Source organism: Astatotilapia calliptera, chromosome 13 (assembly GCF_964374335.1).
Source record: "Astatotilapia calliptera chromosome 13, fAstCal68.1, whole genome shotgun sequence".
NCBI classification, from domain to species: Eukaryota; Metazoa; Chordata; class Actinopteri; order Cichliformes; family Cichlidae; genus Astatotilapia; species Astatotilapia calliptera.
Window position 1 is genome coordinate 17,408,088 of NC_137434.1, and position 121,896 is coordinate 17,529,983.

The 121,896-nt window shown below is 40.1% G+C and overlaps 7 protein-coding genes and 1 long non-coding RNA gene across 14 annotated transcripts; 4 read left to right on the top strand and 4 right to left on the bottom strand.

The window, feature by feature from the left end:
- Window positions 1–22,842: 22,842 nt before the first annotated feature.
- Window positions 22,843–25,373, top strand: cuedc2 (CUE domain containing 2). Of its 5 annotated transcripts, none has more exons than XM_026190988.2 (9): window positions 22,843–22,981; window positions 23,712–23,797; window positions 23,884–24,027; window positions 24,157–24,218; window positions 24,317–24,447; window positions 24,562–24,729; window positions 24,815–24,879; window positions 24,964–25,024; window positions 25,107–25,373. In XM_026190988.2, exons 2-9 carry the CDS (start codon window positions 23,724–23,726, stop codon window positions 25,251–25,253), a joined length of 852 nt encoding a protein of 283 aa, XP_026046773.1. In that variant the 5' UTR covers window positions 22,843–22,981; window positions 23,712–23,723; the 3' UTR covers window positions 25,254–25,373. The 5 variants fall into 5 exon arrangements, with proteins under 5 accessions (XP_026046773.1, XP_080143884.1, XP_080143883.1 ...); XM_080287758.1 differs by having other exon boundaries at window positions 22,862–22,981; window positions 23,715–23,797; XM_080287757.1 differs by lacking the exon at window positions 22,843–22,981 and adding an exon at window positions 23,130–23,150.
- A 2,197-nt stretch (window positions 25,374–27,570) lies between these two features.
- hif1an (hypoxia inducible factor 1 subunit alpha inhibitor) lies at window positions 27,571–41,788 on the bottom strand. Of its 2 annotated transcripts, none has more exons than XM_026190094.2 (8): window positions 41,384–41,788; window positions 37,140–37,390; window positions 36,038–36,186; window positions 35,806–35,951; window positions 33,154–33,260; window positions 30,162–30,225; window positions 29,968–30,078; window positions 27,571–29,655 (listed from the first exon to the last, which is right to left on the bottom strand). In XM_026190094.2, exons 1-8 carry the CDS (start codon window positions 41,561–41,563, stop codon window positions 29,599–29,601), a joined length of 1,065 nt encoding a protein of 354 aa, XP_026045879.2. In that variant the 5' UTR covers window positions 41,564–41,788; the 3' UTR covers window positions 27,571–29,598. The 2 variants fall into 2 exon arrangements, with proteins under 2 accessions (XP_026045879.2, XP_080143882.1); XM_080287756.1 differs by lacking the exon at window positions 41,384–41,788 and adding an exon at window positions 37,606–37,792.
- Window positions 41,789–44,840: 3,052 nt separating this feature from the next.
- LOC145419614 (uncharacterized) lies at window positions 44,841–47,388 on the top strand. The gene is made up of 2 exons (XR_013900916.1): window positions 44,841–46,159; window positions 46,287–47,388. It is a non-coding gene; the product is annotated as an uncharacterized LOC145419614 (long non-coding RNA).
- Window positions 47,330–55,217, bottom strand: wnt8b (wingless-type MMTV integration site family, member 8b). The gene is made up of 6 exons (XM_026190038.2): window positions 52,005–55,217; window positions 51,446–51,479; window positions 50,458–50,596; window positions 49,733–49,858; window positions 49,496–49,638; window positions 47,330–48,341 (listed from the first exon to the last, which is right to left on the bottom strand). The coding sequence occupies exons 1-6, from the start codon at window positions 52,073–52,075 to the stop codon at window positions 47,772–47,774; spliced, it is 1,083 nt and encodes a 360-aa protein (XP_026045823.1). The 5' UTR covers window positions 52,076–55,217; the 3' UTR covers window positions 47,330–47,771.
- Window positions 55,218–58,523: 3,306 nt separating this feature from the next.
- Window positions 58,524–61,498, bottom strand: trmt2b (tRNA methyltransferase 2B). Of its 2 annotated transcripts, XM_080287759.1 has the most exons (3): window positions 61,360–61,498; window positions 60,656–61,137; window positions 58,524–59,251 (listed from the first exon to the last, which is right to left on the bottom strand). In XM_080287759.1, the coding sequence occupies exons 1-3, from the start codon at window positions 61,484–61,486 to the stop codon at window positions 58,631–58,633; spliced, it is 1,230 nt and encodes a 409-aa protein (XP_080143885.1). In that variant the 5' UTR covers window positions 61,487–61,498; the 3' UTR covers window positions 58,524–58,630. The 2 variants fall into 2 exon arrangements, with proteins under 2 accessions (XP_080143885.1, XP_026045820.1); XM_026190035.2 differs by having other exon boundaries at window positions 60,656–61,486.
- Window positions 61,499–61,619: 121 nt separating this feature from the next.
- On the top strand, window positions 61,620–68,607 carry dnajb12a (DnaJ heat shock protein family (Hsp40) member B12a). Its single transcript, XM_026190036.2, has 9 exons — window positions 61,620–61,842; window positions 62,189–62,366; window positions 64,054–64,199; window positions 64,286–64,456; window positions 65,787–65,866; window positions 65,989–66,098; window positions 66,182–66,354; window positions 67,102–67,244; window positions 68,004–68,607. Exons 1-8 carry the CDS (start codon window positions 61,710–61,712, stop codon window positions 67,221–67,223), a joined length of 1,113 nt encoding a protein of 370 aa, XP_026045821.1. The 5' UTR covers window positions 61,620–61,709; the 3' UTR covers window positions 67,224–67,244; window positions 68,004–68,607.
- Window positions 68,608–71,260: 2,653 nt separating this feature from the next.
- On the bottom strand, window positions 71,261–72,641 carry LOC113035061 (DNA damage-inducible transcript 4 protein-like). The gene is made up of 2 exons (XM_026190322.2): window positions 72,354–72,641; window positions 71,261–72,109 (listed from the first exon to the last, which is right to left on the bottom strand). Exons 1-2 carry the CDS (start codon window positions 72,511–72,513, stop codon window positions 71,601–71,603), a joined length of 669 nt encoding a protein of 222 aa, XP_026046107.1. The 5' UTR covers window positions 72,514–72,641; the 3' UTR covers window positions 71,261–71,600.
- Window positions 72,642–82,225: 9,584 nt separating this feature from the next.
- spock2 (SPARC (osteonectin), cwcv and kazal like domains proteoglycan 2) lies at window positions 82,226–121,478 on the top strand. The gene is made up of 10 exons (XM_026190254.2): window positions 82,226–82,522; window positions 99,984–100,029; window positions 115,657–115,771; window positions 116,145–116,250; window positions 117,249–117,357; window positions 117,490–117,624; window positions 118,333–118,551; window positions 118,997–119,059; window positions 119,754–119,885; window positions 120,464–121,478. Exons 1-10 carry the CDS (start codon window positions 82,334–82,336, stop codon window positions 120,601–120,603), a joined length of 1,254 nt encoding a protein of 417 aa, XP_026046039.2. The 5' UTR covers window positions 82,226–82,333; the 3' UTR covers window positions 120,604–121,478.
- The last annotated feature ends 418 nt before the right edge of the window (window positions 121,479–121,896 follow it).

Sequence of the window (121,896 nt, forward strand, 5' to 3'; positions counted from 1 at the left end):
GAGATATTTAAAAGTGAATGGCAACACTTTTTGTGCAGAAGTGCATTAACAGATGCATGAGTGTCATGTGCACGAGTCTAAATGGTCTAGAAAGTCGAAACTTGCTCCTTTAAAAGAGGATGCGACATTGGCCTGGCTCTGATGAATGAGGGTAAAAGTAGGTCTTTCCTCCATATTGTGTGTTTTGTGTTTTTGGCACATTCTGCAGTCCTTAATTGTATGATAATTCATCTCGGAGCACTAATTTACCCCCTGCCAGTCGTTTTAAATGTTGGACCATTTTGTGAACCAGCACTCAGAATTAGAAATGAGCCCATGGCTCAAAGAAGTGTGTCTTCCAGCTAAGGAGCATATTTCATCCCATATTTTTCAGAGTTTTTTCAACCTTAGAGCTTTGGGCAGATTCGTGGCCATATGTGGCATTTCTGATTTAGAGACATTGTTTTAATGTTTGATGTTTCATTATTTGCCTCTCTCACACTTCTCTGAAAAGTTTCATGTTAACCACTTTTGTAAAAACGCAGACACAATCTTGTGACTTTTCAGAGTAAGGCTAGCAAGCGTGGGCATAAGTTGTGGCATTTGTAAACAATGGTATATGAAAAGCTGATTTAGCAGGAAGCATTGTGCAGCAAATTAGCACGCACACATAATGATTCAAAGCCAGTGCAGTGTGATGGTTTTGATGTGGCATGTTAGGTCTGCAATATGTCCCTCTCCAGCAATTCATATAATAACTACCTGCTGTTCGGATTCTTGGGCCCTGTCTGTCATGCGATTGGGGGACATTTAGGCTTATTTTGCCATTGCTTATTTAGCCACGGGAGGCCTATTAATTTCAGCAGGCCCTGTCCTCTCCAGGGGCGATCGCTACCCGCAGCACGCACATCCCATTGTTTAGTTCCATTTACATCTGTGGTCAATGAATAATGACAGCTCCAACACAACAAAACACATACTTGCACACAATGTGCAGGGACACAAGTAGACACACAAGCTGAACACAGAGTTCCCAAATGTAGGGTTAATAAAAAGGGAAAATGGAATTTATGGGATTTCTGTGCTTTATCTGCAGAAAATTATGATTAAGGCTGCAGAATGCCAAGCGGTGCTGTAACTTTCCTTTGTGATTCTCCGCCCTGTTAGAAATGCTGCTGGTACGGCTGTTAGTTTGGCAGCCTCCCAACCGTATTTGACCCATTAAATTAGCCACATTGGTTGATATGGTGCCATGCTAATGTTGAGGTTTTCTCTCCATCGGGTGCACAGACTCCTGGCACCCGGTATTTCACACTGGCTGTGCAAAAGAGGCTGTGCCACTGCTACCACACATCATAGAATATTAACCCTTTTCTGTTCCATGGCAAATGCACCAGATGGCACACCACAATAACAGCTGTCAATTTCAAGGCAGTGCCTCTTTGGTGGATTTTTCCCCCCCCCCTTGCTCTTTGGGATTCTGGGAGAATTTTTTAAGACATAATAAGCGAACTGATGTGCTGTTTCAGATCGTAATGAATCAAATGTTAGAGAGGAGCAAGAAGCGTGTTGCCTCCCTGGGAAACCAAAGAGGTGTTACCAAGTGAGTGCGGCAGCCAGCTGCAGCACACCAAACACTACATATAAACGCACACACACACACAACTTGGGATGGAGCTGAGGAAGAGATTTTGCACATTGAAATGTAAGGCACCAGGTTGAGGTTTCCCCTCTTTGCACCCGAGTGATTGTAACAGTCATGAGATGAGGTCCCTGGTGCCCCCTCAGCTGCCACTCTAGTTAAATTAAAACTGAGGCCACCAAATACATTCCTCATTGTGGGCCTAAAATGCAGGAAAGTTGTATTTGGCCCAAGTGGCGGCTGGGGAATTGTCCCGCTCACCCAGTCCCATTCCCCTTATTTACATGATAAAAGCTGGAGTCAAGAAGAGATGCAAGCCCTGGGCGAAGGCGTTTTTTCCCCATTCGCTTCTTTACCAACATGGCTTCTCCATCAGAGTCCAGTGATGAAATCATAGTGTGGCAATTTGGATTTACCTTAACATACTCCCTGGAAAACAGGGCTGGGAATTGCCTCTGAGCTGGTCACGTATCTCCACCAACATCTTGCCAGCTGAATTTGAAGGAGGGAAAGTGTTTTACATATCTCTTATTGTCCCATCATTTTGTGATTTCCCAAGCAGGGCTTTCCCTGATTCCTCCGATACTCTTACTCTCAAGAGGAGTTAACCTGCTTCAAGATTACAAGAGTATGAAAAAAGGTAATATGGATTTTTAGCTCAGTCTCCTTTTCAGGTCAATCAACTGACTTTCGTCGGCTGGAGTTATGAAAGGCAGACACACACTGTATAACTGTCACAGAGGTCATCTATCTCTCTCACACTGTGCTTTGTAACTCAATTTCCCACCTGGCTTGAGCTGAGGGTGACACACAGAAGTCAATTCCAATAGCAGCTCCCCCGAAGTGTACGTCCAAATCGAGAGCTCTGCAGTTTAACCTAAACGGACTTCATCAATCGCAGAGTTGAGATAAATCAATTTTGAATTGACCGAAGTCCCAGCTCTCATTCAGGGGACACTGCGTTGTCTATACGTGATGGTTGTCTGCACCTGACTCTGCTAAATGAATCTGACTTAATGACATCACGCTGGAGCATATAACCACCGCCGATGCCAGCAGTCCAAGCTTGCATTTCTTCCGCGAGTCTTTTTACGCCACAGGTTTGCAGCCTAAGGGTAAGCAGAGAAAAGTGCAGTCAGCAGGAGGTTAAATCCATACACGTCTCCTGAGATCTCATCACACTGATCAGTATAAGAAGTCATATAATCCTGGTAATGTGTGAGTGCTTGTCGATAGCAACTCTCACCAAGACAAAACTGTTCTAATTAGAAATGAGAGTGTGAGCACACTTTATCTCTGTGTCTGTGACAGGGGGAGAATCAGTGGAAAAAAAAATGATGAAAAGCTTGTTAGGTGAATACAGCAGTGGAACAAACACAGTACTGTGCAAAGGTTTTGAGCCTCCACTTACTTCTTTACATTTTGCTTCAAAGGAGCCAGACGTGTTTGTCATTTTTAAAGTGGTCTTTGGGAATGGTTCTCCAGGCTTTCTGGAGGTCTGTCAGTGTTTTTCTTTAGAAAACTTTGGCTGCTTTTTCACTCATTTTCAGAGGAAGGTTTTTGTGTTTGTTTGTTAAGCCATTTAACACTGACCTATGAATCATTCGAGCTTAAAAGAGGCACATAACTCAAGGAATGAACCAGTGTTGCGTCGACACATAACAGACAACTTAGCAACGAACCAATTTTCAATTATAGCTTTAGGCACTTAGGGAGACACCATCCTTGAGAAAAATGAGGAAAGCTGGACAAGTGGGGGATAGAAGAAGAAGTCAAATGCAGATCAGCAGTATCCGAAAGTCATGTCTTTAAGAAATCTTTAAGACCTGACACAGGACCTGAAAGATGATCCATCTACTGTTCACTCAAGTCTCATCAGAATTGGTGTTAGTGGAAGGATGGCTGTCAAGAAACAATTCTTAAGGAAGGAAAACTGGAAGAAAATGCTGAGGTATGCCAAATTACACAGGAACTGGACTGAAAATCAGTGGCAGCAGGGATTAATCCAAATTTGAAATTATTGGTTCAAATCATCTTCAATATGTACAGAAAAGGTCAGGAGAGAGACACAACAGTGAGCATCTACAGCCATCTGTAAAATACGTTGGAGGGGCTGTCGTAGTTTGTGTCCACATCTCAACCAATGGTGTTGGTGATCTTATCAAAACTGATACCTGGATAGTAAAACACACAGCAGAACACTCCCAGAGGGTGGACCTCAACATCACTGAAGCAGTGTGGGATCAACTTAACAGAGAACAGAACAAAAGGGGGCCAACATTTAAAGAAGAAGAGCTTTGAATGTCCTTCAAGAAGCCTGGAGAAGTATTTGACAAGAAAGCTTCCCTAAGAGAGTTCAGGCTATGTTGAAGAATAAAGGTGGTCACACCAAATTTTTAATCTTATTAGAATTGCACAAACTCTGTTTTTGCCTTAAAAATGTATTTACATGCATTTTTCCACATTTCAATAAATCACTGCACCCAAGTATAAAGAAATGAGGAGTGGCTAAAGACTTTTGCACAGCACTGTACATCAGTGAATTTGCATGAGCGGTTCACCTCTTTGTAATTTTCATAATTAGCTGTATACCTTTCGCATCTACAAACGACTTCTTCATACCCCCCTGCCATTTCTCCCAAATGGTATCCTCCCCCTTAAAGATTCATTGAAGCTGGGATAAAACAAAATGGTTCCCAGGGGGTGGCCCACTGTTTGTTATTCATGTGGGTCTGAAAACAGCAACAGTAAATCCTCTAAGTTGTTGTTAAGCTGGGGATATTACCATATGTGTGCCATTTCCATAGACTGACAGCTCCCTCTGGATCAACTGGGGACTATTGATCTTGCAGCACTCCATTTCAAGTTAATTGTGCTTGAAATGAGGTCCACACTCCCAGGCATACCTTTGTTTGAAAGGTGGATATTCATTTTTATTCAGCAGGATGTTGATATCAAAGACACAGGATATATTCCATATTTTGTTTATGGTTATCCTGCACACGCAGTTTCTCTTGCAGTGATTGGTCAAACAGTCCAATAATAGACTAAGAACACTACGGAAGCTCAGTTTTAGTCCTGTTTTCTCTCCATTGTGATTGGACAGAAATAATGCTCTTCCTGCTCCACTGGGGGGAAAGGGAGGCGATAGAAAAAACAGAACATGATTTTCATTGTGCCGTGGAAGATATGAGGTATAAATGCTCTGTATGTGAAACAGGGGGCACTGTAGGTAAAATTATGCTTTCATATTGACCACTGTTGAGGAAAAAATTGGTTCTTTTGAGCCTTGAGACAGATCCCTGGGTTATTAAGGAGTATTCTCATTGTTTATTTATTTTTGGCTCTATTATATACAATAAGGAAATATTTATCTACCTATATGTGTTGTTTTTTGTGAAAGATTGCAGTTTATATATTTAACTTCCTCTAATAGAGAGCTTTATTGCTCTTATTTATTCCACGTCAGTGGTAAGGTGAACTTGATCACCTCATCTTAAAAATCGCAAATGCACATGAAAAGAAAACAGACCTCCCCATCGACAAGCCAGCGCACAAATAAATGCTTCAGTCGGTATTTCAGCTACTCATTGTGGTAATTACTGAAAGAAAAACCCAAAACCGGGAACTCTGAAAGCTACTTATGCAAGACCTCTCAGGATTTACTTCTCCTGGTTTTGTTTAGTTTTAATTCCTAATCAGAGAGAAATTGTCTACCTTGAAAACGTGTGCAAGACTCACAAGAAGGTGAACTTCCCTGCTGGAAAACACAGACAAGAGCACTGAAAAGTTTCATAGCTTTGTGACCTACTGTACATACAGTCTAATCCCTGTCATGATTAAGTGCAAATCGGATTAGTACATGTGACATATGTGTGTTTTTACAGCTACCTCTGACAGCCCAGCAGAAAGTGAGTGTGAGACGTAGGAATGAAGCAAAGTACAACCTCATTAAGACGAGAGAAAAACCAGCGAGGTAAGCTCTACTGCAGGAAATACTGCCACTCTCAGTGATTTAATCTCTCAGTCTCAACTGCATCATAATCCTGCCTGGAACTCATGAAAGTGCAGGCGGAAAAAAAAGACATCCAGCGAAGACCGCAAACAAGTGTCAGTCTCAATCTGAAAACCATTTTGGAATGTTTTCTATTGCCTGCTCCTGCAAGGCAAAGTGCACTTGGGGATGAGAATGGATGCAAATTCCATCTTCCCCAGTAATCACTCCCATCCCACTCTGATGTCCCTGACTGTTGCCGGAACCATATCTGTTTGCAATATCACAAAACAACAAATAAAAGGTGCATAATGGAGGACATTAGAGGGACCAGTGCATAGAGGCAGGGTTTAATTTGCATGGCAGATTAGCCTTCTAGTCCCTCTGGTGGGGCTTCAGCCTCATGGGCTAACTCCCCCCCTTTCTCCTTTTCTCTGTCTCTTTTATTCCTTTATTAATAGGATCTAGTCTCTTCAAATCCATTAAGTCAGTTATGCAGGACCATATATAATCTGATTTCAAATCCAGCATGGAAATGCTTAACCACTTCCTCCATGCTGGTTTCCTGAATGGAAGGTCTAGTGTGAGGAGCCTGGATACACACATTTCTTTCCACTGAGAAGATGCTTGAAATCAAAAATTAGCATTTAGGACACTGGAAATTTGACCATGTGACTTGTTCAGCCACACAGTGAAGTCACTGCATCTGCTTTCACAAAAGTAAAAAAAAAAAAAAAATCCCTGACTCTTGTGTATAACATAAATACATGTTACATCTTCCGTGCTACCTATTTCCAAATCCCAGTGGAAGAGAGAAAGATTGAAAGAGAAAGCAGGAGAGAGAAGGAGAGAAAGCACGGCTGGAGGCTTTTTGGTCTCTGCCCTCTGCGCACTGGCCTGACTGGGGCCAAGTTACGCCTCAGTGCCCCAGCGAGACTCAGCTTTACACAGGCAGACAAATACACACACACACTCACAGCTGGGGTTACCAGTTATTAGACAGCAAGAGGAAAGAGCCAAGTATACACTTTCACCAAATCATGCATTCATAAATACATTTACACACCCTAAACTCTTCTCGCAACAACATGTAACTGAGTGACATGGAGACGAGCGGCTTGACAGCTTGAAAACGGCATGAAAAAGAAAGGCGCAGCGGTTACAAATACAGGCTTGTAATGAGCTGCATGGGCTTTTTCTGTCAAAATATTACTGAATATGTATATTTTTCTCAAGTAAAATTGATTTTCAAAACATCCTATTTGATACTAAACTAAACACCAAATGTTAAATCATTTTCTCATTATCAATCATCATCTGCGAGTGACTGCAGGGGCATCCTCTCTATTGACTTTGAACTTTTGCCTAAGCGCTGCCAAACGCGTGATATCCGTCACTAAAGGTGCATTATGAATCTTGAGACGTCAACCTTGAATTACATCTGTGCACCCACGGCACCCCCACCCCCAGTCCACGTCTTATTAACATAGACAGAAACAGCAGCAGCAACAATGTTTTGCTAACAGTTCATGCATTACTACTCAGGGGAGGGTTAGCACCATGCATCCCTGCATCTCAAACACACACATGTTCCCCTGTGTGATTCAGTGGGGGGAAAAAATAAATAAATAACACAGCACTGCTGATCAGAGCTGCTCAGCCCACTTGCTCTGTACTCGGGGCCCCTGACAGAAGCAGTGATGTTTGAGATGCAGGGAGCCCTGAGTTTGTCCATCACTGATTAGTAAAAACTCCAGCCCTTCCTGCCCGTCTGCAGCTGATATGCTCGTCCACAGATCCCGACACAAATTCCAAAGAAGCTTTTTTGTTTGCTTGTTTTCACAATAAGACATACGTGGGCACCCGCATGTAAACAAAGAGACACGAACACACGAGCACGACGAGTGTGCGCACACAGACAAATGCTCTGCATGTGCAAGGACTGTTGTTTAATTTGTAAAACACCGCTTAGCAAAGCAGGCAATTAGGGACTCTTCTTCCTGAGCACTTGGCTGTATTCCTTTAACCTTTACACAATGATTTATGTCAAAGGATTTGTCACCTTCGCAGTAGGGCCTTGCGCACAGCTTTTTTAAAAACACACAATGGGGGAAAAGGAAGGGGAAAAAACTTAAAATCCTCCTGTGAGGATTTAGGAACTTATATAACTCCCAATTATCAAAACTTCTTCTTGCAGCCTTTGCAGGCCTCCCCCTCTGTTTGGAAGACACACAAAATATCTACAGTGCCACTGAAGAGTGTATAATGCCTGTGTGCCCACATGACTGGCGAAAACACTCCTGCTCTTTCTGCCCCGCTGAGTCCTGCTGCATAATGGGGGTCTTGAAGGCTCTGGGCTCAGAGCAGGCCTGCCTAACAAAGCCTTGGTGGCTTGCAGCAGACAGGAGAGTGTGTTTGCACACTGGTTGCCAAAAACTAATTTTCAGGAGGTTTTCTGTGGGATGCAGTGGCAGCAGCATGACAGTGTGAGGTTTAGATATCTTGGCGAGCGGGGAGGGCTGGGGTTGAGATATGTAGGTCTTTTGTGGAGGTCCAGAGAGTCGGTTCAAGAAGAGGAAGTTCACAAATTGGTAGTTCAGAATACATTTCTAAAGTAAGCAATTTTTATTTATTTACTTTTTTTTTTTACTTACTTTTTATGTCATTTTAAATTTTTACCCCGCTTTATCAAAAGGCTTTTTTGGAATTAATTTCAGATTAACCACTAAGAAATCCCCTTTCACCAGTCTGTCAGCTAGAGTAGTATTTATTTCAATCGCTCACTCTGTATCCGTCTCTCAGGAGCATTTTTATCCTCTATCCCCACGCCATTCACTTTCCCTTTTCCTCCACAGAAATGTACCTGTTTACCTGTTGGGTGGTCTTGAGCTGGGCTAAACGAAAGCCCCAGTCCCTGCAATCTAAGTGTAGAGTAGCTGCTAATCCGATTTCAGGAAACAGCCAAGCCCCCACCGCCCTACTCTCCTACCCACCTACCCCCACCCCACCCTTCGCCTTTCACCATCCCAGCTTACTACGCCTCCTCAGAGAGGGAAGGAAATAAAAAAGAAACTTGGACAAAAAGTAAAGAAATTGGAGAGAGGAATATTTAAACAGCAGGGGTTTGGTTGTCGGTAAAGTACAAATTCTGTGCTTTAATAATTCAAGACTACACAACCAGCCTTCTTATATCTATCGGGCCCTTTAATAAGGTGTGACACAGAGGACATGTTACCTGCTCACTGGCTGGTCTTTCCTCTGAGTCCACTCTGCCCTCTCTGGGACGCTGGCGAGGCCAAACATAAAGCAGTGTTTCATGGTGCTGGGGCTTATCGGGCCTCTGAAAGTATGTGAGACATGCCAGGAAACAAAAGAGCGTCTCTGTGTCCACTAGCAGGATGAGTATATCCCTTTCACAGGCACACATCTCCCTGGCTTTACTTATTTGACAAGCTTATGGTGGTTTTCAGTGGAAAGGATGGAAAGAGACTGACCAACATGGGATACGGACCACTGCAGCTGGATCAGAGTCGGAGCCAAACTCAGTAGTAGCCTCCCCTTTATTTATACTCATATGTTTTATGTCATGTTTGTGGTGTAAATTTATGTATAAATTCCCTTTTCGCTCATTTTAGTTTTACTTAAATTGCCATATCCTTAAGATTGATGCTAACAAAAAATTACTCAAAGACCCTAAAATGTAAATTTTAGCAGTGTTTCCTTTGTAGGTAACTTCCTCACGTCATTAACAATATATGCATTAAAATATAACTAAAAAATGTGAAACACAAGTAAAGTACACATTCTGAAGAAATGAATCAAATTGTCTGTTAAGTTATTAAAGCTTTTCTTTCTGTTAGGTATTTTAAGGTGCAAAGCATTCCTATTGTCCTAAGAACATATTTTACAAGCTAACAACTACACATTCCAGAAATGAAAACCATGTAAAATGCATTGAGCTGTATTGAAATTAAACACAGAGCAAAAATATATCATTTGAACCCTTTTTGTCACTGCTGCCTAAAAATGATAGATTATGTAAATGTTTCTTTTAGCGTGACCCATATATAGTCGACAGCATCGGTGTGAGGAAAGAAGTGGGCCAGAGTGACAGGCTGAAAACAGGCTCTACTCACCCTAAAGGAAAGCATGGCCTCAACTGGCCAAACATGAGCAGTACAACTTACAGCACCTCCCAGCGCTTTCCAGTGTTTTTTACACAAAGTGTACTGGAGCTGTATGAATTAGTAAATGATAGATTGATTTCCAAAAAGATGGACAATAAATGAGGAAAGTAAACACACACACACTTTTAAATACAGTGGTGTTAGGGTAGCATTGTCTATGACACGTGGGGATCGGTGTCACTGTGTCACAGATGATCCCTGGTGTACAATCTGACAGCAGGCACCCTCAGGGCCCTGCTTTACTGCTGAAAATACATCCGTCCATACGGTATCTATCGCAACAAACACATTTGGCGTTCATGTGAGTGGGGTGTTTGCACTTTAGCTGTATGGCTGTGAGTACACTGATGTAGCTGCCTGTGTGTGCATGTTGTATATTTCTGATTCTGCCATTTTATTATATTTGTGCAAAGCTAAAACATTCAAACATTAGCCCTTCAGTCTCATCCTACCCAGCTGCACCTGTCTTGCTCAAATTGTTTTTTCCCCACTCTGTCTCGCCTGCCAGCTACCTGCCATTGTGGCTGGCAGATTATCCCTATTTTACCAAGTTCCTCCTGTGTTTATTTGTCCCATCTTTAATGACGGGTCACTGTGGTCGCAGCCACTAATGACCTTGGTCTAGCACTCCTGCCACAGTAGGATTGCTCCATAAATGGTCAGTAAAGACCGAGTGCCTGAGAGCTAACAGGCCCCACTGTTACAAACAAAGGTAAGTAACAGTGACTGGGCTTTGATTGTAGAGCTTCTGTTCTTCCCAGAACAACTCGATCTTCTGGTTCCTTATGAAGAGAGTGAGGCTTTATTACTAGATTGCAAACATGTGGTATTAAAAATCAACATTTTGGTTTGAATGGGGTGCTATAATGAGAATTTAGCATCAGGTAAAATTAATTCTTATTTTCCAGTATTTGGTATTTCTTTTAGATGTTTCAGATAATTAAATTAATTGTCAGTGGTAGTTGTATTATTGGTATTATTTTTTAACCTAGCAAGGTGGGTCTAGGGTAAGGATGCTAATACTGGTAGGTCCAGACTGAATTTCTCAGAAACTACTGCATGAACTAACATATTTTTATAAGTTCAACAGATGATGGACTTAACGCTTTGATCTGCTGGTTTTCCAAATTGCTACCAGCAGGTTTACAATTGGCCAACAGCAAAATGTCCTCCTTGTAGCTGGATGGATTTTGATGATGGTTACATACGTTGTTCCCTTCAGGATAATTTAACTCTGGGGATCATTGAACACTTTTACCAGCGTTATTACCAGGTCAAACCCCAGTATGTGTACTTGAGTGCAAGAAAATTACTTCTCCTACTTTAAAGTCCTACTTTATATCTTTTGCTAATTAGCAAATGTTAGCTGGTCATTATGCTAAAATAAGGCGAAGATTAGCATGCTAGCTTCTAATGACTTGCATTGGATTTTTAGTCTTCTTAAAACACATCAGGTCATTACTTTGCTTTTCCAGAATTATTGAACATGGGAATGCTGTTGCACATAAGTACATGAAATATTCCAATAAACACAGGCATAAATAATAATAAATCATTCATTTTTAAGCATTCAGGGGACCAAAAAATGGCTATCACTTTTTTTGTTTAACCCCTGTCTTTATCGGGGTAACTGAAAAGTGCTGACACTTTTATAGCAGCTGTGAAGAGAAGCCTCTTGAAGAGGCACCACAGAGCTCGCTCTGCTCCCTAGGTAGACACAGATAGACTGCTGCAGATTAGCTGGTTTTCTTAATGTCTCCTCTCTGGCAAAGTTTCTTTCAGAGTGTTGAGAGGCAAACAGGCCCTGGTGAAAGACTCACTCCCCATTAGTGGAGGTAAATGGCTCTTCTGTGAGCAACCAGTTAAAACAGGGTGGGATAAAGGACCTCTCCACAGAGTCTTCAGTCAGATTAGAGAGGTGACTCTTGTCTCGAGGATGTAAAATGTTTACATGGGCACAAGAGCCACTCTACCGTAGGACTTCAGCAGTTTTTCCTAACACATACAACACCAGGACTTCAGAAAGCGCTTCTTTTTAGTACTGACACAGCTCCCAAATAGGATATTAAAACTCTCCACATATGGCGAAACAGTTATAGTTAGCTGTCATTTATGTGTTTCCTATAGTGATAGCTTTAGCATTAATCAGTTTAATGCCACACAGCTCCCTGACGTCAAAACTAAATCAACTTTTCCTTCACCGTGTTTTAAAATTTACATGCAGTTTGGTGTGAGAGACCAAACTACTGCAATATATTTTCTGTGCTACTTCTTCAGCTCAAACTCTGCCTTACTCCTTGAAAGGCGTGGGGCGGGGAGGGACTGCACCTAATCACAGGCTCATTGCTTCTTTGCCAGCTACCAGCCACTGATTGCATTTCAGCTGAGAAGTAAATACTACATGCTCAGTTACCAGGTGAAATCAAGCAGGCAGATGTGTCTGCAGCCTCAGTAGATACTCGCTGGACCCTGCTTCTGTCTACCTGTGCCACAGAGTTTCTAGCCAAGTCAGCTGCTGCTGATCCATGTTGCTGAGTAGGTGTGTGTTTGTGTTGTGTGTGTGTGTGTGTGTGTGTGTGTGTGTGTGTGTGTGTGTGTGTGTGTGTGTGTGTGTGTGTGTGTGAGTGAGTGAGGGGGGAAATGTACTTAAGCTAACTTAAAGGCTTTTTAAGAGACAAACATGAAGCAAATCCATGAGCCTCAGTGGGTAGAGTGGGTTGTCTACTAAACAGAAGGTCTGTAGTTCAATCCCCATCTTCTCCATATTTATAATATTTCATATTATCCTCAGGCATGATACTCCACCTGAAATTCCCCCCAATGATGCATTTAAAGGCATTTAAGAAAGCATTGTTTGAATATGTGCGTAAATGAGTAGATGTGACAGTCTGAAAACTGCTTTGAGTGCTCATTAAAAAACATTATATAAATACCAGACTACATACTTCTACTGATTAAAATATAGCTCAAAATTCAAAACATACTCAAAGTAATGCATACTAGCTTCAGATTTCTAAGAGCTTACAAAGGAAGAGTGCAGCAGAGCTAGGTTTGCCAGAGAAGGGGTGAGAATACAATAGCCTTCCTTCCAAGGGTCTGTAACCATAGACTCTAATAAAGTCACTGCCTGCAAATAAAGAGCCGCTGCTCTGCTCGTGTTACAACAACAAGGACGGCATTATACACCACGGCTCTGTTTTGAAGTTCGCTACCATATATTAAAGATCAACAAAGGGGCACAATCCACATGGTTTGATACTGACGATCAGTAATTTGCTCGTCTCCTTTCACAACAGATATATCAATATATAACTGCACAGTTTGAAGTAACACGGCTGAGTTTTTTGTCTGATCTGTGTCCTGAAGACTGGTTGTTTGGCTGAGAATAATACTTAATGTATTACATTTTATAGACATAACATGCTGTCAGCTCAATCAAGAACAGACGTTGTATTGATGTTGAGTTTGAGAAAGATGTAAATCAATACCGATACATACTGATCGGCTTCCTAAAAAAAAGACGAACCAATCACTGGCTAGATGGAGATAAAGTTAATAAAAAAAAGTAAGACAGAACAACACACCTGTGTAAATGATCAAAAACATGGCAATGGCAACAAGGTAATGCCGGTGTTTATTATCACTTTTAATATGAAATTACATCCAATAAAACTGAATTAACCTCAAATTATTTGGTAAAAAGTTACAATGAAACAGTGACTGAAACTTGTCTGTACTCTGTCAGCAGTTACATGTAGTAAAAGTTTGACGGGGCTGCTCTTTGCAAATTTCAGGCCTCCCTGTTGCTAAAGGTTGTGACCCGGCTTTTTATTTTTCCCGGGGCTGTTGGGTTAATGAAGTAACAACAAACTGGGCCTGCAGCTAATTTGGAGTGGCACTTCCTGGCCCCTCCTGTCTCCACGAAGACGTATTTCATTTTCTCTTATCTCTGCTTCGGTCATGTGGCTTTCCGCATGGACGCCCTTGTCTCCCCCAGTTGCGCGAATAATGGAAACTTCGTTAATGTCATTAATCTGCAGACCAGGACATGAACCAAACATGGTTAACCTTTCTGGGTTTGCCTCTTCCACGAAGCTGTTGTGACTCGGTGCTCAGTGTGTGGACGGTTACTGCTTAGTGTTAGGTGTAACAACACGAGTTTCTCTTGTCCACATCAATTTCATCCACTACAAAGCCACGTTGGACCAACGTGGGAGTGCTATGCAGCATTGCAAAACATCATGTAAAACACGTAAGGTCTACAGATACTCAGGTTTCACCAGCACTAGGAGGATGGCTGTATCTTTAAGTTTACACTAAATACCTTTTCCAATCATCCTCACTTGACTGGATTGGTGTTTATTGATGACAGCGCTCCCACTTCCAGCATGCCCATTTAAACACTGCTAATGTCAAAAGCTTGTTTAATGACTAATCAGGTGTCTGTGTTTCATGCTTCATTCAAAGCCCTTATTCCCACATTCCACCAGCTCCATGAATGGACACTCAGCCCCGCATGTCATATACTTTCATTCATAAGAAGAAGACAGGAGAAGAGGGGGTGGTTAGAAAAAAAAAAGGACTCTCTCTCTCTGGTAGGATGGGTAACCCAGGGGACATTTTCTTTTGTGTGGCACTCAGCTTATGGGGCCAAATGCCAGCAGGCTTACCTCCACACTGTCTGTCTGTGTGTGTCCCTTTTTCCTTTGCACACAGTAATTAGGAGGATCTTAATGGAGAGGGGGTTTATTAGTGTCTAAGGAAGGCTTTAAACGTCACTTTAATTAAGGGGGATTCGACAGACAGCTTGTGTGGCTATGTCACCCGTTTTATAAAATCCTTGTTTGGGCACAACAGGAAAATAGAAGTGGGTCTTTAAAAAGAAGGGGAAAAGGCTTTCCAGAGGAAAACTGTCTAGACCTGCGGTCAGACAGAGAATAGATAGTCTGACCCTGGCTGAGCATTAAGATGACGATCATTATCTGCTCAGAAATTTCACATCTGTGCATGCAGCGGGGGGACACCCTCCCTCAAGAAAATCAGACAAACAAACTCACCTGCCTCTCTGAAAGTGTTTCATTGAAAAGATAATCTCTCTGCTAAAATTTGGACAGGGTGGGGGGGGGGGATTAATTTATTCTCAGCATATCCTATGGCCATTCATGCAGGATATAAAATCCTAGATTATTTCCTGCTTGGTTAACCCGCATCCGGCCAGTCCCTCTCACAAAGCCATTCTAATGTTGCCATTAGTTATGCTCCTCTGGTGGCCAAAAGATTGATCCCAGAGACTTGGAAACCAATAAATGTGTACATGAATGGCAGAGAGAGATAACATATTTCCCACAGATAGTAGAGGGGCCGATCAGTGCTGAAACATAATTGGAAAAAATTACTGATGATATAGCTTGGGGAAAATAGCACAACAATGATATGTTAAATTAAATATTTAATATTTAATCCTTCTTCTTTTTATGATATGTTTGATATATCTTTTACAGTTGTCATGTTTTCAGAATATTTTTTAATACAAAACGGCATTATTATATTTTTCTAGTATTGTGTTAACATGCATTAAAAAAGAAGGAAACTACTATCCAAACAAGTTAAATAGAGCATATATTTCCTCATAAAAAATAAAAAATAAAAATCCTGTCACAGACATCATGGTGCTATAAAAGTAGAGTCTTCCACAATGACTGCAGCTGCTGGGAGCCCACAGAGGGGATCTGATAATGGGCCTGAGGGGAAATGACAACGTGCTCAGGGAGCAGGGATTGTCTGGAAGACAGATAAGAAGACGCAGGAACAGGTTATCAGCTAGTTTATGGGGTGTCACTCTACTCAAACATTCACCTGTTCCTCAGGAAAAATCACACAGTCACAAGCACTGCATTAATTCCCACAAGGATCTTATAGCTATGATCCATTTAAATGTAGATATCTTTAAACTGTGTCTCGCGTATAACATTTAGACTGTTCAGACAGAAATGACACAAGATAATATTATTATATACACTGTAAACCAACTGTACATTGCAGTCAGGATTTAGTCAGTGTGTACACCAACACTTTGGAGTATTAATGCCGTACTTCGAAACAAGAAAGAAAAAAAAAACAATGTAACAACGTAGAAGAGGTTCTTAAGGAAACATCCAACCAAAACTGTTTTGTGGAAATCATACAAAGACAGGTTAAATGTGAAAATGTAATGTTTTTTATCATTTCAAAGTGGGTCACAGCTGTCATGATGCACTTTTCCACAAATCCCAAATCAAATTTGGCTCAAGTCTGAGTAAAATCGCTAAAAGACTACAAAAGAGAATATCAGTCGGCGTACATTTGTACAAACAGGGCATTGCTGTAGAATAAAAGTCTTAGGAGTTACCAAGTCATTTCAGTCACATTTGACTTTTGTGGCACCTGCAGTCCCTACAGAAGGCAAACTTCTTGTTGACAATAAACTAAAACAGCATCTTTTTTATTCATCGTCTATGAGCTGTAGTGTACTTGTTTACTAGACTAGCTACTACTCATGACATCAAAATGACTTCTTCATTCACTCATACAAATCTGACAAAGTAAATAAATTGTGTTTTGCACAATGAAATCGTTCGAAACAATATAGCACAATGCCAATTTCTCTTCTCCACTGACTTCTTCCCTATTGTGATAACAATCATCGCGTCATGAATAATTTTTGTTATCATTTTTAAGCCGCTGTCGATAACGCTAAATGCATGGGGGGATGTATGCTTACTGAATTGGTAAATTGCAAAATGTTTCTAAAAACTTTACTTTGCCATATTGCTCCCAGAGAATTATAGTTTAGATTTACATTAAATAACATAGTTACATGACATGCCTCGATGTGCCAGCTGCACTGTGCCACTAAAACATGGAAATGTTGCCTTCCATTAAAAAAGGCACAACCTCCTGTAGATAGCTTAACTACATGGGAATATTCTCCAGATTTTTTATTATTATTCTTTCACCCACATAAATGATCAAAACAAATGACAATCTCTGCGCAAGGAGGAGACGAAGCCCACAAAAGGGAGTCTGACAGCCATTTCCACAACAGATGTTTTTACAGAGGGGTGTCTTCTCTCCGCTGAGCAGTCTCACACATGAGAGACCCCCAAAAGCTTCAGAGAAACGTCCAGAAAACCAACATGTAAATTTGTAACTGCCACGTCTCAGACAAGCAGGCCCACGCCAATTATATTTCTTTAGGAAAAAAACACTGAGAGAGAAAGAAAGAGATGCCGTAAAAGCAAATACAAATGTACATATCAGCAAGGATGGTTTAAGAAAAAAAAAAGAGTGGCGGACAAAATTAAAACTTCAATATCAGAAGAAGACAACAGGCATCGTTATGTGTTATCGTGAAAAGATAAAAGTCCCTATTGATCCAGGTTGTGGGCAAAGGCTGCACTATTGACAGGAAGACTGAATATGTCGGAGGGGCAATATTTCATACATTTGGCCTGTTCACTCCATCACTGTGAGAGGGTGTTTTTCTGGGCTGTATATAATAACACGTGTGCTCTTTATTTCCCTCAGATCAATGGTAATGTGAGGCGGGCCACACAAGATGGATGCCACAGGCAGGTTAACCTATCGACTGCTGAACAGAGACACGCAGACTAAGACAAGAGAGACCAATCCATTTACTGAGATAAACCTAAGCTAGTTGGGATTTGAATCTCTCTGCTTGTTGCTGTAGCTCGACAAAAAAATATATATTCATATCATAATTAAATGTATATTTTTTTATGTTATTTCCAGATACAAATTAAGATTTTTCTAAACATCCTGTTAACCTAGCTCTGATTTCTGTGTTGAAGGTGATGGGGGAAGTAGAAGAGGATGGAAAGAGCCAGTGGGAAGCCTAGTGACCATTTCCTGGAGCCAGGACAGGAGGCAGATGAGAGGGCAGGCTAGGCCACACAGGTGGCCCGGATCTGGACCAGGTCAGCCTCACCCTCGAACAACAAGCCAGCGTATCTTGTGCTTATGCTCCAAGTTCTCTCAAGTCACTAACTGGCAGCTTTTGTTAAGGGGGGGAAAAAGTGTAAAAGGTAACATTTAATTAAATTCATATGCCCGCTTTGATTTCATGAGTGTTGTTAATATGGTGCTTTTGTAAAAAATCTACACGGTCTGGCTTTGAAATCTATGACCTTCAAAACCAAGCAGAGAGAGGAGAAATGGATTTCAAGCATCTGATTTGATTAAACATACCTTAGGTTATGATTGTGAAGAAAGCCTTATATTATAAAAGTTTCAACTAATTAAACCACACTGTGCTTGAATTCACTTCGTAAATGCTCCTTTTGTAATGCTTAGGAACAGATCTGTTAACTGTTTAACAAATTCTGCCTCCGCTGAGTGTGCTGATCCCATCTGCGCTGCACAGGTGACTCAACAGAAAATGTGAAATAATTCTGCACCGTTCTATTGTGGATGCAATGCCACGCACTCACTGAGAAAATACAATAAAATCTAAATATGAAATCACTCTGGCTGAACTGCAAAGCGACTGTTAATAGAAGAATACCGTTCCGACAGACGGCTCCGAGCATTATTGTCTAAAGTTGGGTAAGGGGTAATTAATTTGGCATTAAATCATTCAGTGTTTTGGTGAGTCTGATGAGAACTGTAAAATACCTTCTTTTCTTTTTTTTCTCAGACACTGCCTCAGCCAACCCCCAGCCCCCATTGTCTGTGTGAAAATGGAAATCTGTGCCACCAGTACAATATCCACATTATGTGCCCTGCCTCGACATTGTTGCATGACATGCTTGATTGTACCCTGGCATATAAGAACAGAAATGTATAAACATACCATTAGCACATATTAAATTTATCTCCCACTCACATTATTGTGTAAAAGGTAAGTTTTTAAGTTCATTTTTTAATTTTTTGTATTTTCTGAATAAAATTCACCACTTTAGACATTTTGTACAACGCTTTTGATTGGATTTAAATGCAGAAGAAATGCATTTATTTCCTATTTGTTATGTCTTTGGACATGCTTAAGCGGTCAATTTTAAACTTTTACAATTAAATTTCGAAAAAAGAAAACTACGCAATTATGTTGAATTATCATTCCGCCACACGCATGCACAAAACAATCAAAAGGATACAGTTTTGCCACACCACTTTAACTTAATCAACCTGCTCTTCCATGTCTTTAGGTTAAAACTAAAAGTCTAAAACAATCTTTGTAATTATTTACAGTGTTAGCCATCTGTAAGCATTAATATGACTTGTTTTAAATGCTCCACATGTTTTATAGAAGTAAATGTTTTCTTCTGAACCTTAAAAAGGCCTGCAGCAATAGCAGGAAAAAAAACCTCACTAACCCTCAGCTGTACATTCACATTACTGGTATATTCTATTCCATTTTCGTTCACTCAAGTCCAAATTTAACAATTCTGCTCACAGCACAGGCTGAGGTCAACCCAGTACAAGCAGTCCAAACATGTCTCCCACTCACACTGAATGCACTGTAGCCACTGTATGCACAGAGAAAGTCTTCACTCATAAAACCAAATCAAAGAAACCTAAATTTGTACATCAGCATGGGTTAATGCTTTCAGATAGGACAAAATTATAGGTGACTTTTAACAACTTCCAACCCCAACATCATCCACACAACTGTTATTAATCCAAATTTGCACTCTTAAATTGAACTTTTCTGTCTGTTTTTTTGTTTTTTTACATAATTCATTTTTGCATTTAAAAACGTAACATTGGGAGCATCTCGCCATCCCAGGAGGTTGTGGAAAATACACAAAGATATTCTAAAATTCTTTTCTTGCTTTCATTTATTTTTATTTTATTTTTCTCCAACTGAAAGGTCTCATGAGAATGCTATCTTTTCAAAAAATAGAAGAGGTCCTCTTGTCACTAATAACTCAATGCTGCCACCCAGTGTCAGCACATCTGTTGATTTAAAACAGCGGGTCTCAGACTTTCTCTGGCATTTCCCCCTTTTTGGAAGCTAAAAAAAATATCAACAGTAAAAAAAAGGAATCCTTTCTGGGTTTGCAGAAAAATCATAGTCATTTAACTTAGTTCCCAAATTTTTCCACCTGGCCTTTCAAAGGCAAAAGTTAATTTTGTCTTTATCATGGTCTGTGAGGTTGATTTAACTACTGAACTTTGACTAGAAGAAGCTATAAACAGGACCTCCAGATGGCTTTTGAGACTATTATTTTCTGTTTGGACATGTGCAAATGCAGTTAAAACCTTGTTTCGTGCATTAAGGTATAAGCAATGGCTGTTCTAAGTATGAGCATGCGCAATATAATATTACAATATGTTCTTCAAATGTGTGTATTACTACTTGCAGGCTGTTCTCGGTGTTGGGAAAACACAAAGAGGGGAAAAACACCATGCTGTCCTTTAATACAGATACTACATGCTCTCCTCTGATACCTCAGCCCCACCTGTCTAGCCATGAGCTCAGAGTTGAAACAGAGTTCAGCCAAGTCGAGAATTGTTCTTGCTTGTTTTATCAGTGGTGTGTACCATATTTCCCGATGAAATACTACAGCCGGCAAGAGATACTGCCAAGGGAGCAAGGAGACAATTGAATGAGCATTAATGATTTACAGGTACATATCTGCTATAATACCAACACAGGCGGAGGTAACTGAGAGCAGGCTCTAATGACATCATTGATGTTGCCTCAGATAACACCTTGATCATCAACTATGTATGGATCTGGCAAAAGATATAAGATAATGTCAAAGTGAGAGTAGACTGTTTACCACCCTACCATAGGCTGGTAAATAGACCAATATTCAGACACTGAGTCAGGAATTTAAAAAAAGAAATCTACACATGTATCAATAAGACAAATGAACTGTAAATCTTGGGTTCACAGTGGAAGATAAAATGTATTTTCTAAGAGAAAAATATTTGATGACAGCTGGAAAATACTTTGGGGGAAATAATTATTTGATCTCATGCTGAATTTGTAAGTTTTCTTGCTCGCAAGAAAATGAACGGTCTCTAATTTTTATGGTTGCATTTTAATGGAGATGGACAGAATATCAGCCAAAAATCATGAAGAAAACATGTTACACAAACGTTATAAATTGATTTGCATGTCACTGAGTGAAATATACATTTGATCCCCAAGCAAAACATGACTGGAAATCATAATGATATGACATTTCTTCTAGTTGGTCACCAGGTTTACATTCATGTCAGGAGGGATTTGGGGCCACTCCTGTTTACAGAAACTCTCTAAATCCTTTAGTCTTCTTTTACTGCATCTTGGCAGAACCTCTTGGACTGAAGGCTGTTAATCCATGACCCTATTGTGCTTCCTTTTTACCCACACCTTTGTTGCCTTGAAAATATTTTTGGGGCCACTGTCATGCTGGAAGATCCATCCACAGCTTAGAGAAGGAGGCTCTCCGCTATGATTTTATGGTACGTGGCTCTGTCTATAGGCCCCTCTGTGCAGTGAAGTAGCATAAGATAAGATAAGATAAGATAACCTTTATTAGTCCCACACATGGGAAATTTGTTTTGTCACAGCAGGAAGTGGACAGTGCAAAAGTTATGAGGCAAAAATTAGAATACAATAAGAATAAATACAGTACACAACTGTACAGAATAAAATAAAATAAAATACTATATACAGTAGAATAAAATAAAACAAATATACAATAAGATAAAAATAGAATACAAATACAAATACTATATACAACTGAGTAAAAATACAACGATGACAGAAAGGATTATTGCATGTACGCTTAGTAGAAGAAACAGTCCAAATCATAATGTTTCCACCTCTGTGCTTGACTGTGGGGATGATGTTCTTTGGGTCATACTTAGCACTTCTCTTTCTCCAAACAGGGTGGGTAGAATTGATGCCAAAGAGCTCATTTTTGTTTTCTACAGTCATTGTGTGTTACCAATGGTGTTCTCACTGACTGTGGTCCTGACTGTCTGCAGATCATTTACCGACTCATACATATAGTTTTGGACTGATCCACCAACTTTCTCATGATCATCCTCACCTCATAAACCAAAGATCTTGTATGGAGCTTCAGACTGAGGGTCACCAACAGTTGTCACTAGTTCTTGCTGATGGTCTTGTAACTCATTCCAGCTTCTTTTGACAGCTTTTTGGTTTTGCCCATGGTGGCATAGAGGTTGGTGTCTAAGAAGTATCTGTGACTGATTGATTGATTGATTGATTGATTGATTGATTGATTGATTGATTGATTGATTCATTCATTCATTCATTCATTCATTCATTCATTGACTGATTGAATACTTATTTTACCCACTAAGGAAAAAAATGTGACATTTTAAAAAAGGTAACAATGACCTTGAACTGGTAGGTATTAGCACTAATAGCTCTGAGAAAGTCTTACACTGATGTTTTTGCATTTCCGCCATTAGTTATCTACTTACTATCTACCGTCCATCATAAAATGGGTACACTGGATAACCAGGATAACCCACCATGTCACAAAGCTGAAATCATCTCAAACTGGATTTTGCTGTGTTTTATTCGTCAAACTACATTCTTGAACATAGCAATGAGTTCAGTATACTCAAATGGCCTCCAGTGACCAGATTTCAGTGTAACGTAGCAACTTAGGGATGTAGTGGAATAAAAGATTCCCATTATGAATATGTAGCTGACGAATCTGCAAGAATGATGTGATGATATTATTTTAATATAGACCAAAATTTCTTAGGAATATTTTCAGCATCTTGTTGCTGCAGTGAGTGTAGTTCTTTGTTATTTGTAGCAATATTTTGTCACAGTAACTGTGTATTTTAAGAGGGAGCAGGATAGTCCCTTGAATATATATGAATATTTAAAAAACATATGTTAAATAAAATATTATTCTACAATTGGTCTCTTGGTTGTTTTGTTTTTTGTGTGTGTGTTTAAGCTTGACAGTGCAGATTCAAAAGAAACAGTCTGAATTGCATTAGATTTCCTTTTTATTTCAATTAAATATAACCAACATTATTAAGGATTAAACATTTTTAGAGGAAGTGACGTGCTAATGTTTTGAATCGTGCCGTGCAAGTTTGCGGTTGTCACGAATAGAAATCCCTGTACTGACCTGTCTTCCCCGTATATATCTGGGGAAAACCTTTTAGCTTCATGTCTCCATAATTTCTCTCACAGTAAGTTTTCTTCAATACAAACCCGCTCTTATGTAACAGCATTCGTTTAGGCATTCAGCGTTGAGTGTTAGCTTGCTTGTAGTTGTTGTCAGCTAACGAGAAGCCACTTTGCTAGCGCTAGTTCTCCAAGAGCCTGCAGCTATTTCTCTAACGAGATGCCCAGATGAAGGTTAGCCTTGTGGATCAACAGACACTTGTGATGTTGAGAAAATACGAGTGATATGTGTGTGAATAACAACACACAATATCGTATAGCTTATGATAGCTAAGCCGTGATGCTAGTAATTAACCATTAGCGGGTAAGTAACAGCTGCAGTGCTAATGCTGTGCTGCAAAGCACGAGAGAGGTCATTGTATAGTTGTGTGTGTGTTGTGCTAAAGCGTTGTTAGCTGCATAGATAGGCTGTTGCTTAACTATCTGAATTAATCTGCCTAATTGCAATGGTAAGTCTTTCCTCAAAGTTTGTAATATTATGGTTGCATCGCAGCTAACCACATTTGAGATCTGTCCCGCATAAAAGTCATCGCTGCCTGCTAGAGATGCTGGATCTCAAGCTTTTGTAACAACTGGTTTTGTAACGTGTTTATTTCAGCATGAGCTGACTGTGTACCAAATCTGGTAAATGGTGACAGCTGTTAGGTTATTTAAGGGTCTGCATTTGCCACTGCTCAGTACATAACTGACGTGATCATCCAGCACTTTGACTTTTGTGCGTATTCTACCTCACAGCAGGAGAAAGTAATGGACCTCCACAAAATTATCCACAGTGCACTGCAGGAATTTATTCAGACTTACATTACTGATGCAGATCTCAGGTAAGCAGCCCCCAGCCTCATTTAAGCCTGAAAACTCATTTTCTATGGCTTTTGGAAGTAACTTCCTTTCTTACCGTGCCATGCAGCACACTGGATGATGTCCTGTTGTCTTACATCACTGGGGTCCTGGAGGATCTTGGTTCCCAGCAGAGTGTTGAGGAGAACTTTGATGTGGAGGACTTTGCAGAGATGCTAGAAGCTTACATACCTGGCTTTGCAGAAATTGACAGGTAAACAGACTTTCTCCTTTCTCTGGATGGGTTAAGAAAACCACATAACAACTGTACTATGTGTTTTAATGTTATTTCTATTTTTATTTATTTTTTTAATAACAGTTTTTTTTTCTTTTTATTCTGCAGTGTCAAAGTCTGTGAAATGATGTTCAGTCTGGCTTCAAAACTAGCTACTGCTCGGACCTCAGGTGGCAAACATGTTCATTTTCTCAGCGTTTCTAAAAGTGTGATTCTGATACCTCTACTATTCTACTAAATGTTAATTTATTTGTTCCTTTTTATTTAGCTCGTGAAGAAAATGGTATCCCCAAGGCAAGGACAGAAGAGATCTCATTGAAGCTCACCAGCCTGCCCAGTGAGCCACCAAGAAGAGAAACGCAGTGCCTTAAATCACAGACAGAGGGAGCCACTGCCAAGGTTATCGATTCACCTGACATCAGCACATTGTTTTTTTACATATTTGCATTTGTCTTTTTGTCCTACTGTAGATATTGTTACATCCATTAACAAATATTCACGTGTCTGTGTTAGCCACCAGTGTCTGAGTGGGAGGCCCAGGAGCAGCACTTACTAGAGATGTTTCCCAAGTGTAGTCTGACTGAGGCTCGCAGCGCCCTGTCTATTGCCAAAGGAGACATGGAGGAAGCTGTTCGTCTTATCATAGAAGGGGATGTTCAACTCAGTCCCACACCTCTTAACGTGAGTCTCTGATACACACAGAAACGTTGGTTTTGTGTTCCTCCTACCTTCCTTAGCAGTCTTTGATGGGATCCTCTTGTCTCAGGTAAACCATGGGAAGAGTATTTCCTCACTGGCAGACCAGAAACTTAAAGAGAGCATCCTTGAGAAGTGAGTAAGAGTGCTAGTGTGACTCAGCAGAACTTTCCTCATTTGTTTGTTTCTTGAGTTTATGACTGTGCTTAATCATACCAGGTACATGCTGGTGGACAGGGAGGAAGATAAGAAAACACACCGTCCCGTCGTTCCCAAAGATGTAAGCTTCCCCTTATACTTCTATTTTCTTCACATCAAATCTGTTTCATGCCTCTAAATCCAGGTGCACTCTGTTGTGACAGGCTCCAAAGAAGCTAGTTCGGTACCACGGTAACCAGGTGGTAACCACGAAAGGAGAACGGTATCAGCTCGTGAAGAAGGACGAGACCGAGGACATGAAGAAGACATATGTCAACCTCAAGCCAGCGCGAAAGTACAGATTCCATTGATGACGAGCACAGTTCTGAAAGAGCAGCTAATGACAGTATTGTTTACACTATTTTTAATTTATTAATTTCATTTAGCCTACATTTTGTTTGTTTTTTCCCAATTAAAAGCTGACATCTGCAGTGTTGTCAGAAGCTTCTTTTGGAAAAGGAAAAAAAAAACGTTACCTTTTCATGCCTTGGTTAAAACGTTGGATTACAGTGTTTCAGTTTTTTATTGAAAAACTGAAACAGATATTTCAGTCAGGATGTTGTGACTTGCGTTCTTGTGTGTGTTTGTAACAGCCTAACCTATCTACGTTTGGCCATCTCAGCAGGTCTGATGTTGCTCTGACAGTATTGAGGTTGTTTGTGTTTAAAAAAAATTAATTTTATTTTTTTTTATGCATTTTTCTTTTTAAGCCGTACTGACATTGTGAATGAACCTATATTGATTTCTGTAACTAAGTTTTAGTGGTGCTGTAAAGTTTCTTCTGGACATTAGAATTATCAGCTGTTTTATGTACATATTGATTCAAAGAGGCCAATTTCATTTAGTTTAAAGTTAGGTCCAGAGTTTGTTGGACAAGGACACTGTTGTTGGAGTTTTGCCTCTGCACTCCACCACGGTGGATTTTAAATAAGATAATCGTGATGATTTAAAACATTAGTCTTAGATGTTTATTGGTAAAGTCAAGTCCTTCCTCCTTGTTCTTGTGTAATCAGTGGTTTACAACTTGTTTTAAACTTGCTGTATTTAAATTGATGAATTAATTGCAGTTTGTGAAAATGGAGGATATGCTGATGAAATTGCTTTTCTTACCCATGTAAATAATTGCCATTGTGACCTTTAGTTTTTTGTTTTTTTTTTCTATGGTCTTTCAGTTGTGGTGTACACACTCAAAACTACAAAAATTGTCTTTGTCCAACAAATTATGCACCTAACTGTGTATTGTAGCCAGTAGGAGTGCTGCAGATATGTTTGTTCAGGCCTTGAATTTTAAATCAGTTTGTTCAGTCCATAAGAGGAAGTCCTGATTGTTTACTTTAACCACTTTCTCACACACGTATTAGGGCAAAAGGATGTTTTAATATGCAAAGTTTTACGGTATTTTGGTTGTTTTGCCACAGAACACTATCGTCCCCTGCATCTCCCTACATTGTTGAATCGCCTCAGGTCTTACTCTCTTTCTCCTGTCTGGCAGCTCCATCTTCATCACCTCCTCTGCACATGTTCAAACCAGCTCAGCTTTGCCTCTTTGTTTCCAGACAGCTAAACCTGAGCTGTCCCTCTGATGTACTCATTTCTAATTCTGTCCATCTTGGTTACTCCCAGTAAAAATCTTGGCGTCTTTAACTCTGCAACCTAGCTGTTTAAGTACTGAATTTAAAACCAGAGGGGAAGAAAACGCATTACAATAACTTGATCTGAAGTCTGACAGAAGTGAGATTTGACAACCTACGGATTCACAGCTCATCCCTAATAAAGGAGGACGTACACTTCACAGGCCTTACCCAGCTGAAAACATGTCCGTATGCTATATAAATTCATTTTTCAAGACATGTTCAAACAACTGCAGCACTCTACTTTCTAACATTACGAAGTTGTGTGTGTGCTTTCTTTCACACCCCTAATGCAGAGTAAAAAATGCTGCTGGATGACTTCATTTTAAAGTTCATTCCAACAGGATTACCTTTATTTTTGATAGAGATGTTTAGATTTTCAAATTCTCCAATCATGTATTTGTGATAATAGATCATGTGCTTTCAGGGTCCGTTTACATATTACCGAAGTGGTTCTCTTGTCACAGCGCCTCTCATCTCGTTTGTGTTCTGTGAGGTTTGCTTCGCATGTGATTGTGGATGTTTTTTTTCCTCTGATTGGATTCTGATTTCTTGTTAGTTGTAGATTAGGATAAATGGGGTTTTCTTTTAGATATATGCTTTGTGTTTCTTTCTGCGTCCATTTGGACCAGCTATAAGCATTTGTTCTAAATGGATGGTATATAGTTTTCCCCTCGGTGTAGTGTAACAGCTGGGTGTTGGAAAGATGTCTTGTTTCTGGTGCTTATCGGCAGCAATGTTATCTTTAAATACTGTATGATGGTGTTACTGTAGAGCATGGAATGGATCCCCTGAAGCTGTTATAGTGACAACCGAAACAGCTTTCCTCGCTCTGAGAAACTGCTGACGCACAATTTATAGTAAATACTAATTTTGTAGACTACCATATGAGTTGTGTCTATTTATTCATGTACATACATAAGGTGCTAAATTTGAATATTTAAGTTTATTATTTAATTTCACAGCTTTCAGTAATCAGTCAACTCTGAAGAAGAAGAAGAAGAACAAACAAACTTTAATCAGAAGAACAAGGAGATGACATTTAAAAAAAAAAAAAAAAGAAACCACACAGGCATCCATCAATAAAAAAGGGAAAAAAAAAAAAAAAAAAAAAAACTATCTCTGCAAATAAAATCATTCTCATCTTTAAAGCAGCTTAATGCCAGAGTGACAACAAGCATTTTTACTATAAAATTGGAAAATTAAAAAAAAATAATAATAATCTTGTGACATTTAATACCCTGCCCATTTAAGACAAGGCACGCACAGTAATTAATTACCCTAGCAAAACAGTCTTATTTTTACAGAGTAATTAGTACTCAACGTTTGATCACTGCACAATTTGTGAGAAGAACAAATGATGATTACTATCAGGAGTTTAAAGGCTGAACCTTGAGCAGAAAGAAATGAAAAAATATTGACAATATATGTATATTTCCATTTCAAGGGTTCATCTCACTGATTTATTCAGTTACATTATGAAGATACCATCTACTGGTTGGTTTGGCACATACTGCACAGGACACCAGTCAGCCACAACATTAAAGCCACTGATATTTAAGTTAATCAAACTGTTCTGCGAAACCATGCTCCTACTGTAGCATTCGTGTGGATGCTACTTTGACGTGCGCAAGCCACCGTACCCCACTGTGCTCGCTTTTAATACCGTGGCCACACAGCGTGTACCAAATGGTGTCCCTTTTATTTAATGTACATATTAATAACAACTCGAGAGAGCAGCTTAAACTTCTATGACAGCCATCTTTCAAGTCGCTCTCGCGTCAAGATCTTACAAACCTGTTTGTGTGAAAGTAAAAATACATTTTTCTCATCTACAGATGCAAATACAGCATTTTCACCAGGAATTAAATGTTTGTATACATTACAGAATCATTTAATTTCAAAATAGACGTATGTAATATAACATTCTGATTAAGTGTACTGTAGTCCACATCAAGCTTGAAAAGCAAATGCAAACCTAACCACTAGGTGGTGCTTCTTTGTTGCACTGCAATGGTTGATACTGAGCTACATTCCACACATTTTCCTGCTAGTTCACTAAACTAATAGCATTTTAACATGTGAGTTGTTTTAAACCGGTTTTACACCCTTTAACCCAAGACAACATGATGTGTAATTGTTCTAAGAGGTTTCCACAAATTTCATATTTTCTTTCTTAAAAGTTGCAACTAAATCTGCACTGATCAGCTCATTTCAAGTACCCACTTCTCCTGATACTGGTGTGCAGAGTAGCCCATCCCAAAGAAAGGCCTTGAAGTAAAAACTCAAAGAGCAGTTTATAACACACACAAAGGAAAAGAAATCACTGCTAAAAAGAATGTGACATATTCCTTCAGCTGAATATATGACCCCCCCACAAAAAAAAAACAAAAAAACACTTTTTGAATATTACTGTACTGCATTAACATCTGTGCCTATGTCTTTTTTTTCTTTTCTTTTTTTAAACGAGAAGTCTTGCTGATCGTATCCGAAGCAAGTCTTAGGTAGGCATAGAGGAAACGCAGATAAATATTCCCAAAAACCTCAGCTGTAAAGCTGTCTTTGAATTGCAATAAAGATTATGATTATTACAACATAATGAAATGAAATTTACTAGTCAAGCCAAAACTGTATTACTCCATGTATATGACAAATATCCTGATGTGCACTGTACATATAATACCCCTCTGACTCTTTCATTAGTGGTTAAAATAACAATGCTTCTCTACCAATTTCAGACAATCAACAGCTTGAATTGTAAAACTGAGACAGCTCTGACAGATCGGTACGAATAGACAAAAGAAAACGAGAACATGAATGTTTGATCGATGTTTCTTCTGTTGCTTTTGTATTTTTCCAATGACAATGGCACTCGAAGACTGAAGCACAATGTTTTCATGATGGCCGCTTATTGCCATGCAGTGATGCGTAGCTCCAAAGACAGTGCTTACACACACAGCAGTGTCAGCATCACATGCACACAGTTTCCAAAGCAGTCTAGTCAGCAGTTTTTAAGGGTAGGGGTCTAACTAAGATCCTGCTCGTATCGCCCTTTGATCATTGTTTTCAGCAAAGGTCCGACCTACAGTAAAAGAAAAAGGTTTTTTTGTTTAGGATAAGCTACATCACGTACTCTTACTACACGGTTATGCTCACTGCATTGTCCTGAACTGCATATATATCTTTCCTCTGTACTAAATCAGGTAAGCCATAAATATTCACAGTAACTGGGTTGCTGGAAGGGTCAGCATGCCCCAGTGATTTCATGTAACAGGTGACCTAAATGTGGATCTTATTTGATGTTCTAGAATCAGGCAATGTGACATTCATGTGCAACTTTGTGCAGTCATGTACACTGCCAGTACTTTAGAAACCGCTCTTTTCTTTTTTTTACCTCATGTGGATCTCCGAGTGCTTCTCCCAGCATCTTTTCAATATTCCTCATGATGGCTACTTTCTGATGAGCCCGCAGAGGGTATTCTATCCTCTTAGGTGTGGGGGCACCCTGGAAGTACATGTAATAGCTGAGCAATCATGAACAGACATGTGGTGGCAATATACCACATGTTTTAAAGTAACTGTACATACTTTGTACCAGAAGTTTACAGTGATTGTCACTCCACCATTCAGCAGCGATTCAATGTGATGCCACCTGAAGACAGAAGAAAAATACAATCAACTAAATCCAGTGAACTGAATGTGTTAGAGCAAAATTAACCATCACTTAATCCCAGCATTACAAATGCAAGTAAGAAACTACAAGCAGTCTAAGTGAAAATAAAACAGAATGTCAATGGTGTAGTACCCCAGTATCCCAATTTCTTGTAATGTGTGAAGTACACAAAGTAAGTGATATGTTTTCTTGTCATTGGTTGTCTGTGCATTACTGGTGTTAGCATCAATCAATCAATTTATTTATAAGCACATTTAAAAACAACACAGGTTGACCAAAGTGCTGTACATAGTAAAAAAGTAGATCAAACACACACAAAGAACAGAACAAAACTCAGTGACAATTAAAAGCTAGAGCGTAGAAATGTGTTTTCAAACGGGTTTTAAAAATGTCAAGTGTTTGAGAGATCCTAATTTCAAGATGCAGACTGTTCCAAAGTTTGGTTGCAGCAATCGCAAAGGCCCGATCTCCTCTGTTTTTTGGCCTGCTTCTAGGGACAACTAGAAGTAATTTATCAGCTGACCTGAGAGTTCTACTAGGAGTATTTTTAGTTAACAGATCAGAGAGGTATGATGGAGCTAATCCATTTAGAGATTTAAAAACAAGCAATAAAATCTTAAAATCAATTCTACAACGTACTGGAAGCCAATGTAAATGAGCCAAGACTGGGGAAATATGGTCATGTTTACGTGTGCCGGTCAGGAGTCGAGCTGCAGCATTTTGAACTAGCTGAAGACGAGAGAGCAGAGCCTGGCTGATACCAAAATAAAGACTGTTACAGTAGCCAAGTAGTCAAGCCTGGATGAAATAAATGCATGTAGTCAGCAAATGACAAAATGTTCTTAGTTTTTGCAAGTGCCCTGAGCTAGAAGAAGCTGGCTTTTACAACAGAATTTATTTGTTTCTCAAATGAAAAGCTGCTATCAAAGAACACTCCGAGATTCTTTGCAAGCACTGCAAATAGTACAATCTCAGTTTTTTGGTCGTTTACATTCAAAAAATTTAATGCAAACCATGATTTAATGTCATCGAGGCAGTCTAGCAACACTTTTAGAGAGTCCGTAGAATTATTTTTAAGAGGAAAGTCAATTTGAAAATCATCTGCATAACAGTGAAATGAGATTCCGTGTTTCCTGAAAATAGAGCCTAATGGGAGCAAGTAAAGGGAAAAAGAGTACTGGGCCCAGGATAGATCCCTCAGGAACCCCACATGTAAGGTAAGTGGATGTGGATGAAGAGCCACCAAACCTGACAGAAAAACTTCTATCAATTAAATAGGATCTGAAGCATTCAAGTGCAGTTCCTTTAATACCCACACAGCTCTCCAGTCTTGATAAGAGAATCCCACGATCTACTGTATCAAATGCCGCACTTATATCTAAAAGCACAAAAATGGCAGAGTTACTAGAGTCAGCAATTAATAAAAGATCATTAAGAACTTTTAAAAGCGCAGTTTCAGTGCTATGTAGCGCTTAATGCATAATGGTGGCAAGAAGACCTCTACGCTGCCTTCTTAATGACCACGTCCTCCATGATCAAGACCAGTAAGATCATAATCCATGTACAGGAGGGGTTTCAAGCGTACGACACGTGGGCCAGAGGTAACCCACCAAAGGATCCAATCCAGCCCACAGGATGCTTTTGGAAAAGGTGGTATTTTAAAGGAGGAGGCCAAAACTTTTGAGCCTTTAACTGCATTTTCATTAGTTTTAGTCTATACCAAGACATAACCTGTAATAACCTATAATCTGCCATACACCAAGTAGCTCAACAGATAAACACCAACTGCAAGAAAATTTTACTTTTTTATTGTTAGTATTCATTTTAAAACCATTTACAATAGGATTTGGGGGGTTTTTTTCCAATGATTTTACAAAGTAAATAATGGAACCGTCTTTCATTTCTTTACAGTACAAGCCCTGCTGACCGGTTCATTTGATTTACCACAGCATTATGTTGACAAACAGATATATTGATGAAATTGTACTTTTCTTAAGACACATTTGGCATTAAATACATAGGTAACCTTCTTCACACTCAAAGTAACAATTTTGAGGTGTATTTCTTTATACGAGATATTGGGCAACATCTTTACTGGTCCACCCCATTTAAGATGAAACTGAGCTTTATGTGACACATGACGTAAAATGATTTTTGACACCCCTGATCTGAAGGAAATCAAGTGCTATGCAACACATACAGCAAGTCATGACATCACTCGTCAACACAGAGACTCATGTCAACAACCTTGCTAAATGGTTTAAACTGAAAAATGTACATCAGGAGCAAGAATTTGGTTAAACTAAGGAGTGCACATGAAGTTTATGATGGAGAAAATGGAAAAATGCTCATTAAAAAAAAGGGACCAAAGGGTTTGTTCACTGTGCACAAATTTCACCAAAATCTGACTAATGCTCAAAGCGGAGTAGTGGATTGTGAATCGTGGACAGATGGACAGACAACTGACTCCTCCCCATGGCACAAGCTCATTTGTCCTTTGGCTACATTAGCTAAAATAGCAAGGCATAATACGATGAGCAGACATGTACTGAGTGACAAAGTGACACAAGACACTACTTTTACACTAAAAAAGGAAAAGATCATGTTTTAAAACCTCTTAAATGACAGAGGCGGAATACAACGCACACTTCCTCCTCACATGGATGTGAAAGTGCGACTCAGAGAACTCCATCACATGACACATTAATGTCACGCTTGCTTTTTCTGGGCTAATTAATGAGGCCAACCTAAACCAAACGACTGATGGATAATCCTGCAACAGCCTGCTAAGTGCTTAAATAAAACAAAGCCATGCCGAGAGCATGAAAACACAACAGCTGACAGGGCTTCCAAGAAATGTTTGCACACATAAGATTGATAGAAAGATCACAGAGATATTATTCTTACCAGTACATTGGGATGTAGAGCACGTCTCCGGGGCCCACGACAGCCTCATAGCCAACAACATTTTTAAAATTTGGAAACTTCTCATAGTCTGGATTATCAAAATCAACCTATAAATGAATAAATAAATTATATAAGAAACAGGAACATATTACTCATCTGTCTTCATGAAATATAAAACACATTTAAAAAGGTGCAGATTAAAGTTAAGGTAAATTAATAAAACAAATCTAATGTTATCACATTAATGACGTCATTGGAATCAAAATTGGGTGTATTGCTACATACAGCACACAAAAGTTTGGTTTCACTCATCAAAATGTGAAAAATAATTATATTAGAAAGTTAAAGATGAAATATTCTTTTCAATATATTATGCAATGTTGTATTATTTTTGTATTTCACAGTTTTTACAGTATAAAAAAAGGAAAGGAGCAAAGTGCAAATGAAATAGAACCCTAACCCTTAATGCAATGGAGCTAAGGCTTCTTTATAATCATAACTAATTAAAAAATAAAAATATTACTAAAACCTTATCCAGTTTTCATGTGCCGTCTATGCAACTGCCTGGTGTGACACATTTGAATAATTATGTTACTAAATTCCACTAAATGTGTTGTTAATGTGTTTCAGCTAGCAAGAGATTATTTAAGCCTAGCTGACGCAGTGAGCAGCTTCTCATCTCTAAAACAACTCTGCAGCTAGACACATCCTGTGGTTGTGGCGAAGATAATATTCTGTTACTGAAGGGTCAAGTTACTCTCCTGAATCAAGCACAGAAAATCACTTAACAACTCAACAATCATCTTTGAGTTAGAAATGTGGTTTTAAAAAAAGTTTTATAGAGAAAGCATTATGATCTGGGGTTGCTTCGGTTGGTCAGGTTGAGGTTTAAGAGAATTACAATTTAAAAAGTGAGGTGTATAAACTGAACGACCAGGTTTTTTTAATCAAAGGCTTTTTTTCCTGAGCTTCCAAGATTAATTGGGCTCAAATTGCGAAAGAGTGGTTCAGGGAGCATGAGACATTTTCACACATGGACTGGCCACCCGAGTCGAGACCTTAACCCCACTGAGAATCTCTAGGATGTGCTGGAGAAGACATTAGGCAGTGGGCCAACTCCCCCACTGTCAACACAAGAGCTTGGCAAAACATGAATGCAACTCTGGAAATAAATGCTGTGACATTGCACAGGTTTATAAAAATGATGCCACAATGAACGCATGCTGTCATCAAAGCTAAAATTGGTCCAATGAACTATTAGACTGTGTGCCTTTTTTCTTTTCCAGGCAGCGTATATGGACACAGTGCAGGCATCTGCACGTGAGCATGGCCGAAAGCCTTTTCGCAGGATGGAGCTGGCTTTGGACCGGAGATCAAACATATGAAGCTTTCTGTGTGTTGTGCGTGTCAAACAGGTAAGTATACAATGTTGGGCAAGCGTCACCTTTCAACCCATCATTTCATCTCTAACAGAAAACGCAGAGTGGCACAAACACATACTGGCACTGTGAAAATAAAAATCTGATAGCCTACAGAAGAGAAGGCTATCACAGGATAAGCAAAGGTAACAGTTTCTTCAAATTTGTAATGCAAATAAGGAGTTCAAACAAATGCCGCAGGGCAAGTCTGGAAGAGCAAGAAAACTGCATGTCGGATTGCCACTGATGACCTGCAAAAGACTGAGAACATTTTAACAGTCTCTGGAGTGGTGGTGCACGGTCTTACTGTGCAGCAACACCTCTGCAAGTTTGCAAAGTAACATCTAAGCAAGCCTGACACAATTTGTAAATCCAAACTGATATTGTTGAAATAAAACTGACACCAATAAGCAGCCTGGCTTAATAACATGAACCCCTCCTGAATGGAGCAGCTCAAACACACTTTGGGTTTGTGCTGCAGCTAGTAGTATGGGAACATTTAACCGGGAAGAACGCATTTATGTAAATGCCAACTCCTGGAAGCACATAATGATAGTTTAAAATCCATAACAGCAAGGAACACAAAATACAGGTTGCACCACAGCCCTCAGGCCCTTAAAGTGAACATCAACAATATATTTAAAAACCTCAAAGGAGAAGAGCATATAAGACCCATACAAGAGAATAACACAACTACACATCTTGCAGGATAAATTGGTGAAAACTTGCCAAACAAGAATTGAGACTGAGTAGAAAGAGGAAAGAAAAAAACATCTGTATGGCTTTGGCAAAGAGGGTGTCATTAAGCAGAGAGTGATCCTTTCCTTTTTTTGTTATTTTAAAACTGCAAAAAATTTAAAAATTTAAAAAATGGAAATAACAGTGTCATCTTGCTGAAAGTTTAAAGAAATTTAGCAACTTTCGGGGTGGCTGTAGCTCAGGAGGTAGAGCATGTCAACTGCTGATTGGAAGGCTGGTGCTTCGATCCCTGGCTCCCCCAGTTTGCATGCCAAATATCCTTGGGCAAGATACTAACCCCGACTTGCTCTCCGATGCATCCATCGGAGTATGAATGTGTATGAATGACAGTTAGAAAGTATAGATAACTGTGTATGGGTGAACCCAGCATGTTGTATAGACTCCAGTAGAGTAGAAAAGCGCTATACAAGAATCAATCTATTCATCTTATTCTTTAATCATTTGACCAAATTTCTGCACCTACAGTACAACTTACTTGGCTCTGTCTGTCACAGGGGTGATGAACAGGGTATGGATAGAGACATTCAAACTGGTCTGGCGGGAAGAGGATGCATCTCTTATGGCCTTTAATCTGTGCAAAGAAATTCTGCTGCTCGTCATAATGCGCTGGCGTCACATTGCCTGCGGTGACAGATTAACAGAAAATGTAACGCAGGGGTGACAAAAATAACTTTGAACTTATTTTCTTTCTGCTGCCAGAGCCTCACCCTCCATGCCAATGAGCAGGAGGTTGGATGTCAGCTGTCCCCAGCTTCTCTTGGCTTGCTGCTTGTTGATCCAGTTCCAGTTGAAACCAAGAAAGTCAACAACGATCTTCTTTCCTACTGTGTCGTTCAGCGTCTGCTGCAGATATACCCTTGAAATGCACGAGAAAAGGGCACATGCAAAATGTATGAGCCTGAGACAAAAGTGGTATAAAATACACTGGCATTATAGTGTACAATGACAACTTGTTTACCAGCTCCTGTTTCAGCTGACTACATCTCCTTTACACCACAAAGAGAAATTTAGCATTTAAGGAAGTGGCTAGTTTAAATCCAAATAGGTAAAAGCCGCTTTGCGTGTCGGCAAGTCAACAGTCAGCTCTCTTTAGTAAATGATCTGTCTGTGTGTGTGCTGCCAGGCCAAGTCAGGTCACAGGAATAAGCTTCTCCCATGGTTCTCTGGTGGAAATGCTTAGTCATGGCCACCGCTTTCCTCTGCTGCATTACGCTGTGAGTGTAAAAACCCTTCCCTGTTAAGTACACCTGCAGCACAAACACATCTTGTCCCTGACATTCAATGAGGCCCTCGTGCACCATATTTCTATACTTAGGGGTGCACTTAAGTGGTCCGCAGGTGCGCATGCGCTGTCAAAATAAAAGACGCGCACCAGATAAGAAGTTGTAACGCGCGTTTGCGTACATAAGATTTTGTGGAGGAGGACAGACATTTGTTTAGAACTCTTAAAGATGTCGAAGAAGCAAGCTCCTTTAAGCAATTACTTTGGTGTTCCTCCACCTCCAAAGAAATATCAGGAGTCCGAACCGCAAAAGAAGCACGTATTCTCGGAAAAGTGGTTGCAGGAGGCGAGCTGGTTTCAAACAAATGATGAAAACACAGAGATGGGGTGCAGAATATGCCATGAAAATCCCACTGTAGTGGACAAAAACAGTACCTTTGTACGCAAACGCGCGTAGCAACTTCTTAGCTGGTGCGTGTCTTTTATTTTGACAGCACATGCGCACCTGCGGACCACTTATGTGCACCCCTGTCGATACGCCTATATAACAAACACACCGCTTCGACTAAAATATCATTTCATCCTACCTTTCATCTCCTCCCCTTTCCTCCGTTTCGTGCATTTGATCCACAAATTCGTTAAACTTCATTTCCATTCGCTGAGACTTCGGGACAAAGTTCTCAAAGTTGCACATTTTTTTCTCATCGTAGTAAAGGAATTTGTGGTTTCCTGAAATGTAAACAGAGAACTCTCCGTTTCCAATGTTGTCCTTGAGGTATGCGATATCCCATTTGAGAGCTGGGTACACGAGGTTTGTGTCTGTCAAAACCACCGGTTCCTGAAAAAAAAAAAAAAAAAAAAAAAGCATTTCAACACAACAGAAAAATCTAACTTTATTTCACGCAATTGAAAGGTGACGTAAGTGACTTTGAACATGGCATTGTTTATGGAGACCGGTCAGAATACTTCAGTCTGATAGGAGGAAAAAGTAACTCATCACCACTCATCACGCCCAATGCATAAGAGCATCTCTGAATACAAAACACATCAAACCTTGAAGATGGGATACAGCAAGAGAAGACCAGAATGGAACATGGACCATGTCCATTTCGCCTTGTATCAACCATTCACGCTCCTGGTGGTGGTGAAACGATGTGGAGGATATTTTCTTGGCACACTTTGGACCCCCTGAGACTAACTGAGCATTATTTAAACACCACAGCCTACCTGAGCATTGTTGCTGACCATGTCCACCCCTTTATGACCACAGTATCTTCTTCTGATGGCTGCTTCCAGCAGGTTAACATGCTATGTCACAAAGCGCAAATTATCTTAAACAGGTTTCTTGAACATAACAATGTTTACTGCATTCAAATGCCCCCCCTATTCACCAGCTCTCGATGCAATAGATGACCATCACCATTATAGTGAAATGGGAGATTTGTATCATGGGCGGGACTCCAAAAATTCTGCACCAACTGCGTGATAAAAGCATGTCAATATGGACAAAAATCTGCCAAATGGTTCCAGCAACTTGCTGAATCTACTACTACTTTTAATTCTTTATGGCAGCGTGGAAAAATCTCACAACTAGACTTCAGTAGATTGCAGATTACAGTCAAGTGATTTCTGTTTTTCTACTCCACCCAATTCAAGCGCCTAATCCTAGCTGCAATGGCCATCATAGGTCAAAAAAACCCAAAACAAAAACAGCTGGCCACTGTTCGTCTGCAATTAGTGCAGGCTGTCAGTCCACTGTTTACCTTATCTGTCAATATGCCAATTTTCCACATCTATTTACTCTGAATGACAACGTCAAATTTTGTGAAAGGAGTCCAATATGAGTTGATGGATCAGTGAAGTTCACAAGCATGTTTTGCATTTTTTCATATTTCAAAGGTCTGACTTCAGTTCAGGAGATGAAACGTGGGGTGAGAAGGAAGAGGATGAGTGGAAAAGAGGGAAAACAGAGACATAATGAAAATATACATGTAAAACTGTTAAATAGTCAAACAACTACTGTATTGAAGACAGACAACTTGGTGGCTTTTGCGAATCTGTGCCCTGTCTGTTTTTTTATGGACTAATTCTAGGCTGTTAAAATGCATCAATCTGTTAGAATATGTAATTATACACTAATAAGTGTAAATCTTTGATTACAGTGTTCTTTTTGCCATTAGAAATCCAACCCAGTACTACCAGGCATACCTAATATAGTGGACAGCGAGTGTACAATGGTAGGATAAAAATGTAAAGTTTTACTTTACATTTCTCACCTTTATGACCAGCACATAACTATGCTGCATAAATTAAGAGGAATGCAAAAAGACTGCTGAAGTGTCTTTCAAGGGCGACTTTTCAAGCTTTTAAGTAAAAATAATAATAATAATTAATTAAATTATTAATTACACATAAAAAATAAACATTAACTGTTGCTGCGTGTATCACCATGTTGATTTTGTCGCATTATTGTTCATAAAATCTCCCAAAATATTTGTTTAATAACTGCTCTGAATGCCATTAAAATAAATATATCCCAGCAGCTTGCAGCGGGCTGCACGGGGAGTATATGGCAGCACACTCTGAGCTACGAGGCCTACGTGACTAACTGAACGTACACCGCTGCGCGCGCCCCCGCCGCCCGCGTGTCTCGTACGTTGTGCACTGTACTGGTTCTCGGTTTCACTTTCACCGGACAACTGGGAGAATTTTCGGTGGCAAAGGCTTGAAATGATGCTGTAAATCCTCGACGCCGTCAACTAACTGTAACGTTTTGAAATATAGACACTTTAGTTATGGTCTGTGTTTAAATTAAGATGGCAGGTGGAAGCAAATAAGGGGGGAAACTGCCATTTACTTCAAATACATCTTTTTTTTTTCTTTAGTTTTTACGCCCGCGCTTTATGTGCGTCGTTTTAAAATAGTTAAATATATCTCATTATTTTCCACTCTGCCTTAATACTGCTGGGAAAGAGAGTCGGTAGTTTTAATATGGATGTTTTTGTTAACATTAAACAGCTAATAAGGCGACACAATTGACATGTCACATTTGAAGCCGTGTTTGGTAGCTACAGGGGTCACTCCTAGCACAACCTGTGATCTACATTACACATACCCCTCAATGTGTCTTTTTTTTCACTCATGTATTAATGGTTGAATCAGAATGGCTGCAGCTGTTAAAAGCAGTCTCTCCAATATGACAACACCAAATAAACAAATTCCAGTGTAAAAGATGCCTATGATAATGAATAAACGGGGGCAATTATACTCATTTGATTATCTCTGAGTGCATTTCCCCACCCTAACCTGCCTTTGCTAAATATTCTACACCATCATACATATTACTATTTTTTAACTGTTGCACAATTTGCAAAGTAGAGATCTTGAAGCCCAAATACAGATAACTGCACCAGTTTTGAGGAAGTTGGAAGAGCACAATGTGTAAGAAAAGGTGTGAAAATGTGTAAGAAATTTTCACTTCCCTTGTTCCATATATGGTAATAAAAATGAAGTGTGAAACGTGAGTAAGCTTGACAATATTACTATCCGTGTTCTGTTACTATTCTTAGATAAACATGTCTCAAGAGCTGAAAACTGTCATGGATTAGTGTGCAGAAGAATAATAAAAAGCAGAGCAGGAAGCTGGTTTATTTGGAGAAGTATTAGTAAGATGACACATCTACTTCTGTGCAAACCAATTCTGATTACAAACAGAGAAAGTGTCAGCTCTATTAATGTGCCATTTTGCAATATGCTTTTGTTGGGCACATACACCTACTCCATAAAGTTTTATAACGCATACCATATCTTAAATGAGGAAAGTTAATATGGTTAACAGTACCTTTATAGCTCTATATTCCACATTAAATTCTTGTGAGACAACACTGAAGTGATTAGAGTTTTCTATGGGGAGTGACTTAGGTGTCACTTCTTTTTAAATGCAATGGCCTGCATAGAAGCCATTCACTTCTTTGCAGGCCATGCACCTATACATGATTGGTCAGTGGCCCATCAGTAAACTCCTGTAACGGGTAACTATTGTCTAGAGAGGTCTCTTGGTAAAAGGCTCCAGCTAAATTAAACAAAGAAGAAGAAGAGCAATAAAAGACAGTGGACGTATTATGATATTGTTTGCCTGCTCAAGATAGAAATTATTACAGCCTCAACCTTAAGCAGACGAGGCATGCATTTCACTTCCATTTGTTATGGTTGGAATTAACCTACAGCTGTTTCATCAAGAAGTTGGGGAGAGGTGAAAAACCTATATCAGATAAGACACCACAGAAACGCTGATTCTTATAAACACTTCTGTGTGTAGACCACAATGATGATCACCCCAAACAGCTCTGCAAAGTCACAAAGCACAGATACCGGATCTGCTTATATTAATACGTTTGCGTCCAAATGTGGAAGAAAAAGAAAGCATCTTGCTTTGGGTGTAATGTGCTGTCACGAAAACCCATTTACAGTGCCAAATTCTTACATGGCAAGCTGGAACTCTGAGGATTTGAGCTTGAAAATTAAAGTCTCTGTACTAAATTTAAATGCATCATACAGATTTATGTTGACCACACTGAGCTGATGTAGTGTTGTGATAAAACAAGGCTAAATCTGTCCAGGATGTGTCCTTGGACACTAAACAAAACTCTAAGATTGTTCGCGATCTTTCACTGTCACCGCGTTGGTAGATAACCTGAAGACTGATATTTCTTAGATGAAGCTGTTACTAAAATGTTTGTGCTGCAGCGGTACTTTTTTGGTTTCTGTAAAAACACGGGGTGCAATTTTAGCGAATCTTAGAAGTTCCCATAAGCTAACTTAGCAATTTTACCTCATTGTTTATTAGCATTTCTGCTCTCGGGTCCGTGTGAGACAGCCTGGGAATGGGCTTGGTGGGGAAAGAATACTTTCGGAGCTGGGATTCATCCCAACCCCGGCTCTGGACGCCAGAGAAAGCGGCACCACCTTCGCTCGTCGCCGGGTCAGCTTCCACCACGGTCGCCGCTGCCATGGTCGTCGACAAGCGCTGATTAGCCGCCTCAGTCTTCCCCTGAATAAAACAACCATACACCGGTTTTCGCTGCTAACGATATCCCGCTAGGCTACACAGTCAGCAACGGCACTCTCTTACAAGCTTTTCCATTCACAATTATTAATCGGTACAAGAAAATGTGCGCAGTCCCACAGAGAGCACACAGCTCCGCTCCGTGCAACTGTTTGTTGACAGCTAGAAAACAAACGAAACCAACTCATATATACTCTGGTCTGATAATGTGATGCTCAGAATATCGGACAGCGACTCCTAGCGTTGTGGCTGACTAAATGCTACTATTGCATCTATTTCCTTTCACCACAAGGGGGCGCAGTCGCACTTACTTTTTTCACAGTTGTGCAGAAAGTCGATAGCAAAGAGGCAACGAGCCCATCAGTGATAGGTTAAAAGTCACACTTATATCATCTAGTGTGCAGATACAAGCTGGAAGACTTTGTTAACATAATGTTGTTACTTCTGAAAAAATATGTCCTAATTAGAGCTCAGCCTACATGTAATATGAATATTTTATTTAAGTGCTTCACTTTATTCCTCTGTTATGCAAAATTTTATTGCATAAATCCGATATTGCATGGTTTTCAATACAGGAAACGCTAGTGTAATTTTAACAGGACTTTTAATTCACAGTGACAATTAGAATAGTTTAATATAATGGACATCAATTATATTGTTCTATACAATGGCAGGGCAAACGATGGGGCTGAGTTGGCATTGACCCCCATAGTTAAAGTACCATAACCCTCAATCAGTGTAAATATACCTCCACCATCCACTTTATTAAATACACCCTATTAGTACTAGATTGGACCCTTTTTTGCCTTCAGAACTCCCTTAATTTTTCATGCCATGCATTCAGTCAGTTGCTATCATGTCCAATATAGAGACAGAGTTGCTGCAGATCTATAGACTGCACATCCATGGTGCACTCCACTCCACTCCACTGCATCCCAGAGGTGCTCTATTGGATTGAGATCTAATGACTATGGAGGCCTTTTGAGTACAATGAACTCCTTGTTGTGTTTAAGAAACCAGTTTGAGATAATTTGAGATTTAAGGCATAGCACATGATCCTGCTGGTAGCAGCCATCATAAGATGGGTACACACTGCTCATAAGGTGGTGTGGTGTTTGGTCTTTAAATGATGCGCAGAGGAACTACTAAGGAGGAGCCCAAAGTGTACCAAAAAATGTCCCTCACCCCGTTACACCACGGCTGAAAGCCTGAACTGTTCAATGTTGTTTGTGCCAAAGGTTGGCCCTATCTTCCAAATATCGTCATGTTCAAAGTCATTTAAATTGTCTTTCTTTCCCATTTTGATGCATAGTTTGAGTTAGGCAGGTTAGCTAGACCATATCCTACATGTCTAAATGCACTGAGTTGTTGCCAGGTGATTGACTGAGTAGACATTTGCATTAATAAGCAGTTAAAAAGGGTACCTAACAAAATGTCCAGTGAATGTGTAACTATGTAATGTTAAATAATAATATCTGCAAGTTTTAAAAGACAGACTCCCCCCTCACCTACCTCACAGTGGTTTGGTATAGTGGACTGAAACCTGTCTTAATATGACAAGACATCCTGAAAATAATGTAGAGAAACACAAACTCTTACTTTAGGGACAGAATGACATTTATTGGCGTGTTATTTAATGCCACCATAATCATAAAATGATATAAAATAAGATCAATCACACACACATTAAATACATGAAATACAATAAATTAGGACCAGAAAGAAAGGATGGCAGCGGCTTTATTGTGTAGTAGTATGTACATTTGTTTGTGAAATCAAAGATCCCTGGTTCAACTGTGGGAGGAGGCACAGATCCTGCAAAAGCAAATATGTGGCCCTATCTACTGTGGTGACCCCTGTGTGAATAAGGGAGCAACTGACAGTAGCTTCTATATAAAATATGTAAGAAAAAATAACAAAACTGATGAAGTTAGAAGCTCCGTGAAGGGAATTTTACATTAAACAAACGTGTTAAAAAGCTCCACGTGAGGATGAAACTGTAAACCAAAAAGCATGTATTGTACCAAAATACTCTTTTAAATACTTTTGTTGAGTAGTTCCATGTTAAAGTACTTCTACTCCATAAGATGTCAGGGGGAAATATTGCATTTCCCCTTCAGTGCTTTAATTTCTCAGCCATAGTGGCGGGGATACTCTTCAGATTATAATAATAATTAATATTTTTCCTGTAATATTCTGAATTCAAGACTCATACTTTGAATACTAATTTAATTTAATTATGTGTCCCAGTAACACCACACAGTACCCCAGATGAGCCACCTATATAAGTCAAACTTTCTGCTTCAGATAAAGGAAGATGTAGTATTTTGATAGTGTGGCTCTTATTTCAGGAAAAAGACCAACTGCTTACAACAGTACTGGTCTTAACAAAGCACTGCATATTAAAAGTTTCATGAAAGTTAATCAGTGATGATCTGAAACATGAGTCTTTTTTTACTCTAATATTTAGGTACTCACACACTATGCCATGCTCAGCAGGCTGATTAGCCGATGCTGCCTTGTTCTGTTATTTAAATAACAACTGCTTTTAATGCTACACATAATTTTAGTTCAATAATGCAAATGCACTTCCTTTATGTGTTTTCTCCTGATTCAGTATTTATGTTCCCATGCTTAGTGTTGTTTGTTGTGGAGATCAGTGAGCTGAGCGGATCCCTCTGATGCTTTATTTTTCCCGTAGTTACTCACAGCCAGGAGATCAAACAGCCTGGTGAGTCACAAGAAACTTGTTGCTCCATCCTGCTGACCAATACCAGCAAATCTACCACTGCTGTCTTTTCCCCAAACAGCTGACAAAGCAATCACTCTGTGTTACAGTGGATCTCTACTGACCAATAGAAGCTGTTCATATCTATAGCACTTCCAAAAGTTGCAACAAATTTTGGCATTCATTGAGTTTTATAAAGCAGAGTAGAGCGCATAGTGGAAGTAAAACTCATCTGTACTCATCTGTGTTGGCTTTCATGCTGACCCTCTCCCCTCTAGGTGTTGCAGGTCTAAAACCCCTAAGCCATAAATCCTATAAGCTGAGGATTCTCTGAGGCATTATAAGTCATTTTCCCAACTTTAATTGTTTGCAAACAAAAATACTCCACATCAAAAGCTCAAAGTCTTAAAATTAGGTTTTAATACCGACGCTACTGTACAGATTAAAAGAAAAAAAATCTTTTATACATTATGCATCTCGCTGTTTTGGTTCAGAAGTTCAGATTAATTATTTAAACTGTGAAAGTAAGCAGCTGCTTTAAAACAGATCCCACAGTTCCCGTGTGGTGGTGGTGTAACCTGCTTCCCTGTCACCTCAGGCTCATGTGTTACCGCAGATCGAAAATGGCAGGGCCGGCCCGAGAGACGGAAGTTAAGACCGCTCGGTCAGAGGTCGTGTCACCTCTGCGTGGTGGGAAACTGTGTGCCCGGCTCAGCGACGAACACTTTGCGCTGTTTCACACATCCGTGATAATATTTGGTTAATTCAGGTCAGCTCTCTTCAGTTCATCAGGGTGTGTGGTAGCGCATTTGAGGAAAATGCTGGTGTTTGCATCAAACTTTATGTCTGTCTGCCAGCTTTTTTCTTTATTGTAGTCCAAATATATTGAAGGTATTTAATAGTAATAAAAAAATTATAGTAAAGCAACGATTTAGAGTTAGAGTGAGCATTAATGTTCTCTGTCCTTATGAATCTTCTCAGCTGATCTTATAGTCCAGCCCCTGATTTTAGATCTCATTCAGTGAACAGGAGAATAATTTCACAGATGTGTCAAACTGCTCAACTTTAACCTCCTAAGACCCGAACTCTTTCATGGCACGCACTTTTAGTTTCTCTTTGCTATTTGGGTTGATTGGGACCTGATGAATGTAAAAACAAAGAATTACAGTATGTGATTTCTTTTAACCAATTTTTACTTATTTTTGTTTCTGAGAAAAATGAGATCCACATATGAGGACATTTGCTTTAAATTCTGATATAACAGTATAATGTCCTTGTAAGTGGATATCAGGCCCTTGTAGAGCAAAATTTAGTATTTTGGTCTAGACAACCCAAAATGTGATGTCCACATATGTGGACGCCAGGTCCTAGGAGGTTAAAATGTGTTTTTCATGTTCAGCTTTCCCACACGTTAACCAATTGTTGTGCCAGCATGCTTTCCTCACTCTCTGGGGTGCTTTTTCACACGCGGGTGTAAGTGGGCAGCAAACGACTGCTGATGGCGAATTACTGGATGGCAGCATGGAGAGGAAAGCACAAATGAGAATCACTGCATTGTGCACACTGAGTCTAAAGTGGCTTTGTTAGGTTTAATCCAAAACGCTTGTCCTAATTATATTTCTGCATTACCTTTGAATGCAGTGAATGAACATTTTGTGCCTCTGTTGTACTCCCTAACACAACAAATTTGCAGGACTGCAGAGCCGCGGGGCTTTTGTTCATGCGAGGGTTTTGCTGCATGCCAGTCGGAGCGATCTGACCAGCCCACGGGGGTCATCAGAGGAGAGAGGAGTTTTGATTATAATCATTATTTGGTAAATAAGATGTCAACAAGGTGTTTCCTTGACACTTCATTGAGTAAAAGGAGGAAGGTGCAGAAATGAATGCCCCCGTCTCAATAGGGACTCTAATCTCCCCTTTCATGTCTCTTCTTGTCTGAAGGGTTTCAGCTTCGGCTGCCATGTGCTAGTTTGCCTGAACCTGGCACTTCTTACTCGCAGGTGGGGTGAGTATCCTGGCAAGCATGTGTTTATAAAACCCACTTGTTTGGGCACAATACTTGAACTAACTTCTTTTGAGCGAACAGTGTGAATCTGTGCAAAGCCTTTTCCCAAAGTCCTTTAGAAGGCGACAGCCCATTGAGAGTGGAGAAGAAGGGATTACCTTCCTCGACAGTGGTGCATTTCCGAGAGAGCTGATTAGCTCTGCATTCATTGTTAAATCGAGCAAAGGCAGGCCCTAGAGGAGTGAAAGGATCCAAATAGGTGGGCCCAGAAATAAAACAGCCACAGGAAGCCTTGCACAGCTAGCCCAAAGTTTTCCCAACACTTCTTTCCCCCACTCCTAAGGAGGTGCGGCGTGAAAAAGGAGATTAGCATACAAAATTAGAGGCGGGATGATTTTTAAGGGCAACTTGCCTCATGCCCTCCACCCCCATGGTCCTACTCTGTCTGGACAAAGTTAATTAAACTAGTATTAAACAGTGAAGAAACTTCCAAGCGCTCAGGAGTTAGGGGGCTCTTTGAGGATTACCATGATGAGGGAGAGAATGGGAGGTATTTGTTGAGGCGAAATTGAGAAAGGCGTGATGGAAGGAAGAGTATGCTGGAAAATTTTCTATTCTTGTTGGTATCCGAACCCCAGTGGGAGGAATGTGAAGCGTAATGCTGTGTTTACTCCAAACGGCAGGGTATTACTGTCACAAAGAGTGTGTTAAAGAAGGATGAGTACTTTCTCCAGGCTGAATGATAGACAGGGTTGACGGATTTATTATTCTTTTATGGCATTTTAATAGTAAACAAACCACAAAGAAAACTAACAATAAAGCAAAACTAGAAAATGCTTCGCAATAAATTAACAATGTACAGTACAAAGTGCTTCATTTTATGTACAATTAAATACATGAAGAGGTGGAGCAAAGGTCACAACAAGCCAAATGATGGGAGAGAAAATTCAAAACTTGACACTGATGGGTGTTTTATATACAAAGATTACTGACGGGTTCATATATATATATATATATATATATATATATATATATATATATATATATATATATATATATATATATATATATACACACACATAAGTTATTTATACCACAATAGCCACGTCCACCAAGATTGTGTATCTGCATGACAATAAATACATGAAGTTGTGGAGAATTTTGAAAGCAGATAAAAACTCTTCAAATGCCCAGTGACTTTTCAAGATGTTGTAAAAAATATAAAAAATATATCTTAAATACATTTATTCCTAACCATCTATAAATTTGTTAAAACCCTTCTCATCTCCTCTATCTTGTGGCCGTTGTGTTTACTTTTAAAACGCTGTGGACACTGACGACGGTCTGAGATCATCCTTTTATCCAAAACAAACTATCTAAAAAAGAATCTGCCGGGGAGCTGCAAGAAATCATTAAGATCTTCAGTGCTTCTTCCTCAGTCTGAGGTTCTTCCTGCGGCTCCCGGCGCTCTCGCTTCTTCCCCTCTGACCTCCTTTTTTCACACAAAAGTACTTGGTCACTGTCTTTCTGCACTGCTCGCACTTTACCGCACAGCACCAGTGAAATTTACAATTACAGCTCGACACCATCTCAGCCTTACGCTCCTCCACAGCCAGGCCGCACTCCCCACATAGTCTCTTGCAGCTTCGCTTCTCCCATTTGCTCAAGTTCTTGCCTTTCTTTAGGCACTCGCGGCCCTCAGTGCCAGGCAAACCCAGAGTGCGATTTTCCAGGCAGTAATCAGGAGAGTCCTCGAGGTGGACCAGCTCCTTACGGGAGATGGAACTAAAGGTCTCGGCGATGGCCCCCTTGCTGGCCGCGCTGTTCCCCGCTCCTCTCAGAAGGTCTACTTTCAGCGCCCTGTGGTACTTCTCCTTCAAGTAGTTCCCCACCTCTCTGAACTCTGGCAGCTGCAGCCAACAGGTCTGAGTTGTGCAGCTTCCTGACACGCCATGGCACTTGCATGTCCTCTGCATGGTTCCCTTCACAGCCTGGGCACACAGACACAGTTCATGTTATCAAAATAAATAGGAATAGTTCACTGCATTAAAGAAAACTGTGTTTTGCTCTGAGTTTAGTGGAAAAACTGTCAAAACATAAAAACCGTAATTGTGTGTTGGTGCATACATTTCCTGCAAATTCTTGATTGACGTGTGGTCAAATTAACTGATTGTATTCTCAAAGTTTTTCAGATAAAGGCATGAAAGCGGTGAAAAGGAAGAAATGATAGCTTCGAGGTCCATCGCGGAGTTCCTTGTCATCCATTGTGTTTCCTGACTTCAACCAACACAAAACAGCTGTCAATTGAAAAGCGGTGTTTTCTTTCCGTGAAGAGGGGATGAACTTTCTGTTGAAGTGAGGCTGAATCAAAGTTTCACATCGGGTCGCATTGTTCCTCGTAGAATAAATAGAAGTATTTATTTAGCATGTTCATTATCAACATGTTTTCTAGTGTGAGACGACCCAATGGAGAGTCCCATTGAGTGGATAAATGAAAAAGGAGGGGTTTTTCCCTCTCTCTTTCTATCCCCATTTTTTTCTGTTACAATGATGCTCCAGGTGCCATGGGGATCCCAGGGCCCAACAGGGGGGAGCAAAGGCACCGTAAACAAAGACCACTTCAGCTGCACGCCTGTGGTCCCCTCAGACTCCCTCGGGGCCAAACAAAGACCAACATAAATGTGGGATCCTTATTGCAAGAATAAAACTAAACACTTATTTTAAAAAAAGCAGAATAATACAGAATGCCGTGCAATGTCTGGCTCCCCAGGATCTCTAATTAAGCGTGCACCAGTGATCCTGAGATTCTTGAGTTGAGGTTTTGTCATAAGGAGCATTCAGCACTGGTAAATAGGCCCTTCTGGTACACCGAACACGCTGTTATTATTGGAGACGAGTGGCACCTCACTTATAGCGACGTGAAAGGGATGCTTGGGTGGCACACTCAGCGTAATTCTGCGCAGGGAAAAATGATTCAAAAGGTGCTTTACAATCTGCAATCAGTCGGAGGGCCGTGTAAGATTCTTACATTTTAAGCCAGGATGCCACCCAGTTTAAATAATGAGTGGTTAATTAAAGCCATAATATTGCATGATTGTACTGCATCTCATGCAAGATGCTCGTAAATTAAGAGGGCATACTGTACCTTGCGCCCAGCCTCATTGTTATGGAGATTCATGGCTGCCCGTGCATCCTGTCCAGTCTCTAAAGCATCAACAAACTGTTTGGAGATGGCCTCACCAAAGCCAACATTGTCACTGCAGCCACCCCAGAGCCACCCGTGACCACCTATAAAACAAAAAGAATGAAATTACTGGAATCGCTTTAGGAAGCGAAAACTGTCCTTTCACATGTCATGTACGCGTTCGTGTATCTCTCTGACCTCGTTGTCCATTTCTGCTGTCATCACAGCCGCAGTTATCAAAGTCTCCAAGGCTGCAGTTCCGGGTTAGGGTGTACATAACGCCAGCTGAGCTGATGGCGTGGACAAACGCCGTCTCTCGATTTGCTATTATCACCGGAGAAACTTGTTAGCTATGTTGTCTAATACATTCACACAATTATACTCCAGTTGCTTCCTTCCACTAAGTTAAATCAACTACAGAGAGAGTTTAACTTTATGTATTTTGTGTTGTTGCTGTTGTTTTTTTAATGAAAATTATTTTGAAAAAAAATCCCGCCTTCGTGCCAGGAGAGTAAAACCCTCACTGACAGTTATTATAAATATTCTCTAAATTAAACGAATTTTATTTTATATTACCTAACAAATCTGTCTCTTTGTGTTTGTGGATCTCTGTATGTAGAGGCTGTGATTCGGTGGGACATGAGTGCCTTTTTGTTTTGGCTCTTGTCTTACTTGCCTCTGTAACAATCCCAACTCTTTGGACTAAGCAAATATTTGTAAGACACAAAGAAGACAAAAAGACTCAAGCATCAGAAATAAACCTAAAAAAAAAAAAAAAAAGCACACAGTTGCATACCACTTTTTAAACATCTTTGAAAATCTGCCATGTTTGCCATGAGTTGGAATCTCAGCCTCGTAGGCGTGTGGGAATATTTGGGATGGCGTTGAGTTGTTCTGTGAGGGGTGGGGGGGTCAGGACTTACCACTGCGCAGGCTGCTGTGCGTGGATAGCTGCAGAGCTCGCTCGGGGCAGTTCCAGCGGTCCCATGCAAACTGGTATTTGCACTCCTCTATGCCACTCTGAGCTCCTGCTGCCACGCTGCTTGAGTAGATCAGGTATGCCTGCGTTATAATACAATGCACATTTTACAGCAACAGCAGTGTGATTTCACAACATGGCATCTGCTGTGATTTCAGTACCAGGATGCATCCTACCTAACAAGCATCATATTATACTTTTAGGAAACATGGTTGAACGAGCTTGATCAAGTACAGGGAAAGTCAGTCGCTGCTATCTGCGGGACTAAAAGATCATGAGGGACTGGATCAAGGATGTGCGACTTTCACATTTGTTAGTGTTAAATCCACTGCTTTCATGTCACTTTCTTATCAGTGCAAAATTTAAGTTACTATGTGGAGTTTAAAATGTGGAAGAAGCTGGTATAAAGTGGTTACTCTTTAACAGACAGATTAAATAGATGATATCTGTCAGTTATGTGACAAAAACACTATGAAGCGGCTCAGTTTGCATGTGGAGGTCTCATCAGCTGCAGTAAAGTCTCAAAGCGCCGTCTGTGCGGGTTTCGCCTGCCGCTCTGCTGCTTGTTCGGACTGTGTGAATGATAATATAACTAATATGTCTCAAGTGGCCTTCAGGGAGATGGAGTACCACCTCTTTCACAGGGGTCTGGATCACTAATGATGACCACCCACTACAGCAGTGCCTGCTCTTGCCTCTTAACACATTCAACCCTCGGCTACACAGAGCCTTTGAATAAGGTCAAGTGTACGGATGGGGGGGTAAAGAAAAAAAATCACAAAAGTCCAAGAATATCACAGATGTAGCACCATTGTTCAACGCAGACAGGTACCAGAATTTGTCCCTAAACTTGAGTTAAGATCTCATAAGAAGTGTCTTTCTCTTTTGTGGAAAAACAGAGAGGAGAGAAGATCAAAAGAAAGTTGGCTTACCTTGGGTCCAGTCATCAAGAAATTATTCACTGACCTGGAAAAGGAGACAGCTTATTCACCCTGGGAAGCTCAGTGTCCTCCACAAATTCCTCTGCTAATTCATCTCTCATTAGTGCACTTTGTAACATGTTAAACTATGACATGTGGGTATTCAAACTTTAGTGAACCACACTACTGAAAGATTTTTTAAAAGTGAGAACTGATGTGGGAATGTTATTTTATTGACTTAGTCAAGAAAAAAAAATTTCGCTGGTTGATGGATTTTAGTTTGTAAGAAATCTCAGGGAATTTTCAAAACCTGGCTACCCGCAAATCGACCTCATAAACGGCTTATATTTAGCCAACACTAAGTGCTTATTAACCGCCTTCAAACCCAATAAGCCCTTTATAAAAGGTTCCTTATTGAATAATTCTATTAAATAAATTGGGCTTTTATTTTTCGAATGAATAAATGAATAAAAGTTCCCCGCGTGTGTTCAGTTAATCCTTTTCAGTAGGCTATTTGGAGCGGACGTTATAGCCAAGAAAGTGGCTAATATTTCATAATAAACCAACTTACCAGCAGCAGGTGGACCTCATGTGAGTCAGGAGAATGAAAATGTAATAAAAAACCTCCCAGTGCATGAACATCCTGACAGGTGAGGGGAGGGAAGAGACGGCAACTCGTCCAAAGCTGCAGACGGCGTGAAGATGGAGAGGACACTGAACTACCAGCACATGAAACTTCACAAGGGCTTCCAGGATTCAAGGCGGGGGCTCTGAAATGGAGCTGCTCTCGTCCCAACAAGAGATTATCTGCTTAATTAAAGATTTTCCCCCTTCTTACTCTCTTGGCCAATCAGAAGTAATGCACCAAGGAGAGACTGAAATGATCAAAAGGGCACCCTGGGCCTTCAGGGCCGAGCAACGGTAGGTTCCCTGCCTTCCTTTAAAAGCAAAGGCAGATCTGTTTAATCCTTTAGGAAAAGTGTAACAGTGATCCCTTGAATTTCTGCGCAGAGAAAATGTTTATTTAAGCTATCGAAAAGCAGTTGATTTGTCGGGGATTAGCTGGAGGATAGCCGTTTGTCAGTTTGATGGGACAACAGAAAACTTTGGTTCAGTTTAACAAAGGTGTGATTGAATCAGTGTATCTGTCATGGAAACTGTTACTCAACGAAATTTAACAGCACCGAGCGAGTGTGTAGTTTCATACAGGTCAAATACTCCCGATTAGTGATTGTTTTTTAAAATTGATTTATTTATTTTAATTAATATTTGTTTATTTATAGGAGAGTTAAAGCAAAATTCTGCAAATGAATGATGTTTGGGTGGGGGTTCTTGATAGATGCATTCTCAGAATAATGTGCGATGACGTGCTGCAGGGAGCGGCGATGTTTATTTTGAGTGTTTAGCAGGTTTTCCCTTAAAATTTTCTATTTATTTATTTTACTGATCTTAGTAGGAGTACATTTTTGTTTACTTGCCTGCTATATTTTAACAGCCACATAAAAGGTGGATTGTGACAGAGTGAAGGCCAAGCCACTGATCAGAAATAGGACATTTGCATCGCTAATCCAGACGGCCCTTTCCTGACACTGGATAAAGGGTTATTCCCCAATAACCTCGTCTGACCTTTAGGTCCCTTCCTTTATCTGAGGCAGGACTTTTGCGATCTTCTTGTGTGCAAATTGGGATTTGGGGCGGGGGAGGGGGGGTCATCATGAGGGACTTCTGAGGGATGTTTTTGGATTAAGATTTAAAAAGAACTGACAAGTAAGATGAGATGAAATCAGGAACCACGTTGTTGCCTTAGCTTCTTTTTTTTGTTTTTGTTTCTCCAAAAAAACACTACATTTATTTTTTTTCTTATAAATGAATTGGTCCTTATTTGGCATCACCAACCATTTGATGGACAAGCCACTCACCCTCCTGAGCCACAGCCACCTCAAACATAGAGTTCCTCATTTTTACATGTGGTCTCCCAACTAACCGGGCCCAATCCTGCTTAGTTTCCCAGATCAGATGAGAATGCTTAGGGTGCTATGACCATGAGCTACGACAAGAAGTTTGTTATTCCTTACCTGAAACAAACAGCAAAAATTTAGCACTGCAGATTTCAGTAAACATGATGGAAACTGAGTACATTTTTAGCTTCACACAGCATAAAAGTATAGCGTGAAGAGGCATTGTTTATGTGTCATAATTGTTCAAATGTGTGACAGTGTATGAATATTTAATCCCAGGCACAGAAGAATACTAATCTTGCCACACTTGCAGTGCACAGTTTATTTTTATTTGTAAATTAGATTAAATTCAGAGGTGTCCCACACAAATGCTGCCTTTGTCTCACAGCAAGTTTATCTGCATTTGGTCACCCTGCCACAGTAAAAAAGGACAATGTCAAAGTTTAATGGAGCAGAAACGTAATGCTGCAAGTAATGTTCAGACCATATCTGAATAGCATGTCAAATGTGTAACCTGCAGATGGATATGATCCAAACTCACACAGCTATCAGCAAAGATAAGTGATTTCTATAAGGGTCATTTTCACAGAATCCAATATGTGGCGCTGAAATGTAATACTTAATGTTTTTGAGGGTTTTTAGATTCATTCACACAGTTCATGTTTTTGTCAAGTCATTTTTTATTTTTTTTTATTCTTTAAATAATGTCAAAGTGCATAATCTTCTTGTCTAAAGTAGCATTTTGATTAGTAACATATACTTAGCTGCTTTTGAGTGATTCTTAGTATAGATAGTATAAAAAAAACAAACAGCACTGGTTGTGATTCTTGCTTTTATTTCATTTTTTTTTAATTTACATTATTTATTTATTTTTATTCGGAATGTGAATAGTTTTACAGTGCTCCAAATTTTAAAAAAAAAAAACAAGAAGTCCGTTCTGGTGTGCAAAGAATTTGGTGCCTGCTTAAGGTTCATACATACAAAAAACAACAATAAAAAAAAGTCTGAAAATCAAGAACAAAGTGCCTTTATCAGTGTAGCAAGTCATTCTTAAAAAGAGACAAACTACTGATTTGGTGATGGTGATGATAACTCATCACAGAAAAGCAGTAGGGAGACAGACACTGGTTGAAGCATGTGAAGGATAATTTGATGCTGAGTACACTCGTTTTTCCATTTAAAAATCTTGAAAAATAAATAAATAAAAAGATAATCACACACATTTGTATGTTAAGCTAAGCACCTGTGATTAACATCCTTCCAAATCCCTTACTTGTGAAAACATTTTCTCATTATATATGTACTTTTACAATTACAATAAGTTTGGCACCTTCTAGGTCATTATGATCTTGACTTCGATGTTGTAAAGTCATTCTTTGATCATCTCTCTCTTCTGTAGTCTTTCAGGCCTGTCGCTGTTGCCGAGCTGGTTAGTACATTAGTTCTTACTAACATGCTAGATTTTGATTTGGCCTCTCCTAATTTTTTTTTTTTCCTCTCAGGTTTAGTTTTGGCTTTTCAGCCTATATCTCTTTGAACCTTAAATTGAGGGTTCAGCTAGTAGATATTAAACTGAAGTTAAACACTTGGAATCAGACTCCATAGCTTTTATCTGCTTAACCTTTAATGAAATAAGAGCAGGCCTTAGCAGGCCTCACCTGACCTTATCAGTCAATTCTCAAATGAATTTAGATTCTCTGAAAATGGGATCCTGTGGACAAAAATGACTGCAATTCCCAAACAGTTAATGCAAAAATAATCTGTTTAACCCATTGAATTCAAGCTGAACGTCTGCACTTCAGTTTTTTTTAAATCTGCTGTTGTGGTATATAGAGGTTAAATTAAGAAATTGTGACACTGTCCATACAGTTAAGGACCTGACTGCAAATAGTAACTTTAATGAGTTGTAAAAGAAAATCTTACGGCACTGAAAGAAACAAACTTGTTTTCCCTTGGGTTGATGTTCTTGTCATAAGGTCTGTTGCCCCACATTTGTGCAACACTATTTACAAGCCAGGTGGCATTTAGGACTGCAACATGTCTGAGGAGCCCAGGGACAAAGCACCCCACAACTAAGGATTCACCCCAGAAGTACCAGGGAACCAGCGTGGGCACGAGGAACCAGAGGACCAGCATAGACACCACGTAATGTCTGAAATAAATCAACAGATAGCATCTCATACATCCATTCTTAGTTGGCTACAATTTGGTTTGCAATGAACATTTTTTTGGACTAGTTTCAAAGACGCACAAACTCTGAATGGTAATTGGACAAATTCTTACATAGCGCTTTTCTACTCTCCCGGAGAACTCAGAGCACTTATACAACATGTCTCATCCATTCATTCAGCACATTCAGCAAGTGCTTTCTATGTAACATCCACATACATACTTGGGTTAGTATCTTTTCCAAGGCAGGCAGACTAGAGCAGATAGGACCTGCTCTACCTCCTGAACTACCAGTGACTCCAAATGGAACAGAAATCAAACATAGCATGAAGAGCACCAACATCATCGTTATTAGGGCAACAACTTCCTCAGTACCTCTGACCAGGTCACTGACCATCATTAGCAGAGGAGGATTTGCCCAGAACAGTGTAAATGTTTAGTAGTGACCAAAAAGTTAACATTACTAAATCAATTCAAGGCCAAACTCACTTTTCAACATTGTTTTGCAGAAATCAAGCTCAGAAACAGTAATAAAGTATGTCTGTGTAGGTTCTCAGTCATCCAAGTCTTGCTACTCTAAGGAGCTTGGAAAGAAATCAACTGGACTACCAATAAAGTATGAGGTGCATTATTGCACTCTGTGGCTTGTTGTTGATTGAATGAGTCTTGCATAACTGTACTTTTTTTATGATCCAAATCAGTGTCTGCATTAAGGTTTGCTCACCGTTTCTGGAACATAACCACTTTATCTGTCGTCAGGTCAGACAGGCTGAGTTTCTGTTTCTTTTCAGCGCAGTCAGGATGTTCTTGGACCAGGAGCCAACCAATGTGGGAGAAGAAAAATCCCCGTGAGGCATTGTGAGGGTCTGCGTCTGTGCATACATATTTGTGGTGGAGGCAATGGTCCCTCACCCATTCATATATGTTCTTCTGCATACACATAGACAGGGAGAAGGCATGAAGTATATCACATCTCAGACTTTGCATTTTATTTTATGTACAAGTGTTCAAAAGAAGCATCACATCCGCAATTATGTTTTGTAACTTAATATTAAGTATTTAGGTACATCAATGTTTTATGACAAAAAAAACAATATTTTCTTACTACATTACAGTATTTAATTTAATATACAGTAAAAACAAAAAGTGCAAATACTTAAAATTTAAAAAGCACTTGATTAACAGATCAGCAAGTGTGAACACCTCTGTAAAAGCAGTAGCCAAATACTTTTCCCGTGTGGAATTACATTGCATGTTTTTAAATGGCCATTCAGTTATTTAAAACGTGTCAGGTTGGCTTCCTTTTTTATGATATTTAGTTTGAAGATATGCAGATAGTGTCTTTTTATCATGTGCCAGAGGTTACTTTTTCATAGCACTTTACCCTGAAATTTATAAAGCTAGAGAGGATCAGCCTCCATTTTTCCCATATGTAATCGTACAACCAAGCATGCCCCTGGATTTCCTGAATACTCACTCCATGCAAGGGTTGAAGGCGATGTGGAGGAAATGAGAATCAGTCCGTAAAGTGCTCCCAGATGTAAGAGGATAAACACTATGATATTTCTCCATCTTAAGACTGTCGGCAGTTTCCATGGTTTCTCTTTATAGGTAAAGTAAATAGCATCATCTACCGTACTTGAGTCTGTCCTCGCATCTCCGCTTTGCTTCTTGTTAGTCATTTTTTATTTTTCGCAAAGAGGACCCTGTAATAGCACCTCGAAAACTAGACAGACAGATGTGATCAGTAAAACGCGCACACAGTCTCCGATCGTGTCTGCAGACACTCTTATTCTTTTGTTTGTCGTTCACCGCTTAGGTTACGCTAGACATTTTAATTAGTAACTTATTATGATGATGAGAGGGGACAGTCCACGTTAGACTAAGGTGATCGAGGTCCCCTTGACTGGATTGTTGCCATCTGCGTGGGGTGGGATAGTGATAGGGGAGGCTGGATGCCTGTTAGCTGTATTTGAAGCCTGCCTGTGAGACTGTGCAATCTCTGCAGGGCAGGTGTGGGTGTACTCCGGGCCTCAAGGGCCGGTCTCCTCCAGGTTTTAGATGTGTCCTTGATCCAACACAGCTGATTTAAATGGCTAAATTACCTCCTCAAAATGTTTTGAGGTTCTCCAGAGGCCTGGTAATGAACTAATTCAGGTGTGTTAACCCAGGGTGATATCTAAAACCTGCAGGACACCGGCCCTTGAGGCCTGGAGCTTTTCACCCCTAATGCAAGGTCTAAGTATCGCCTCATGTTACCACACTGATCATAGTCAAAATGCAATACTAGTAAAAAAAAATGCCAGCGCATATAATTCCCACCTGTAAAACCATACCTGTTTTGGGGGTTATCTCATTGTTGACGTTCTACTGTTATAACAACCCCTTCTGCTACTTATCTGACCAGATCAGACTCCCAGATGTTGAACTGTCTTGATGCTGCTCATGAAATTAAAGGATTGAAAGGTATTACTTTATTTATTTGAGTAAATACCAAAGTCCATGGATTTGTGTGTGTTACTGTTTGTGTGTTACTTTCCATTAGTTAATTAATGGAATTAATTTATAAATTGGGGGGGGGGGGGGGGGGGGAGAGAGCTGCAAGACCTCCTCCTATAAGGACTTTGGTAAAGCACAATCTGTCAGAGCAGAGTAATAAACCCCCCAGTGCTGTATTTAGAGGTGTTTTATGTCACTCTAGGTCTGCTTAGTCTGATAATGTGAAATCAACAATGTCGATCACCATTAAAATTAGGATTTTTCCATTTTTTAGTTTTCAGTATTTAACGTGAATATATCTGGGGACTGACTGTTGGATATTCATCTTTCTAATATTTTATAAACCAATAATTACTCCAAAACAATGGCACGTTAGCTGATTAATAATCTAAACAGTAACTTGTTGCACTGGTAGCACAGAGTCCTGAAAGCAAACAATTGAGAACACGTGGGTCAAACATGAGTATAGGATGCGCAACGATTTATTTTATCATCTAAAATACAGTACATCATTATTCCTCTACTTACAAGCTTTCAGGGTTAAGGCCAACCTTTGAACAAAAACTATTTGCTACCTCTCGAAAAGTATCACCACTTCACAATGAGGGGTATGTGGGAACAAGTCAATGGGCACAGCCAGAGTTGGTGAAAATGCTTCTCCTGTGAGTTTCTTCTGTGAGTTAGGATCACAGCAAAGTTCCTTGAAGTTCCTCATAGCTTCTCCGTCTGGTTTACAAGAAACGTAGACCAGCCTGCGGATAGCCGGTTGGTTTCGCAAAGCCCGGACAACCCTGTGGTGGAGGCCGGCTCGAGCAGGATTTACCACGACTGTAAGGCATCTGCCTGCGAAGCTCAGCTGAGATATAAGGCCAGGAAGCACAGCTTCTGCCTTCCCAGAGATAAACTCACAGTTTAACACATTATTGAGAGCTGCGTTGTGTTTAGCGTCTTCCACTGCCTGTTCTATGAGCTCTATACCAATAATTTTGTCCACTCTGGGAGAAATAGTGATTCCCATGGCACCCGTCCCACAGCACACATCTAGAAGAGTGCTGCCGGCTTTTGTTTGCCCTCCATCCTCCTCAGTGTTTGGGACACAAAGGTCTCTCACTGTGGCATAGAGGACTTCAGCAGCTGCCTGGTTCACCTGGAAAAAGGCGTCGGCCGAGATGCGGAACTTGAAGTCCAGTATCTGAGAATCACAAGATGACAGAGGAGCAATGAAAAAAAACAATCATAAGGTAAAAACATATTAAACAGTAGCTACCCACTCTTCTCTATTGCCTACATAAATTCAATGTTTATAAGGATGGTTTTATAAGTAAAGCTAATGTTATTGTTTTATGGCAACTGACAACCAACATGAAGGTGTATTACTGCCACCTGCTTGGCTAGAGTAGTGGTACAAGACTTCAAAATGCAAGCCTGCAAGGGATGCAATGAAAGGGAGCAATGGCTGTACACACAAAAACACACAGTTTTATATTTCATTGCTAAGTTTGAATAATGACTCCTGTCTTTTTTAAAGAGACAGTTCCCCCTGGTGGGCCACGAAGATACTGCAGGTGGGCCACAGTAATAACAGAAACTCAGTTTTAATATACTAAGTTCATTACAAATGTATGAAAATATACTTATTTATATAAAAAGTGAAACAAAACTGGTAATATTAGGTGGTTAAGTTGTGATATTAGTCATTACTCTGACCTAAAGTTACAGCTCTTGAATTGACATTTCTGTCTTCCAGGAGCAGTCGGGTCACACACTGGCCTTAGCACCTTGTGTCTGACTGCGTAACATTAGGAATTTATAGACAACAGTCTGTGTTGTTTATGTTATTTAATAAAGTTTTCAAGGAAATACATCTCTTTCTCTTGTATTAATTTGGGCGAAGATTCAGGGCTTGATGGGCTCCGCTGGATTTTCTGGTGTTTAATGAGACACAGTACTCTTGGCTTTGGGAATGGCCGACTTACATTTTAGTCATACATGTTCCACTGCTTCCGTGATGTATCTTGTGGGGGGTTTTCCCAGTACTTCCACAGCTGTAAATAAGCTGAATTTCCTACATGGCCTATTCTTAACCTCAAAAATATTACTTCTTCCCTTCTGCTTCTCCCTATTGCCTTGCTATGATAACTTTGCTATTACAAATAATGCTCTTACATGCCTCATTTACATGTCCTTAGATACATTACTGTGCAAAAGTCTCGAGCCAACCCTAATTTCTTCATATTTTGCTAGGAAAATATGTGCAGCGACTTACTGAAACATGCACAAACAAGTACTGAATGATGTGCAGCTCTGCATGAGGCAACTGACACCAGCTTTCAGTAATGTTTTTCCAATATTCTCCGATTCTTTTGTGCGGGAATGGATCGTGTTAAGACATTATATAGCCAAGAGAATAAAAGAATAACAGATTTCAAACACTTTATTTAAATTTAAGTGTTTAAATGTGCACATTTACCTATTTTTGTTTCCTATTTTGGCAGTGAATCTGAATTAAAATATACATGAAATTATTCATGAGAGCAAGCACTTGAACAGTGTCTGTGCAGCTGGACAAGGGATTATGAAATCTCTGTGAGGTTACCTCCTCATATATGTGTGGCTGACCATACAGAAGCTGGTAGGGAGATTGCTCATGGGTGCACCGAGTCATGCTGCTCTCCTGGAAGTACAGCGAGTCCAGCTGACAGACCGATCCAGGACCCTGCGTGAAGTAATCCACCAATTCCGCCTTATGGACGGCCACTTCTGCTGGGGTGAGGCTCTGTGGGTGAAAGTACACGATGGCCATGGTGCAGCCCTCTTTATTGGTCCTCACTGTGATCTCTCTCCAGTGACCCCCGGTGTGGAACAGCAGGCAGGGCTCCAGTGAGGACAGGCGGATGAAGTCTTGGTAGCACCTGGCCACCAGTTTGTGCTTCTGTGGCATGTTGAGCAGGTGGTCTCCGCTGACACAGACGATGTTCCCCTTCCTGCCCGTGCCCATGTAAAATCCAACCGTCTTCGGATTGCCATCCACTCCTCTGTTGACTGAAAATGTGGACTTGTTGCGGTAGCCATCTCTCACTGGTGAGGGCAGAACAGGCAGCACAGGAAAGCTGAGTTTATCCCTGACAGGTGAGTCGCCAGAAAGATGCCCAGAGAGCTGGGACAGGATCTTCTCCTGATTCTGTTGCTTGAGCTCAAGCTGCTTATCATAACTCAGCCTCCACAGAGGGGTGACCACATCTGCCAGCCTCTCCTCCCACGACACATCATCAGTACATGAGGGTGGTTTCTTCTCCTTACCTTTCCTCCATCGCTTCTTTGATGGTGGGTTCCCCTGTTCGGTTACAATAGTGCCATTCGCTAGAAACCGCAAAAGGTCACGTTTGACAAATATAACTGACTTGCTGCGTGCAGCTACCAAGGCCATTTTCTACTTTTGAAAAACTTGCTACTATGGCTGAGGGTCCTGCAGGAGGATTAGCGCATTGTAATCTATAAGGTGTACACGGCAAAAGACTTTACCGGGTGTTCATGAAGCACATGCTGGAGGTTCAAAGAAACTCCTCTGACGTCTTATTTACCGGACAGATAAGCTTGCTGTCGACATCCCCCTGCGTCCCAGGGCAAGTAAACATTTCCGCTGTGTCGCGATGGACTCAAACAAGGACGAAGCGGAGCGGTGCATTAAAATAGCCCTAAATGCAGTCAGTAACAACCAGCCGGATAAAGCCAGAAAGTTCCTGGAGAAGGCACAACGCCTGTTTCCGACAGAGCAAGCCAAAAGTACGTCGAATAAATGCCTGTTTGGGAAGTGATTGGGGTTTTTTTAAATCATGGGTGCTAGGCCGTCGCTGTGAAACCGAAGCAGCTAATGCTAGCATTAACGTTACACCAGCTGCTAGCCGACACTGGTATTTGTAGTTTTTCAGCCTAGAGTCGCGTTTCTCTAATACGTTTGGTTTCTTCAACATAGTGGACGATTAGTCGGTATTCGCAGTTTTATCCCTTATAGAGTGGTCTTCGTAGCAGCTGGGATGCTAACAAGTAGCTAACCGTGGTAGGATTAACGACATAGGAAACGTGAACTCAGGTGGCAACCGTCGATAATGTCTCCTCTGTCTTTTCACAGACTTACTGGAGTCTTTAGCGCAGAATGGAAAGCCTCCGGAGGAGAACGGCAGTCATGTGAACGGAGAAGGACCCGCTATGAGACACCGCGGCGGCAGAGAGGAGCCCGAAGTGTCCGCACAAGCGACGGCGGACTCGGGAAAGTCCTACACAGCCGAGCAGCTGGAGGCCGTTAAAAAGTCAGTTCGCGTCTATGTGCTCCCTTTGTTGCAGTGAAAATGCTGGTAGAGCTGGCTGACGTCGATATCACTTGACGTTTATCAAAAAGTCAGTGTGATTATAGTGAATATACGCTACCTGACCAGTTTATTAGGTACACTTGCTGGCAAATGCAAGGATTTCAACAGCCAATGACATGGCAGCAACCTAGTGCATTTAGTTATGTAGACATGTCCAAGACGACCCCTTTAAGTGTAACCTGAGCAGGAGAATAGGGAAGACGTGTGGTTCAAGGGACTTTGAATGTGGAGTGGTTTTAGGTGCCAGGCAGGCTGGTCTCAGTATTTCAGAAACTGCCGATCCACTGAGCTTGAGTGTGATTGAGATTGGCTAGACTTCTTCCAGCAATAACTCAAATAACCTCTCATTAAAATCAAGGTATGCTGAAGAGCATTTCTATAGGCAGAACGCATCGAACCGACACCATTGAGGTGTCACTCCTGTCAGCTAAGAACAGCAAACTGAGGCCAAGATTCACACAGTCTCACCAAAATTGGCCAGAAGAAAATTGGTAAAAATGCAGTTTGGTGTGATGAATCTCAGCATTTGGATGCTAGGGTCAAAATTTGGCATAAACTGCATGGATTTAACCTGCCTTGTATCAACAGTTCAGGCTCTTCATTGTGGGGGATATTTTCATGGGATGCTCTGGCCTCCTTCGAACCAATTGAGCATCCTTTAAATGCCACACCCTGCCTGAGTGTTGTTGCTAACCATGCCCATGCTTTTATGACCTCAGACCACAAAGCTCACATCATCTCAAAGTAGTCTCACAGTGAGTTCACTGTACTCAAATGATCGCCAGCTCTCTATCCGATAGAGCACTTTTGGGATGCGGAGAAATGGGAGAGTCACATCATGGATGTACAGCCAGCAGATCTGCAGCAACTTTGATATTGTCATGTAAATATGGAACAAAATCATGAGGAATGTTTTCCAATACCCATGCCGTAAAAGAATTAAGGCACCTCTGAAGGCAAAAAGACATCCCATTCAGCAAGGTGGCCCTCATAAAGTGTGCAGTGACTGTATTTCACACATCACTCAGTCCAGCAGATTTAGTTGACCAATAGGTCAACAGGTTTAGGTTTAGGATGACAAGATATCATTACTACTGGGATGTGATGACCACATTATCTAATCCATCTATATCACATTGCTCCAGACTTATTATTATTATTTTATCAATGCTGACATGTTTTTTTGCAAAACAGTGACGTCAAACAGACGTCTTCTACACACCCAAGTGATGTGCAAATCTGTTTCCCCCCTCTACAGAAAATTGATCTAGAATCAATAAGAGAAGTGATAAAAGTATCGGACCCATAAGCAATGTCAGTAGTTGCACCGGTGTCAATATCAGTCCCTAAAGATGGCAAAGCAGGTAGAAATGATGGTTCATGTAAAGTTAAAGTAGTTAGATCTGAAGAGAGAGAGAGCTCAAACTGGGGATGTGAATGTTGTAAATATATATATTTTTTTATTATTATTTGCGGAAATTAAAAAAATAAGCATCATAAAATCCACATAGTGTAAGACTCAGTCACATCTCTGTAGCTCTAACTACATATTGTGTTTATAGTGTTTTATTTTATTTATCGTGTGTAGTCTCCTAACAATCTCTGCTGTATCATTTTTTTCCTGCAGGATTAAGAGCTGTAAAGATTACTATCAAATCCTAGGAGTGGAAAAGACTGCCTCTGAGGAGGACCTTAAAAAGGCTTACAGAAAGCTCGCTCTGAAATTTCACCCAGATAAAAATCACGCACCAGGAGCCACAGAAGCATTTAAAGGTAAATTAAAAGTTATTTACGGGAAAGACATGGACACAAAGATTCAGAAAGTGCATAACGGTGGTGATCTTCTGTGTGTCTTGCAGCTATTGGTAATGCATATGCTGTTCTGAGTAACGCTGAGAAACGAAGGCAGTACGACCAGTATGGCGAGGAGAGAACGCACCCGAGCAGACACAGACACCATCATGAGTTTGAAGCAGATATCTCACCCGAGGACCTCTTTAACATGTTCTTTGGTGGAGGCTTTCCAACAAGTAAGTAGAGCTCAAAGGAATAATAACATCCCAGTAAAGATGTTTGGCGTGTTTTGATACACTCTTATCAAAGCAAGCAAGGGATCTTAGAAATTCTGCACAACACGGGAGTCAGCTAGTGGTTATTACATAACCATAATATGTAATCTTCCCTCATATCTGGCAGTTTTACAAAGCAGCTTCCCAGATTACCTTTCTAAATGCAGAAAGATAATCACTCCAGACTGAAAGCCAGCATATTCAGCTGGTTTTAGATGCTTACATGTGTTAGAAATGAGTTGAGTTGAAAGGTTTGAAAAACTCTTGGTAATCATCGAGGATCGTTTCGCCTTCACCATTGTCTGTCCTTACCACCAAAGTGTCTGTATGGAGGCAGTGAAGGAGGAACCTGCAAACCAGCTTATTGTGTGAATCTACGCATTTGTTGACCATGCATCATTTTCATCCTCCACAACAAGAAAATGCAGGCTGACACCGGCACAAACGGACCTGGGTACATCTTTATAGCACTGCTGCTTTATCATTTAGCATATGAAGAGTTTGGAGTTTGGGGAGGTTTTTGCCTTCAGAGACCCTCCTGGGAGGTTTTTTTTTTTTTTTTTTAAACCAGGACAAACGTGTTCATGTTTAGTTCTCCAAAATCCCAACTGCACTGTGCTTGATGTCGATGACGCTGTGTTGAGTGGGCTGTAACAAGGAAGGGGGAGACAGCAGCATTCATGAGGAATGGGAATTGCAAAAAAGCCATCAAAGGCCACAAAGCACAGCACGAAATGCACAAACAGCAGCTCCAGTGGACACTCGGATTCACATCAGCTCTTTGTGTGTTATTACTTCAGCTTGCTTACAGACCAAGAAGAGCACAAGCAAGAGTAGCCCCCAGACCGGTTGTACCACATATTTTTCACACTGCCCTCATCTGTCAACAGACACTTTCTGCAGGTAGCGGGCTTCCGTAACTGCCCGCACACTGCCAACAAGCTACCGCTACTGATTCATCACTTCTCCATAAATGTGGTCGGCTCCTCTGTAATGTTTAGTTATGTGCTAGTTGATTGCTGAAGAGATGCTTTCTCTGACTTTCTCTGTAATTGTTGCTCAAGTTGTGTTGCAGTATAATTAGGAGAGATGATGTCATGAACACCAGACCGGTTTCACCAAATAACATGATTCCTTGGACCAGTTGTTAAAAATAACAGAACATCCTTCTCTGTGGTTGAGCATGAGAATGCCATAAGTGATTAGGCAGAAAGTTTGAGTATGCTTTGGACTGCATTTTACATATCCAAGAGGCGCAGTTTCATAATCATGATGTGTTCAAATTTTGCAGGTAACGTACATGTTTACAGAAATGGAAGAATGCACTTTGCACACCATAATAGGCAAGAAAGACGAGAACAACAGAGAGATGTGAGTACAAGCTTAAACCTTGTAAGACCTTCAATACACTTGATATTTATACCACCTGATTTAGTGTCTGATCTGTGGTTAAAAACTAATCAGTCCATTTTTGTTTTTTCCTCTCTTCACAGGGAGGTCTGGCTCTGTTTGTCCAGCTGATGCCCATCTTAATCCTCATCATTGTTTCAGCTCTCAGTCAGATGATGGTCACCCAGCCTCCATACAGCCTTAGCTACCGCCCGTAAGTGGTGCATTGGTTAATGAGGTTGTGCAAAAGTGTCTGAACATCTGTCACACCCTCAGTTATACATGTTTCTATACCAGGTCAGCAGGACATATCCACAAAAGGCATACATCAAGCCTGAAGGTGCCTTTTTATGTGGGAGAACGTTTCAATGAGGAATATTCTGGAAATATGCTGAAGACTGTGGAGAGAAGTGTAGAAGAAGACTACATCTCCAATCTAAGAAACAACTGTTGGAAGGAGAAGCAGCAGAGTGAGTTTACAGCATTAGCTATGATTATTATTGAGTTTTACATTGCCGGAGTTTAAATATTTGAAGTAATTATTTGATTCAAGATCTGATGCGAAACAAGAAGAAAACTGGAAGATTTTCACATTTTTAGGGTGGAATTATTCTTTTTTTCTTCAAATTTGGCTTTAAAGATTAACTCTTATTGTTTACATTTCATTTTCTTTTCTTCATTGAATATTTTATGTCACCTTGTAGTGCTTGAGCTTGTTTGGTTAACATCCCAAGTTCTTTAAAACAACGTCCAACTGAGCAATTTAACACCAGTATAAAAAATAGATGTAGCCACCATGACGTCACCTGGAGGTCGGAGGATTCCTGTTTTGCAGCCTTGGGTTGAGCTGTTATTGCTGCCTTGGTGTTTGGAAACCGAGTGCGTCCCGTGTGAAACCAAGGACACTATACGACCCTGTATTATCTTTTTTAACTCCGAATGGGATCATAGTTTACAAAATGAACTTCAGGATTTATTCAGTTAGATTTTAGCCTAGCAATTGAGGTAATCAAGTCGTCAGAAAAGTATTTACTGGGATGACAGAGCAGAACCAGACCAGGAGGAAAGCTCCCCCTGCTGGCTGTTGGGAGTTGGCTTCGCACTTCAAACCAGGAGCCTAAATCCATATTTTATTCTATGTTTAACACTTAAGTTCTGCCTGATTTTGAACCAGTTAATGTGAATTGTACTGACAAATTCTCTTCTTGTACTTTCAGAGGAAGGCTTACTGTATCGTGCTCGTTACTTCGGGGATTCTGAGTTGTACCAGAGAGCACAGAGGATGGGGACTCCCAGCTGTTCCAGACTATCTGAGATTCAAGTCATATTGGATGGCTAGAAAACACTTCTGCACATATGGGTACGTTGCTGTCTGTGGCATACAGTATGAGTACTACAGGATGCCGTATATGGACTGGAAAGAATTCAGAGTTTTTGCATGTTTTATCTGACACATCCCCCATTACTCCAGCCACTCAGAATGCTGTTTTAAATTTATTTTTAATATCTTACAAGAATCAGTCAGTACACCTTGTTTTTGCGTGGCTTGATAATCGAGCTGTGTCAGGGACTGATACCAGATATTCAAGAGCAGGGATTTACATCAATTTACATCGCAGGCCACATACAGCCCACTTTGATTTTAAGTGGGCCGGATGAGTGACACTCTTCTTCCTGTCAGTGTAAAGAAGTTTAACTACCCCTTTATTCCCTAAGATGTCTTAATATAAGGAAAACAAGTGCAATTTAAACAATGTGTCACAGTTTTTCTGCATGGTTTAAAAAAAAGCTCCTGCAGTAAATGAAAGAAATCTGTCTTTGACTGTGATTGTTTAGCCATATTGAGCTAAGGAAACATCCCTATAAATTAACGTTCCACCTTTTAAAGTAGGAACTACAATTCAAAAAGAGTGACCAGGTGTAAAGTAACAGTAGCTGGTTTGGTGAAAACATGCAAAATTATCTGTATAATTTAACCTTTCCACTCATGGTGAATGTTACTGAGTAATAGTGATAATGAATGATATTTTTAAGAAACTTAAATATATATAACATTGAAGTGATTATCCTGTGATATGAATGGCTGTATAACTGTGATTTATTCTCTTGGTTTTCTCAGGTTCGTCAGTACTTGAATCTAATTAGAAGAAATCGGTCGGAGCCCACTCAAATTTGACCACATTTCTGCAGCAAACCAAGAGAATCAAAAAATGCCTTACGTGTAGTGGGCAGCAGACCTCATCAGGGAACCTCTCTGCGCCTCGGTGTAGATTGACTTCCTGTAGAACTGTGAGAAGCTTTGAGTTCACTGCTGACATTGTCTTGCTAGAATCTTTACAGTGGTGAGAGGCGGCCGGGTAGTCGTGCTGAAAAGTAAGAGCATTGTTGTCGGTACGCAAAGCTACTAAGATTAGCTTCCTCTGTCCCAATCGTTTTCTTTTTCTTAAATATTTTGAGAAACCCGATGGCCTTCTCATAGACAGATGTCTGAGCCACTCACAAGGAAAGCGTGTAATTTTTGTAGTTTTACCAATGTAAATATTCATTTTACTTTTAACAGTGCAGGGGTTATTGAAGTCATTTACATTGTTAAGTGGATTTGCTTGTAGCCTGTTGGATCATAATTACTGTAAACTGTTGCACAAATGAAAGTAAACCATATTTATTAAATTAACATGCTAAAATTGTATAAAAGTTTCTTTGAATTAAAATTGTCCAATGATTGACTGGTGCACGCCTTTTGTTTTACATCATACATACACGTACACACACTCGCTTATGTGCTTCAATAGTAAGTCAGTTTTTGTGTCCCAAATTCAAACTTTACACTAAGTAAGTCAGGGTATAAAAGCGGGTTTCTGAGTGTGCCTAAATGTAGCGTTCACAGGAAACTGGAATCGCAGTTCAAAACCTTTACATTTTTAATTTTCAGTTATTTCTCCACGTTTACAGTTTTGACGTCCTCGTTGGATTTTCTGTAAACTGCTTAAACTGTGTGCTGCAGTGTATGTAGTAGATATGGGGGTGAGAATGATGACCTATAGCATCACAATATCCCCCGTTTTGGTATTTGCTGTTTCTCTGATGGCATAATGTTATTCTAGGACCATCACTGCAACTGATCAGTCATGCTGTTTGTGTCATATGTTTGTGACTTTGGTGGGAAATCTGGAAAAAATACCACAGAAACACTTAAAAGCTGGATGTAAAAGGCCTTCGGGAGTCAGCAACCGGCCTTCAGCTGGTTGTGGTGGGTGAACAGACGAGTTTCGCTCTGGGAAAGTAGAGATTTGTGTCCTCTGTGTTTTGTGGTTTTGTTTTTGTTTAAAAAAAAAAAAAAAAGGAAAAAAAATCAGTGTTAAATTTTATTTTAGACGTCTTGCTTCACTATACTTTAAGGTTTCAGTTGCACTTCGGCTAGCATTTGGAAACAACTGTGGGTTGTTTTTTTTCCATGTTTGCTATTCCTAGGAAAGCTTTTTTGGGAGTTGGATGGCCTGAAGGCAAACTTCTCACATGTGTAGGAAAAGGTGACACATCTGCTTCGTGACGCATTCACTTCATGTGAATCATCACTCTTTGAACCGCCGGTTTACACCTTGTCTAATGTTGGCTTTAGGTTCAGACACACACAAGATAAGTTGGTTCCAATGAGAGTTTTATTATGATGTACAGTGCTGCGTAAAAGTATTGAGCCTCTCATTTCTTCATATTTTTCCAGGGAAACTGATGCAAACACACATGGAAATATGATTTGTGTGTATATATATATATATATATATATATATATATATATATAAGCAAAAGCAGTTTGTACATTTCTAACAAGCTTCAAAGTCAATTTTTGGTGTGGCCACTTTTAAACTTAAACACAGCCTGAGCTCTTACCAAACTTTCTTGTCATTTCTTTAAGTAGTTCAAAGCTCTTTGATTGTTGACTGCTTTTTTATTATGTTCTCTGTCAAAATGATCCCAAACTGCTTCAGCAAAGTTGAAGTCCAGTATCTGGGGAGGCCAATCCATGAATGATTGATGGAGTGCTCCATTGTGTGGAATAGTATGCTTTTTCTGTATTGGCGATGTGTTTGGGATCATTGTCATGCTGAAAAATGAAGTGGCTGACTGATTAATAACTAATTGAAGGTCTCTCAGGTCTTTCAGATGCTGTTCATCTGCTGCAGCTTTTTCAGGCCTGTTACTTTTCCAGATTTTTAATTTTTTTAAGGCCACACTTCACACCACGCTGTGCTACGCCAGGAATTTGGCTAATAGCTCTTTGGGAATCATCTTGTTGTTGCAAAAATACAGTTTTATGCCCTTCGAACTATGGTAACTTTTTTTTTGTAGGTTCAACTAAAGGTTTGTCATTCTGTTAAGTGCCTTTCTTATGCTTGAACGATGTCAAAGATTTTTAGTAAACCTGGCGAACTAATGCTTAAAACCTTTTTAAAATGTATAAAGTTGTTGGAAACAACATTTTTAAAACTGATGCGTTCCTCAAGACTTTTGAATATTACTGTTGAACATTCACACATTTCCTATGATAACCGTTATCAGACAGTACTATCTCACTTTTACTGGTGTCTGCCAGTTTCCCCTGTTATCTTTAAGGTTTCTTCTTCAAGATAAGTTGGTTAACTTCATTAACTACACCTGTTGACTACTCCACTCCATGTAGAGCAGGGATGTCAAACAAATTTTACATTATGGGCCACGTACAGCCCACTTTGATCTTAAGTGGGCTGAACCAGTGAAACACCTCTTTCTGTCGGTGTAAAGTTTAACTACACATGTAAGCCATAAGATATTTTAATATAAGGAAACAAGTGACGTTTCAACATTATAGCTCAGTTTTACTACATGATAAAAAAAATTCAATTGCAAGAAATAAATGTGTAAAATTATAGAAAAAGTTCTGTTAGCTCATTGTGCAGACTGTCCTGTGACTACAAATTAAAAAACTGACAGAATACTTCTCCTTTTTTTTGTCTTTTTTAAAAAACTAAACCCACTTTCTGTGATTTATGTACTTAATTATTTTGGTGTATAATGGCCAAGGGGGAGGTAGAGTCTAAAATTGATATCTTCCTTCACATTTCCCATGCCATCCAAAGGGCAGAGTAGAGTCTTTGGTGGGCAGTTCTGGACTCCGGGCCTCATGTTTAACACCCCTGATGTCAAGTCATTAAGTACTGACTACTCTAAGAAAACTGCTGGAAGTATCTGTTTACAGCAGTAACATAACTGAATGGTTGGTGCAAGAGAAATAAAATACAACATACTGCTGCTTTACTGTTTTGTCTCAGCACTGCAGTACATAGCATGTATGAATTTGTGTGGATATGGGACACAGACAGATAAAACTCACACAAAAAGTTAATAAAAAAATAATTTATTCTCTCATGTTAAAAAAACAAACAAAACGAGTGTCCGTTGGTATATTTAAATGTCACATACATAAGGCATTCCCTTATAGGTGTGGCTTCACATTCACAGGAATGAAACTGACCCATGTGCAAACACTAATCTTCACTGCACCCACATGAGTAGCTGCTATGAGACAAAGGTAGTTCAGTATTAACCCCGTCATACATCATCACAGACAGGTCATCATTGTTATGTCTCGAGAGTGCTTTTGTTAAGATTTTGCATTAATTAGCAGCTTCTTTACAGTTTCTTTAGAGTTCAGCTTATCAGAGACAGGAGTGCTCAGCGATCAGCACTCCTCAACCAGCAGTGCGGCTGAACTGTACAGTTTCCTCTTGATAGCCCTGAAACTCGTGCTCAGCTTCAGGGTGTCGTGGTGCTTCGGAGACGATGAGGATGTCTGTGCTGGTTTGCTACTTTTGAAGAGCTTCTGAACTTTTGGCCACAGTCCACTGGACTCCACCCTCAGCACCAGTGTCACATGGAAAGTTGGGACAAGGGATGGATCTACTGCTATTTGATCCACAGTACATGGGGAGTCCTGTTTCCCCATGTCAACGCACAGGTCGATGAGCGCTCCCCTGAGACCACAAGGCTCTATCGCGGCCAAGTGGAGCAGCTCTTGGCTGATATTGTGTAGCAGGCAGTCAGGGAGGATGAGTTTGGAGCAATCCAAGCTGGTGTGCGATGCATCACTGAGACTATGTGCAATGGCAGTCACAACATCTGCAGCCAAGGTCTCCTCCAGAGGATAGAAGAAGGAGCTGATGTCTAACTCTGACAGATCTGTCATAGATCCTGAAACAAAGGAGTAGCTACAAGTTAGTAAGGAATATATAGCAGTGTGTGATTCACCTTTCTTTTTTTTTAAGTTTTCTAATCATTAAACAAAGTGGAAGAAAGACTGACAAGCATATTTTCTTGGTACTTTAAGACTTCGTTCTCTCTTGTTCTCTGTTTCTCTTTCCAAAATGCATTTAAACAATCAGAAATTATACATATATATTCTTGAACAGTGTTAGTTCGATCAAATGACACTCACCAGATTCACTCCTGCAGTACTGATCTTCTGTCACCCTCTGATTGTGTCCCTTCAGCTCTGTCAGCTTGTGAAGCAAACTGCTCCAGGACAGCCGCTGTGAGCCCCTGTCCTCCGATGGAGATGGAGGAAAACTACCGTACAGAGACTGATTGCAAGACATCCTTAAAAACAAAAAAATTAAAGTGCTATTGTATCCTCGAATGGTGGCCCCGTCCCTTGAACCAGACCAGCTGGAAGACCTCTGCAACAATGGAACAAAGCCTTAAATACCCACGAAAAGAACACCCCGCCCATCGTATTTTTCAGCCAATGACGATTCAGCTCACGTCCTCAGCATTCTGCCTTGCCTGGTAACACTGCTGATCCCATTGATGATTAGGCAAAGCCCCTCTGCCGGTATTGCAGCAACAGCCCGACCCCCATCCTGCATACGCGCAGAAGTTCCTGATCTTTCTACTCTTTATTTTTTTACTCCTCTATTTGTTAGTCATTTTAAAGGTAAAGTAAAGATTGCCACACAAATCCCACTAAACGATAAAGAAAGATCCGCCCAACAGAAATTTCACACGAAAGCCCAGAGGAAAAGACGATGACTGTACAGCTGTTGAAAGATCGATTCCTGTGAATGACATGGGGGACACGTCTCGCACGTAGACCTCGTTTGTCGTTTCCGTCAAATGGTCAGAAAGAGTGCTGACCATTAACTTTACAGCTTTTGTTTTAAACAGCGCCCCTGGGAATAATTTATAAACGTCTAAAAGTCTCTTCAGCAGGGGCCAAACCTAAACTCAAACTGCCAACTCAAACTAAACTTCAACAGGCAGTTTCTCAGGCATGAAGTAAGCCCAGTCGACATTGCTGGCACAAAAAACAGATTTTTTTAAAGGGGGCGTTGTAGTGATCATAGCCTAGATCTTATTATTTTAATGAGTTTTATTTTCCCCTCTGCACATCCTCATAGTTTCATTCTTCTTTTTCTTTTATGATAATTTTGTTTTAAAGTTAAAGTTGGTTTAAAGTCTTACCATTACCAAAAAAAGCACTGTGTAAAACAGAATGCAATCAAAGTCAAAACTCTTAAAACCATATATTATTCACAATAAAACATAGAAATCTTTTAATAATTTACTATTTTATTAAAATGTTATCTCATTCTGAATTTGATGGCAGCAACAATTGTTTAAAAAATTTGTGAAAGAAACAGGTGGTGAAATATTTTTAACTAATTAAGTTAATTGGCAAAAAGTCAACAATAGATTGGATATTTAAAAGAGTTTGTCTGAAGTAAAGATGGGCAGAGGTTCACTAATCTGTAAATAAAACATCTGCATTTACAAATTGTGGAACAATTTCAGAACAATATTCCCGAAGGTAAAATTGTAAAGATTTTAAAAATCATCTAAATAAAAAAAACATTATCATCAAAAGATTTTTAAAATCTGGAGGAATCTCTGTGTGCAATCAGTATTGGATGCTATATAGTCTTTGGGCACTCGGGCAGTATTGCATTCAAAACAGACATGATTCTGTCATGGAAGTCATTGCATCAGCTCAGAGACACTTCCAGAAATCAGGTTTTAGCAACATTTGCTCCATCCAGCTGATGTCCTTTCAAGGACCCACACATCCTAGATCTATTACAACAGCATGGCTTTGAAGTAGAAGAGTCCGGGTGCTGAACTGCCTTCAGTTCAATACAACAAAAATACAAGAAGATCCAGGACTGTTGAGCACATGGAATTTATATCAGGCAAGATTGGAAGAACAGTCCTTTCCCAGAAGTTCCTCTCCCCAGTTCCTAGACATTTATGGAGTGCTGTTAAAAGGGGAGGGGGTGATACACAGCCTAAAACATGGCCCTGTCCCACCTGTTTTCACATTTGTTGCTGCCATTTTCTCAGTTTAAGCAGCTGATACGTCCCTGTGCTCTTCTGTGAATAAAATATGGGTGTATGAGATCTGAAAATCATTCTGTTTTTATCTACATTTTACACAGCTTACACATGCTAGTTTTTCCTTTTTAAATGTTAATTTTTTTTCAGTCAGTCAATAAGCTTTAGTGACAGATTGGTGTCACAACTTTATGACCATGTTGTTCACTTAAATGCTTTAATAAATGACTAGAAAGTGTGCTATTCTCAGAGACCCAAAGTTTAAGAAAAATCTTGCACAATTCTGGCTCATGATTTCTAACAGGGAGGCTTTACCATCCCCCACTGCTGCAAATGCCTCCAGACCTGTTTACAATAGCAGGTAATTGCTCTCCAACTTAAAGTCTTAAGCCTCTGTGTCCATTCATGCCTCTTATTTTTATGGGGATTGTAGGTTACTTACATCCCATTCTGGGGACTGACCTTCTCTTTGACTAGGTTTGTTGGAATAAAAACCCAAAGAAACACGGAAAAGTACTAGTATAATTTTGAAAACTACCACTTGCTTTACACTGAAGTTGAAGCTTAGTTGATTAAAACTATGTAAAACCAAAAGTATATCAGATGTAAAATATACACTCAAATTGACTATATGAATGAACATTTCAGGAAATTCTAACAATGCAACACAAAAAAAGTTGATATCTGACTCAGTTTACCTGACTGGTCCTTGTTTAACGGTCTTAAAAACTAAAATAGCTTTACAGCACTCATATGATAAATAATAATAATAATAATAATAATAATAATAATAATAATAATAATAATAATAATAATAATAATAATAATAATAATAATAATGGATACTTTAAATTGCTATGATTTTACATTTGCAATATCAGAAAGCCCAGATAGCCTAAGTGTTGCAACAAGCAGGAAATAATCCTGTTTGACATTTGTTGATGATGTCATCATTACTACAGCTGCTAATGTGTGAGCCCCCAAGAAACGGTTGCTGTGAGTTAGTTTGTATATATACAGTATATGTGTGTGTGTGTGTGTATATATATATATATATATATATATATATGTTTATTAACTTTTGTTGTTCATTGTTTAAACGTGGTCCATTGACTTATTTTTCACTCTTCAGTTTTCGGTTCGTGTCTTTTTATGATTATTATTATTATTATTACTACTACTATTATTATAGCCTAATAAGATTCCTATTTGTGCTGAGCAAGATTTGAAAAGTCCATTATTGCAAGTCATATCAAAAACTGACTCACAGTCAGTCACGTAGTCATCCCAGTCTCATAATATGCACGCACCAGAACCACCTGATACTGGTTGTGATGACACATTTGACCTCACTGACTAAGACTAAAACTCTCTTTTTTTTCTCTGCAGCTTTACGTAAGTATAGTTTTGTGAGCGCTAAACTTCTTTTTTTTTTAAGTTTACCTTTTATTTAGCACATAAACAGTGTTGTGATAAGACTAAGAACGCTGCAGAGATGGGGCAGAATGTGTTGGCAGAAAGCCTCATTTGGTTAAAAAGAAAACACCACATTTGTGATAACTGAAATGGCACATGCAAGGATACCGATGGTTAGACCCTCGTGCAGTTAAAGTATGATGTATCGCGAGACACAATAAGATCGCTGATCACGTTCCTTTACTAATTCACCTGCACAAGGCAGCTGTAGCAGTTGTTTGAATTTAAACGACAACTTTATTCTCCACATTTCAACTTTATTCTGAAAATGAACAACAACATATATATATATATATGGTGTTACCCTAATAGTCGTAGTAAAGAAGTAGTAAACAAGGAAAGGTAAAACAGAAAAAATTTCAGTAGCTGACTACACAAAAAAAATAAAAAAGCTGAACTACCTAACAATAAACTAATGCCAAAACTATTTAAGCTACGTTCATTTCATAGTGCAGTTTGTGTGCTTAATCGCACTTAACCTAGTGGTGAAATTCCACAGTCGGCCCCCGATTGATGTAATGCACTGCATAACCAGATAGTGGCGTCACTATACAAGCTTTAAGTTTCACACAACGAAGAAGCTGCAGCCAGTGTGGTGAAAGTGCTTATGTTTGCATGGGAAATGTTTATGCCCGGTTGCATCTATTGTTTGTGCCCGTGAACACACAGCAGGCTGTCTGACGTGTCGTTTTCACGGGCGTTTCAACTGTAGCAAGTGCGTTTTATTCTGCTCCATTAATGTTTCTCCGCACACAGCGCCGGTGCCGTTTTCCTGAGCTTAAGCCTGCAGACTACACTGTTTGGGGGGAAAACATTATTTGTACATTGTCATGGAAGAAAAGTAAAAAGGGAAACAAAGCGTGACAGGCAGTGTGTTTTACAATTCAAACAGGCCTGAGAGGGCTGTTAAGCTGGCCAGCCTCGGGCTAATTCATGTATAATAAATCTATTACCAAGTGGCTTGTTGAGAGTGCTTTTTTTTGTTGTTGTTGTTTTCTGGAAGTACTTCCTTTAATCAGAGGATCATTGGAGCGAACCACAAAGAAAATCCTACCTGTATTTTTTTTCATCCCAGCATACTTGTTTCAGTAACTGGTGCGAAAATAACCCGAGCAATTACGATGCACTTAACCAGAATGTGCTCAGATACCACCTTCTTCTTCACGCTCTTTTGCATACGCTTATGTTAATGAATTCAGTAAGAGGTGAAAGGGTCTCTGGATTGTGTTTGGGAGGCTGTGACTATAGCAACGGCATGCCGTTGTGAGCAGAAGCACTTTATTGCTGTTTATCACTCCTCGTGGCATGAAAAATGAGGTGGTGTCTGTCACTCTGAGGAGACACTTCCAACTGAAGAAGAATAACCTTTCCATCTCAGCCTTCCTCGTGTTTATCTGAAAAGGCTTTTGCAGTGAATGCAGGATCGGCTGTTTGGCTCGGCGAGGCTGCATCACCTGACGCTGGACCTGGGACAGGTTTTGATTTATTGCTGGAAGAAGCAGAAACAGACCCACACTCTCAGGGGAGTGGAAAATGTGATGTTTAGCTTTTTCTCTCTCTCTCTCTTTGTTTGTGAAGATACACTCTTCTTTATTAAAGCATTAAAACTTTACACAACACTCCAGAGGGTGGATCTGCTGGGCCTTTCTGTTCAAAGATGATAGATCTGAAAAAAAAAGAGGAAAAAAAAGAGGCCTAGATAAAATCTAGTAAGGAACATTTTACCACTATCTGCTTTAAATACATTTCCAGAGGTGTAATAAGCCCTGTGTCATTCATTTATTATTGTTGTTGGTCACGGAACATGAGCAACAAAACAAAAAGGTGTTATCGTTTCCTTTCACTGACTGCCAACTTGACATAAAGCACCCAAAGGAGGTGGATTATTTGCATTTTCCAGCTTTGGTTGCTGAGTTTGTGAACGAGTTTCATTATTGATATTGATCGAGTGTAATTTGGCACAGAGGCTGCATTGCTAAGTGATAGGTAGCAGAGCAAAAAAGTCACTGCATGCATGATGACTTAAGACAGAGAAAAGGATCCCGATCATTATTTATAAGTACTCTTAGTGTGACTTGTCCCAGAGTGAAGCTCTCTCTCTCTGTCTCTCATTTTAGAAGCATGTGCATTATTTAGCAATCCTGCCAAACACAGCTTTCCTCGGCTGTTGTGACTGCTCTTTGAATCTTAAAGTATCCTGGATATCGTCCGTATTTACTGGACTAATACCACCTATTAGTCTTGAATGGACGTTACAGTTTAAGGGAAAAGTTCTGCAGTTTGCTTTTTTCCAGCCCAAAGTTAAGTAACATCATTAATATAATGATATCTGTAGGGAGACCTGAACCAATTGACTGACCCCTTAAACAGACTGCTAGAAAGTCATTAGTAATGGCACACATTCATTAAAAAAGTATTAATTAATAAGCTGACAATTAACTTAGGCTCCAAGACTGGCTCATGGATACACACATCTGTTCTGGATGACAGAATCCAAAATGTTTCGTTAATGAACTTCACTTTATCTGTGCGGTCGTCACAATTACATCTCTTCCTCTGAGTCACAAAGCATCAGACCCAGGGAAAACACTCACATGACACAGGAGTGTATTCACAGTGCTTTTATAAGATTGCATTACAGCCTATAGTACTATGACTCAAGGATTTCTCAGCCATTTATTTCCTTTTCTGTCTTCAAAGAACGAGATGAAAATTGTCAGTTCCCGTGTTCCTTCCTTTCACTTTCTGCTTCACTGCTCCGTGACTGTCATATCACATCTGTCTGGGTTCACGGCCAGGCCTTTGCTCGATTCCTGCTGCAGTAGCTTCAGGTTTTCCTCCTAATATGTGACTTACAAGAGAGAAGTTAATCACACTGTAATTTTTCTTCATGCTCTTCATTGCTTTCAGTTTGATTAATGTTGCTGAGATTAAAGCAGGGAGATTGCATGTATTCGTGTCTGGCTACAGTTAGCTTTAGTTGAACGCAGGAAGTACAAACTAAGCAGAGTCCAACCAGCTAGAAAATTTGTTGTTTGCACACATGAATATTTTATTCAGCTTGAGTGTGTAGCATTAAAAATAAGCATTTGCATGCTTGCTGTATGCTTCACTATATGTGGATTAAGCTCAGCTGCTTTCACACACTTGCTTGTATCACATCACATAATTTCCATGCACGAGTCCATGTTCAGTTCGAACAACTTCCTGTCTTTACGCCTGCCTTTATTAAGGTCTCAAATACACTTCTTTCAGGATAAAATAAAGATGGCATCAGTTAATCCAGCATTTCATTTACAAGCTGTCATTCACTGCTCCTCTCTAGGGCTGAGACTGCAGCAGGCTATGCAGATATAGTCAAACGCTATAGCCTGGCAAAGTGCAAATGCTGTACTTCCCCAAAAAATGCATCAAAACATTTTATACAACGCAACCGAGACGTATCATAGAACTACAGTCAACATAACCACATCGCATACCTCTTTTTGTGTTGTCATTAATCCAGATAACAATCAACATTGACTCTTTTCTGTGGGTTTTTTTTTCTATTTTAGCCAACTGTGTTTCATTGTTATAATGTAGATACAAGGGAAAAATGCAAGGTTGTCAGTTTGTCAATCAAGATATAACAATGTAATTAACTATTGCTTTAACTTTATTCCATATGAAAATCACATGAAATCAGACAGCACTGTGGTAATTTGTTTCATTTTTATTAAGACTGAGAGGTTTTGATTAAGTTCACATACAATAATGAGTTTTGACAGCATGAACAGTACAGTTTGAATAATTCATAACATTTGTTGTAGGTGTGTTGCACTTAGGTATCCCATTTCTAGGGCCTGGTGTCATGTATGCTGCCCCTTACCGGGACACTTAGCAGAGTCGTGTGAGATTACACCTTAGTTAACACCTTTTTGGATGCCACAGGAGAAAAATTGTTGTCCACTGCATCTTTAAAAGTTACATGAGAACAAAATCTTTTCAAAATTTCAGTCCAGTTTTAAACAGCATCACAGAACTGAGACGGTGCCTATTAGCGTCACAAATGATATTTTAAAAACTGCTGACACTGATGAATGTTCTGTCCTTGTTCTGCTTGACTTAAGTGCAACATTTGATGCAACAGTCCATAAAACGTTTTTGACTGAGAGGCTGCAGCATCAGGTTGGTATATCTGGAACAGCTCTACAGTTTTATTTTGTTTTGTTTTTTTACTGGTGACCACAGCTCTCCCTATTCTAAAATCTGGAGTCCCCCAGGGGTCTATACTAGGTCCTATCTTGTTTTTAAAAAAATTATATATACATGCTGTCTCTTGGCACCATTATACAGAGAAATGATATTTTGTTCCACTACTATGCTAACAGCTTAGTATTAAATGAATGGTAAAATACACAGACTTATATTTTCTAAAAAATTAAACTCAGAAAAAAAAACAGAAAATCCTATCATTGGTCCAGAAACGCTCCATTTACTCATCAAGTCCTCCCTTGGTTATCAGTTCATGTACAATCAGTTGTCAGAAACCTGGGTGTGCTTGAGAAACACATAAGCAAGGTTAACGAGTCCTGCTGCTACAGTGTAGCAAGTGGCGCTGTTACACTGTTTACACTGGCTGCCCTTTACTTTAAGAACTGGTTTTAATATTCAACTTATTATTTTAAAAAACATTCATGGCCTGGCTGCAGTTGCACAGCCTGAGATCCTCCCAGAAACCTGTTTACTTTTCCCATCACGCTCACACTTAAAGAGAAAAGGTGATTGAGCATTTGCTGTTAGGGCTCTTCAGCTGTGAAATGACCTGCCCGAGGAAGTCCAACTCGCTTCCTCAGTGTCTTCATCAGTGTTAATTTATAGCACTTGGTAGCGCTTTTATTATAGATTTTATATCTTTGACATTCTTAGCTTATCTCCATTTCATTCTTTAAACTTTTACATTTTATGTTAAATGTATTATTTCCTATGGAGTCACATTATATTTTATTGTCTCTTGCACTTGAGTCTCGTGTGGTTTTTTATAATTGATATGGAAAATTGTTTTTATAATTTATTCCTAGGGGGCTTTTAAAAAAAATTACGTTTATTGTTTGTTTATTGCGTGTTTTTGAGAAGCACTTTGTAAATGCTGGTTTTATTAAGTGCTGTACAAATAAATTTTATTTTATTATCTTTATGGTTCATTGATTTTTAAGGCTCTGTTTGGGCAGCAGCTGTAATCTATCACTCCTAAATTGTTTTAAATTTTCATACAAGCTGCTGGACCATGAAACCAAATGATAATTTCTAAATACTTGTGTTATTCTTCTGAAAATACTTACATTTACTATTTTATATTAAATAGATGATTAGGTTTTGTCTATATGCAATTGGATTCGAATTTTATATTATATGTCATATTGTACTGTATTTATTATAAAGTCTCAACTTTGTAAACAAATGTACTCTTGAACTGAGTAAGTGCAGGCACTTACTAGATAATTAAATGAATTATGCGGAGCAGATTCATAGCCTTACTTTCAACAACTACAACAAATGCCACAGCCACAGTAATTGATTATGTATTATAAATAATAACGCCATGGTCTCTCTTGGAATAGATATCTTAATCTCAAGCACACTATTTTGGATGAATATATCTGGATGAATAAAGGATAACTAACAAGATAAGCATAAATAAAAAGAAAAATCCAGTCACTTTAGAAAAAAGGGGGGGTGAAGTGAATCGCCTAATAGCTGCTGTTGATACCTGAAAAGTTTGATTCATTTGAAATTAATAAATTGTAAATAAAACAAAAACATCCCTGCCAAGTGATTAATCTCCATGACAACCAAGAGAGAGCCGCATTCATTGATGAAAGTCGTGTGATATGATTGAAGCCTCTGGAAAAGCTCTAAGTGGACCCAGTTGGTATTTTTTTTTCCAAACTAACATCGCTAAGTACATTTGCATAGCTCTTTTGTAGATAAAGGGTCGCAAAGGGTTTCCCTGTTGCGGTGAAATTTTAATGAAAAAGACATCTTACCGTGCTGCAGCAGAACTGCTGGCTGAGTGTGTGTCAGAGTGGGCTTTTTACTGACTGAAGGCTTTTTTTTAACATAGACATGAGCTGGAATGATCAGGAAATCCAATCTACGACTATCCCGATGCCAAAATTTCTCAAATAAAAACTAAAACCTGTCTAATCCCAGCCTTTCAGGTGGAAGGTTTTACTTATCTCATCAGAAATAAAGGTGATCTAAATATGTTTCCCCTCACAATCCTAAAAGAATTAACTGAGGAGTCAATAATACATTATTATAGCCTTTATTTACCTGCCCCACAAACCAAAGTGTCCCACCTGAAAAAGCCCAGAGCGGAGAGGAGTCACGTGACATTTGAATTCGTTGCTTGTAAACACCAACAGCACCCAGGAACATGCAAATAAATGTGTGGCGTGTTCACGGAAACACACCCTGAAAATCTCTCTCTCCCTCCCTCTCCCTCTCTCTCTCCTCGAGCAGAAGGCGCATCCTATAGGCTAATCAGGTGGTACTTTCAGTCCAGCCTCGGTATCCTCCTCCTGCTGCCGACAGTCGGTGTGCGCGAGGTGTTTTTGTTTGTCCGCTACCATGGTGGGAAATACGGATATCGTGTGCCTTCTCGTCCCGCTGGTGATGCTGGCGGGGTCAACCCTCCAAACCGAAGTGAAGAGCGTCAAAGAGGCGGAAAAGACGGGGAATTTCATGGAAGACGAGCAGTGGCTGTCCACCATTTCACAGTACAGCCGCAAGATCAAGCACTGGAATCGCTTCAGAGATGTAAGTGTTGATTGGGAGATCCGCTGTAATGCGGTATGAGATGCGCTGATGGGGAAACACGCACTCCACATTTCGGAAGTGTAGCCTAATAGTTATTATCACACACTTTCGAAGCGGGTTAAAGCACAGAAACTTGGTGCTGGCAGTTTTAACACATATAAATGTTTCAAAATGTGAAAAAACATAGAAAATTAAGCACTATAAGATCTATTTTACACAGAAAGGCTTTTATAGTAGAATTAAATGGGAAATACATGTAAGTGACAAAACATGGTATTGTGTATTATATTGAATTCGGGTGATTTTATAAATATTGATTCAGTAAACTTCCACAATAGAGCCCAAGAAAAAAATGCCACATTTGCAAGCACAGTCCATAGTGTATCGACTGCTGTTCTTCCTACTTTTCGCTTATGAGCCCTTTGCTCATTCTAAGCAATTAAGTTTCAGCCCCACTTGCACAGAGGCATAAACCTATTCCATCACACTGACCTGACTACTGGTTGCCCCAGATGTGCTACCAGACGTGTTCCAAGAGATTTCACAAACAAGGGAATTTAGCAATTAGAGCAGAGCCAGTGATTGATTGATGAGCATTTTCACCTACTAAACACACTAAACTGGGCTGCAGGGATTGATTAAAGCTTTCAGAGCACTGTGATATATTGCCGTGTCTGGGGCTGCATAGCCATAGTTTTGCTTTCCTTTGCTTCTCTGTGAAATGATTAGTAATGATCCCAACACGATTTGGGCAATAGTGCAGTTGGATTAGGTTCCATATGACTCCTGTTAATTGGGTTTTAATTGATCCTATGTGGTAACTGCACTGAATGATAGGTATCATTATTGGATCTGAAATGTGAGCGGTTTGCTTCAGCTTGAGCATCTGTTGTGAGAACAATGGCTTATCTGTTCTGGAAGAAAAGATGAGCCTTTCGAAGTAATAACCTTTCCCGAAGAGATTGCGGTGTCATTTCTGATCCTCCTCCTTAAAACACGGGTCGTGGTCCCCGGAGAGGACGTGAACGTGTGTGAAAACTGTCAGCATCCCCTCTCGGGGACGGATTAGTTTGACTGCGATTACTTAAAGAGTGTGTCCTCTGGAACTGTAGTTAGGGAAGTAATGAAATTGTGGGCACGGAAAGATTAAGTCAGAATTATGGTGGGATTATAACTCACTGGTCGTGGCTCCATATTTGATGCAGAATGTTTGTTACAGCAGCGATGTCATTATGAATTCGGCACTTCGTGATTAGCTATGCAGAAACATCACTTTTCACAAACATGACAGGAATTTGACAAGTATCCCAAGATATAAACAGTTTGCTTAACGATAGAGCTTCTAATATAAAGATGTCACTTTCTCTGTGCCCCCTTTTCCCTTAATTTAACATCAAAGCTGCTGTGCAACACAAACGGCCCCTACTTTTACACACTGAATCTCTTTCATGATCATTATTCTCAAAGGTGATTGTCTCAGTGTGTTAGTGCATATGCGTGCATGCATACAGGCATACAGATGTGCTCTTGATTTTGGGAAGTCTTAACGCCCGTGTGCATGGCGGTGTCTTTGTTAATGATGATGATGACAGGAGAAAACATCAGAGGAAGTAACCAGTGAACATCCAGAGGGAATCGCCAGTAGAAACTGCTTTGATTTCAGCTTGCTGCTGTAGCAACTGCAGTCTCTGGATGAAGCACGTATCACTGGGAATTTGATGACTCTATCCACTCACAAGTCTTGCTTCAGGGTGTGGGAATAAATGGAAAATTCTTTTATTAGGGTTTCTCAGTAATTAAAACTGTAAACGTCCACAGCTGAAATACAGATTTCGCAACCAAATAGCGCTGGGGGGTTTTTCTTAATAGTTGCCCCATGATGGTCTTTCAGTTAAAAAAAGACAAAAACTGGAGCAGTTCAGTCCCTGGGAATATTTTGGTTAGTGTATAAATGACTGCCAATGACACAGTTATAGGTATTGAGATTACGCAAATTCACTTGCACAGTCCTCTGAGAGCCAAATGCTAAATATTAATCCAACACTGGAAAGCAATAATCAAAGCAGCACAACATGAAAGAGGAGCTCTTCCACTCTTGCTTTGGCATGTACGGAAATGCACACAGATGCACACCAAACCTCCCCCCACAAAAACACACTGAATACATAGGGTGCAGAAAATGCACCGTAAATATTTTATATTTATTCTTTTGCAGGTTTTTAAAAGCAGGATCAGGATAAGAGGCTCTTTCACTTCCAATACAAAAAGGGCTCCCACACTTCAATCTATTTGGCATCCGAGGCAGATAGATTTAACAGATACAGTCAACAAATAATAGAATGGGATACCTTCAATCCTTTAATCTGACAGGTGCACTCAACATTTCATTCCACTAATGCACCAAATCCTGGAAAAAACTATAAGACAAACATGGGAACTGGGAAGACAATCATGGTAACTGGGTGCAGATTTGTTACATTACCTCAAACATGAACAACTTTTGTCATTTTTCAAATTTTTATGAAGAATTGGTCACTTTTTAGCTTAAATGACAATCAATTAAGGGTTACATTGACATTTTTTTACATTTTTATATCAGACAAAGACAACTCGAGTAAATATTAAAGGAAATTTTTAAGGGAAAAAAGCTATCCAAACATAATCCTACCAAAGTAATTGCCCCATCTTGTTACACTATTAATTAACTGGGATTAACCACATATTGAAAGCCGAGTTAAAGTTCACTCACCACACCCAGGCTTGATTACTGTCAGACCTGTTGAATTAAGAAATACCCTAAATAGAACTTGTCGGACAAAGTGAAGCAGACTAAAATCAACATGTACATGCTACAATCTAAAGAATCTCCAGAACAGGTGAGAAACAAGTCACTGACATCAGTCAATGTGGAAATGGTTGCATAGACATTTCTAAGGCTTTGGGACTCCACCGAACACGGTCACAGCCATTATACACAAATGGAGAGAACTTGGAACGGCGGTGAACCTTGCCAGGAGTCGCCGTCCAACCTAAATCACTCCAAGAGTACATCAACCACTTATCCAGAAGGTCACAAAAGAACATCTAAAGAAATGCAGGACTCACTTATCTCAGTTAAGGTCAGAGTTCATGATTCAACAATAAGATAGAGACTGGAGGAGAAAACCACTGCTGATGAAAAAGACTGCAAAGACTCATCTCGCATTTTACAAAAAGCATCTTGATGATACCCAAGACTTTGGGGGAAATATTCTATGAACTGACATGACGAAAGCTGGAACTTTTTTGGAAGGGTTGAGTCCCGTTACATCTGGCATAAAACTAAAACAGCATCTTATAAAAAGAGCATCATACCAACAGTCAAACATGATAGTGGTAATGTGATGGTCTGGGGCTGCTTTGCTGTTTCAGGATGACTGATGGAACAAAGAAATTTGCTTTCTTACACAAAAATCCTGAAGAAGAATGTCGGACCATCAATCTGTCCCCTGAATCTCAAACACATTCGGGTTATGTAACAGGAAAATGATCTAGAACACACCAGTAAGCCCACCTCTGAATGGCTTAAAAAAACAAAAACAAATGAAGGTTATGGAGTGACCGAGTCAAAGTCTGATCTGATCTTTGGCGTGACCTTGAACAAGCCATTTATATTTGAAAATCCTCCAGTATGGCTGAATTAAAACAACACTGCAAAGACGAGTGGGCCAAAATTCCTCCACAGTGATGTGAAAGACTCATTGGCAGCTATCACAAACACATGATTGCAGTTCTTGTTGCCAAGGATGGCACAATCAGTTACTAGGTTTAGCGCACAATTACTTTTTTCACACAGAGCCAAGCAGGTTTGAATAGCTTTTCTCTCTTAATGAATGAAATAATCATCTAAAAAAATCATTTTAACTCAGGTTATCTTTTTCAAAGGCTAAAATTTGTTTGATGATCTAAAACATTTAAATCTGATAAATATCCCCCAAGGAAAGATCAGGAAAGGGCCAAATACTTTTTCACAGCACTATGTATAGACAGTGTACTAAATGATGGGAGTCTGCTGTAATTTTGTGCATTGCAGATCCACTTTTATGTTATTAAAGCAGATCAACAGTAGATTCCATTTTGTTCTCAACTTACCTTGTAAAAAATAATAGCGTCCATGAAATCACACGGGCATGAAATTGTTCTGGTCCTTTATTTCTGTTGAAGTAATATGAACATATATATGTGTCTAGAAATTGATGATAACAAAGAGTCAGCAATTCAACTTCATACCGAAGGATGCTCTACATTGTTAGCCTCAGTCAAACATGGCAGCATGTACTTGTCAGAAATAGCTCAGTGTTTAAAACTGGATTTTTCTGTGTACTGTATATATTTTTGTGCTTTCCCCCTTCCTATCCTGCACTGTCTGTGCCCTAAATCCTTATCTTAAAAACATGCACGTCTCCAGTCAGGCATTTCAGGACCACCCAGTAGCAATCTTGCCTGCACCTGTTATCCATTCACTTCATTTTTAATGAACAGAAACTCGTCGGCCTGCACAAAAACATCAGATCCCTCGTCGATGTCAGTGAATTAAATATGCAGAACGGTGGAAGCACTTGGAGTAGACTCTGACAGTTCTTATTGAGATGTGATGTTGTATTCTTTTGCTCCAAAACACTAGCAGGTTTACCTTTACTACCTGTTCTCACCTGTCTGTTTTTAGTCTCTCATGCTATTTATCTGGCTACAGTGCAGCAGAACTGCGGGCGCACTCTCAGTTGCTTCTTTTATTATTTCACCATGGCATACAGAAATGATTGTGGATAAATCGTCTGTAACGCTGGAGCCAAACTCTCCATTAAAGGCTATCCAGACGAACAGTAAATTATCATCGCTAGCCCGACGCTCAGTCTGTTATTCCCACTGCACATGCTGTCTGATGTTAAAATAGACTGCTACTGATGCATTAATGCTATGAATGATGATAGCGGCTTATCAGAAAACCATTAATCTATCTAGTCATGCTTTGTTCTGGCATGAGTCGGTGCTTATCGCTCACCAGATTCTCCTCGAGGCTGTAAGCATCCAAAGCTCTGAGGCAACGCACACGGAGTGCATCTTGATCGCCTCCAACTGTTTTGGGAGAGAGGGTCTGCTTGTTCAGAGTTTAGATAGAGTACTGGTGCACTGTGGGGTGTCTTGGCTGGTTACCAGAGGCCTAGGTGGGCTGTAATTGAGTAGAAGAAGAAAAAAAAAAGAAATAGCCTTTCATCGTGCCAGGCTACAGCTGCTTCCTACAGTGGTACAATAGCCACAGCTGAAGGGAACAGGTGTCACAAAGACAAATTTGCTAAAGAGTTAAGAGGGTGATTAATTTCAATTTTCTTGGAAGATTCAGTTGTTTACAAAATGGAATAAGTGCATCACAATTCAGAAGTCTTCATACAGGTGTGACTAATGCCTGCTTAACAACACTTGGGTATTTAAAACAGCCATTTTCCTTCCAGTTGCCAGCAATCCCTGCCTGCCTCGATTTCTAAGTGACCTTCTACTGCATTTCCCACACCTAGTTTGGGAGTCTGTTTGCCAAACTTGCTGCAGGAAACACCTAATATCCCAAAAACTACCAATAAAGAGCTCTTTATGGGATACTGCCAGTGTCCTGAAGGTAAACGACAAAGTTAGTAAAGATCCCATTTACTGTTTTTTGGAGTTGTTTGGTTTTTCTCTGAGGTGATTTAAGTTGTGATTTGGTTAGACTTAAAATATCAAGCACGCATGATTATGCATGGTCAGAGGTGATATGTTTTTAGGGGCAGCGTAGGGTGTTCCAAGCCAAATTGTTCCTGGGGGTGAGAAGACAGACAAGAGTGATGATATCATAGAAAATAGAGGTACATGGCTACTCTGCCAGGAAATAGTTACTTGGGGCCAACCCTGCAGCCATGCCTGGCCACAAGGAGGTCTGGGCATCTCTTTTTATACTGTTGCCCCCTTGACCCACACCTGGAGAGAGCAAGATGGATTATCAACTGAAAAACACTCTAAATTAATTCTAATTGCATATCAGTATGACATGTTTATATCAATTCTGGTGCAAAACAACGTTCTATATATAAATTTGTTTCATGAATCTCATTCGAAAAACAACAGTGCAGCAATCTAAGACCCAGTGAGCCTTTTGAGGTTCTTTACAGCAGGTTCAGTAAATCTAACTTTGCCCCCTTTAAAGCTAACAATAACTTTAAGTGCCAGTAGCTGTCTCCACAGTAAATGCAGTTGGTCTTGAGCCAGGCTGATTCACAGCCAGTGTGAGATCAGGCCCTGTGGGTACAGGAGTGTATACCAAGGATTTTGATTAGCGCTGTGGAGAAATTGTTAAAAATGGTTAGAAATAACTGTACGTATCCAGATGTTTTAGCACCTGGGAAATCCTGAGAGGAAAAACTGTTTGTTGTAATCAAACTGAGAAAAACATAAACACACACGCAAATATGTCATGTGCACATATAAATCCAGTGTATGGAGCTATGATTCTTGTTTTGAAAGGAGGTTGGCGAGTCTGGTCCTTCAGATTTAAGTTTTAATTGATAAAGCAGCATTCATAACACTGCTGTCTTTAAAACTAAAAACACATGAGCAAAAGAGCTTTGATGAGTCAAATATACACTCATAAGATTAGTTAATTTCCCACCTTATGACAACTGTATGGGCTGGGTATGTTTTTTTTATATAAGCTGTTTAATTGTATTTAAGCACTAATTTTTTGAATACTGAGAAAGTACTGTGGTTATTTAAGTCACTGAACAGGACCTTTTTTTATATGGATACAAATAATGTGGCTTGCTGTGAGGTTAATTGTATTAAGAGACTGATCGAAAAGTCTGAGGCCAGGTTTTGTTTTTTTACTGAGGGAAAGACAATATAATTTTGGCTAGGAATAATGAGCAGGTATTTGTATCAATATGACAAACCAAGCTGACTAGCTTTAACTGAAAAATTAGCTTTCCACCCTCTTGAGCCCAGTATAGTAATGGAGTTCTGTCAGGACAAGCAAGGCAAGCTGTGCTTGCCCAGTGCAATCTAAAGACTGACAATAATTCAAACATAACAAAGTGAAACAATCCCTCTGCTTTTATCTGAAACTGTGTTTTATCATAAAGCTTACCTCTTTGCATTTATCCTTTACATTACCGTGATCATGTTGCCACAACCGTCTATTGTCACAAGAAGCAGGTTTGACATTGATTCCAATGAAATCGTAGGGTGTCTTTCATGGGCATTTCAGTTTCTCCTTAACAGATGCATGAGCTTGCCAAGTTGAGAGGCCAATAGCTTCTTTCTTGTTGTTTGTGCATGGTCTGTGAAGTCAGAATAAAGCTGCCACTGTCTATGCTTTCACTGCACTGAGATCAGTTACTATATGTACGTTTGTGGAAACAGAGGTAACATTAGTAAGTAAACTACCTTCTGTGGTTATATTGCCAACTATCTTGGCCAACATATGTGATGTAGAGGAGACGGAGTGTAATAATTCTTTTAGCGCATTAGCAAAGAAAGCTTCAATGATGGAGAAAAGAAATCTAATCTAATTTAATAAAACATGCAAGTTAAAGTCAACCATCACTTTTAAATTAGCAACTCTTAGAAGTAACTTGGTAGAATGAGCGTACAAACTAACCAGCTGTTTCGCCAACACACCGCCTTCATTTTTCTGAATATTCTTAATCCCCCTGAAGATATAAACACTTAACCATGTCCCACAGCCCCGAAGCCTTGTATTTCAGCTGTCCTTTTATTTATTATGAATATATTTATTACACTTTTCAAAGTCAAGGCCTGTTTTTCTGACCTGTTTTTCAGAGATATGTAATCCTTGCATGGTAGCTAATAAAGAAATGTGATTTTATAGAATAGGGTGCATTACTAGAAATTAAACAGAAAAGTTTTTAAAAGTAGTTCAATAAAAAAGATTAGTCATCTTCAGCATTAATATTGGCAAATATAACATAATTTGGGAAGGTACTTTTATTTGTTATCATTGTTTTGATCATTTATGTGCAGTTTGACAAGAATAGAGTTTAGATGTGATTTTTATAGTGTTTATTGTTGTTATTATTATAATTATTATTATTATTGGAAAAAGGAATAGTTTAAAAAAATCTCCACCACTTTTCAGCTAATAGTAAATATTTAGTAATATATTAAATATTTATTTAACTAGAAAAGTAATAACATTTTACAGTTTTTGTGCAGAAAGGTGAAGACATCCAGGAAGAGTGCAGCAAATTGCAGGAGACTGTCAGCATAGATTAAACAATAAAAGTCAAGCAGGGCAAACTGGTATGTTTTAATTAGGCCCAGTTTTTTCTTGATAAACAATGAACAAAGCAGTATGGTCATTTCTGGCTCCAAAAAACAATGACAGTGGTTGTGTTGCCAGACATGATGCCTTCAAACTGTAGTCGACAAACTACTGGCTGATGGTGGGCTACGTCCACCTTTAATATAGAGACTATGAGTACTTGACATTTCATAATTTATTCTTTTTGTTCAGATTAAGTTTCCAAGCAGTATTCTTCTTACGTAAGATGACATCAGCTTAACTGAGCAGTGAGTCACCAAGTGGACATTATTTATGTGAGAAATTAAGGACCTATCGCGTCACAACCAAATAAAAATGAACTTGATTTTGACTGATTGGGTCTGTGTTAATTCTGTGCTTTAGGTAGGTCATAACCCTACGTCGCAACATGATGTGTACCTCCCGAGAAATGCAGCAACATATCGCTGTTGAAACAGTCCACATGGGCGTAACTGTTGACAGCGGTTAGATCACAGAGTCCACGTAGATTCACCCCAAAATTCAGGTTAGTCTCTGGTGGAAATTAAGAATTTTGGGGGGGCTTCTGAATATCTTGATCTGTCTGCCTGTCAGTATTTGAAACACCAAAAAGAAGAGCTTGTTTGTCACAAGACCCATTTGTTTCAAGATAACATTTCAGCAAAGGGAACTTCAAGCAGACTTCAAGCTGAACCAAGGAAGCTTTGGTGCTAAAATTCTTATCTCTTACCTACTGATTATGAATATTTATATACTGACATTTCTTAACAGTATCCCAAACAAGGAAAAAGGAATATATGTATGAATTAAAAAAAAAAAAAAGTATTTTAGTCAAAATAGGAATTTGTGAATTTTAGCAGGGTCTAAGACTGAAATTAATAGACCCCCATATCTGCTTTTCACATGAGATGAGCCAGGTTTCAGTCCTGTTGTGTTAACGTGGGTGTGACTCTTGTCCGATTACACTGTTTTAGACTCCCCTGTCTCAGAACATCGGCCAATTCTTATCCCTTTTGAAACCCTTACCTAGGCAGCTTCATTGATTTTCCATTGTCGTATGAGCCTGTTTTTCAGTTGAGATGTGTTTTCTGCAAAGTGTGAAGCTTCTTGCTGTGCGCACCAGATTCTCCTGTGAATTGCACACTGTTTTCTTATTCCCCACAGGGCCCTGAAAGGCACAAGGGCTGATTTTATTTATAGATAGTGAGGACAGGGCTGGCATGAGTGCACAGAGGTTTCGTGGACTAAGTGTGATTTTCATTTTGTTTGTTTTTTCATAACCGGATCTGTGCATGTCTGCATGCCTGTTGTGTCTATGCTTCATGTATTGCCAAACAACATGGATGATTAAAACTGCATGAAAATGTCTTTTTTAATTCAGTGTAGCCTGTCCTTTTAGTTTTGTTGGGGTTTTTTGTACATTTTAATGTGTATTCACTCAAATGGAAAAAACAATTTACCGTTTGTCTAATTAGATGCAGTTTTCAGTCAGGCTTTATATTTGACCTTTTATCCATTCTTTGCTCTCACAGTATTTCTGACGTCATTTGTCCGTGAAGCGTGAAGAGTGACATTAGAGCCTTTCTTGAATGAGAATTATGTATAATGCACAATGACCATATTAGCGAAGTACCTCACTGTTTAGTGCAGATGTGAGTGAATGCTTTTTATCCACCACTTGCAGAGTGAAGGTGATTACTCATTCTGGAAAAAGTAAGGAAGGGGGTCATGTCTGTTTATTCGAGGTAGAATCTGTCCACATCTGCCTATATTTTTTGTGCTTTTCTTCGATATTAGTTGTATATAGACACAAATCTGTGCACCTTTGCGCTACTCAAATGCTCGCACAAGAAAACCCTCAATGTTCTCAAGACGGAAACGACTTGACTCAAACCTCTCCAATCATTCTTTGTCTAGTGTTTTCTATTTGTGTCTTTTGGTTTGATGCCTCCCTCTTGTAAAATACATTTTTAAAATAGCACTAGTTCTGTTGGTGCTTCTCTAAACATCCAGAGACTTGCTCTACAAATGCAGGTTTCAATTTTGCATCTTCAAAACCTTAAAAGCTTAAAAAAACCCACAGAAAATAATTAGAAAATAAATAAATTAAAATAATAAACCATTTTGATTCACCGCTCTAATCTTTTGTCCTCAACGTGTCCAGTTTCCTTAAATCTTTTAAGGACACGCTGCACACCATGCTGAGATATGCCAGGTTTTCAGCTAACAGGTCAGTGTTAAGCAGCTTAACAAACAAAAAACAACATTCATCTGAAAATGAGCAAGTGCAAGGTCTCAACTGAAAATGAATAAAAAAGCAGCCAATGTCCAAAGATAAACTATGAAAGGCCTTCAAAAAGGCTGGAGAACTATTGCTCCAGACCACTTTTAAAAAAATACAAGAAAGTTTGGCTCATCAGAAGCAAAATGAGAGGTGGATCAATACATTTGCACAGTGTTGTAGATTATTACTTTGCCCTCTTGCCCTCACCCACATTTTGACCATTGATTGAATTCTCAAAAAGTACTAAACTCTGTTTCTTCTTTTACTTACCCGGTCTTTGGAGCACTCTTACATAAGCCTCTCTCTGTCCTGTAAGCGCACAAGCCTCTCAGTATTTGATGCCGTGCCTCTGCTCTGCCTCTGCTTTGCAGTCCTGGCTTGGTGCATGCAGAGATAGGAATCTGCAGGCTTGCTTCTCATGCCCTGTAACCAAACACGCATAAGATCAGGAGAAAGGATATAGAATATGAATAATGTTGAGGGGATTTTGTTTCATCTCTGGTATGTGATCCGTAAACTAAAGCCGAGAAGCATGTGAACAACAAGCAAGTTTTTATGAGGTAGGAGGGAGTGGTACAGTTCTGTATGTAGCATAATATATTAAATTTATATTGCCTTGAGGTTTTCTTCAGCAACCTCAAGGCAATATAATTGCATTTAGCAGATCTGGAGGGGGTTGTACAGCTGTTACCCGACCAAGTTTATATCAGTGTGCTTCCACAAAAATTTCATTGATAATAAATAAAACATCAGTGCATAAGTCTTATAAAGATTGCACTAGACGCTGCAAGCCTCATTTTCCAGCATTTTAAGGTGAAACTGGGTTGATTTTTTTTGCTTGTCACTTAGCTAATTACTATTTCCACCAGACAGAAATTCTTATTGTACATTATGAGCTTCTTTGTGCCCTCATCCTTCAGTCCCTCTGACTTTGGGCATGAAGCCCATCTGTCTATGAACTCTGAAGGAAGATTATGTTACATTAGTATGACCTTGGTGTAAAGTAAGCTTAAGAGTGAAGATCCTGCAGGTCCAGGTAGCAGTCTGTTCACATCCTCACTAGCCTTGAAGAAAAAGCATCAGCATCGATTTTTTTTTTTTCAGCAAGTGCAAAAAATTATTATACTAGTTAGTGCTTACATCTGGCTCTGCATTTAGATTATGTAATTATTTTATATTTTATATCCGTAATTTATATTTTATATTGTGATTTTTATCTGTATCTTGGTTTACTGGAAAGCACTTTGGTGTACTTCGGTCTTTAAATGTGCTATATAAATAAATTTGATTTGATTTGATTTGATTTGATACTTAGGCATTACAGATGTATATATATTCATGCACTGGTGGGTCTCTATTGGTCTACCATCGCAAGTGAAGCTGATTTGTTCATCCTGCACTTGGAGCTACCTGCAAAACAACAGTTACTCTTACTGAAACGAAGTAGGGAGGGACTTTGATTCTTGAGTTTAATACATGTGTTGTCAAGGCTAGGGGAATGATAAATGGCTTGTGTCTTTATGGGCAGAATACAATCTGTTTTATTAACACAATAAGCAACAATTACAGCCTATTACATTTGGTTTCACTGAGGTATTATCCTCGTGATAATCAATATACTGCACTCAAACCACGTATTAGTACCAAACCGAGCTATCACAGCAATGTAGTTACATTTCTGGGATGGACCACATCAGGCTACAGCACGCCGTAGATTGAACACGATGCTGTAAATGAAGCATCACCAGTGCAAGGCCAAATATTAAATCAGTCTTATTTTAAAATTGCATGGACAAAGATTATATTTTGTATTTTAAAGTTGACAATTTGTATTTTTTTTCATGAGCTACATTCAGAAGTTTTTTTTTTCCTTAATTAGACATTGTAGAATTAGACATGTACTTACTTGCTACGATTAAACCAGAAACAGTCATCTGCTGTTTTTCAGGAAACAGGGACACAGAAATGAATATTTTGCATCAGCATAAATTATATGTTTGCGAGTGGCTCACATTTACACGTTTGTGTTTAGTATGCAACAGCTCTGAGGCACTTCACCTCCCTCACAAAAGGGTTTTGGCTGCTGTCATGCTTAAATAATTTTGTTATTGTGTGAATTGTGTGGCCCCTGGTCTCTTTTGATGTTGTGGATATGCCAGAGCTCTGTGAGGTTTAGCACGAATGTGATGAATCCACTGAAGGCCGATATTAACAGAAATTGCAGCAAAGGGTCAATAAAGTTCCATCCAGGCTTGTACGCATCTCCTCCAGAGAGTGTTATTACTGTATCCTTTGTTACTGATGAGCCCGTGATGCACTCTGCAGTTACCATGAACATACCCCTCAGGATAACCGTGGCGAGCAGAGTGCATCTGACAGCTGACATTTACCCCAAAACACTTGTCAGTCACACGTGTGGGGGACATACACCCCCACATTCATTTCAAACGCTTTCTTGTTTGTTCTTTTCAATCCAGCAAACAAGCACGACCTCAGTCTGTCAAGAGATCTTTGTGACTCTGTGCAGTTCCTCCCGAGTCCCAATCTTTCGGTGGACAGGCTCACAGGGTTGTGATCCTCCCCCGACAGATATGAGGGATTGTGATCTGTCAATCAGTATTGTAGCCCGGCAGCAGGACGAACACTCTGCCGTGTTTGATGTGGAGGGTAAGCTTTCCCGCTCTGTTTAACAAGAGGAGATCTTTCTGATGTTATCAGTTAGATCACAGAGCTCCTGGATGCACCTGAGTGTTTTCATCTCTCGCTGCCTGCTACCTCTAATCACTTCTGTGTAAAAGCCAGCAGTGTTTTCATCAGAGTACTGGTCTGTGAATCATATTCGAGGTGATGTAATTTCTCCGCTGCGTGCCAAACTTGTCGTCTTGTTCCACGTTTCATGCTCACTTTCAGTTTGCACTCAGGAGAATTTATTTTCCCCGAATACATTTTCTGCTGTCTCTCTTCTATGAAATCATTGATTTCCAGTCCTGTCAGCGCAGCAGGACAGTTTCCTCATCAGTCCTGGCAGAATCACAAATACAGAAAGGCTGCTAAATAATGCAGGAGCTGTAGCATCAATAAGAGAGGCATGGGAGGCATCGGATTAATGCCCAGGTTGTAAACTCTTTGATGTCTACACTCTAAATGTGTGACTCCATCAGACCAGACAAGGTTAAACTGCATAACCAGCAATCGTCCATAAAGCTCATCTGTAGTGTTGAGTTAAGATTTAGACACGAGCCAGGTTACCAAAGGAGGGGGAATAAGCTTGGCACTGCAGCGAGCAGAGGATGAGCAGAGCATCTGAGCTGCACTGGGGTAGATTTTAAATCACAAGTGGAGCCTTTGCTAGTGATGAAAATACTTACCTCTCTGTGTTGCAGTGGTGAGGGTCAAAAAAGACGATCTTGGCTTTCACGACGGCTGCTTTTCTCGCATGTTGTGTTGGGATATATCACCTTCAGGGGAGCGGTTTGGCACGTTCTCCCAGTACAGTAAATGTTTACAGTTATGAGTCAGTCATCACTAAGGAGGGATGGTGGCTGATTGTAAATATCCTAAAATGACTCATATTTATTATTTCAGACATGGCAATATGCTCCAAACACTTGTTTTGCTAACATTAAACTCTTTAACCCTTTAAACCCTAACCCGTCACTGGTGACGGTTAGCATTTTTAGCAAGAGTGGGCAACTCCAGGCCTCGAGGGCCGGTGTCCTGCAGGTTTTGGATCTCACCCTGGGTCAACACACCTGAATCAAATAATTAGTTCATTACCAGGCCTCTGGAGAACTTCAAGACATGTTGAGGAGGTCATATAGCAATTTAAATCAGCTGTGTTAGATCAAGGACACATCTAAAACCTGCTGGAAACCGGCCCTTGAGCCCTGGAGTTTCCTTCCCCTGGTTTAAAGGGTAAATTAGGTCAGGGTTTAAAGGGTTAACCGTGTGCCTGAACTAATCTACAATAACAACAACTTATCATACTGTGTGTGTACACAAAAGTAGAAGCTTTGCAGAATTTTACTGTTATTTTGGCAGTCCTATTGTAATCTGTATAATCTTTTTGCCATAAAGTATTATTCCGTTGTCACACAGGACTAAAGATCCACTGGCGAATGAGCGGCATCCCCTGATCACTGGGGAAAAATATGTATTCCTTGGCTGATTGGCAAGTGGTGGCTGGAGGTTGCTGGCTGTCTCCAGATGAACACAAACAGTGTCCTCCACATACCAACTTCCTCGTGATAACCTGCCAAGTTAAATCCTCTAGGTATCTTGGTATTCATCTAAATTACCCTTTGAGTTGGAATGACCACACTGGTAATTTGAGTTTTCCTTTGCAGCAAAGGCTGTATTTTTTTAATTTTTTACGCAGGCTGAAAGTCTCGGAGTACACACGACAACTCATGAAGTATGAGACGTTGTGGTTATGGCAGCTTATGTGTACGGGCAAAATCTAAGCCGTTGCATCTGGTTCAGTCCATTTCTGAGCAGTCTGTACTCAGACAGACACAGAGGTTTCTGTCAGACATGTTGGATATCCTCCATCCTAAGTAGGAGCTCCTGCAGGCAGATGATGAAGAGCTCCAAAATACAAGCTGAAGTGTTTTAAAAATTAATTTTTCCCCATGTCAATCAAGATGTTAAATAACAATTTTTAAAGGTACAGTTAGTAATTTCTTCAGGTTATTTAGAAAATTGATGCATTCTCATAAACTTAGTATTAATCCATTAAAAATGCATAGGAGCAGGTAGATGCTGCCATGGTGGCCCGCCTAATAGTTCCCCCTTATCACATCTATATGGCTAGAGACTGGCCTCATATGTAGCACACCTTATAAGTTACTTTTAATTTAAGCATCACAAATAGCTCCTTCAAACTATATATGACCATTTAACACCTGCACATCTATATTTTCATCATCTCTTTGTCATTATGTCTCTCTCCTCCCTTATTTCCACCTCTTCCTCATTACCTGAAGCGTCATCTCCTGAACTGAAGTAAGGGCTCTAACATGACTATTCACCTCCAATATTGTCACAGTTACTTATTGTTAACAGGTTAAACATGCAATCTTCCCGTCTCCAGACAACTGGCTTAAAAACAGCAACAGCAGCTGGATATAAGCTAATGTTAGTCTAGCTAATGTTAGGCTTAAGCATCCAAAAAAATCAAACATTCCCTTTGATAAACATTTGTTTTGTTTTGTTTGACATTCGTACATTGTATTAGAGTTTATTCACTCAGCAGCAGAGTCTAACAATATTAGATCCACTTAGAAGAAAGTTTCACTAACACTGGCTAACAGAGGCTAACAGCAGCTAACAGCGTTAAAAACAGCAGACCAGCAGAAAAGCTCAGTTTCACTGCTGCTGCTAGGTGAGGAGTTGGCAAGTGTTTGCAAACCAGTCAGCATCTTCCGTGCAAACTATGAGGGGCTAAAGCAATGACAGGGGGTTTTCAGTGCAGCTGTCACCCAGAGACACCCAGGGACCACTTCATATTCTTGCATCTTTATCTGTCATTCAATTTCTTTGAGCTATTAGCTTTGCACTACACCACAAAGGGAATGCTGCTGTATGTAGCTAAACCGTGACACGTCAGTCAGTCATGCAATTATTGTAAATCACAAATAAACATGTATATTCTGATGAGTCATGCCAGAAAAGAAATGCAGTTTAATACCATAAAAATGTAGAGGCATTCTGTTTCAGCGATTCAGTGTATAAAATTTACTGTATTTTTAATGCAGTTTGCCACTGTGTATTTATATCAGGACATAAATTGCATCAGGAAAGTACTGACAGGTGTCCCAAACCTGAAGATGAAACAGGTAGAAAACTGAAATGTCATATGTGCCACCAACTACAGGTTGAGACATCTGTCACCTTGTATTCTTACGATACTCATTACCCTTCTTTTCCACCTTTTTCACCTTGTTTAGGTTTGTGGTGAAGCAGTGTTGGGAAAATTTAATATTGTGTGTTTTTATGCACCAGCCATCATTCAGTTACATTTAGTGATAAGGTGAAACCACTTTCCTAATGTTGGTGGGTCTCTCTCCGTCAAATCTAATCTGATCTGATCTTCTAAATTTGTGGTAAATAAACCAAATTAAGCAACAAAAGACTTTGTTACATATATTATTATAAAATCAGGCTCTAAGAGATTTAAAAATGAACTTACAAAGTCTTTTTTGTGTCCTCATGATGTCTTGAATACAGCTTAATACGCTCTGTCCAAAATTGCACTTTTCTTCTTGACTAATATCGACTCTTTTCTCTCCTTTTGCTGTCATTTCACCAGGAGGTAGAGGTCAGTTCTCTTCACTTTTTGTACAGCTCTCTTATAGCCGCCTTTTGTCCAGTGTCTTTTGCATTCATGAGTAATTTCCTTGTCTCTTTGTGTGTCTTTATCTTTGCCTCACCATCCATCTTTTCTCCCTTTTTTGCAAAATCTCTTTCAATTTGCCCATTTTAATTAGAGCGATTAATGTTCTAATTAAACAGGGGTAAAAAGGCAGAGCATTTAAAAGGCAGCTCACCCCTGATACCATATGTCTCGAATATAGGCAGAGTGTGCAGATTTGTTGAGCTCATTTCCATAAAGAATGTACAGCCACAGTCTCTGGTGTGACTCACTTAGCTAATTATCATTCCAGTGTACACATTATAATCAGTGTCCAGTGATAATGTAAACTACATCACTTCTCCACTGTGATGTGGAGTGTAGCAGTGTTCATGCTGTATTTTATAATATCAGCAACACTGTGCGCTCACTGTGAATTACCTGACTCTGTTGTCTTGGCAGCAGATGGTAAAGTAGTGTTTTCTTCCTCTTTCTGCAGGATGACTACGTGCGTACCTGGGATGAAAATCAAGGTTCTAATGACAGTAAGTTTCACAACATCTTGTTCCTTCCTGTGTGTGCTGCTGAGAGATGCTGAACATAAAAGCGTCTTGTTGAATTTTGATAGCTTACAAATGGCTCATAGAAGTTTTAGGACCAAGTTTTGCTTTCATAGATGCCTTAATTCTTGGCATCATAGATTCACCAAGGTGCTGGAAACCCTCCTCAGAGACCAAGGTTGCCCCATGCTTTAATGTTGTTTATACTAAATTCAGGGCCTATCATCAAAATGTTGCAGCACATGTCAAGACTCATCAGACCAGGCAATGTTTTTGTCCAATTTTGATTAGGCTGCGCGAATCTTAGCCTCAGTTTCCTGTTCGTAGCTGACAGGAGGTGCACCCAGTGTTGTCTTCTGCTGCTTGTAGCCCACCACCTTCAAGGTTTGATGTGTGTTCTACATATACTGGTTGTAATTAGTGGTTATTTAAGTTAGTGTTGCTTTTCTGACAGCTTTTAGCAGTCTAGCCATTCTCCTCTGACCTCTGGGATCAACAAGGCATTTTCACCCAGAGAACCCAGAGAGTTTTCTGTGTGGGGAAATCCCAATGAGCAATTTCTGAAATACTCAGACCAGCCTATCTTGTGCCATGCTACGTTCAAAGTCACCAAAATTGTCTTTCTTTGCTATTCCAATGCTAAGTCTGAACTTTATATGCCTAAATGTCATCTGGTTTATTAGTTATATTAAAGAGCAGTTGAAGAGGTTTACCTAACAAGGTGGCCTGTGAGTGTGCTTGCTTAATTAGAGAAAACAATAAATAACTTATACTCAGTGATCACTTTCTGTGTGATAGTAATATATAAAATGGACCAACATGTATGACTATGCTGTTTTTAAGATTATGAGGAACATAAATATTATAAAAATGCTTATTTGGAGGGAAAGCCCTTTTGATGGTCTTATTGAGAGTTTCCTATAAATGTATTTAGGCTCAAATAAGGTTCTTAAGGCTTTTACAGTTCAAGTAAAAGATGAACTACTTTCATTAAAGCTAAATGTAAAACCACAGATTTGTAACTTGCTACACAATATTACTAAATATATACCGAGTGCTTCCTTGTTGCGTTTGTATCAGTTGTACGGTCTCATGTTTATCTTTAGCAATTAGTCATTTTTTGGCTTTCCATTGTGGAACTCCATTATGTCTGTGTTTCTCTGAAACATGATTCCATGCTCAGGCCTTTTCTGCAGTAAAGCTGCTTTCAGCTCAGTTTACAAAAGCCTCAGCAAGTATTGTGAAGCTCTGAAATACCTAGTTAGACGTAATAGTTCTATAGAAAGAGAAGCTAAAAGTTTCAATTTGATTACTGGCTTATCCGATCATAATTTAACCATGACTGCAAGAAATGCTGCAGTTACTCATACAAATGATTTTACAAATGCATCACCATATATCTTAAGGCAAACTGAATGAACTGAAGGAATGGCAGAACAATATATACACTAATGCACACACCGAGGGCTAATCAGGGGAATCAGACACAGCTGGGGAAACAAGGCACAGAACAAATAAAAACCAAAAACTGGAACAAGGAGACACGGAGACAAGAACTTTAGTGAATGGATAAAAGTGAAGAACCGTGGAAAGGGAACAGTGAGAAAACAAACTGTGCTAACAGAGGATATACCCGGAACATAAGAGCAACCGAACACTAATGAAAAAGTGTGAAACCAGAATGGCCCGAAAACAACATGAAGAACCAGAAGCTCTGAAGAAAGAATGGAAATCAAAACCAAGACAATAACTCCCAACTCCTAAATTTCAAATACTAGTAAAACCCCAGGGAGAAAGCCCTGGTTCATGGCATCTTTGAACAACTTAATATCAGCATTTCGGGTTTGCATCACGTATGCTTTGGCTCTGTAACAGGGAAATTCAATTAAAATTGTCTTCAAATGAAGTGCTTACTTTAAAAACAAACTATGGAAAGGTGTAGTTTGAGTTTCCCAGTATTTTAATTTTCTTTAACGACATTTTACATGTAAACCATCTCAGCTTCAAACCGTCTTTTCACACTGTCTATTTCGCTGACTTACTTCTTTAGACTTATGCATCTTGAGCATAGTAGGTGTTCCTCAATGATCAGTGCTAGGCCCCCTTACTAATATGTCTGTATATGTATAATCTTTAGGGTTTAGTTGAGAAACGTTTTGGCCGTCGAAGCCTAAATTTGCGTACTGACATTCTAAAAAAGTGCAGAGAGGCAGGGTAGATATTGAAAGATCAAAAATTGTAGTTGTCACAATCTGCTGAGTGGCAGGCAGGATGTGGACCCAAATGCAGGACTCATCACACACTCAAAGAGGCAGCTTTAATTGTGCTGTAGCAAAAAATACACTAGAAACAAAAATCAAAAACCAGAGAACTAAAAACTAAGGACAAGGAACTAAGGCAAGGCAAGGCAAGGCAAGGCAAGGCAAATTTATTTGTATAGCACAATTCAACAACAAGGTGATTCAAAGTGCTTTACAGAGACATTAGAAACAAAAACAAATAAAAAGCATGATTTAAAATTAATTAAAACAAGCAAACAAACAAACTAACTAAACACACACATTTCACACCTGTTCGCGCGATCTGAACCCTTATCGTAAGGGGAGCTACCAGTCCTTCTGTGGACGAGCTACTTTCTATTTTAAATTCCCTGAATTTAAAATACTCTCTAGACCCAGTCTAGACCCAGTTGGGGAGCTACCCAGAGCTCTAATCCCACACCTGTTCGCGCGATCTGAACCCTTATCGTAAGGGGAGCTACCAGTCCTTCTGTGGACGAGCTACTTTCTATTTTAAATTCCCTGAATTTAAAATACTCTCTAGACCCAGTCTAGACCCAGCTGGGGAGCTACCCAGAGCTCTAAACCCACTTAACAAACAAACAAACAAACAAAACAGTATATAAAATCAAAACAGATAAAATCAGAACAGTAGATAAAATCAGTAGTTAATGTAAGTTTTGAAATTTAAGCTTAACAAACAAACAAAACAGTATATAAAACCAAAACAGATAAAATCAGAACAGTAGATAAAATCAGTAGTTAAATGTAAGTTTTGAAATTTAAGCTTAAAGTGTGGATTTGGTGCTTTATTCAAATGCAGCTGAGAACAGGTGAGTCTTCAACCTGGATTTAAATAAACTGAGTGTTTCAGCTGATCTGAGGCTTTCTGGGAGTTTGTTCCAGATATAAGGAGCATAAAAGCTGAATGCAGCTTCTCCGTGTCTGGTTCTGACTCTGGGAACTGATAAAAGACCGGATCCAGATGACCTGAGGGATCTGGAAGGTTCATACTGGGTCAGGAGGTCACTGATGTATTTTGGTCCTAAACCATTCAGAGCTTTATAGGCCAGCATCAGAACTTTAAAGTCTATCCTCTGACGGACAGGTAGCCAGTGTAAAGACCTCAGAGCTGGACTGATGTGGTCCACTTTTTTGGTCTTAGTGAGGACTCGAGCAGCAGAGTTCTGAATGAGCTGTAGTTGTCTGACTGATTTTTTAGGTAGACCTGTAAAGATGCTGTTACAGTAATCAAGCCTACTAAAAATGAATGCATGGACTAGTTTTTCCAGGTCCTGTTGAGACATCAGATCTTTTATCCTTGAAATATTCTTGAGGTGATAGTAAGCTGACTTTGTTATTGTCTTAATGTGTTTTTCTAAGTTTTGGTCTGCATCCATCACTACACCCAAATTTCTCGCCTGGTTTGTGGTTTTTAGATGTATAGATTGAAGTTCTCTGGTGACCTGTAATCAGTCTAAGACACTGGGAAACTAGAAACTTTAAACTAGAAGCGAGGATGACGAGGAACATGGAGGAAACACACACACACCACAGAGCACATGGGAGTGGTACGACGCAACAACGGACAGAGGGACAGGAATAGCAAGGGAACAAGACACGGGAGGAGAGAACAGCACAGGACAGGACTATCAAAATAAAACAGGAAGCATGAGACAGGCACGGAGACGTGGACTTGTCAAGGAGACACGACTGACTGGGGAGACACAGGAGATGAACAAACACAGAGATTAAACACAGGCTGGGATAAACACTAAGAGAGGAAGAACTGAGAACTAAAGAAAACCAACAACAATAATCAAAGATTATAATAACAGAACAGAAACACAAATCCTGGATCGCAGACCTAGTACCGTGACAGTAATAAGCACAGAGCTAATCTGCGCTTGTAAATCAAAACTCAACATTTTTTGTAATAAAATAGTCTGCTGGACAAGTAGTCAGCCAACTGGCCTCCTTATGAAAACTCTGCCTTCCGTTATAGTGTCATGGAGTAGATTTAATAATGTGTGCTGAGCTAAAGAAGTTAACTAATGCTATCAAAAGGACAGTAAAGTTGCTTTTAATTAAGGGTGAGAAGATTGATGTGGTTTCTAAATTGACATATCTCTGGCTCAAATGCAAATTTTAAGAAACATGTCAAATTAAAATAGCCACTAAATGTAACTTGGCTCTTTCTCAACAAAATAAAAGCCAAAGCAAACCACTAGAATCTTTGCTCAAGAAAAATGGAAAGAAGCCAATTTAACATCATCACTATAAAATCTTCCCACTCTTGGCTCTTTATTGACCTGTGTTATATTTGTTTGGACTGGTATTCAAATATTCTTGCTTATAATTTGTCTGATACATTTAAGATGCCGACAAAGTGCGTATGTGTGAGTGTGTTTTGTCTGGTTAGTTTCGTCTCACTTGCTGTTGTTGTATCGCTCTGTGGACATTTTAATTGTTGGCCTGCCTGGTCACAGTGGAAGAAAACAAGCCTTAGGCTAACTATTCTGCAATGAATCAGATAGTAACATTGGTAAATAATGTTGTAACAAATAAAATGAAGAAAAAGAAACCGACTAGACAGGATTGCATTTTTTCTGTATGTGTTAAAGGAAAGACGGGCAACTCTGGACTAGTATCATTAAGGTTACAAATGAGGCAGTCCAAAGCAAAACACCCCTTTAATGCTTCTTCTGTAACCCTGACACAACCCGATACTTTATTTGCTCAAAGAGAACATATTCTGTTAATACGTAAATGTCCAGGCCCCAGTGAAACAGGCTATTACCCTGTAAGATTTATTTATGGGATCTTAATGATAACACAAAACGCACACATATTACCCACCAGAATCCAAAGTATATCCAATTATCTCAAAATAAAACTATATTCATGAAACCTCCCAGGCTTTGTATAATACAGTAATGTATGTGCATGTAAAAAACCTTTTCCTGTACTCAAAATGTGTCATAATGCATTCATTATTCAGGCATGAATATAAATCCATGCAAAACGAAGAAATCCCTGCGATGGATGCTTTTGCAGTGAAAGCAAAGCTGCAAGATTGATTGAAACGGAATGTCATTATATGGCTGTGCTGCTGCACGATCCGTGGCCTGTATTTGAACTGTAGCGCTTTCCAGATGGTCACCGGTTCACCATATTAGACAGTGTTGCCTGTGTTTTTGTGGTTTTATTTTTATTCCGGGGTCAGACATGCACTGTCCACAGCTGTACTGATTCCTTGGCGAAGATGCTGAAAGATGTTTGCGCTCCGCTTGAGCGGATCTGATGTGACTCCCACAGGAAATGCTAAACATTGGCTCGACTTCCACCCATCATCACTTCGCTCTGCTTCCTCGTTTTTCCTCCATTTACACTCCAGCAGGAGCCACGAGTGGAGGCAGAACAATTGAGGTCTCCTCCTTAACTCCTGCTGCAACTCCAGCCTTAATTGAGCCGGTGCCAGATGAAGTCATGACATGGAGTTTTGTCCTTAACCACTGTCACTAGATTTGCAGCCTAAATGAAGTCAGCTGAATAGCTGAGTCCATTAGCGGAATTTCCAAGGACTTAATGAAGGACTAATTATTGTTCCCAATGGCTGAGAGGTATAAAAGCATGAGAAGACAGTGAGGCAGAGGTGTGAAGCTAATATGCCTTGATTTAGTGTAAAATGACTGACATCAGCTTTATTCCTGCCAGCTCTAAGGCACTCTGATGATCAGGAAATTGTGGACTGTGGGTGAAGGCAAGTTGGTGTATGAGAGTGTGATAGGATGCTAATAGAAATATCTTATACCCTGTTCATCTGTAAAAAGGAAATATTTTATTCAGAAGGAAGAATGCAAGGACGAGAACATTTACTGAAAATGCACAAAACATTACACACTCACTTTGTTAGTTACAACTTGCACATACTAGGTTGGGACCCCCCCCTTTGTCTTTAGAACTGTCTTAATGCTTTATGGCATCGATTCAACAAGGTGCTGGAACCATTCCCAGGTTATTGTTCCCCATTGACATGACAGTCTCACACACTTGCTGCAGATTTGTTGGTTGCACATTCGTGATGTGAAAGTGCTCTGTTGGAATAAGACAGGGGTGTCCAACTCCAGTCCTCGAGAGCTACCGTCCTGCAGCTTTTAGATGCATCCCTACTCCAACAGAGTAGCTTCAGAGTAACTTCAACATGTTGTGTGTTCAGAGATGGTCTTCTGCATATCTTAATGCAGTGGTTGCCAAAAATTATACAACTGTGAGATACTGTTTGTCCGTGATTTGAACCGGGGGAACAAATTGTGGCAGGATCAGCCTGATATTATTTGTATCCCACTGTAATTTTACTACATAAAGAGCTAACATTGCCAACATTTCAGTATAAGAAGTGTTTGTGAACTAAAAATCAAGAATTGTGGGATACTGTTTGTCCATTACTTGGACAGCCCAGAGCATGCTCCCGACGCAGGGGAAACAAATACTTTCGGGGATCCCGACCTGGCACCGCTGTTGTTCAGTTGAAGCCAAAGGCAAGATATGCTTCATCATATTTTATAGTCTTTGGTTTGGAAGAAAGGTGGTTTGGAAGCATATGATCCTTGATCCTGTGCTTTGCGTTTGTGTGGGAGCCCCATCAGAAACCTGCCCATTATGCTAGCAGTGTCCAAGAATTCTGTTTTTTTTTAATCCCCCCCCCCCCACACACACACACACACACACAATGGCTCTCCCCCACTTCGGGAACCACTGCCTTAATGTAGCAAGTGGTTATTCAGTAGTCTGTACTCAGACCAGCCCTTATGGCACCAACAACCATGGCACGTTCAAAGTCGTCAAAATCATCTTTTTTATTCCCATTCTTATGCTTGGTTTGAACTTCAGTGAGCTGGCTTTACCATGTCTCCATGCCTAAATGAATTCAGTTACTGCCATGTGATTGGTTGATTAGAGCAGTTGAGTAGGAATGCCAATCACAGTGGCTGATGAGTGTACATCCAAACTCTAAGGCAGACCTTCCCAAAGTGTGGGGCCTGCCCACTAGGGGGGGCGCAGAGCCATTGCAGGGGGGGGGGGATGAAAAGGGGGGAAGAAAAACAAAACGCTTGGACACTGCTAGCACGGGGCGCCCACAGAAACGCAAAGCAGGAGATGAAGCATTACAGCGAAGAAAAACCCTAAACAAGTACCGAGTGCGCAACAACGTAATGTGAAATTCACAGAGAAACTCGCGGATTCTTCCACTGACCGCTGCGGCACACCTGCACCAGGGCACACCTCCGCCTACCCCACTCCTGCTTTACAGGTGAAAATAGAGCAACAGGACCGCTAGTCTTTGATATTATTTATTTTCTGCTGTGTTTTACTTGCATCTGTTTGAAATACTGAGTGTAAACAAAAAAATATTAAATATGTTTCCAAACCAACTTCTTTCTAAGCCAAAGACTAGAAAATTTGGAACCACCAGTTCTTCAGTCACTACCTTGCACGACAAGCAAAGATTTCCAGTAGTACACAAGTGTCTACATAAAGCCACGGTAACAGTTGGGTTTTAATTCTCATTTAACTTGTTGCCATGGCAAACATTAAAAAATGAAATGTCATCTTTGAACTTAATCCTGAGTTTTTGAGGCTCTCGTCTTACCTATTTTGCAGTCAAACATACCAGCATACTGTGGATCAACTTCACAAGTGGCATTTGCGTCTTCAGCTTTTATGAAACTTTAAAATGCTTGCCTTAGGTTGTCAGATGAGTAGTATTCCACATCTTTCATTTCACACAGCATAAAACCCTTCATCTATTTCCCTTTCTCTCATTCTGACGCAAGTGTGTTATCTCCCTCCATTGATCTGCCTTCCTTTATGACTGGCCTAATGAAGCAAAAGAGTGAAAAGAGGAGATTTGTCCCTCTGAGACATCACTAAATCAGTGTGATGTCTTTACTCCGAAGCTCTGAGCCTACAGGCCTCATTTCTCAGCCGGGCTGCCCAGACTGCTACACTGCTTTGCAGAGGAAGACAGAGCTTTAGAAATGTCAACAGACAAGAGAGCCAAAGCCGTCAGACTGAGGTGGAAATTTGCATTCAGGAATCGTAGTAGCTGACTCCACTTTAGTCGATGCTGTCCCGAATGAGGGTGGCCAAGAGAGCTCACCGCAGCTTATTAAAGGACAGATAGATAAGACACAAGCCAATTAAGGAATTGTCTTCATTTATTTGACATTACATGCAAAGCACAACTAAGTACGCTGTGAATATCTCTGATGGGAAAGTTTTCATTTGCATTGTCTTTGTTTGACTTGCGGTGTGTTTTTTTGTCCTGGTACTTTAGGAGATAATTGTGTGAAATTTAGTGATGGAAAAGGACTCATGAGCAGGTGTCAAGTGAAAAGAACATTTTATTTAAGGCAAACCAAAATCCATCAGTAAACACAGGAACATGGGGACACTCTACAGGAACACTACAGACTGGGATGAATAGTAGCATGAACATGAAACAGGGTGAGACAACAAAGATCTATGGGGAGATAAGGGCTATATAAACACACAAGATAATTAATGAGATGTGGAATAGCAGGGAACACAATAGAAATTTATCTGAGAAACAAGAGAAAGTACTACAAAATGCAGCGTACACAAGGCAGGAGATCCCATAAATTCTGTTCCTCTGGACGTAGCATTTTCAGTTTTCCATCAGTGAAGGATTGGTAGGAGACTTCCAAAATACAATAGGAAGAACTGATGGAGACTATACATGGGGAACACAAGAGAGGCAGGGAAAACTGGAAGAACTCAACAGTAAGTGGAACAAAAACACAAAGCTAAAAGCACAATAACAAACTAAGAAACAAGCTGACTATAACCAGGAATCAACAGAACTCTGAAGTCCAAAACACAAAAGGCTGGGTGAAAGACTCGGAACCGAAACAAATAGTTAATCCCAATCTTAATATCATCAGATGGCTCAGTTGATACCTTTTCTCCACTTTGCTGTTGGCCCTACAAGCCACTTTGCAACCTGACGCAACCGCTGCATCTGCTCTGCCCGCTCTGTCATGTGCTGTGGGTCTTGCAGCTGCTCTAGCAAAACTAATCTATACATTTGTTTGACTAATGTTGGCCTCAGTGAAGTGTATATATTTGTGAGTAGGATCTGCAGTACATGTGTTGCAAAATGAATGAGTATTTGTCATTAATTTCCTTATGTTTTGCTGTTTCCATTGTCTAAAGCTGCACTGCAGTGATCTCTCTTTGTTGCTGTAAAAACAGGTCCAGGAAATCTACAGTTGATTTGTGCAACCCCACAAATGACTAAATTGGCATACTTAAAGACATTAAATTGTGGTAGGCAAACTGTTGTAATGTAAGGTTGCAAGAGTAATCAAGCACACACACCCTAACAATTAAGTGCATGTGTATAGCACTGATGTTTTTATGTATACCTTTAAGTGTACACTGGATTTACATATGCTGATCTAAGATAGAGAGGCCAATAAATGGTAAATGGACATTTTCTGGATATATTAAAGGCAAAGAGCATGGTGAATTTTGCTGAACCCACACTTTACAAGGACTGTTCCTCTAGAGCAGGGATTCAAATATAAGGCACGGGGGCTTAAATCGGCCCAGCAAAGTCTCCACTGGATGGCTTTGAAAAATAAAGGCCGAGATATACCCGCTATAATGGCCGATTAGGAAGCCAATGCAGTATTGTCCTGAAGGATCGGTGCCGCCATTCAGATAACATCGCTGCTAAAGTACGGCTATAGGAGGAGAAGAAGTCACAACTTGTCACGGCGAGTGAGGTGAGCCGTGTGGAGATGATCAGAGATGGGCAGTAACGCGTTACTTGATTACTTTTTTCAAGTAACGAGTAAAGTAAGGGATTACTATTGCAAAAACGGTAATTAGATTACTGTTACTTTCCCATAGGAACGCTGCGTTACTAAAACCGTGATTTTTTTTTTTTTGCGTGAACGTCTCATGACAGTGACGTAAGCGAGTGCGACGTTCGTGACAACAGCTGTGTGCAGATCAACAATGGATAATATATCAGTGCGGGAGAGAGTATGAGCGTGCAGCGTTTAAAGCGTGGAAGTACTGACCTTACTTTGAGTTTGATTCCATAAAAAGTGACAAAAACATTAGTGTCTGTTGTGCGTGGGAAGAAAACTTCTTTTTATAGCGAAAAAAAGACCCTAAACAAGCACCGAGTGCGCTACCATGTAATGGGAAATTCACAGAGAAACTCGCGGATTCTTCCACTGACCGCTGCGGCACACCTGCACCAGGGCAAACCTCCGCCTACTGCACTCCTGCTTTACAGGTGAAAATAGAGCAACAGGACCGCTAGTCTTTGATTTTATTTATTTTCTGCTGTGTTTTACTTGCATCTATTTGAACGACTGAGTGTAAACACAAAAAATATTTTATTTAATATGCTGGAATGTGCAGAAAATAGGTTTAACTAATGTTTAACTAATTTCTTCAAGTCAGAGAATGGTGCTTATAATTAAATTTTTGCTTGATGCATAAAGTTAAAAGATTAAAACTGAAAAAACAAGTTTAAAAAAAAAGAGACTTTTCCATTTGATGCAGAAAAAGTAGAATTGGGCTGAAAGATCTATCGCTTTATCACCTATTCAGGTTGTAAATCGTGTTTTTAAAAAGTAACTAAGTAACTAAGTAATCAATTACTTTCGAAAATAAGTGATCAGTAAAGTAACGGGATTACTTTTTTGGGGAAGTAATCAGTAATTAGTTACTGATTACTTTTTTCAAGTAACTTGAACAACACTGGAGATGATAAAGGAGGATCCTATCGCAGGCAGTCGTGAAGGTGAGAAGGTGGTTTATTGAACACAGAGCAAATAGCCTTCTGTCCCGTTTCTCTATCTAAACTGGGAACAACTAAACTACTGAACACAAACCAGGACCTGAACATAAGGGAGGATGGACAGAGGTAAATGACGGTGAAAGCAGGAAGAACACACAGATGAAGCACGGTGAATACACAGACGGACCAGCGACTACAATGGCTGTATCCCAATTCAGGGTCTGCAGCCTTAAAGTACGCAGCCTCAACGATCCTCAAGGGCCGCGTACTTAAAGACCGCTAAGGCCAGAAGTGCGAGGCTTGTGAAATGGGACGGTCTAGCCTCCATTGCGCTGCCCAGGTTGCCTAGCAACCATGATTCTAACAGCTGGAAACGTGTCATACAGCTTTGTTTGACAGAAATGAAGGAGAAAATCTTTTGTTCATTTGTTTGTTTCTACATGAGCTTTGATCATTCTCTGTAAGATTAAGCTCAGCTATTGAACGGCGTATATTTTAAAGTAAAGGCTTTAAAACCAAGTTAGTACAAACGTCACTAATGTCACATAACGTTGCCGACATGTGGCCAACAGTAATGTTTTAATGTTCTTCGTTATTAAACATTTGCACATAAATAAGTGACATAATATTCAGTACTTACTTAAAGTTTACTCTTCGGGCACCCCTCATCTGCCGTTTTTTTCGGCAAAATTATCCACACCCACCGCCGCGCTATGCATTCTGGGATATATTGGGCCACGAAGTCTACACCGCCACGTCCTTAAAATTCAGGGAAATTAAGGACGCATTTGAGGCCGCATTTCGAGCAGCCTTCGAATTGGGACAGCCTTTGTCGCGTCGCGGTGACGTAATCGGCCTTGAAAGGCGGCCTTTAAGGCTGCAGACCCTGAATTGGGATACAGCCAATGACAGGAGACACGACTGAAATACACTCAGAGAAACACAGGGAGATTACACACAGGTGGGGGACACAGCTGGAAGTAATTAACGAGACGAGGAAGGTAAAGGTAAAACTTCCTTGTCTCGTCTCGTTTGTCAAAATCTGCGCACGACACAAGCAATGCATCAAGCATCAAAAAAGCATAAGAAGGGCACATATTTAGGGTTTTTCAATTATAATACGTTTTGTAGCTTTTCCTGCTAATAAAACCTCATCCATGGCCGTTCATGCAGCACCAAAGTAAACAAGTCTTTCCGGCCCACTTATGATCAAAGTGAGCTGTATGTGGCCCACCATATATATGACATCGCTGCTCTAGAAGGTATTAATAAATGTAAGGGATAATGTGTTTAAAACAAGATAAAGACAATGGATAGACCGTTTTGTTTTTGTTGGGAAAATCTTGCCCTTTGCAAAATATCTCCACTGCTATTACCTTGTTTTTACTTTACAACAACCAGCGCTTCTGGCGCTCCCCCTACCAGGGACTCTGCCCAGCTCTTTGCACACAGTGCACACATCATGTACTGTATGCACACTACTCCAACTCTAAACCTCAGAAAACAGAAAAACACCCAATTAAGTTCCCTGGGGAATTTCCCTTTGTCCTTCTCACCATCACCTCTTCCTGAGCATCCTTTTTAGGCCCGCCTGGGGTTCCTTCTATCCAGTAATTTCAAACTATATAAGGCTGCAAAGGAAACAGCCTGTTATTCCAACTCTGGAGGGGGGTCAACCTTGTCTCGTACTTGTAACAAATTATGTTTTTGCTCCTGAGTCTCTTCTGTTTAACATTTTCTAAGGACATTCAGTAAATCTCCACTGTAATCTGAATTGTAGTCCTTTCACTGCTCTTTCTTCCTTATACAGTTTGTGAGTATGTAATGGTTTTTACACATTACACCCTGGATTTGCATATATCATTCCCAGGTAGACAGGACAATAAATTGTAAATGGACACTTCCTGGTGTTATGTCAAAGGCAGACCGCATGAAAATGGGTGAATGTGCTGAGTCCACTCTCTATGAGGACTATTGATAGATGTTGTGAGATCCAACCTGTTTAAAACAAGGTAGAGGCAAAAGAGAGACCCTTTTGTCCTGTTTGCCTTGCACGTGAAACAAATTATGTTTTTGCTCCCGAGGCTCTTCTATTTAACATTTTCTGAGGAAATGTAATAATTTAATTTAATAAATTGTGTTAAATCTCTGTCATTTCACTGCTACTTCTTCCATATAGGTCTGGTGAATGTGTAAAGGGTTTTAGATGGTATAAAGCTGCCACTAATCAGCATTTTTAAATGGAACAGAAATATGATCATCTATTAAATGTATAATTAAAGCCAGTAGCTTATCTTAGCACAAAAGCTGGAATTAACACAGTAGATCTTAACTGTTTATTTTATAAAAAATAAAAATATATGTAATGTAATGTTGCCAAGTTGCCTGCAGTTATAGCATCATATTTAGCAGCAGTAATTTACTCATCTTGATCCAGGCAGGACTATTTTTGCACAAAGTGCAGGCACACCTGAGAACACTCCTACCTAGAAAACAACATAGCACCAATGACATTAGAGACTGGGTGTGTAAATACTAGATAAAAGAGCTGATGATGAGGATGTGGCCTGAGCACTGCTTCCGTTATCCCCAATCTGCAGGGATAAACCTCATGCAAATCTCGATTGGATTAGACTGAAGCACGGGGAGCCTAATTAGGAGAGGTTTACTGCTACAGGCATTAGTTTAAAACCATAGAAGAGGCTTTTTAAAAGTAAAAAGAATTAAAGTAGGTGCACTGGGGAATAGATGGAAAAATAGTGGAATGCGAGGTGGAAAATAATAAGCAAAACAGGTAGGCCAAGAGTGAGGGCGCACAGCAAGGATGTCTGATGTGAGGAGAAGACAAAGGAATGTGAAAAGATGGAAGAAAGGTGGCTTGATAAACATGATTGCACAACAGGGGGTTTGAGACACGGAGAGGGAGAGAGTTCTTAGAAACACCAGATTGAGCTGCAAATCACAGTCAACCCAGAAATGATTCCCAGACCACGGAGAGCCTGTTGCTATGGAAACGTCATCATCGCAGGCACTGCTTTAATCCGTGGAAGCCTGTTAAGTTAACATGAGGCTCAGGCAGCCACCTTATGCTTCTGTACTCACAACACAACGCCGTGCCAGCATTGTAGCCACTCGCTACAGACGAGATTTATTTACAAATGTTTTTGCTATTAGAAAAATCAGGATCATCTTATTTGTATTTATGGTTTTCCTTCTCTCTTTCCTTTGCTTTCTTTGGTTCAATGGATTGCAAAACATATAGCCTTTTGCGTGCGTGGCCCTTTACCTACTACACTTAATCGCCTTCTCCTTCATGTCAGAGAGAGGGTCCCCAAAGGGTGGAATTGGCTGATGCACCGTGATTCTGCTGATGCGCTGGTGTGAATTGGACAGGGCGGGTGGTGAAACATCAAACCTGCGAGGAAAAGAAAGGCGGGTGGCAGCAAAAGAGGACAGAGTCGAGTAAGAAAAGCTGGGAGACGTCTGTGATATTGTGTACTGAGATAGTGTACACAATCAATGCCAACTGGGATAAGGAGCAACCAGAGAATAAGGCTGCACTGCTGACAGTTTAAATGGATGAGGAGTCTGCATCTGGGCATTAATGCCTCCAAGCCTTCTCCCCAGCAGCAGAGCAGTCAGTCAATCAGTTATACAACCAGCTCAGCCGTAGCAGGATTGGGGGGGGGGGGTTGTATTGTTTTGGATTTGCTACTCAAATCAGATCTCTGTCAGTTCGCTTCAATAATCCTGTGATGTAGGCAGAATTAATGTATTCTGCAACCAGAAAGGACAAGAGAGGAGATCCTAAGCCTGCCTGCTAACTGCCATAAAACCGGATACAGTAAGGATTCAAGGCGAACCTCAGTCCTACATATGAAGTCTGTGATAGCAGTGTGAAAATAAACTCTATTCCTGTGTAGCTGTGCTCATGGATAGTGCAGGTGAATATAGGCTGAAGTAGTTAAAGAGAATAGAGGGTGACATCCAGGTCAGGCTCCAGGAGGCCTGCTAGGAAGAGACAGATATGACATATGAGCATGTGTGAGGTGCTGCTAGCAGAGAGTTTGATGGATGTGGCAACCTGAGTTAGACATCCTGGCTTTAGCCCAGATTGCAGGAATTATTTAAGTGTAGTAGAGAATGTAAATATGTAAGTAGATGAAGTCTGCAAGTTATTCAACGCTTTTTAAAAAAATATATATATATATATCAGCTGAGGAGCTAAATTGGATCAAAAGCCAACTAAAGAAGCTCTTGTAATTTTATGTTCAAGAATAAGATTTTTCCTCCCAATAAATAAAAGTGCCTCAGAGTCCATATTTAAAATAGTGCAACACCAGCACAGCTCGAGTCATTTAGACTGACTCTTGGGTTATGCTGAGCAAGTAGGGAGCAGAAAAAAGACAGAAAAGGGGGAACGGAGGGAGGAAAAGTGAAGCAGTGTGAAAGCTAAAGTACATGTCTCATTTTCTTTTTTCTCCCCAGATGTAGACACCACCAAGGACCCTTGTCAAAAGGTTAAGTGCAGCCGACACAAGGTGTGTATCGCCCAGGGCTACCAGAGAGCTGTGTGCGTCAACCGCAAGAAACTTGAACACAGGTGAGTGTGTGTAGCCCATGGGCAAGAATTGACTAATTCCCAAAACAGAAAAATAGTCAAAAAAAAATCTTCTTTACGAACACTAACATGAGTTCAACTCAACCAAGCACGCACTCCATAGTCTGCTGCAAACTGGAGTGTTTATCCCTGTCGGCCACACTCGTAGTATTAAAGCTTGTTTGTGCACCAGTGTAAGTACGACTGCCTGCTGTTTAATGATAAGCTAATGCATTTGGACAACACAGAGGAGGCCTGTTAGCTTCGCGCTTGTGTTTTGGTGCTGCTGTGTGTGTACTCTGAATTAACGCAGCAGTTGCTGTCTAAGCTGGACTTATCCAGGCTGACATGGTTGTGTTGTCCCCTTGTCCTGCAGGCTGAAGCAGCCCGCTCTCAGGTCTCCTGATGGAAACTGTCACCCCTGTCCCATCTCCTCCACTGGGCCTGTGTGTGGATCTGATGGACACAACTATGCCTCAAAGGTACACCTCCACCCCCCACTTTAATTAACCTGTTAATGTCTAAACAATTAAATAATTGCCAGAAATTTAACATTTTTTGAAAATGGACTGTTTACTAAACTGCCTGACAAATTAAAAACATTAAATAATAATTAAAAATAGTTTTCATTTGCATCATATTTGCTGTGTCTGGCTTTTATTCGGTTTTTTTGGGAGGGGAAAAATCACACCGATGATGTGGAATACTCCAAAACTGACAAAACCTAACCATATTGTACATATCGAATATGATTAATGAGTGGTTAAATGGTTACAAAGTGAGATTTATGGTTGAATTTTATACATATAGCAAAGCAACAGTACAAAGTTGACTGCACTGAGCACCACTTTAATTTTTCCATGTGGTTTTACGTATATTAGTAGTGCTGTGACTGTGATGTGCACTTGAGCTCCCCTAATGTGGCTCGTTCCCCTCGGTGAACATTATTACATGCTGATTCAACACATAAATTCTGCTACTATATGCTACGTTGCTAAATAGCCTTGACAACTCTTGCAAATTTAGGTCATACGGATGTACACATACTTTTACACACATCTTGAAATCCGTGGTACATGCTGTACGTGCTCTGCGTCGTTTGGTAAGAACCGACACACACCTTTGCACATTCAGAGCTAAGCAGTGTGAGGAGAATCTCAAGGGACACAAAGCTGAGACAAAGAGCCGTGATGTATGGCCTCAGAGGAACCAATTGGTGGCTTGCGGTGACAGAATCCCATGTGTTTATTGATTAATGCTTTGTCTTTTGAATCACTATTTCTGACCTTGTGTGCAAGTAAAGGTTGGGAAGCGCATTCAAGAGCAGGACTCTGATTTTGAATTAAGGCTTACAGTCGGTCACCTCATGAATATTTGATCTGCGTTGCGGCAATAACTCATTTCACTTCACCTTTGTGTCCCCTTGTCGATGTCATCGGTGTGTGTGCGTGTGTGTTTAATGACTGTATGTGTGTTGCAGTGCAAGCTGGAGCAGCAGGCGTGTCTTACGGGGAAGGATCTTACCCTGAAGTGTTCTGGTCTGTGTCCTTGTCCAACTACTGCTCCTACAACCAAGGAGAGTAAACATGGTGAGAGCAACATACATGACATACAACTCGTGTTTTGTTTTGTTTTATTCTCACACATCTACTCAAGCATAACAGCCATCATAACTGCATAAATAGGTGCAACAAATATTTTTCTCTCCTGTACTTACACAGAGGGCTGCACCGGGCAGGATCTGGCTGATCTCGGGGAGCGTCTGAGGGACTGGTTCCAGCTACTGCAGAGTAATGCCAACCAGAACAACAACAGCAAGCCCGGGGCCAAAGCCACTGCAGTCAGCACCACATCAGGTTAGCGCTACTACTTAATAAACTCATTGCATGAAGAGGGCATTTCAATGCTTTAGATGCAGGGTAGCGTACTATAAAATATCTAAGAAAGCCATTAAATCTATTTTTCATGTCTCATTTAAGACAAAGTTTGTTTCTGCTGCTGACAGTCGACACTGTAGCTCTTGGCTGTTTAACACTGGATCTCTAGATTCACAAAAAATAATTGATGCCTCATAAAGAAATAAACTGGATGCCTTCCACGAGCTATTTTCTGGTTCAAGGATTTGTAATCAGTAATCGTATCAGCCAATCACTATAATTAAAATAGTAAAAAGAAGTACAGCAGGAAAATCAAATTGTCCTGTTGGTGCCACTTGCAACCATTTGCCTGAAACTATCTTGGATGGATAGTGTAACATAACGCTGCATCACATACGGGAGGATGTTTATGCCTCAGGGTACAGTCAGGAAGTTCCAAGCATCAACCGGCGTTGTAAAGCCGGGAGAACAATATGTTATAATGCCATTTTCATATGCAAAACTTTTTCTTTTTTTTAACGTTGAAACTGGCAGCACTGGAAGGCATTAGGAGGATGATAAATGCAGTTTTTTTTTCCATTGGAAACAGGAGATGTTTCTGAGCATGCTGGCGTGATTTTTTCCGTTTGTGCAGCTGTCCCCCTGAAAAAAGTCTATGTTTGTTTGTCTGCCTCTGTGTGTTGGCAGTGCTGGACAGGAGCCTGGTGGCCAGCTGTAAGGACTCCATAGGCTGGATGTTCTCCAAGCTGGACACCAATAGCGACCTGTACCTGGATCAGGCCGAGCTGGCTGCCATCAACCTAGACAAGTATGAGGTCTGCATTCGGCCCTTCTTCAACTCCTGCGATTCCTACAGGGACGGCAAGGTCTCCACTGCTGAATGGTGCCTCTGCTTCTGGAGAGAGAGTGAGTGTTCGGGGGATTATGTGAGGTTTGCAGGCTTGTGGGTTCGCACTCACTTGTCTGTATGCTGACATTTTCCCTTCTGGCACATGCAATCAAACTTCAAGGCGCTCGGCTGCCCTCGAGGTGTGGCTGCGTCTGTGTTGTGCGCTGGCCCATCAGTGTTTGTCTTCCTCCTCATCCTTCAGTCCCCCTATGGGCCGAAACGGTCACCGCAAGGCACTAAAAACATTTCTGCTGCTTGTTGACAGCCTGATTCTCCCACCGCTCTCGGAGATTGAGCGTGTCAGCCAAGCAGCTGAGCAGAAACTAGGTCCCAGGATTGTGCAGTTATTTATTTGGGAAGAAAGGGTCCTAAAATACATGGATTATAGTTGCAGCTCTCTAAGATTTTTGTTATTTTCTCTCTTCTGTGACTAATTGTGCCTTTATTTCCACTTCTTTTAAGAACCCCCCTGCCTTGCTGAACTCGAGAGGATCCAAGTATTAGACGGCGGGAAGAGGAAGTTTGGTAGGTGCAGGGGGTTAGTCCCTGATCCCTTCTGTGGATTATAACATGATACGGGCATCTTTGTGTTTGTCTTACGCGTGCATGTTAAGAAGTAAAGAGGAGCAGTGTGGGATTATGTGTGAGTGTGCATGTGTGCACTGCAGATTTTGATTTTGTCTTGCTGACTGGGCTCTGAGTCAAGACTCTCCAAGGACACAGAGCGGTGAGCAGGGGGCAATCTGCCAGCCTGACGCGCTGACGTTCCCCCGAAAAACTGGATAGACAGTTCAGCCGTCCCTAATTATTATTTTTCATTACATTTACAAATGTATCAAAAAACAATTAAGCAACACAACAGATCCGCCCATCTCTGAAGTTTACAACCAGGCTAATTTTTGCCTCACTGACAAACACAGCTACACTTAGGTGTGATCACAGGCTGCTTTTTATACGTCCTCCCTTATAACATCATGATAGCCAGCCACCCCCACATCACCTCAGTAGGCTGCAGCATGCTGACTTCCTCTGGGTATTCCTCCATGAACATATTGTTTTCATGGAATATAGAATTAGCCTCCACATATGCTGCATGCATTATATTGTCACTTGGGCTCATGTGTGATGAGCCACACTGAGAAATTGTGCGAGATTGAAGGCGAGGCCTCTTTACCTTACTCTGCTCTTATTTATTTATGTGTGTGCGTGTAAATGGCAGGTCGATTCATTCCTAGCTGTGACGAAGACGGCTTCTACAGGAAGCAGCAGTGTGACAGGGGGGAGTGTTGGTGTGTCAACCAAAACGGAGGAGAAGTGGCCGGATCGAGGATTCGTGGCAAGCCAGATTGCGGTGAGTGTCGAAAGGTTTCGCATACCGATAAAAAACAGATTTTTTGAACTTGAAAGCTGAATGCAGTGAGAGTTCAGTGCAGATCGGCGCAATTCTGCACGTGTCCCCGCTGCATGCATTCTGCACAAGGCTTTCTTTATGTTAAAGGGCCGATGCCCACTGCAGCATAACTCACAGTAGGGACCAAGTGCCACATTCATGTGTCCGGAGTCATTTGCATTCTAAAGCGCCGCTTGTCGCTGTGAGAAAAGTCTTTCAAGATAAATGAGGACTGGTTGGACTGAACCTGTGCCTGATAAGAATAGGTCCCTTGGCAAGGTTTAGAAATAGCTATTAAAATCCAGACAAAGTCAAACACCCCCCCCACCCCCCCCCTATTTTTTTTTTGCCATTGCAGTCAGTGTTTTTAAATTGATTTTAGCATTTCTCACTGGCACAGAAAGGACTCCATCAAAACTGAGAGGAAGGCATGCTGAACAGAATATATTGCAATGTGCAAGATGGCCACAGCGGATAATTCGATTTCTCTGCATCCCCCCCCTCCCATGCCCGTGTGATTTCTCTCCGTCTTCCCGCAGATTACGAAATGGCATATTCAGGTGATTTTGGAAGTGGGGTTGGATGGGAAGACGAGGAGGAGAAAGAAGCCGAGGAGACTGCAGAGGAGGCTGAAGAAGAGGAGGTGGGAGAGGTGGATGACGGGGGATATATCTGGTAAACGGGCCAACCAATCTCTAAAGGAGCATCTCTGTGGTCCCAAACTTACACACACACACACTTATACACACAAATCCTGCAAAGAGATGGACGGGATCAAGCGCTCACACTCAGAACAACACTGGATTATAAAAAAAGCAAAGGGGGGGAAAGTGGCACAGGTTGGGAGGGTGAAGATACAGATGCTATGGAAGTAATTCTTGTTACAGGGTGATAAAGAGCAAGGGAGGGGTGGGGGGATCACAGTTAAGAAATTATGGGTCTGGTGTCATGAATTTTGTCCTTCATACTTGTGAATCTTTGTTCTCTTCTGTTGTCTGTCCTTTAAACTATCTTTGAGCAGTTTTTAGCTGATGCATAATGGAGACTTTAAGAAGCTGCAGGTGCTTTGCATTAAAAAGAATAAAATAAACAAAGCGAGATCGGGTGCACTTCAGTCATCCAAATTGGCATCTTTCATCGATTATGTTTGCTGATTAACAACATTTAGATAATCAGATTTGCTTTAAGGCAGAAATCTGGCAAAAAGAAAAAGAAAAGAAAAGAGAGAAAGCCACATTAGAATATTGAAAAGCACCTTTTGACTTTGCCATTTTCATCTCTTATGCTTCAGCTCTTATGTGACAGTAGTGCTCTGTCTCATTCATGACTTAAGAAAAGGTTTCTCATGCGTCACTCTTTAGCTTGTATATATTGTGTGTATCAGAAGGCAGAATGTCACCTATTAGTCCCGTAATCAATGCCTTGAAAGACTAGCAGAACATGCTGCTTAGTTGACAAGTGTACATCGTATCATAGTGTGGATTGGTTATTGTGTTTAATAAAAAAATGGAATAAAATAAACGTATCTATGTGGCTCCAGTGGCCACCGTACAACTGAGTGTGTTCTCTTTTCTTTTCATGTCTAAACTGGAGCCAAAGCATCTTGTTCCCCGGCTGCACAAGGGGAGCCTAGCTCTCTATTTGCTGAAAATAGAATAGAATAGAATACAATTCAACTTTATTGTCATTGCACATGCACAGGTACAGGGCAACGAAATGCAGTTTGCATCCATCCAGAAGTGCAAAATGACATAACATGCATTAGGATTGACCTGAACTCAATAGGAGTGTTAATGTGGGTTACCAGGAGATTGAACTTTGGAGCTTAGCACCACTGGAACCCTTGAAACCAGCCGCATAGCTTGTTTTATTTAGCGTTTTAATATCAACTCATTAACAGAGAATGGAGGGACTTTAAATTCACCGGTAAGAAAATATTGGGCTATCCTATAGACATACATATATACAAAAT

Excerpts from the sequence above, each read along its gene's own strand:
- cuedc2 (XM_080287757.1), top strand. Across the intron at positions 24,448-24,561 it reads CAGAGGGAGCCACTGCCAAG|CCACCAGTGTCTGAGTGGGA; the intron begins GTTATCGATTCA and ends TGTCTGTGTTAG. Across the intron at positions 24,880-24,963 it reads AAAGAGAGCATCCTTGAGAA|GTACATGCTGGTGGACAGGG; the intron begins GTGAGTAAGAGT and ends TAATCATACCAG.
- hif1an (XM_026190094.2), bottom strand. The coding sequence starts at position 41,563 with ATGGCAGCGGCGACCGTGGTGGAAGCTGACCCGGCGACGAGCGAAGGT. Across the intron at positions 37,391-41,383 it reads AAATGCTAATAAACAATGAG|GAACCGGTGGTTTTGACAGA; the intron begins GTAAAATTGCTA and ends TTTTTTTTTCAG. Across the intron at positions 35,952-36,037 it reads CCTGCTCATTGGCATGGAGG|GCAATGTGACGCCAGCGCAT; the intron begins GTGAGGCTCTGG and ends CTGTCACCGCAG.
- wnt8b (XM_026190038.2), bottom strand. The coding sequence starts at position 52,075 with ATGTTCATGCACTGGGAGGTTTTTTATTACATTTTCATTCTCCTGACT. Across the intron at positions 51,480-52,004 it reads ATGAGGTCCACCTGCTGCTG|GTCAGTGAATAATTTCTTGA; the intron begins GTAAGTTGGTTT and ends CTCCTTTTCCAG. Across the intron at positions 49,859-50,457 it reads GCACAGCAGCCTGCGCAGTG|CAAATCGAGAGACGGCGTTT; the intron begins GTAAGTCCTGAC and ends CGGTGATAATAG.
- trmt2b (XM_026190035.2), bottom strand. The coding sequence starts at position 61,486 with ATGGCCTTGGTAGCTGCACGCAGCAAGTCAGTTATATTTGTCAAACGT. Across the intron at positions 59,252-60,655 it reads AGCCACACATATATGAGGAG|ATACTGGACTTCAAGTTCCG; the intron begins GTAACCTCACAG and ends TGTGATTCTCAG.
- dnajb12a (XM_026190036.2), top strand. The coding sequence starts at position 61,710 with ATGGACTCAAACAAGGACGAAGCGGAGCGGTGCATTAAAATAGCCCTA. Across the intron at positions 65,867-65,988 it reads GACGAGAACAACAGAGAGAT|GGAGGTCTGGCTCTGTTTGT; the intron begins GTGAGTACAAGC and ends CTCTCTTCACAG. Across the intron at positions 66,099-66,181 it reads TACAGCCTTAGCTACCGCCC|GTCAGCAGGACATATCCACA; the intron begins GTAAGTGGTGCA and ends TTTCTATACCAG.
- LOC113035061 (XM_026190322.2), bottom strand. The coding sequence starts at position 72,513 with ATGTCTTGCAATCAGTCTCTGTACGGTAGTTTTCCTCCATCTCCATCG. Across the intron at positions 72,110-72,353 it reads GTACTGCAGGAGTGAATCTG|GATCTATGACAGATCTGTCA; the intron begins GTGAGTGTCATT and ends CCTTTGTTTCAG.
- spock2 (XM_026190254.2), top strand. The coding sequence starts at position 82,334 with ATGGTGGGAAATACGGATATCGTGTGCCTTCTCGTCCCGCTGGTGATG. Across the intron at positions 116,251-117,248 it reads GACACAACTATGCCTCAAAG|TGCAAGCTGGAGCAGCAGGC; the intron begins GTACACCTCCAC and ends TGTGTGTTGCAG. Across the intron at positions 118,552-118,996 it reads CCTCTGCTTCTGGAGAGAGA|AACCCCCCTGCCTTGCTGAA; the intron begins GTGAGTGTTCGG and ends ACTTCTTTTAAG.